Genomic DNA, 144,179 nt, shown 5'->3' with positions numbered 1-144,179 from the left:
TTTCTCTCCTACTTCTCAAAGAAACATTTTGAGTTTTGGGGTTAACGGTGGTGCACACAGAAAACATGAATTGAGAATAACAAGGCTGAAATTAGTTATTTTTAAAGGGCATCTTTCCAAATTGGACTTGATATGAGCTTTATTAACTGGTATGATGGCTGGCTGAGGGTGGCAAATCAAGAAAAATGACAAAAGGCTAGGTAGCTGGTCTTGTTTTACATCTTCATTAATGATCGAAAAGGAGCAAACAGCACATTAAATTTAGATGATATTAATTCAATAGCTTTTGAAAGCCCTAGTGAGGTCAGAGAAAGAATTTTATAAGAGGCCTGTAAAACTTAAAATTGATGGAAAAAAGATTGAAATGAGAGAAAAGAGACTTCCCAGACCTTGAGAACAGGTAATGCTCAGAACCAATACTTAATGAAAAGGGTGTATAGTTAATGAGAACTACTGAATAATACCTCAGATTTATAATGAGAAAAAAAATTAATGGAATTTGCAGTATGACCCAAGGGTGAGAAGATAAAGATAAATTAGCATCGTATGTCTAATACATAAATTTAAGAATGTGAGCATTTGTAAAAACTCAAGATATCACCCAAAAATATGCTTCCACATTTCAATCACAACAAACAAAAGCTAGAAGAATCATTGTATGTGTCAATCATCCCTAACACCTATGCTTAAATTTTCTGTTTACTTCCAACAGCAATTAGAATTATGTCCAGGTCCTCCTATCACTTTTCTTTTTTACTTTTTTTGGTAAGTTTTATTTATTTATTTTGAGAGAGACAGAGACAGTGCAATCAGGGGACGGCAGAGAGAAAGGATAGATAGAGAGAATCTCCCAAGCACAGAGAATCTCTGCTAGCACAGAGTCAGTCACAGGTCTCAAACACAAAACCGCAGGAATATGACCTGAGCTGATACCAACAGTCGGATGCTAACCCTCTGAGCCACCCAGGCACCGCCCCCCATCTTATGACTTATGAGCCGAGAACTCGAGTTGTTATTCTATCTACTGGGAATGTAGCCCTGAATAAAATAGACCAAATCCTTCCCTTACTGACCCTATATTCATCTGGAGGGAGACATAAGCAATTTGGGGGAAAAAAAAAACTAAAGAATTTTAAGAATTTAAGAATAAAATTAATCAATGAAAAAAATAAACATATATTTTGGAAAGTGTGGAAAATGCTGTTAATTGCATTTGTGTTACACCTTATGAATAGAAGAGGTAAAATAATAAATTTCGCATCCCTTTTAGTTGTCTGAATAACAAATCGCCTCAAATTTAGTGGTTTAAAACAAAATCAGCCATCTATTGTTATTATACTGCACATTCTGGGGGATTGATGAGGCTCTGTGAGGTCGTGCTTTCTTGGGTTCTCTTCACTGTTTTAGTGAAATGGTGGTTGGCTCTGGAACCGTCTCTAAAGCTTCTGCTCTCTGCTGTCTGGTATCAGGCCTGGGAAGACCCAAACAGCTGGGAGCTATAACAGCCATAGCTCTTCAGGCATCTGTCTCTGTCCTGTGTGGTCTATACATGTGATATGTTGGCACGGTGGCTTCAGAATACTTCGAAGCTCCAAAGACAAGTGGCCGGGAAGTAAGACAGAAAACCAGGTGGGAACTGTATTGCCCTTATAACCTAATCTAGGATCGCTCGGTGTCACTTTTGCCACAATTTGGTGACTGGGCAATTTATGAAGGTCCTCCGGGTTCAAGGAGAGAAAGCATGGACACTATCTTTGCTTGGGAGGAATACCGACATGTCATGAAGAGCACACATGGGCAAATTATACACTGCAGTGGTAGTCCTTGGAAAATACAATCTTCTATGTCAAAAAATAATTGCTGCTCTATTGTGTACAATGGAAGTTTCTGAGTTTTCTGGTAAATAAATTCTAAGAGACTGCAGCTCAGTAAGAAGAAATAATATCAAGTTACAGTGAAAGTTTGAACAAATGTTACATACCAATATAATACTACGAAAGAGCTGACACAAGATGTTGTATGATTTTGTGTGATGCTATTTCATAGAATAGATTCTATAAGTTTTGGGGGAAGAGCTCACCATGGGACATTCTAAGAAATTTCATATTGAAGAAGGACGTTCCTCCTCTAGACTGGCTTGTAGGCTGAGAAGGGCATAAGGTACTCCCAGGCAAGAAGGAGAGTGAATAAAAGCTAGAAGATGAGAACGTTCTTAGAAAGTCTGATCTGAGGACAGTGGAAAGACAGGGAAATTCCCTCAAGGGAGTGATTAAAACAATAACAACAACAAAAACCTAAACAAACTAGAAAGACCACAAGGACGTAAACAATTCTACTACATTCTGAATTGTATTAGAGAACCAAGGGTTAAGAAAATAGGAAAGTAAGATGTTGGCCCTCCTTGGGTTGTGAACTAAAATTTGTTAAGGGAATCAGCAACAACGTGGTAGTAGAATATTTGCACTTTAAAACTTGACTCTTTATGACTAGGTAAACGGAAGAAATGATGACAATTTGCTACACAAGTAGAATGAAGTATGGAACATAAGCATGTCCTGAGCAAAAGCTAAGTGGTAGCTCTGTTGACTTTAGTGACCTTGTTTCAGAAGTTACTCAAATTCATTCAGAAGTCACTCAGTAGTCACTTCTGTCACATCTTTTTGATTAAGGCAGCTACAAAGATCAGTCTAGGTTCCAGGAGATGAGCCTTCTCATAATGCTTCTTACGCTTATATGATAAAAGAGCCAGAATGAACTCAGTTGTTGCTGGATCTAGACGACCTTTCTACCAGCCAGGGAGATCCTTGAAGGTAGAGCTCATGTTCTAATAATCTTTGTAACCTCAGGGCTTGGCACAGTGCTGGGCATAAAGTACGTATATAATGAGTGAAAGAAAGCAGTAGCCCCCACTTGGATAATGATGATTTATTGATCCTTTTTTAAAAAGTATCTATCTATCTATCTATCTATCTATCTATCTATCTATCTATTTGTTTTGTTTTCTGTTTCAAGTTTTTATTTAATTCTAGTTAGTTAACATATACTGTAATATTGTTTTCAGGTATACAGTAGTGATCTAACACTTGCATACAATACCAGGTGATCATCAGAAGTACACTACTTAATCCTCATCACCTATTTAACCTATCCACCTATCCACCCACATACCTCCCCTACGGTAACCATCAGTTTGTTCCTTATGATTAAGAGCGTGTTTCTTGGTTTGCCTCTCCTTCTCTCTTTTTTCCCCTTTACTCATTTGCTTTGTTTCTTAAATTCTGCATATGAGTGAAATCGTATGCTATTTGTCTTTCCCTGACTGACTAATTTCACTTAGTATAATACCCTTTAGCTCCATCCATGCTGTAAATGACAAGATGGCATTCCTTTTTATGGCTAACTAATATTCTACTGTGTGTGTGTGTGTGTGTGTCTGTGTGTGTGTGTGTCTGTGTGTGTGTCTGTGTGTGTATTCTCTTCATCCATCCATCAGTCAATGGACATTTGGCTACTGTTGATAATGCTGCAATAAACATCAGGGTACATGTATCTCTTCAAATCTGTGTTTTTGTAGTGCAATTGTTGAATAGTAGGGCAGTTCTATTTTTTTACATATCTTTTTTAATGTTTATTTATTTTTGAAAGAGAGAGAGGGAGAGAGAGAGACAGAGCATGAGTGGGATAAGGACAGAGAGAGAAGGAGACACAGAATCCAAAGCAGGCTCCAGGCTCTGAGCTGGAGCACAGAGCCCAATGTGGGGCTTGAACTCATGAACCATGAGATCATGACCCGAGCCAAGTCAGATGTTTAATCAACTGAGCCATCCAGGCACCCCAGAATAGCCCCAGGGTAGGTATTTTTAAATTTGTGAGGAATCTCTATAGTGTTTTCCACAGTGGCTGCACCAGTGGGATCCCCACCAACAGTACAACAGATTTCTGGTTTCTCCACATCCTCGCCAATATCTGTTGTTTCTTGTGTTGTTGACTTTAGCCATTCTTACAGGTGTGAGGTGATAACTCATTGTAGTTTTGATTTGTATTTCACTGATAATGAGTGATGTTGAGCAACTTTTCATGTGTCTGTTAGCCACGTAGATGTTTTCTTTGGAAAAATGTCTACTCATGGCTTCCATCCATTTCTTAACTGGATTATTTGTTTTTTGGGTGTCAAGTTTGATAAGTTATTTATAAATTTTGGATACTAACCCTTTATCAGATATGTCATTTGCAAATATCTACTCCCATTCCAAAGGTTGTTTTTTAGTTTTGTTGATTGTTTCTTTCACTTTGCAGAAGCTTTTTATCTTGATGAAGTCCCAATAGTTCACCTTTGACCTTATTTCCTTTGCCTCCTGAGACATGTATAACAAGAAGTTGCTATGGCTGATGTCAAAGAGGTTGCTGCCTGTGTTCTCTAGGATTTTGATGATTTTCTCTCTCAGATTTAGGTCTTCCATCTATTTTGAATTTATTTTTGTGTGTGGTGTAAGAAAGTGGTCCAGTTTCATTATTTCACATATAAATGTCCAGTTTTCCCAACACCATTTGTTGAAGAGACTGTTTTTTCCCCCATTGGATATTCCTTCCCTCTGTGTCAAAGATAATTGACCATACAGTTGTGGGTCCATCTCTTGGTTTTCTATTGTGTTACATTGATCTATGTGTCTGTTTTTGTGCCAGTACAGTACTTTCCTGCTGACTACAGCTTTGAAATATAGCCTGAAATCTGGAATTGTGATGCCTCCAGCTTTGTTTTGCTTTTTCAGGATTGCTTTAGTTATTTGGGAACCTTTGTGGTTCCATACAAATTTTAAAATTGTTCGTTCTAGCTCTTTGAAAAATGCTGGTGGTATTTTGATGGGGATTGTATAAAATGTGTGGACTGATTTGGGAAGCACAGATATCTTAATGATATTTACTCCTCCAGTTCATGAGCATGGAAAGTCTTTCCATTTCCTTGTGCTATCTTTAATTTCCTTCATCAGTGTTTTATAGTTTTCAGAGTACAGGTCTTTCACTTCTTTGTTTAGGGTTATTACTAGGTAGCTTTTGTTTCTGGTACAACTATAAGTGGGATTGATTCCTTGATTTCTTTTTCTGTTGCTTCACTATTGGTATATAGAAATGCAACAGATTTCTGTATATTAATTTTGTATCCTATGGCTTTACTGAATTTATCAGTTCTGGAAGTTTTTTGATGGAGCTTTTGGATTTTTTAATGTTTATTTATTTATTTTGAGAGAGGAGATAGAGATAGAGTAGAGGAGAGAGAGAGAGAGAGAGAGAGAGAGAGAGAGAGAAAGCAGGGCAGGGGTAGAGAGAGAGAGAGAGGGAGAGAGAATCCAAAGCATGTTCCACACTCTGAGCAGAGCCTGATGTGAGGCTTGATCTTATGAATTGCAAGATCATGACCTGAGCCAAAATCAAGAGTTGGATGCTCAAAAGACTAAGCTACCCAGGCGCCTTACTTTCTTTTCTTTTCTTTTTTTTTTTTTTATGCAGCATATCATGTCATCTGAAATTAGTGGAAGTTTTACTTCTTTCTTGACAATTTGATTGCCTTTTGTTTCTTTTATGTTTTGTTTTCTCTTTTTTTTCTCATTGCTGTGGGTAGGACTTCCAATACTATGTTAAATAGCAGTGGTGAGAGTGGACATCTCTGTGTTGTTCGTGTTTATAGTGGAAAATTTCTCAGTTTCTTTCCCATTGAGGATGATATTAGCTGTGAGTTTTTCATACATGGCCTTTATTATGTTGAGATATGCCCCTCTAACCCTACTTTGTTGAGGTTTTTTATCATGGATGGTTGTTGTACTTTGTCAAATGTTTTTTTTTTTTTGCATCTATTGAAATGATCATATGGTTTTTAACAGACATATTCAGAATATTCCATCCTAAAACAGCAAAACTACATTATTTTCAAGTGCATATGGAACATTCTCCAGAATAGACCACATATTATGTCACAAAACATGCCTCAACAAATACAAAAAATTGAAGTCATACCATGCACCTTTCCTGACCACAGCACTATGAAACTAGACATCAACCGCAAGAAGAAATGTGGAAAGACCACAAACACATGGAGGTTAAACATCATGCTACTAAACAATGAAGGGGTCAACCAGGAAATAAAAGAAGAAATAAAAATAATACACAGAAACAAACAAAAATGAAAACACAAAGGTCCAAAGCCTTTAGGATGCAGCAAAAGTGGTCATAAGAGGTAAGTAAATTGTAATACATGCCTACTTCAAGAAGCAAAAAAAGTCTCAAATACACAATATAACCATACACCTAAAGAAGCTAGAAAAAGAATAACAAATGAAGACTAAAGTCACCAGAGGGAAGGAAATAGTAAAGCTTATAGCAGAAATAAATGATATAAAAGCTAAAGGAACAAATAGAAGAGATCAATGAAATCAGGAGATGGGTCTTTAAAAAAATTAACAAAATTGGTAAAATTCTAGTCAGACTTATCAAAAAGAAAAAAAAGAAAGGTCCCAAATAAATAAAATCACAAACGAGAGAGGAGAAATGACAACTAACACCACAGAAATACACACATTTATATGAGAATATTATAAAAAACTCTATGCCAACAAACTGGACAACTTGGAAGAAACATATAAACTACCAAAACTAAAACAGGAAGATATAGAAAACTTGAACAGATAGATAACAGCAAAGTAATTGAATCAGTAATCAAAAAACTCCAGGGGCGCCTGGTTGGCTCAGTGGGCTGGACGTCCGACTTTGGCTCAGGTCATGATCTCACTGTCCGTGAGTTCGAGACCTGCAATGGGCTCTGTGCTGACAGCTCGGGGCCTGGAGCCTGTTTTGGATTCTTTGTCTCCCTCTCTCTCTGCCTGTCCCCCGCTCATGCTCTGTCTGTCTCTCTCTCTGTCAAAGATAAATAAACATAAAAACAAAACAAAACAAAAAAACTTCCCAATAAACAAAAGTCCAGGATCAGATGGCTTCACAGGCAAGTTCTACCAAACATGTAAAGAAGAGTTAATACCTATTTTTCTCAAACTACTCCAAAAAACTGAAAAGGAAGGAAAACTTCTAAATCCATTCTAAGAAACCAGGATTACCCTGATACCAAAACCATATAAAGACTCCACTATAAAAGAGAACTAAAGGTCGATATTCCTGATGAACATGGATGCAAAAATTCTCAATAAAATACTAGCAAACCAAATCCAACAATACACTTAAAAAAAAAATCAGTCACTACAATCAAGTGGGATTTATTCCTGGGTTTCAAGAGTGATTTGATATTTACAAATCAATCAATGTGATATACAACATTAATCAAAGAAAGGATAAGAACCATATGATTTATGGTTTCTTAAATCAGGCCTAAGATCCCTATAATTGGTCTCATTTCAACTGGTAGGTTTAGTCACATGTATGTCCAAATATGGACAACTCCATTGATCAGATTCTCCACCCAAGCTACAAACTATGCGCATCATTCTGTAGTACATGTTGGTTAGTTAGTTTCATTACATACGCATTTTTTTTCACCAAGGAGTTAGAACTTTTTGTGACATTTTGCAAAAACAAACTTATTAGATTGGGATCAATGTGAAAAAGTGTCTCCTAACTTAAACTCGTGGCATCTGTGATTCTGTCTTCACAAAGCAGTGGAAGCTTCAATTCCTTATATTTTTTTGTCATAGGCTGTTCTTTAATTGGGTATTGTTTCATATGCATATCCCACTCTCAGATGTTTTGCTTAAAATGACCTGTGTCCAGTAGTTTCCAACAGTATCTCAGTAAAATTTTCAGACTTGGAGCATACAGAATGTAAACACAATACTGCAGATCAATTCTTATAGACCCACCTCATTCTTCCCACACCCACACTGCAGAACCACCACTGATGGAGCATTACTCCCTCATTCCAGTTTTGAATTTCGAATCAATAGCAGCGATTCAATTCATAACAAACACAATTCAGCTGGGGTGGTATTTCTGTTCTTCCCTACAATTTCTGCCAGGCAATACTGTATTATATTCAAACACAGACTCGAGTGTTTACTCTGCCAAGGATGAAGACTGGCTACAAAAAAACCCACAATTCTCTGAAAAACCATTATTGTTCTTCCTCCTCACTCTCCATACACAATGATTCCAGTGGAATAAATTTCTATCACATATGCTAGCTTTCTGAAGCCTAAAGCAATCAGTAAAGCTCCCTTAAGTGCCACTGCTTCCAGAAGTCTTTCCTAAAGGGATCCCACAAGCCCTCCAATGTTCATAGTGATTTATTTTTATTTTTTTGATTTTTAGGTATTCATTGAGCATTTATTAAGCACCTAACATATGGACACATAGTGCTAATTAATGGGTATATAAAAATTGGTAAAGAAAACAAACACAGACTCCGTTTGACAAATTAGATTGGTGAGGGGCAACTGGGTGGCTCAGTCAGTTGACCATGTGACTTTGAGCATCTGACTTCGGCCCAGGGCATGATCTCATGGTTCACGAGTTTGTGCCCTACATCGGGCTCAGCGCTGATGGTGAGGAGCCTGCTTGCGATTCTCTCTCCCTCTCGCTCTGCCTCTCCTCAACTCATGCTTTCTCTCTTTCACTTTCTCAGACTAAAGAAATAAACTTAAAAAAAATGGATTGGTGATTTAAGGGAAAGAAGTAAGAATCACATGACAATAAAAATGTGTGTTTCTCTTTATCTGTATGTGTGCATTGAGTGATGGGGGAGTTACAAAAAGTACTCCAAAAAAGGCTCATAAAGGTGACATTTAAGCTGAGACCTGAAGAAGTTAATGATATTAAGGATATGACCAAGGCCAGGGGTGGGAGAATGGAGCTGGATGAGGCTGAAGGAAGAGCATCCACTCAGGCTCTAGATAATAAAAAGCCTGGCATGTTCAAGAGACCGAAGTCCAGAATGTTTGGAGAAGCAGCAGGTGAGTCTTAGTTAGGACCCAGGTGAGACACAGAGTTTAATTTTAACTCAAAAGTGCTATGGAAAGCCATTGAAAAATCGTTAAGTAAGGAATTTCATGCAATTTCATAATGAATATCTTTTATCTTTTGAAGTTTGCATGCTTTTCACCAGAGTATTTACCTTAATTTCTTTTTCTAAGTGAGATAACCCACTTTTGTTCTCAGGCTTGGTGCTTACCTATCAGTGTCTTTTCTATGGTACCCAACAGAGAGTAGATGTTCATTAAATAGCTGTTGAATTGAATTGAGAAAACAAACAAACAAAACCCCTAATTTAACTACTTATTTTTCTCTGCCTTATCAACTGTTTGATTAAATATTAGTTAGCCAGAACTAGACATCAAATTCCCCCAGAACTTAGTGACTAAGAAAACAATAATCATTTATCTTTCACATCTCTCATTGTTGCTGTAGGTCAGGATTTGGGGAGCAGTCCTAAAAGACCTGGTATAAGGTCTTTCATGAGCATGTGGTTCACTAGGCTGCAGTCATCTGAAGGCTCGATTGGGCTGGGAGCATCTCACTCCCACGACGGCATGGTTAGAATACCAGTGCTGGTTGTCTACCAAAGTCTTCGCTCCTTTCCACTTGGGCCTCAGGGCTGCTTAAATGTTCTCATGTCATGGTGGCTGGCTTCCCTGAAGGAGTGGTTCTAGCGACCAAGGTGGAAGCTGCAACACTTGTTTTGATGCAGCCCTAATTCAGTGAGGGTGTACAATCACAAGAGCACAGATGCTAAGAAGCAAGGGTCACTGGGAGCCATCTTTGGGGTTGGTGGCCACAGGCTGTAATTACTTAATACTAAATGTGTTTGCCACAGATTGATTAGGAGCCTTCATACCTTGTTTTCTCTTTTCTAGGTCTGGTATTCTCCAGCAGGGCCACAGATGAAATTGACTTCTCTAATGCAAAGATAATCTGGAGATTCTAATCGAACGCTCTCGTCTGTGCAGAAGTCCACCTCTGGCTGCTGAAAACAATTCAGTGTGTCTTCCGCTCTCAGCTCCATTTCTTTTTTGCCACCATGGGAACCAGACGGTAAAACTCTCGGGATTGCTGGTGGCTTTTAAAGCATATTTACAAGATTACATGAGACAGCATGTCTTTAATTTGCTATTTAGCTGAAGAGTAATATGCTTCTCTATTTGGAAAATGGTTTTGTCAAGGTACCGGAACAAGAGATAGGAAATTAGGATTTCTAGGATCAATTTCCTAACTGACTTGTAAGTTGCTGTGTAGCCTTCAGCAAAGCACCTGATGTGCTTATGTGTAAAACAGGGATATGAAGAATAAATCCCTACTTCAAGGAAATGCATCATAGTCGAATTCATATTAATGTAATAGGCTTTGAAAAATCTCACAAGAAAAGTACTATGGAATGCAAATTATTATGGTGTAAAGCTTTTTGGGATAGAAGGTGCTATGTGCCTGAAAAATATCAATCTCTCTCTTTTATCTGCTTTCGGATATTGTCTTTTAATTTCAAAAAGCATCTCATTTTCTTGAATTGTGACAGGACAAAGGGCAAGCTCAAATTGCATTTTGTAAATAATACATTGTTTTGGTAGCTATCTTTCTGATAACCTTAAAATGGCTCTATCATTCTCATATGGAATTCACCCCTATAATCAAATAACACTGCTCAAAGATGACAATTGCCTTTTACTCTCATGCTAGCAATAAAAGGTGTATCATATTATACCCACAGTTCTTTACTGCTTAAAGCATGATTCTAATAATTATGGAAGTCTGAGGGAGGATAGGGGAAGAAGGGAAATTTAACTAGAAGCTTATGGCATGATTAGTACATATAATAGTGCATATAATATAGTCATGTACATGCATATAGATACATATAACATATATACATATAACATATAATTTAGTGTGCATCTAATATGTATTGCTTGTTTTTCATTTAGTAACTGGTATATTTATGTTCTTGAAAATTATTTTGGGGTTGTCTTGTCTTAGGAAAGGAAAGAGAGAGAAAGGTGTTACGGAAGTTTTACAAAGGATTCAGTTACAGGAATTGAAAGTATGTGATATGCACACATGATCAAAGTCCACTGCTGGCAAAATTTAGAGTAGTTGGATTTTTATTTTCAAATTCTCTCCCTTCCTCAATATGCTTTCCTTTTTCTAATCAGTTATGCTGCCACTTTTTATCTCTAGGAATCCATTAGTCTCATGCTGTTTCTCTATCAAAATCTCCTCTTGAGAATGAAGCTGAAATTTCTTCTCATGAAAAGCAAAAGTGACAGAAAGCAGTTTAAAATATGACCTCAGCCTAGGGAATTTGCAACTTGAACAAGAATGAAGGTCCTGTGGTAGAAGTTGACAAATGACCCTAACATGTCTCTTAGTGACAAAGAGACTTCTTCACCCACAACAAGTATGATTGGCTCTGCCCACAACAAATCCAAGACCAATTTGGAATCCTGGAGGAAGAGTGAGAAATGATAAAGAGGAGGTAAATCACAGTAGTAAAGGGCAGGAGTCAGTGCTATGGTATCTCAGGTAAATCTCTTTAGTACCATGTATTTTTGTCACTCCAAATACATAGACATTATTTCTTCTTATCCAGGAGGAAAAAAAAAAAAACTCTGTTAATCGCAAAAACAACAACAAAAAAGTGAATAACAAATCATTCCAAGAACTAGTACTTAAAATCATAAACATTTATTGTTTTTCATGGTTTTGTGGATTGACTAGGTGTTTCTTATGGCCTGGGTCAAGTTATTTGGGGTAGAATAATTTAGGATTGCTTCACAAACATATCTGGTGGCTGGAAGTAGTTTGTCTAGGGCACCTGTCTACCTGTCTGATGGCTGGCTTGATGTCACATGGAGCAAGGCCTTGTAGATCTTGTCATCCAGCAGATTATCCCAAATTCATTTCTATGGAACTGGAAGGGGTCCCAGCAATAACAACAAGCAAGCCCCCAATGCACAAGCCTTTGCTTATATCACATTTTCTCATACCCCACTAAACAAAGTAAGCCAAAGGCTAGGCCTGGAATCAAAAGACTAAGAAATTGGGGCACCTGGGTGGCTCAGTCGGTTGAGCACCTGACTTCAGCTCAGGTCACGATCTCACAGTTCATGAGTTCAAGCCCTGTGTCGGGGTCTGTGCTAACAGCTCAGAGCCTGGAGCCTGCTTCAGATTCTGTCTTTCTCTCTCTCTGTCCTTCCCTCACTTGTGCTCTCTCTCTCTCTCAAAATAATAAATATTAAAATAAATGTTAAAAGACTAAGAAATTAACATGAATTTTTAGTCTAAAGAGTTTCAGATAATTTGTGACCAGTGTTTTTTGTTTGTTTGCTTGTTTGTTTGTTTGTTTGTTTGCCACAGACCATAAATTCTACCATTACATTTGAGTCTTTCTTTTACTATTGGTCCCCGAACATTAAAAATATGTTTCTTTGTTCCCCATTGGATACCCAGTATCAAAGTACTCTCCTTTTCTCTTCCCTAATAAAATAGTTTTTGAGAAACGGTATAAAATTTTTGTTTACATTGAAATAGATAATCATCCTCTTCCCTAAGAGTCTATCAGTTTAAAATGGAAAGAGTGTATTGAGCCTAATGTCATCACAACATAGAGTCACACATTTCTATGACCAATTTGGAAAGAAACATTTTAGGGTAAAGCCAGAAATTCCTTTTGATTCTGAAATATTACCATATATTCCAGGTGGTAACAGGTAGTCTTTAAAGAGTCACTGTTTATCTAGAGAAACCAGGCTAAATCTGTCCTTTAAAAGCAGTGCTAACACAGAAAGCCATCATCTATTGGAAATCTAACTACCGTAGTATCTATTTGTCATTCTCTCATGTATTTTCTTTGTATGTACTTTTCGTGATATATAGCTACATGTCTGCAATTTCAAGTACGTCCACCCTTCCATAAAATCATGTGTCCATCCATTCAGCAAATATTTATGAAGCATGTACTATGTGACGGTTACTAAGAGTTGGGTATGCTACAAGAAAGATAATAGACAATGTCCCTGCCACCATGGACCTCACCTTCTAGTGGGGGTACTGGCTCTTTTCCCTTTGCTTTCCTAGATTCACTCTCCATCCTTCTCCATCCTGCTCTGTGCTCTAGACTGTATCAGTGTGCTTCCTTTCCCCTTTGGCTTTCAGAGGAGTTTGGACAGTGAGGCATCAGTAGCAGAACAGTGCAGGCAAAGAAGAATTCATAGTATTACTCCCAGGGCTCAAGTGTTGTTAGATTGCCATAGTTTGGCTGCACTTTTCTTTTTTTAATGTTTGTTTATTTATTTATTTATTTATTTATTTATTTATTTAGAGAGAAATGGGGGTAGGGGGAACATGCACGAGTGGAAGAGGGGCAAAGATAGAGGCAGAGATAGAATGCCAAGCAGACTCATGCTGTCAGTGCAGAATTCAATGTGGGGCTCGAACTCATGAACCTGAGATCATGAGCTGAGCTGAAATCAAGAGCCAGATGCCCAACGAAGCAACCCAAGCACCCCTTGGCTGTACATTTCTACTGAAGTTTCAGAGATAAAATTTATCATTAGAGACAAGGTGGGAACAATTATCATAATAAGCCACAGTTCCCCACAAGAGTGGTAATCAGAGTATTTGGACCCATAAGGAACTGTTGTGATAACTAATTAATCATAGAATACTGAAGAATTAAATAGATAAATAACATTCTAAGATGTTGCTTGACACTTATATAAACAGATATTTTCTAAGTATGATACAAAGAAACCAAACTTGAGAGGCACCTGGTTGGTTCAGTTGGTTAAATGTCAGACTTTGGCTCAGGTCATGATCTCACTGTTCGTGGGTTCAAGCCCTGTGCTGGGTTCTGTGCTGACAGTTCAGAGCCTGGAGCCTGCTTCAGATTCTGTGTCTCCCTCTCTCTCTGCCCCTCCCATGCTTGTGCTTTGTCTCTTTCTGTCTCTCAAAAATAATTTTTTTTTTTAATTAAAGAAACCAAACTTAAGCCACTGACATGGAGGTCATGGTCTTTACCAAAGGGTATAAACTAGTTAACTGATCCAGATTGATTGAGGGTAAGACTTTATCCCTTTGAGGAAGACATAGTCATGTGGCTACAGATATACACCATGCATGTTTTCCTAAGCCTTTCCCAAAGTAGTCAGGGGCCATTTCTAGAGTCACAGGGACCTCAAAAAGATAAATGCTCACACTTTCTTATTAATATTCCATAGTAGCTTTGAAATTGCAACAATCACCAGACCTAAAGTACCACCCCAGCCCACTGGCTGCAGAGGCTTTTGGAGACCAGATGATAATTGGAAATTTAGATAAATATATCTCATAATCTCTCCAGTGGGACTGAGGGTCCATCCCTTGTTTTGTTTTGTTTTGTTTTGTTTTCCAGGTCCAGGCACTATTATAGGAATAGATACACTAAAAAATCGAAAGAATCCCCACAATGGTTCCCTGAACTTTTATAGTAAGAAAGGGCATGTGGAAGTCCCTAGAAATGCCTCCCCAAGACAATAAACCAAAAGCTATATGGGCTCCCTCAAAATATGACAAATTAGTACTTTTATCAAAGCCCTAATAGATGCAAACGTCTTGATTACCATATCATCCTTATTTAATTTGCACATTTTGGTCAGTAAAAAAGCTAAATGGTTCATGCAAAATGACAGATTATTGTAGACATAATCAGGTCATGCTGTAATTCACAATTATAAATCCAAATGTGTTATCTTTGCTGAAACAAATAAACAGAAATTTTTGGCACCTGGCATACAATTATTGGCCTAGAAACATTTTTTTTCTACATCCCTACTATCAGAGACATTCAAAAATTGTTTTGTCTTCAACTGGCAAGGACTTCGTGTCCCCATAGTCTCTTGTCTCTGGATTGTGACGGTTCTCCTCCTCTCTCATTATATATTCTAGAAGAAATTGGTGATCTTTACTCTTCCCCCCTCCCCCCAGCTTTAGTGAGGAATGATGGATAAATAAAAATCATATCTATTTCAGATGTATAATATGGTGTATATATATATATATATGGAGAAATGATTACCACAATTAAGCTAATTAGCATATATATCACCTTTTCATTTACCATGTATGTGTATGGTAAGAATACTTAAGATCTACTTTGTTAGCATATTTCAAGTATATAATAAATCATTAACTCTAGTCACCATACTGTGTATTAGGTGTCCAGAACTTATTGATCTCACAACTAGAAGTACCCATTGACCAACATCACCCCATATTCTGCCCCCCCCCCGACTTAGTCCCATGGAACCACTCTTCTTCCTCTGTTTTTATGAGTTCAACTTTTTTTAGATTCTACATGTAAATACTGTCTCTCTGTGTTTGGCTTATTGCACATAACATGATGGCCTCCAGGTTAATCCATGTTGTCATTCATGACAGGATTTCCTTATTTTAAAAAAACTGAATAGTATTTCATTGTATATACACACCACATTTTCTTTATCCATTCATCCATCAACAGAAACTGAGGTTGTTTCCACATCTTGGTTATTGTGAATAGTGCTTCAATGAGCTTGAGAGCTCAGATATCTATTTGAGATAGCCGTTTTATTTCCTTTAAATATAAACCCAGAAGTCAGATTGCTGGCAGTCCTATTTTTCATTTTTTTGAGGAACCTCCAAACCGTCTTTCATAATGGCGGTACCAATTTATATTCCTACCAACAGTGTACAAGGAGAACTTGGTAATCTTGATAGCACAGAAACACGGTCATTATCTTAATGATAGGAAGTTAATTGAACTGGGTAGGCAGGAAGTAGTAAGCATTCTAGGTAATTTAGTAAGCTGTATGCACGTCAAAGAGTGACAATAATACTTGAGAGATTTCGGAGGCTTGTTCCATTGATGAAGTTTCTAGGGATCGATTAATGTGATGTATGCAAGTTGTATATCACCTTTTTTAAAAAGTTTGCTTGTTGTTTGTTTGTTTGTTTATTTAAAGAGAGCACAAGCAAGGTAGGGGCAGGGAGATAAGGAGAGAGAGAATCTCAAGCAGGCAACGTGCAGTCAGTACAGAGCCCGATGCGGGGCTCAGACTCACAAACCATGAAATCATGACCTGAGCCAAAACCAACAGTCGGATGCTTAACCCACTAAGCCACCCGACTGCCCTGCAAGTATATCATCTTTAAAGTGCGAAACGAGTGTTGCATGTTCACTGTTGACCACAAAGTAAGAAACACATTTGTGTTGGTCTGACCCACATACTGTATAATCTTCAGGGCTACCAATTCCAAGTGGAGTTCAGAACAAAACAAAAAATGACTTTGAAGAGGATGTAGACTGTGATCCAAGTTTTCCTGCCACTTGGTTCTCATATCTCAACAGAATCCATCGTACGGGAAGTGTCTGTGGCATGTATACTGTATAGAGCCACTGGGAAACCCTCAGAAGAGAATCAGAGTAGATGTTACACTTTCGGAGAAGGACAATGCTTTCCACCGCCAACAGCTATTCCCCGTTGTTAAAGCAAAGGTTGACTTGCTCTGAGGCCAAGTAGAAATGAATGTCTCAACGTAGGATAGTTGGAGGCCCAGTGGTCATAACTGGTTGTGGTACTCACTGCCAAAACTTGAAAAAAAAGTGGAAATATTATGGAAGACCAAACCTAGGAAGATTTTAAAGGCTGATGCAAACACCATGAGCAGATGGTTCAGGTTCTCATGGTATCTGCTCTCACTGGTTTACTGCTTTACTCTTATTCCTTTATGGCACACTTACGGCTTCATCAGGAGTTCCCAATTATAAGTTAATGGAGGAGGAAAATATCAGACGAGCCATAAAATGGATCTTCATAATATGCTGGCATGAGCTAGAAGTAAACGCAACTCTACTTGAGGATGACCCTGTAACACAGCAGTGGAGGAAAATTCTCCCAGCGGGCAGGACTTTGGACCGATACCTGGTGTTCCACTTCATGAAGACTTGGCCTAAGGTATGCATCTATGGCACTTCAGAGGAATTGAGTATGAGTTTTTCACAAGGTTCGCAAGTTAGAATGAGACTGAAAGATTAATGGCAAGGCAATCTGGGAAGGAGGAAGAGGACACGTCTCTCAGGATGCGCAGAGACTGTGCAGGTATTCAGGTCCTGGGTAAATGTCAGCCCGTTTTTAAGCACTGCAGAAGAGGCCCAAAATAATTAGGTGACGTAGATGTTATTAGTAAATAACGAAGACTGAGCCCTGGGGTGTTCTCATATTTGGAAGTCCAGGGAATAGGAGCCACAAAACATTAACTATCTCTCTGATCACCCTGATCATTATTGTGAAAGTAATGATTTTAAGACATATCTGATCAAATTACTTTCCTACTTAAATCTGTCTTTAGGTTCTCCCTTTCAATCAGATCAAGTCCAAACTCCCTATTATGTCATATGAAGCATATATTGCACTTATTTCATGTCTATAGCTGTACATCTGTGAATGAGATTCAATTCACAGTGTCTGAGATATGGGAGGACCTCAGTAAGTTCCTGACCACAGTTATCTAGAAGACTTGGATGGTGCTACTCAGCTGGTGAATGAATGTTGTGTTGGTTATGCAAACTTTTAAAGGGATACTTCTTGTGTCTATAATCAGACTGGAAAGTCTAAAGCACGATGTTTAATTTTGTGTGTCAACTTGATTGGGCCACCGAGTACCCAGATATTTTGTCAAACATTATTCTGGGTGAGGATGTGAGGGTTTTTGTGGATGAGATTAACATATGAATTAAGAAACTGAGTAAAACACTGCTGTCCCTCATGAGGGTGGGCCTGATCTAATCAGTCAAAGACATGACTAGGAAAAAAAAAAAAAAAGGCTGATGGACGGTCCCCTGAGTGAGAGAGAATTCTTTCGGCCTGATTACCTTCAGACTGGGACATTAAATTTTTTCCTGCCTTTGGACTCAAGCCAAAACTTTGGCTCTTCCTGAGTCCTACGCCTGCTGGCCTTTGGACAGGAAGTACATGATTGATTCTCCTGGATCTTCAACTTGTTGACTCACCCTGCAGACTTGGGATTTATGCACCTACATAATTTCATGAGCAATTTCTTATAAGAAATCTCTTTATATTTCTCCTAATGGTGCTATATTTATTCACTGAAGAAATAAACTATAACAACAACAACAAAAAGGAGTCACCAGTTCAGATTTTTCTTTTCTGTATACAAATGCCTAGTTTGAGTAATTTGTTCAAATCACTGCTTTCTCATTGCTCCAATCCTTATTTTTAAACTCTCATTATTTAATTAATATCACTGAGATCTTAGGATATTGGTAAATAATAATAAAAATAGCTTATAAAAATTGTAAAAGAGTGCCAGTATGTGCCACAGTTCATTCTAAAAGTTATATCCACTGATTTACTTAGTCCTGACAATTACATGTGGTAAATGTTAATGTTATCCTAGAAAAAAGCAAATGCAATTTGTGAGACACCTCCTTTATGCCAGACCCCATGTTATATGTTTTATATAAATTATTACATTAAAACTTTCCTATAAACCCAGCAGCTACAGAGGTAGCACTGCCATTCAGTAATTTTAATAATTTGTTGAATTGCAACAATGTAGGAAATATCAATCTGAACCCCGTGTGTCTATGTAAATCCAAGACTCTTTCCCAGTATTCTAACTGGGTTTAGGCTAAGATGTGACTCAAGGTGGAAAGATGCATCTTCTTTTCACCTCAAAAAGCACTGTGGAGTTTAGTCTTTAGGGACCAAGGCAATGTATTTTAGGTGTATCTCCAGGTCTGTCCAGACAGAACACTGTGAGCTTGTATAACGTTCTCTACACTAAAAGCACCGAGTGAGTGCTTATCAGAAGGGATCGATAAAACAATGACTGGGAACATGTGGATCTTAACAAGCAACAGACTTAAAAAATTTCAAAAGAAAATGGACTTCGAGCTACAACTGACATGAATCTAGAGCATGTGTGAAAAAGAAACACATGTTCAGACCTGAAAATCTGCCATTTCATGAGATCCTCCCTTAAATTTTCTCTCTCTTGAGTGTACTCTGAGTTTATTTATTGCTTCTGAACCATTACAGAGAGTCTCCTGGTTCTAAGCGGAGTCACCATCTTTAATAACGTAGTGACATGTCTATTGGATTATATTTCATCAACGGACAATTCCAGCCATTGTGTACTTTGTCCAATCCTCCAATGCATCCGATGATGTGTTTCTCTATCTAATTATGTTTCCAAATATTAGCAGAGATAATCTTTCCTACGTCCCTAGGAAAAGACGAGACTTTATACTATTCTGAGTCCTTTTTTAAAGGAGCAGTCCTCTCTGTGTTTTGCCCTGAGGCATTTTCATTATGTGTTTCCTGCTCAAAGGCCAGACGACCTTTGCAGATAGAAAATACACACCGTCCGTTAAGGGCCGCACATTCAGTTGTTGCCACCTGGATTCTAGTTTAAAGAACATATTCGTGTTCCTGCTCATTCTGTGTCAGAGGGTTTAGTAGATGTGTCAGCTGTATGAGCCATTGTGAGTTTCTTCTCCTATATATAGGCTTTCAAGCTAGATGTAAGGACCCAACCACTTACAATGTTTTATTAGAAAATAATTTCTAAATAGAGCTCTAATTCATTATTCTTTTAAAGTTCTTTGAAAGACTAGAGATTTGCCTTGAATTATTTCACAGCAATTTAAGTTGTTCAGTAAGTAAAATCAAGCTGACATACACTATAAAATACTGAAGCCACTGTTTCTTAGAGGTATTAAAATGTTGTGTATGAGGATAATAACAATGGTTGGTATGAACTGACGTGAAGATCTCAAAACATTTTTACATTTCTTTTACTAATACTATCCCAATTTTGCTGTGTTATTGTCCTTTGCTAGTTGTTTTTGATTCCACTTGAAGAACATTTAAGGGATTACATATCCATTATTAAAACGTAAAATACTCATCAAATTTGGCATAGTTTCTGGAAATCTGAAAGAGGTACACATATTCCTATAAAGAGGTAAACCTGAAAATGCTTCCTTCGCTTTTCTATAGACAAACGTAGAGAAATCTGGAGAGAGCTTCGAAGATGATAGCCATTTCCCTCCGATGATCACATTATTTGATGAAGATGAAGCATCATTCTGGGTTTTCCTTTATTTTCTTCACACCTACACAAACTTTGCATATTTATATGATGCATGATCATGGTTACAAATGTTTTCAAAACCATTCTTGGAGACAGAAATACCAATATAACTCTAGTATCATGATATATGATGTAAGCTTTAAGACTGTGAATTAATTATTTCCAAATAATATGCAACCTACTTGTATTTGGTCATTTTTTTAAAAAAAAAACAAAATCCATTACTTACAATGTCAGGGGTGGATTCTTGTTCTTTCCTTCAAAAAACTGTTAATATGAGTATTTAGAATCTGAATTGCAGAACAGAGTTTGTGGAGTAGAGAGCACCTTGGGGGGGAAAGCTTTAATCTTGGTGCAAACTACTTCTTTTTATCTATAGCTTTTTGTAGTGACCCTAACTAAAATAGCAAATGATGTGAGACTATTATTTATAAACACAGATAGCAATAAGAAAATCAAAAGGCAGGATTGAATTAGTCAAAACACAAGCATATATATGCTATATGTTCACTAATAGCTACACTAATATAGCTACACTAATATATAATATAAAATAGCTACACTAATACAAAAGTATCTGCCAAGACAGAGGGCCAGGAGTACAGAAAAAATAGGTGGAACCATCCTGCAAGCAGGGACATCAGGACCCCAACTGCACATGGGTCTGAGAGTTAAATTTGTTCCATTCATCGTATTATAAATTGATGACATGGCAACCTCTACCAAGATACCAAAATGGAGACACTTCCCAACAGTTTTTACTCTGGGTTAAAATCCTATGGGCGACACCACAATTTACCCACTCTCTTATCTACGATTATTGGAGATCTGTTGGCACTTGCTATATTAGCCATGACCTGTGGGTGGAGGCAATATATGGAAAGCAACATTTCATTTTCCTAAGACAAGGTCCAGGAACACAAAGTTTCCATGCCCTTTTCCTTCCTGTCCTTTTCATCTCTCTTTAAAATATTGATTTCCTGGTAAATGGATAGGAAACATATTAATTGGTGTCCTGGCAGGAAGCAGATGGCATATTTAAACCAGTGATTTGAAGAAATTAAAGTAAAGAGAACCTCTAAAAAGAGCTTTGGAAGAATTCAGGAAAGTCAGTATGGGAAAGTATGAGCTAGTGACAGCCCAGTAGGGGCAAAAGATTGAAGAAATTCAAGGAATTTGGAAAAAGGTCACTGTTAGGACAAAAGCCTGGTTGAGGAATGTGGCCAGACATCAGTCACCTGGCAGGGAGGAAGTTGGCCTCATGTCCTCACTCACTTACCTCCTGTTGGCTAAAACCCACAAAATGACAGAGGCTAAGGGGTCCTTTGATATAATCCAAAGGGCTCATCTGTCAGGGGCCCATGCAGAGTGGAAGAGGAAGCACCAAAGATCGTCGGGGACAAAAATATTCTATAACACATAAGAGTATAATAAACAAACTTTTAAGGAACCTCCACATCTGCTTTGGAGGAGCCCAATCTGACGCAAACAATACAGTAAACAATTTTTCTTCAGGTTTTTGAAATTCTATTACAGCCATTCATAACATTCAAGGCAAGGTCAATATAGAGAAAGGTTTTTGGGGACTGATCCAAAATATAAAAGGAGTTCAGAGAAGTTGGGGTAAAACAGGGGAAGATGTAGATTTAGAAGCAAACTGCACAGGTCTGCCGCATCTGAGTAGGTACTTGTCTGCTCAGAGTAGAATTCTCTGGAACCTGACCTAGGTTTGAAGGTGGACCTCTGTCTGACTTCACCAAGCTTCTCCTCTCTCATGACCCAGTGTAAGGATTTATTGAATGTCTTCTGAAATTATAGCACCTGGCCAATTCATTTGAATTTTTTTCTCCCCAGTTAGTTTTGTTGGTGGAGAACCTGGTAATGTCTGTGAATCTCTAGATGATGTTCATTCTGTCTTTCCTCCCCTCTCTGACTGTTACTTAGGGAAAACTTGGTCTGAGCTGCATGGAGGAATGGCTCATTGGAGGCAGAGTGAGCCTTGCTTCCAGCACTTGCTTTCTCTACTTAGAGAGAATTTTTGAGCCAGTCATATCATGTACATTGCTCTAAGAGTGGCAGGGCAGGGACAGTCAGAGGGGGCCCATACGCAAACATAGCACTATAAGAAAGATATGTACAGTGAACGCCCAGCATACATAGAAAGGGTAATTTGTGAAAAGGTGATTTTGGTGAGTCTTCATAAGCTATATGATAACCTTTAAGCAAATAAATTCAATTCAACAATATGTTTATACGTGGTAGTATGAATTTGCACTCAGCGAATTGTTAGGTGTTACAGAGGGGAAAATGTGTATAATACATGGTCTGTGCATCAAGGGCCTTTCCACCTGGTTAAGATGACATGAAAATCCATTAAGCGATGAATTACAGGCTGTGTTGCATTGCTGTTTAAGTGTCCAGTGAGTGGGACTGGTATTAAGTATTGAAAGAGAACTGTATGTAACAAGAAAGTCTAGACAAGATGAAGGTCAGACCATAAGCTTAGAAACAGGGACTGTAAAGATTGTAAGAGGAGATGGTTTTCCAAAGGAAGTATAAGCATCTACCCCTTTCAAACTAGAGCGATAAAGAATTAGGGCAGCAGCAGAGTTGGCAAGAATAATGATTCCTGACCTTCAAAATCTTCCCCATCTATAACTCTCATGGATTTCCATCTGTCTCAGCAAAGATAAGACTATGAATTCTTTTGCAGTGTGGTCTTATTGATTTGATACGTGTCATAATTTATGGTGTCTAAGAAATACAAAACTATGGCCATTTGGGGTTCATTTTGGAGTAAATCTAGAACGCTTGTACTAAATATATCTCTGTATTTGTGTATGTATAAAATATCATATTTCTAAATATGAGTATCCACATACACAATTATGAATATATTTACAGTATTATCAAGTGTTATGAATCTTTGCTATTACGAATAATGTGCTATTAGACATATAAATACCACCCAGGATTTAGAAAACTCGTAAATGTTATATAATCATTCTAAACATTTTAGTAGAAATGTTCAGTTTCCTTTGCTTTGCTAACTCTTCATCCATGTTCAGTTCTCATAAAAAATAGCGTGTTTTTCCTGGTTGGACTTAAAATTTCTCTCCTAGTGCTTGATTATTTCATTCAATATCAGATCTTGGCAAGATCTTTCAGCATCCAGGAAGTTAAAATCATGCACAGAAAATTACATTTTACTTTGTTATGAGAGCAGCTCTTATCTTTATGTGTTGTCTCTATTGTAACATATAGTGTAAGACAATCTTCCATTTAGAAACCACATGCAGGTACAGTTATTTTTATTTTGGAGGCATCCTTAGAAAATACGCAACTACCAGAGTTAGCAGTCAGATTCTGGATGTTCTTTGTTAATAAACATTACCTCCGTTCTGATGCGTGGCATTATCATTTCCTAAATTATTGGAAAGTCTTCCCATCCTCCTCACCTCTAAAGTGTTTGTAAAGTATAAAACCCCATTGTTTTATATTGACACTGAAGCAAATTTCCCCACCCAATCTGTCAAAAATGCTTACATGGCTCTTGAATGCCTGTTGTTTTAATTTCTTAACATGGTGTTAGAAACTTTTCATACTAATATCCAACATCTCTTTTACATTTTTGTTTCTTAGTCCACCGGTTTCTCCACTGACCACATAGACGTGCCAGTAAGACTCTGCACCTGTTACTGAATAAGTTTAGTAATTTGTTTCTCCATGTATTTAGTTCTATTGTACTTGTTCCCTGCAATTACCTCTCCCCTCTCTTACTCTTATAAAGTCTGTCCTTGTAGGCCAAAATTAAATCTTCTGGTCCTAACTTTTTTCCTTTTCTATGTATTTATGTACCATTTATTCTCCAATAAAACGTGTCATTCTTGGTTCTATTATAAAAATGTATGTACATATCTCTCTCTCCCTGGCTAACATTTTACTCAAGAAACATTTAGTATGTCTCTACCGTGGGCCATGTTATTTTATAAGGAGTTTGGAAACCAAGACGAATGCAAAAGAATCCTTGTGCTAATAGAGTTATTTTGAATTTAGTAGATCAATAGCTAAACAAATGGTTACAAAATAGTCTGACAAATATATATATATACATTTATATATTTATATCTAATTATTATTATAAAAGAACATATAAAATGTTATATAAAAAGAGAAGAAAAACTACCAAAGTCAGCCTATGAGAGTCAGGGTAGTCATCATTAATAACAGGTTAATCAAACTCAGTCTTTACAGAAGAAGAGAAAATTTACTAGTCAGACAAAAATGAGGCAAGACACCTAGTAGATGAACAGATAAATTGGGAAATTAGATTGCCAGATGCACATAAAGGATTCAGTGAAGTTAGATTCAGAGTGCTTATAGCAGAAATACAGTAGTAGTCAGGTCATAAAAAGCCTTTTGTGTCCTACTAAGGTTGTGGAGGATAGGAAAGACCTGAAAACATTCTAAGCTGAGCAGAGATTTGTGTATCTGAAACACTGCCCAGACTGTGGTGCAGACAGAGAATGACTTTGAGTACATTAAACTCGAGAAAGAGAGAGTAAAATTATATGATTGCTTGTGTGGTTCAAGTGAGCCACGATTAGATAATAGGCCATGGCAGTGGCCTTGATCATGGAGAAGGGAGATAGATTTGACAACAAAAAGAGGTAACCAGTAGTAATGCCAGGGTTTAGTGGTTAATTGACTACAAGAATGAGACAGACAGAGAGTTGAAACCATTCTCTGGTTCGGGACAGGGCAACTAGAGAAGCGGGCAATCCATTCCTCAACACAGGGAATAAGAGGAAAGGCTAGTAGAAGGAATAAGAGAATGAGGTAGCTTCTGGACAGGCTGAGTTTGAGTGAGGTGCATTTAGAATTTTCATGGTAAGTTCTCAATTTGGAGGCTGGAAGAAAAGTTGAAGAGTTCAAGAGAGAGAGATGGTAAGAGCTCCCAGGAGAGTGTGAAGGTGTTGATTTAGGACCGGGAAGCAACACAGGTAATTAAAACGGTGGCATGCAATGAAATGTCCACAATAAGATTATGGAGTGAAAAGGGTCAGAGAGCACTAAAAACTGTCACCATAAGAGGAGCCAAAGGTAGCTTATGATCGGTAACAATAAAACAAAATGAACAAAGAAACAAATGAAAAATAAAGAAGGAGGTTTCAGGGGAGTGTGGAGTGATGGAACTCGAAAAAAAAGAGAAAGTTTTCAATGGTGTCACATGCTAGTCAGCTAAAAGTGAAATATTAGTCATTGAATTTGGGAGTTAGGGATCCTTTATGTCTTCATCAAGCCATTTCCAGTGGGGACAGAGGCAATTTTCAACAACTCAGAAGAGGAGAAGAGGAGATGGAATGTATTGGGTTCTGTTTTGATAAAGTGAGAAATGAGGAAATAGTGCATGATAGGACAACAGCCAAAAAGAAACATTTTACTTTTATTTTTGTTTTGTAGGTGAGACGTCTCAAGTATTTCTTAGGAGAATGATCTAATGGAAAGCAGTAAAGTTACCCGCTTGAGAAAGAGGATATTTGATAGCAGTTGAGTCAAGATGAATTATATGTATTAGAAAGAAAAAAGTGATGGGATGGTCTTTGAACAGTGTATGGACAAAGGCAAGATTTTAGATGAAAAAGTGAGACACTCAGGGCTTTCCCCCACCCCCCTTGTAGGAGACTAGGTTATCTACTGTGATGTGGAGAGGAGAAGGGGCCTTTGAAGACATGGCTATGTATTTGAAGTAACTACTGTGTGGATACGGACAAGGACTTGACCAAGTGCACGTGACAGGATGTCTGCATAGTTTTCTGTCTGAAGGCAGACACCATAAGGTTTTAATGGTACCTTTATTAAGGATTGGGTGATTTTTCTTCCAGGTGCAGAAATACAAAAAAGGATCATGGGACCGTTCAAAGCAGATTTAAAGAATTTTAGGTGGAACACAATTGAAGCATATGAGCAAGGAATGTTGAGGTGAATCTATAAAAGATTACAAGTAATGAACCATGAGACATTAAAGCCTTAGATGTGGGTGGTAAGTTTGGGAAAAAATGAGAATTTCCTTTTGGCTGACGCAGAAGCCTGTTGTTCTCAAACCTATGTGTATATAAGAATCATCAGGGATATCATGTTAAAAGTGCAAGTTTTCAGGCTGCCTCCACAGACTTTAGGGTGAGTTTTGGGGAACTACATTTTAAACCATACCAGATGATGATGCGGGAGGTCCTCAATCAATTTATTTTTTGTTGTTATTATTAAAAAAGAAAGAAAGAAAATACTGGGAAAGGATGTCAGTTGAGAACATAGATTGGGAATGAGGCTGAAAAGGTAAATAAGGATTGTGTTGTCATGGGACTTAAGTGTTTGTGTGAGGAATGTAAAAATTTTCCTTCAGATAACACATTAGCCTAAGGAATTTACAAAACAAAACAAAAACTCTAAGAGCTAATAGGTGATTCAACAAGGTTGCAGGACATACAACCCACAAATATCAATCACATTTCTATATATGCTAACAATGAACATGTGGAAACCTACACTTAGAATACTATATATAATCATTCCAAAGAAATGACATATCTAAGTATAAACAACAAAACATGTATGAAATCTGTATGCTCAAAATTATAACATATTGATGAAGGAAATCAAAGAAGAGCTAAATAAGTGGAAAGACGTGTTATTTTCGTGGATGGAAAGACTCCATATAGTAAAGATGTCAATTTTTTTTCAAACTGATCTATAGGTTTCATGTGATTCCTATCAAAATCCCAGCAAGATTTTTGGAGACATATTCAAACATTCTCAAATGTATGGGGAAAGGCACAGGCCCTAGAGCAGCTAAAACAATCTTGCAAAAGAATAATGCAGAAGGAATTGCTGCGTACAATATTAAGCTCTGCTGTATTCCTATACTGACCAAGACAGTGTGGTCGTGGTGGAGAGACAGACACTTAGACCAACCAGACTAGAGAACTTATAAATAGAACCATGTACACATGACCAACTAATTATTGACAAAGGTGCAAAATCAATTCTTTTTTATTATTTTCAGTTTTTGTAATATTTATTTATTTCTGAGAGAGAGAGAGAGAGAGAGAGCGAGCAGGGGAGGTGCAGAGAGAAAGGGAGACACAGAATCCAAAGCCAGCTCCAGGCTCTGAGCTGTCGGCACAGAGCCCGACATGGGGCTCACACATATGAACTGCGAGATCATAACCTGAGCTGAAGTCAGCCTGCTTAACCGACTGAACCACCCAGGTGCCCCAGGAGGGAAATCGATGCAATGGAGTAGACAACCTTTCAATAAATTGTGACAGAGGAATTTGACATCCCCAGGGGGAACAAAAAGGAATCCTAATCGAACCTCACACTACACACAAATGATACATCAGGTGGAAGTTTTTGTAAGAAAAAGGGGAACCGGTTGCCCTTGTCTGGAACAGAGCTGGCACATCTGGAGTCTTTCCCTCCCTGCCCAGAGCCCCCTGACAGGACTCCTTCACCAGCCAATGTCACTTCTGAGTTACTTCTATGGTCCTCAAAGTGCACATGCATCAGTATCACCTGCAAAGTTTGTTAGAAGACAGATTGCTGGGCCTCACGGCCAGAGTTTCAGATTCTTGGTAGGTCTATGGTGAGAACCAGAAACTTACATTTTTAGGTTGTCTCTGGGCAATACGGATGCTACAAGTTGGGAGGCCATACTTTGAGAACTGCTGTTTTAGGTGTTCACAGGATAGGTGAAAAATTGGTGTTCACACAATAAGGAATCAAAAGACAAGTTTCAGGAAGTAACCAATATAATGAAAATGATAATACTTTGTCAATATTTGGAAGATGATTCTGGGTGGGAAGATATTGGAGGAACAATGAAAAAAATGCTACAGCATTTAAGGAGCCAGATATCTAATTGGAAGTGATTGGTAACAGACTGGAAGTCAGGAAAGAGAAGGTGGCATGCCGGTGATGTATAGAACATTTTAGCTTGAGGAGTTAAGTTTCCCTTCAATGATGTTACGGGGGGTGACTGGAACTTTAAATCACCAATCAATGGAAATAAGTTATTAGAGGAAAATGTCTATTTCAAGAAGCTTCATCTTTTTTTCAGGTAATTCTGACTATCTTGCTTATTCTCTATGCTTCTTGAAGGATGCCATTTTGCTATTTGAGAAAGAATGGGGAGTTTTGTGTCCTAGGGATCTCTGATTATCGTGGCATTGCCAGAGGATGAGTGGTTGAACCTACTGAGGTGTGACTGGTGTCATTCAGCTTTGCAGTCTTAGATGTCCCTCCCTCTGGTCACTGTCTGCCATCATCTGTGGTTCCTAATGTTAGTATTCAAGATGGTCTCCTTTTTCTGATGCAGGCTTTGTTGGTCCACCTGCCTGCTCATCATTTCTTGGTTCCATTAACAAGACAGGTGGTAACTTCTGTTCTCCTTCATGTCATGTGTTGACCATGGAGCACCGGTGGTGAAGCCCAGTCTTCCTTCTAGTCTTCTTCTCCCAAACAATCTCCTACTCTGCACTGCATCTAGATCCCAGCCAAATACTGAGCTCCCATCTGAGGCTATTTGGGAAATCATGCTATAATGTCTTCAAATTCTTCATAGTTTAATTTTATTAGCATGAGTGTGGGGGAAGCAGAGGCCTTACTGGGCTCTGCTCTTAGCATTCCTCTTCTTTTTCTCATACTCCAAGGAAACAAAGGCAGCTAAGTACTTCTGATCAGTATTGGGCAGGGAACTCCCTTGTATCATATCCTGTTCATTCCTGAGGTGGTGTTCATCCTGTCCTGTTTCCAGAAGCTACGATCATGGGTGAACACAAAAAGAAATGGTTTTATTAATAACGTAAGATACACTGGAAGGCATGACATATGCAAAATATCCCAGTCCCAGAAAGGTAAAGAATATGAAAAAGGATCTACTTTGTTAGGGAAGGCAGCTTACTCTGCTTAAGCAAGGTTGAATTTACGTCTTGCCATCAGTCATCCAGATGGACATAATCCAAGAGAATTTGGGGATATAGATGCAGAGTTCTGAAATAAGATTGTGCTGAAAATACAGATACGATAATTCTCCAAGTAATTCTTTGGGTTGCCTGGCCATTTAATTAAAAGCAAAACAATCAGTTAATTAAAAGCTGTCTCTTTGGCTGGAATATATTCAAGCTAATTGGAGTGGTTTTACGGTCATTTTTAAATTTTTTTCGGAATGTCAGACTAGTTAACTCTTTTGACTATAACCCTGGGATACACTACATTTTTAATACTTAATTTTGACATTTGGAATTTGGAGAATTAATTTCATGTGGTTAAATTACAGATAGTGACACAGTATTGTAGAAATGACCTTATTTATTTCAAAACTGATGTGGTTTCAACTTAGTTCTGGGTTGAATTAAAGAAAAGTACATATTTGTAATTACTCCTACTCACAGTTACCTCTCAAAATTTCTCTTTGATGGAAGATTTGTGAAAGCAGTCTGATTGCCATGTTAGCCTTTCTGGACTCTTCTGGTAAATTCCCGTGTTCTCTCTGTCCTTGCTCCTCACTTTCCACATTCCTACCCCAGGTAAGATTTCTGCTGTGCAATCCTGTTTTCCTTTTCCCTCACCAGCCACTTCTCAGAAATTGTTTTTCCCCTGGATTTTCCTTTTTTTTTCCTTCCAATATCTGAATGTTGGAGTCCCAAGTGTCCATGGTGGGTTCTTCTTTCATTCACCCCCAGAGATCTCATCCTGTTCTCCAGATTAAATACCGTATTAATCATCACAAATACCATCTATCAGCAGAGAATTTACCTGTAATATCTCTGACTCTGACCTCTGTGAGCTGCAGATATTTTAACACCTGCCATCATGGCTCAGAACAGAATATCTTGAATTTAAAATATCTATGACAGAATTCTTGATATATCTCCTGTATCAGTCTACTTGCACTGACATAACAAAATAGCACAGACTACATTGCTTAAACAGCAGAAATGTATTTTCTGATAGGTCTGGAGCTGAAAGTGCAAATACAAGGTTTTGGCAGGGTTGTGTCTTGAGAGGATACCTCACATGGGGTGTAGATGTACCTGGAATTTCCTCAGTGGAATTGTGTGGGGAGAGAGGGAGCTCTCCCTTTGTTTTCTCAAGACCATCCATGCTATCAGATTAGGATCCCACCCTCATGACCTCATGTAACCTTATTTACCTCCCCAAAGCCCTATCCCCAATTATTGTTACAATGGGGGTTAGGGCTTCAACATGCAAATATTGGAGGGACAAAATGTAGCCCATCCCCACCCTCCTCAGGATGCTGAAACTTTTGGTATAGAATCAGTTGAAAGCAGAAGTTATTATAAGGATAATTCCATTCTCTGGTGTCCCCTTTTTTTGGTAAGGACACTAGTCCCATGCCCTACCCTTATGACCTCATTTAACCTTAATTTCTTACTTTTAAGTTTATCTACAAATTCAGCCACATTAGGGGTTTGGGCTTCAACTTCCACATTTTGTAACATACAAACATTCAGTCCATGTTATCTCCCCACCTTGAATCTTCCTCTCCCACAGTCACCCATACCTCAGTCAATGAAGACATTGGCGGTGAACTCCGATTCACCAGTAATGCCATGGGCTCCATCCTCAAAATCCACACAGGTTTTGATCACGTTTCACCTTCTGCACACCTGCCTCTCTATCAAGGCCTATTGCAGTAGACTCCTAACAGATTCCCCTGCTTCCCCTTATGCTTGTCCACAACTTGTTTTCCACAAACATAAATCAGATCCTTTCACTTGCCTGCCCCCAGCGTTCCGTGCCTTTCATGTCACTTAGAAGGAAAGCCAACCTTCTGGGCTGTGGCTGTCAGACCTCAGGTGATGTGTGAGGCTACTGACTGAAGTCTATCTCCTACCCCTGTTTATTGTGTTACTACACTCCACGTACATCAACCTCCTTACGAGTGTTCATGCTTCTCCTTGCCCTACCTTTGCATCTGTTCTTTTCTCCCTCTGGGATGTTCTTTCCCTGCCTCTGTGCATGGTTTACCGCTTTCATTCCAGGACTGTGTAAACAACGTCCTGCTGCTGCTTCCGGGTTGCCATCCTCCAGTCACCTCCCAACCCCCCACAGCCAGTACCACGTCAGAGAATCTGCTCTCATTAGCCAACCTGCTAAATCTAACAGAAATGATGCAACTTGTGTACAACCAATGCTTGTTGCAGTATCTGCCACCATTGGACCCCTTCTCTTTCTCCCTTGAACTATTCCTCTTTGCTTTTCATTGCACATTCCTGATATGTCACTCCTGAAACTTGCATTCTTCTGAGGGCAAAAATAATAAACACACAATGGAATGTAGAGCATGAAGTCGCCTCTGTAGGAGAGGCCTTTTCTGTGTACCTTGTCTAAGCCACAGTCCTCCTTTTACTTTCCACCCCATTGGTTCTATACTTATCGCCACCTTGTATTCTACTACATGCTAGAATGTAAACTCTCTGAGGGCAGGGGGGCAAGAACGTTTTTATTAGTCCTTGCTATGATTCTGGTTTTCAAAACCACCTACCATGTGGCCGTAGTGGCTCAATAAATATTGTCTGAGTTACTGAATGAGTCACTGCATTATGAAGCCGAGAAGAATCCCATTATTTTATGCCTTACATCTTGGTGTAGTTTCGAGTAATTTTTTTTTCTTATTTTTGATGTGGACGATACAAGCACTTGAAAGTATTTAGAAAGTCTATACAGCGTCCGCATAGTCCTGAGGAGGTTGGGTGCATTTACACCATTACAATAAAGTTGGAAAGAGGAGAGAGATGTCTGAGCTCACGTCACTGCCTGTCCCCAGGGAGAGGTTTACAGGGCAAAAGGTTGAGACGAAAATTATAGACCGTTTTGTCTTGATTTGAACGAAGTTTCAGTGTGCCTGAAAAACTTTTGCGTACATCTGTGGTTCTGTGAGGAAGAAGTCACGGTGAGCTCACATTCAGTCTATAACCTCTTCTACAATTTCCAGAAATAACTGCAATATCCATGGTGGTGCTATCCTTTTTGCTGTTTTCCAAGTATGTTTTGATCAGTTGCAGGAGATGAAATTAATTCCTCAGGCTTCAAGATTAACTGGCAAACTCCCCGTGAAGCTGACCAGATTATAAAGTGCTAGAAAAATACCGTGGTGTAGATCGAATGTGATAAGAGAATCCAAGTGAGAAAATGAATACATTTTTTGTTGTTTTTATTGTCAGAAACATATCAAATTGAATTAATTGTAATGTGTCAATATTCCCCCTTTGAATCCATAATGAAATCCCGATTTCAGTCTAGGAGGGATTCACAGACCGTCATATGCAGACACACACACACACACACACACACACACACACACGCACACACACTCAAAATGAAGCATCTCGAGGATCAAAACATTGAAAAGTGTTATTTATGGAAGGATTTTTGTCAATTATAACTAGAACTGCTACATGACAGCGCACCTCCCCATTAGCTTTTCTCACTTGGAAGGAAGAAATAAAACCCATTTTCTTTGCATTAATGGAAGCAGCAAGCTCACTAATTGTACCTGGATCAAGTCTCCAGCAGGGTGATGTGGATGGTTGGTATCTCACTTAGCCCAACTCCCGTATCCGGCATTAAATACTCCCCAGTGAGTAGCAGTCCGTCTGTACTAAGTTTCAGAAGTTCTGCACCTCATACCTCATACTGTAACGTCACTGCCAACCAAACGACCCTCCTAAGTGCGAGGCCCTTCAGCTGCAAGAACTTCAAAGATAAGACCTATTTTTAAACAATTTTAAGTGTTGCTTCCTTGCTACTGTATGTAGGGGACTGGCTGGCTGTGGTTAGGAGAGTGGCAGTTCCTGACTTGAGAAGATATGATAGGCACTATTTTGAGATGACCTCCAAGACTGTTACTTCTCTGGTCTATATGAACTTGTATACAATTCCTTCCCCTTGAGGATGGGAGGAATCTGAAATTTGCCTCTAACCAGTAAGATATAGCAAACGTGAAGAGGATGTTTTCAGATATGATTAAGGTCCTTAATCACTTACTTTTGAATTAGTCAATGGGTGGTTTTTCTGGGTGGGCCTGACCTAATCAGTCAAGTCCACCTCTGAACTTAGAGACTCTCTTTGTTTCTGACTTTGAAGAAGCGGCTTCGAAAGCCATTAAGAAATGAATTCTGCCAACAGACTGAGGGAGCTTGGCAACAGATCTTTTCTCAATCAAGTCTCCAGATGACGACACAGCTCAGTCAACATCTTGATTTTAGCGTTGTGAAACCATGAGTAGAGAACCAAGTAAGGTGTGCTCAGACTCCTGACCTACAGGACCTGTGTGGTAATAAATGTGTGGGGTTTTCAGCTCATAAGCTTGTAGTAACTTATTACGAAGCATCAAAAACTGATCCACAAGGGTTCAGGAATTTAAAAGTGGTTGCTGAGTGGGGCGCCTGAATGGTTCAGTTGACTGAGCATCCAACTTCAGCTCAGGTCATGATCTCATGGTTTGTGAGTTCAAGCCTCACGTCGGGCCCTGTGCTGACAGCTCAGAGCCCTCAGCCTGCTTCAGATTCTGTGTCTCCCTCTCTCTCTGCCCCTCCCCTGCTCATGCTCTGTCTCTCTCTCTCTAAAAATAAATAAACATTAAAAAAAATTTTTAAGTGGTTGCTGAACAAAGGCAAGATTTTAGGGTATCAGATGTGTTCTCTGCTATCTGGGCCAAAGAAAATTTGATGAAGAATACTGAAAAAAATTCTGAATTTAGTGTTTCTGAGAATCTGAAGATCTAAATGGTGTTTTAGATGTGTCTACTTATTTGACTCACAATATCATTTATGTAAATTTTACATTATCATTCTCATCCTCTAAACCTGTCTTATTATTTATCTTTTGTATAGTCACTAAACTGTGTAATTCATTTGTTTCTCGATTGTAAAATGCACCACCATCTGGATGAAAACAGAAAAGAAAATCACCGATTTGGAGAGCTTCAAATATATAGATGTTTAGTGTTGAATAAACTAACGTTCTGGATGGTTGACTGGTTTGAATTTGCTTTTATTTGGATGTTTTGAGACCATGCAGATATACCACTCGAATCTGTAGTTAATGATAAGAAGCCAGATTTGTCTGTTAGTGATGACAATATGTAATATGATAACATGAATTACAAACTTTCTAAGCCTGTGTCTATGTGTCTTTGATAAAATGTTTCTACCTTTTCCTCTACATCAGAGTTTAATATATTCTTTTTCTTTATGATTTTTTTAAATGTTTATTTTTGAGAGAGAGAGAGAGAGAGAGAGAGAGAGAGAGAATGAAAGAATGAGTGGGGGAGGGGCAGAAAGAGAAGGAGACACAGAACTGAAGCAGGCTCCAGGCTCTGAGCTATCAGCCCAGAGACTGATGCGGGGCTCAAACTCACCAGCAGTGAGATCACGACTGAACTGAAGTCGGACACTTAACCGACGAAACCATCCAGGTGCCCCAAGGGTTTAATATATTCTTGAGGTGAATGATAACAAAACTTACAGACTTTCAGATACTTCAAATTACATTTCTACTTGGCTTCCCTTAAATAGAACTTCTTTCTTTCTATCTTTTCCACTGGACCTCAGTTTCACTCATTTGTAAATGCCCAGTTTTGTTGGCTGTGGTATATTATCATAGAATAAAAAATAAAGAAAGAACTTTAGGTTCAATTTGGCAGAATAAGGAAAGCCTCCTCAATGCCCATCACATTGAGGAGGGCACCTGTTGGGAGGAGCATTGGGTGTTGTATGGAAACCAATTTGACAATAAATTTCATATTAAAAAAAAAAAAAGAAAAGAAAGCCTTACTGTGTTTGTGGCAGGAGATAAGCTTAGGATCTTTCTACACCACCTTCTTGAAGCGCTGTCCCTGAATAGACAAAGTCTTGTTGGCTCTAGAGTGGAAAATTCTGATCTGGTAGGATAGATCCAGTCTTTGATAATCAGAAATATAACTAAGTGCTTAGATGTGTATTGATTTATTGAGGAAGTGACTCTGAGGATTTACTGGCCACTGAAAATAATTCACAGATAGTAACAGAAAATCTGTGCCTTCACATTTTTTCAGTGAAGTGGGTGAGACAGTGTTTTTTCATAAATAATTATAATTTAAGTGAAATTCAAAATTAAGTTTTGAATTGACTGTGGCAATTCAAAAAAAAAAAAGAAAGAAAGATGGGCAAGAGGGTTGCTACTTGGAAGGGTAGTTCTCAACCAATTTTAAAATTAGTTTATTTTGAATACTTGATGTCTGAATTTCTGTGGCGTATAGGAAAATATTTTAATTGTATTGAGCACTGGAAGTTGTATATATATTTTGACACCGAAAATTCTTAACCACTTAGATGAATTTTTAGGTTGCACCTTTATACTTTTATCTGATGAATGGAGTAAATGATCAGTTGCATTGCTGGAAAATTGCGTTTTGGGAGGACTGCCTTCCAGACAACCAACACTGGTATGTCCTAGGAATATAAGACAATTGCTTCTAGGAATTTGATGGTGGCAAAAGAAGGGGTGAAACTTCCTGGATTTGGTATTTCTATATTAGTCTCTAAATGTATTACCCTTTGAGGTATTTCTCATTACAAATAAATACCACTGTCTCACTATCACGAGTAACACTTTTTCATGCAATGGTAACACTTGAGTTTTCAAGTGCTTCCATATTTGTTATTCCAAGAAGACATGATCTCCTTTAGGAGGAGAGAAACATTTTTGTTTTTGTTTCTGCTGAAGGTCACCTTGGGTGATTGAAAAGGAAAGCATTCCTATGCATCCAGATTCATTTACTTTTTGGCTTGAATTTGTAGCAGAGAAAAAGCACCAATTCCCCACTGTTTCCTGTTCGTAGCAGGTCCAGGTGCCAGTGGGTGGTCTGTACACTTAGGAGAGTAGAGCCTCGTCATGGATAGAGGGAGAGGTTGCCCATGGTCTTCCAACTGCGGGCTCCTCCGCTGGAATTGCTAATATTTGGCGCAAACTTTAAGGAGAGACCCCAGTTTGAAACAACTCTTCACTTCAATTAATGATTATGTCTCAATCTTACTATAATTTTCCCTTTTTTAAAGCTACACTTACATTTACATATTGATTTTTAACAGTGGTTTTATTGTGACATTGCCTTGAGATAACACTTCTATAAAGAAACGGAAATTATATTTATTTGTTGTTTCAGGTAAAGCTGAATGACTTTTGTTTGAGTCAATGGATAGTTTGGTATCTTATAGTTTATAGAACATGGAAATGAAAGGACAGTCATTTACATATTGATTTTTAACAGTGGTTTTATTGTGACATTGCCTTGAGATAACACTTCTATAAAGAAACGGAAATTATATTTATTTGTTGTTTCAGGTAAAGCTGAATGACTTTTGTTTGAGTCAATGGATAGTTTGGTATCTTATAGTTTATAGAACATGGAAATGAAAGGACAGTCATTGCAACTTAAAAAATAGATGAAAAATTTCAAGTCCAATCTATATAACTTAGAGGCCATAATGTTGAATTTATGTTAAATTAGCAATGTGAAAAATGTAAATGTTATACCTTTCTGCTTAGGTTACATATTTCAAATACCAACTTTCTTTCAGGAGATAAATGGATATATTCTTGTCTTTGTGCTATTTTGTTTTTAACGAAACTTCTATCTCCAGTACTATTTTATTTACCAATTTTTTTCAGATATTTTGTGTTCCAGAAATTGTGCTATGTCTTGGGTATTCAGAGATAAATATCATGCACCTAGTAGTCACAAACCAATGGAGGAAAATAGTGCCATCTAATAGCAACGAAATGAAGGAAGTAGAATGATCTGCTTTAATTTATGTTTTATGCTGACGTCGAAATGCGAAAGGATGGCTCACTTACTGGCAGTTAATCATGTTCAGTCAACTTGTATTGGTTGGTAGCCCTTTGGTGTCTGGCCGACCATACATGAGTTATTATTATCGATGAGAGGTTGTGGACTCCACAGTCACATGGGCTGAGTGTGAATGCCAGCTTTGCCCTTCTTAACTCTGTGACCTCAGGCAAAAGAGGAAGCCCTTAGTGCTGCATGGCTCCATTGCAACAGGAGGAGAATAATCATACCCGCCTACTGGATTGTGAGGAGTAACGAAATGATATGTAGAAATCACCTAGGAAACTGTGTTAAGTATTACTACTGAACATGCATCATGGGTTTAGAACTGCAAATTCCACGTAATATCACAAGTGACAAACTTTTTAAACAAGTTCGTGGGTCATAGGCAAGTAGAATATTTTGATAAATACAAGATAACCCATCTGAAATAAAAAATCAGATGCAAGTACCCAGCGTTCGGTGAAATTGCAGTAACCAATAGGAAAACTACCACGTTATCAATGATGAGAAAAATGAATCGAGTGTGACATAAACTTATAGGAATGTTTTTTCTACACTTGAAATCATGGCCTTTGGTAGGTTCCTTCAGCAACCTTGTTTAATATGCACAGGGTCTTGTAAAATTTAAATGATCTCCCCATTTTGTAGGTAAGTATACTAAGGTCTGTGCCATTTAAGTGAATTGCTCACAGTTATAAATCTAACAATATGCAGTTTCTGGATTTGAAATCATGACTTTTGACTCTGAAGCCTGGCAATTAACCATTTCTTATCTCCTTCAGGGCGGTTGAGCCTAGGGCTCTCTGGCCTAAACTAGTTCACATAGCCTAAATGATAATGGGACTGGTCTACTTTCAGTATACTAGTGACCTTTGGGGATGCATTAGGTTGCAGTAACAGACTACTCCCTCAAAATCTTGATGGCTTTAAGGACAAGGGAAAGAAGAACACTGTTCCCTAGAGCAATGTACTATGACAAAATGGCAAAGGGACAAGGGAACGGTTTTCTTTCATCAGTTTCTAGAGTTTGAAATGTCTCATCAATCTTTATGTGAATCTACAAAGAAAAATGTTTCCTACATGGATCTTGAATAGAAGGGCAACATTAACATTTCTTTTGGGAAAATTTCTGCTACTGCTCGCTGCTTTCAGTACTGATGACCGCTGCCTACTGTCCCCTTCCTGTGCCTTCAGGCTTAGCCTGTATGTGGACTGAAAGTTTGTTTCCCCCCAAACTCATATGTTGAAACCCAATCTGACCACCACATTCTTTTTTTTTAAGGAGATATCTGTTTTATTATTATGTTTATATATATATATGATATATATTATAATATATATTATATTATATATGTAATATAATATAATATAATATAATATAATATAATATATATACACATATATTTTAGAGAGAGAGAGAGCAAGCTGGGGAGGGACAGAGAGAGGGAGAGAGAAATCTCAAGCAGGCTCTGCACCATCAGCTCAGAGCCCAACATGGGGCTCGAACTCACGAACTGTGAGATGATGACCTGAACCGAAACCAAGAGTCAGAATTCCCTGACCCAATTCCTGTGAATCTACCTCTAGTCCTGCAGTGTTCTTCCCTAATTGGCCTCCTAAAGGACCTGAGAAATGACCATTGTCAGAACCTGGGAGGGGCAGATGCATGAGCACAGACGAAGCTTAGAATCTAGCAGATGGACATCCATACACAGGCACAGGTGACCCTTTATGCTGAGTATCAGAACCTGGGCTGGGAAGGGAAAAGCCAAGGTCCAGGATCTCCGGTCGTCCTCTTGCCTTGGGCCTGACAATTTTTAAAGGTGGGCCTCATAGGAGAGGGAGAGAAAAAGGGGGTAGGTGAGAGGAGGGAGATGCACGAAGTACACTTGTAATTTCAGGTCCTTGAAATCGCCTTTCTCTTTTTTAGGGAAAAGAGAACTGAATCCTCTGTGAAGAACTTGATAGGGTCATATCAGGGAGTTTCTGTGGCTTAATTGTGCTCTGATAGGAAGAAAGCACACGCAGTCACAGTGAACAAAGAGAGAGAAGCCGAACGTTAAGATGATTATAATTGCTACTGGGAAACCAAAACTGCTGTTGTATCTTAAAAAACAGAGCAAAACAAAACTGTCCAGTTCCATGAGCCTTTAGATGTGACTACTGAGGCAGCTGTATATTTCCATCCTCCCCAGTGTATCCTTACAATTAACGCTAATTCCCTGGGGCTCCATTCTGTTCCTTGCAAACTACAAGGGCTGAACTAGGGGAATAATTATCCCCAGCACCACTGCCACCTTCCTCATGCCTACAGAGACCCACAGCTAAGATGTTATGAGAGATCCCTCTGTGGGGGTTTGAGGTTTGCAAAATCAAAGCACTTTAGCAAACTACAAATCTGCCCCCTGTTCTCTTCGGCTGATAGGAGGCAAATGCTTTGAAAGCCTTTGACAGCTCTGCAGATGGAGAAACTGACCCCGGGGGGGGGGGGGGAATTTCACTGGCTTCAAGCAATGGTGGAGTCCAAGGCACCTGTTTGCTCCTACTTCCTCCACACCTGGACGTTCACGCTTCCTGACGGTACACGTTCAGTGAACCACCAACCTCTCCTTGGTCTATGTCAGATGTTTGGTAGAAAACACAGTTTCTGGTTGAAATCTTTCTTTTTCTGCCTTCTTCCCTGTCTTCTTTTTCTTTTACTTTTTTTTTCCTTCTTTTTCCTTTATTTTATTTTATTTTTTCAGATGCTTTCTCAAAATGCTGAGAGAGTCAACTCATTGACCTTGCTGCACAGGCCCATCCTTCTCCTCCAGTCCTAATTTCTGACTCCTGTTGAGAGCTATTGTGTGAGGGCATTGCTCGGCTTCCATGCCTGCTGGATCTCCAGCCTTTCTTCTTAAACTGCCAACAGCCCCAATTAGTACCACATGTGGTGTGAGTTTGCACAGTGGCCGTCGTAGCCAAGTCCTTAAAGTGTGGCCAAAATGCTAATTGGCCTATAGACAAGTTCTTGGGTGTGAGTTTAGGGGAAAAAGTTTGAGGACGGCAGCATAAATACAAGTCCTTTTATTCTCTGTAGCTCCTGGCATGCTTGACGCCTTTAAAGTGAAGTGTGCAACAGGACCTGGAGAGCTCTCCAAGAGGAAATATGAAGAAATACCGAAATGGAATAAAATTAGAAGAGTAAATCTCTTAAAACTTAGCTGGTGAGCTTTAAAGAAAGACAAGATGCGGGGCACCTGGGCAGCTCAGTCGGTTGAGCGACCGACTTCGGCTCAGGTCACGATCTCGCGGTTTGTGGATTCGAGCCCCACATCGGGCTCTGGGCTGACAGCTCGGAGCCTGGAGCCTGCTTAGCATTCTGTGTCTCCCTCTCTCTCTGCCCCTCCCATGATCACGCTCTGTCTCTCTCTGTCTCTCAATGATAAATAAGCAGAAAGAAAGAAAGACATATGCCTGCAGTTTTGAGCCTGTAACTGCTTATCATCACAACAGAAATCACGTAACTCTGTCCATCCAACAGCAAAGCAAGGACCGCTTGCCCTCCCAACCCCTTGAATCTTTTGCCAGTTGCAATAAATTTATGTCAAGAACATTTGTGTGACCCTGTGCATCTAGTTCCGATTTCCCGGAGTGCCGCTTCTCTAGGAATGTGCTCTATCATCCCAAATTGTCACAAAGCGTCTTGAGTTTATGGCCACATATTCTTTTGCTGTAGTTCTATCTTCATGCAGAGCTCAGGTCTGGGTCTGAAGTCCCTGGAGAGTGAACAAGGACCCTTGACAGGTCTCCTTCTTCATCTCTGCCCTAATCTGAGAAAATTAAATAAATTTGGGGGAGAGTAATGACATAATAAGTGGCCACTATTACATGCTACAGACTCTCTCAGGCACTTCATTATATAATTGATTTAATGATCAAATGATCCCTACAATGGAATTATTGTTTCTCCCAATATAAAGATAAAGAAAGTTCAATGAGGGAAGGAAATTTGTTCTAATTCATACAGCTACGAAGAGGTAAATCTCGTATGCAAACCTGGTTCTGTCTCCTTCACTAAATGATACTGTCACATAAAACATGAGTGATCATAGAGATTACCATTTATAAAACACTAATAAGTACAAGGAATAATGTTAAGTGCTTTACACACATTTTCACTAAGCCTTACTGTAAAACCAAGGGTATTACCTGCAAGGTAGGCACAGGCAAGTTAAATGAACTGCCCAAGGCCACACAGCTGAAATTTGCAAAAAGGAAGTAAAACATCTTTGCTCCTTTCATTGCACTAAACCTTCTACACCATTAAGAAGTCCCAGGTGCCTGGGTGTCTCAGTCGGTTGAGTGTCCAACACTCAATTTCGGCTCAGGTCATGATCCCAGGGTTGTGGGATCGAGCCCCACATTGGGATCGAATTCGCCTGTGTGGAATTCTCTTTCTCTCCCTTTGCCCTTCTTCCCCAGTCTGTTTCTGCCCCTCTCCCCCGCCTCACCATATAAAAAAAAATTATATTTAAGAGGCCCCAGTTGTCTGTGTGATACAATGGTCATTGGGTCTTCTTCACCTCTCAAGAGGAACGAGCAATATGGTTTTCCCTGGCACTGGGGAGTCAAGTCCAAAGTCATCCTATCAATAGGCTATCTGAAAGTCACCAGTTCTGTGTGCTCACTCATAAACTCAGTTCTAACTTTCTCCTTGTGGGAGATCTGCCAATACCCCCTTCACGAACCCTGATAGGATGTCTCTTAAGCAGAATGCACTCAGCCCTTGAACATCGGTTTCCACAGTGCTCTGATATCCTGTTTCCCCAGGTTTCTCATTTGTATGAAATTGCTGTGCTAAATGGTGCCTCCAGGAGAGACTATCCCCATGCCCCTTTTCTACTTAGTGGAAGATTATGCCTATTAAATAACCATATATGGGCTCAACTTGTTACATCCCCTGCATCACTCAATGAGACATATTTGTAGTTGTGCTGGCCAACTGGCATTTTGGCCAAAACAGATTTATTTCTCTGTATTTCTTCTACTCACTACACAAACCAGTTGCCCAGATCATAGTTTGGGCTTGAACGAGGAAAGAAAAATCTTGCTGACCAGATCAACTAATTTTCCTAAGGTATCAAGTTTTCATCCCAAGATTAAAAATAATCATTCCTGATTCAGCCGGGTTTAGTCAGTGACCTGGGCTCTGTCTATATCCTATTACCAACGCCAAGCGGCACAAACCACAGCCTGTCTCAGTATTTGCATAGAAAACAACCCCAACCAAAGATTACGCAGTTCGGTTCGGGAAGAGCAATCCATTCCATTTACAAACATCTGTTGAAAAGGTCAGACACAGGCTGGCCAGTCCTTGGACTCTGATCTGGAGTTTACTTTGATTGTAAGTACTGTGTCCAAGGGAAATCAAAATTCAAAGCGAACCCAACTTCAGGCAGAAATCTCTGACAGTTAAGTCAAATTCTGTCCAAACTAAGATTTCACAGTCTTTTTCCAAAGGTGTTGGGCCAGAGAGACCAGTGAGATAATTTATTACTTTTATTCAATACATAGAAGAACAGTAGAAAGTGTTTGGGGGGGGGCACATGTGTTCATGTGTGTATTTCAGAGACAGACAGACAGAAACATTACTGTTAGTTCTTCTTAAATTCAGGATTTTGTTTCCTTTTCAGTAAGTCCATAAAGAAACTATTTTCAGGTAACCAATGCTCTGCTAGCAAAATATGGATCATTTGATTTAACTTTTTTTCATGGAAAGCTACGTTACTATCCAAGGTAATTTAAAATAAAGTCCCCCATAATAATGTTCAGTTTAAGCAATGAAGACAACAGAAACTATCAGTTTCCATTTCAGAGTATTGGACTGAAACATTCTTCCAACTTGGGGTCAGTGAACACATACTGTTATAATTCCTACAAGCCTGTGCCCCAAAGAGCTCATTTCCCTGATCTGATCTGACCAGCGATGTATCTGTCAGGGAAATTCATTACCAGTCCCCCAGCAATGCCAAATGAAGTGAACCTCTCTGCAGGGCACAGAGCACATGTACAAGAATCAGAACCTACTACTATTTATTGGCTTCTACGAGAAGTTTCCTTTTAGGATCTGCAAATATGGCTTTAATTTAGTGGGGTTTGAGGTGGTGGGGAGGGATGAGGGGAAAGGAGGAGGGGAAGGTTCAGAATATTCTTTCTTATGTAAACGGAACAGCATGTTTCCATCCCAATTCTACTAACAGCAGAAAAACACCACTGTAGCAATCTTTCTTACTCGTATCATATTCCGGTCTGTGCATTTGGGCTTCAATGTGATGAGGGCTGCATCCAGAATGGGCCTTGGGAAAGGCGCCTCAGGTTGGCTGGGAAAGAGCATCTACCATCTACCTCTTTATTTTTACCATCGTCATTGTTGTGCTAATTACAATCTGTGGCAACTGCCTGGTCAGTCAAAGTGAAGAGATAGGATCTGTTTCAGGCTATGCTTGGGTTTGCATGGGTGCTTGTCAGGATGGTGTGAAGTCTTCTGCCTTAATCAGAATTTTAGCACATGGAGCATTTGTTGGGTTTGTATCCAAACGGTGATTTGAAGTTCAATGTGCTACAAGAGTGTGGTAGATTAAAACTAGTTGCAAAGTCTTTGAGGGATGGCGTGTAATTCTACTCCCCTTGGATTGGCCTACATGACTTATTCCACTAATAGGGTGTAAAGGAAGTGGCAGTTGGATATTCCGTTTAGGGTGTATGAAGTGTGGGCCATTTGGTCTCTTGAAATGTTCCCAGGTCTCTTGAAATGCTCCCCCTGTTAGCCCTCAGCTGCCATACAAGAAGTTTACAAATCCCCACCCCAAACCAAGACACCATCAACTTGTTGGCTTACAGGTCAACATTCTAACTGAGACTAGCATCTGGGTCATTCAGAGATGGGTCTATTAAGGTGGGGGCTCTGAAGATGCCAGAGATGGTGTGTACCCCCTGGACCAGTCTATCTACCTCCTGAAAATCATGCAGGTGACACTTGGAGCAAGAACAGTTTTCCAAGTACCTGTCAACTGGAGAACTATAAGAACTAGTAATAAATTATTGTTTTCAGCTTTTAATTTGGGGTAATGCTTGTTAAGTAGAAAGGAACAACTGAACTAAGCTTGATTCAAAAAATAGAAGCACACTACTTTATATGCTAGAATGGTGGTCTAGTTTTTATCTTTTTTTGTGTGCATGTTTTTATCCTTTACATCTCAGATCAATTGTCATTCCCTCTTAAAGTCTGTCTCTAGCCTTGCTCAGGACAGGTTAGATTCTCCTTCTCCTTACTGAGTCCTCCTTTCTCAAATTCAGTTCTCTGAGGAGAGGTAATTTTTAAATTGATTGACCATTTATTCTTCACGTAGGAAACACTTGCTGCACACCTAGCAAGTATGAGTCATTTTGTTCCCTACTGGAAAAATTGGGGAGTCTCTCGTTGTTCTCTTTTGCACTCCTTGAACCTAGCACACCTGTGGGTGCAGCTTGGTACCCATCAGTTTTTCCTAAATTCAAACTGTCGACATCCTCTTTTCATTTATCCTCTTTTGTCTTTGATAGATCTGAATAGCTGCTTACTATTGTGTGGTAGAGATCATGAACATGGATAGCAGCAAATAAAACCAAGTTCAAATCCTGACTTGACCAAAGACAAGGCATGTAACTGAAGGGAAACTTGGCTTGTGCTTCTTTCATGATAAAAGTTACTTGATGAAGCCAGAGGCCTTGGGGTTAAACCACATTCTCACCACATGTCCGCCCATCTTCAGTTTCACCAGTAGTAAAGTGGGAGCCATATTATGTGACTTCTGCATAGTTATGAACACTAACTACATTAATATGTACAAAGTGGCTTAAAAGAGTGCCCTTTACATAGTAAGCACTGGAGAAATATTTGTTAAACAAAATTATTTAAAAATGTATTGCTTAGGATAGCATCTAGTATAGGATGATGATGATTAGAATCATTTTTTCTCATATCATAGTCTCTTATTTTTTTTTTCCATCTTGAGCCTGTTGTCTCAACCTAAGTAAGTTATTAATGTATGTATGATTTTGAAAATAATTTGGTTTCCATACTATAGGGAAAATGTATGTAAACCCATTCTTTGTTAATCAAAGCACATACCTATTAACCCAGGATTGGCTCATGTGAGAAGGCTCTCAAATAGGTAAGAGTCCAATGATTTCGATTCTCTCTCTCTCTTATTTTTTAAATCACTTCATTTATTGTTGGCTTGCAAATCTAATACTTTCGAATGGCAATGAAGTGATACTTGGTTAAATTTTAACCAGTGCATTCACTCTGTAATTTCTTCCTTGAGTATTATTTCAATTACTTGCATATATTTTTAAATTTTTTTTACAAATGTTTTATTTATTTATTTTTGGGAGACAGAGAGAGAGAGAGAGAATGTATTCATGGGCAAGTGGGAGAGGGACAGAGAGAGAGAGGGAGAGAAAGAATCCGAAGCAGGCTCCAGGCTCTGAGCCATTGGCACAAGCCCAACATAGGGCTCAAGCTCACAAACCATGAGATTAGGACCTGAGCCAAAGTTGGATGCTTAACCGACTGAGCCACCCAGGTGCCCCAATCACTTTTTATTTGAATCACTGTATAGAGGAGAGAGTCGGGGGAAGGGAAAAAACAAGGAACATAGGAAAACAGAAAAGGCAGACATGTTATAGGTTATACGATTCAACATCATTGGCTCCAAATAATTTCTATTTCACATGAATCTTTGTACTAAAGTCACAGAAGTTTAGTGATATTAACCTGATAATATATTCTTTAACCTGAATAAATATAGGAGTAGGAAGGTCTGATTTTTACAATTACTTATGGGTAGTAGATACCCTTAGAACTTTCCATTACACTGGCAAATTATAGTCATTGTGTATAGCTATATAAGTATGGATATATACATAAATGTATACATTTATTTATTTGCATATAACACTGACATTAAGTGTTTTATTTAAGTCAATCATGTCCCAGTAAAATCCAGCAGTCCATAGATGGGGAAACATAAGGGTTTTCAAAAAACTGTGTATCTAATTTCTAGTGGGACATCAACTAGTGATTGCCTTAAAAAAAAAACAGGAAACAGAGACTAAATAATTACAAAGGCATGAAATTAAATAAACTAGTGAACATTATGTAAAACAAATCTTAGAAGGGATGGGGATGCATATAATGAGTGAGGAGTTAGGAACTCTTCCTCTGCTTCTACTCTGTAAATTCCTTCCCAACTGTTGCTTCTCTCCTACAGAACCTCCCACCCTGTTCTCTAACTGTCCATAATCCTGACTTTTCTGATGAGACTCTGGCTTCCTGAAGATATGAATCTCTACGTGACTGTCATTGGTTTCAACTACATTGTGCTGACATGATTTGTTTGCCTGACTGCCTTCTCCACTTGTCTATGATCTTCTGGAGGGCTTCAAGTGCATCTGTCTTCTCCCGGCTTATTATCTCAGGTCTAGCATGTGTCACAGAATGTCAAGTGGAACTTGCCTTCATATCTCAATTTACCTAATAACCCAAGCTTCAGAAAACAGGTGACCAGAAATCCTGTGCTATAATGATAGCTGCTACCTACATCTCTGTAAGATTTAGTAACAGTTGGGGCGCCTGGGTGGCGCAGTCGGTTAAGCGTCCGACTTCAGCCAGGTCACGATCTCGCGGTCCGTGAGTTCGAGCCCCGCGTCGGGCTCTGGGCTGATGGCTCACAGCCTGGAGCCTGTTTCCGATTCTGTGTCTCCCTCTCTCTCTGCCCCTCCCCCGTTCATGCTCTGTCTCTCTCTGTCCCAGAAATAAATAAACGTTGAAAAAAAATTAAAAAAAAAAAAAAAAAAAGATTTAGTAACAGTTGGGCAAACTGGTCCTCTGACTACCGATACACTTACCCACCTCCATTATGTATAAGAAAAGGCTAGACATTTTAAAAAAGTATTTTTTTTCTTTTTTTAATGAAAACACATAGGAGAAGAAAGGGCTGTGGTACTTCTGTCATCTACAGTTGAAGGAAACAACCAGATATCCCCCCCCACTTCTCCTGCCCCCACCACGCAAAATAAGGAGAACACCAGAAGCACCACCCATGAGCACTTGAGATTTTTTTTTCAAAATGGTGCATAACCTCTCATACCCATGTAGACTCTGGCTGAAATATAGGCTGGTCCCATACTGTTACAGCAGCAGGCAAAACATGGGAGCGTTCTCAGAATCTGACATTTACCTATGAAAAGGCTTGTGCTTCCTTTTTGCCTGAAAAAGCTAGAAGGAAGGAGGGTATCTGAACCTGGAAAGCTGGATGTGAGGATAGATCTGCAACAGGGACAACAATTTGTACTGTTTATAAAAGCAAGAAGAGCTCTTCACTGGTGACCAAGGATACTTTGGGAAGGGATGTGGGCTTTGATTCCCCAGTGGGCTAAAAAGATTTTAGCAGGAAGATGCTCTGGGTGCATTGTCTGGGTCAGGATATGAGGGAGTTACACAACATCAACCATAGTCCATTACTTTGTCAGGAAAAAGTGGAATCCAGTCATTGGAAGGGAAGTGGAGTAGGCAGTGCCTGGGAAAAATGTGCCACATGAAATCCATGATCAAGGGTTAGTATTTTTACAGCTGTCATGGCAGAGGGTACCAATCACCCAAGGCTTTGTGCTCAAGACTTTACTCTTTTGCTTGTAATTCTACTCCTAGTCTAGAAGAGCCGTGGCACTGGAAGACGAAGTCACAAGGGTGGGGGAAAGGCAATGGAAAAATTTGGTAGTACTAGACATTTTATTCAAAAACATCTAGTTTTAAGTGCATATTTTGATGATTTTTAAAAAATGCATACATCTGTGTACCCATCAAAAAATCAAAATATAGACCATGGTAATCATCTTGAGAAGTTCCCTGGTGCCCTTGACAGGCTTTTGCTTGCTAGTCTCCACTCCTGGCCCTAGGCAACCACTGGTTTACTTTCTGTTGCTATAGATTAGTTTTTTTTTTTATTCAAATTTCAAATAAATAGGATGACAGAGTGTGTGCTTTTGTGTTTTGTTTCATTCATGTTCTTTTTTGAGATTTATGAACACTGTTGATGTATCAGTAGTTTCTTCCCTTTTTAATTCTAGAATTCAGTGGAATTCTAATGTTGGGATAGGCCACAATTTGTTCATCCACCCGTTGATGCACGTCTGGGTCATTTCCAGTTTGGGGCTATATTGAATGAAACTGTTATGTACAGTGGAAACTTTGTGTAAACTTTAAGTTTTTATTTTCCTGGGTAAATACCTAAGATTTTCTGAGTTGTATGGTTATGTATATGCATTTAAATTATAGGAAAATGTAAGACTATTTTCCAAGTTGTATCAGTTTACAATCTCACCAGCAAACGTATGAGAGTTCTATTTGTGCCACATCCTTATCAAATCTTGATATTGTATGTGTTTTTAACAATACCTAAAAAGGGTTAGTATCCAAAATATACAAAGAATTTATACAACTCAATACCCCCAAAACAAGTAATCCAATTAAAAATGAGCAGAAAGCATGAACAAACATTTCTCCAAAGAAGACATACAGATGGCCAACATATACATGAAAAGATGCTCAACATAATTCATTAGAGACATGAAAATCAGAAATACAGTGAGATAGCACGTCATACCTGTCAGAATGGCTAAAATCAAAAAGCACAAGAAAAGAAACAACAACCGTAGGCTAGGATGTGGACAAAAAGAACTCTCATGCACTGTTGGTAGAAATGCAAAATGATGCAGCCACTGTGGAAAATGGTATGAAGTTCCCTCAAAATGTTAAAAATAGAACTCACTACCCTATGATCCAATAATCACACTACTTGGTATTTACCAAAAAAAAAAAAAAAAAAAAAAAAATACAAAGACACTAAATCAAACGGATACATGCACTTCATGTTTATAACAGCATTTTTAAAATTTTTTTTTTCAACGTTTATTTATTTTTGGGACAGAGAGAGACAGAGCATGAATGGGGGAGGGGCAGAGAGAGAGGGAGACACAGAATGGGAAACAGGCTCCAGGCTCTGAGCCATCAGCCCAGAGCCTGACGCGGGGCTCGAACTCACGGACCGTGAGATCGTGACCTGGCTGAAGTCGGACGCTTAACCGACCGCGCCACCCAGGCGCCCCTATAACAGCATTTTTTACAACAGCCAAATTACAGAAGCAGCCAGAGTGCCCATTGATAGATGAATGGATAAAGAACAAGTGATGTGTGTGTGTGTGTGTGTGTGTGTGTGTGTGTGTATTTATTTATATGATGGGATATTATTCAACCATACAAAAGAATGAAATCTTGCCATTTGTAATGACATGGATGGAGCTAGGGAGTATAATGCTAAGTGAAATAAGTCAGTCAGAGAAAGACAAACATCATGTGATTTCAGTGATATGTGGAATTTAAGAAACAACACAAATGAGCAAAAGAAAAAAAGGAGAGAGAGGGAGGACCAGAAAGTTAGACAGACAAACCAAGAAACAGACTCTTAACTATAGAAAACAAGCTGATTGGTTACCAGAGGGAAGGTGGGAGGGGGACGGGTGAAATAGGTGATGGAGATTAAGGAGTGCTCTTGTCGGATGAATACTGCGTGATATATGGGAGTGTTGGATCACAATATTGTACACCTGAAACTTATATGATGCTGTATGTTAACCACATTGAAAGTAAAAAAAAAAAAAATACAACATTACCTAAGTTATGACTAGTGGTATTTCATTGTTGGTTTACTGTTGACTATGAATTTTGAATTTCTTTATGTGTTTATTGCCATGAATGCATTTTCTTTTGGCAAATGTTCAAAGCTTGTGCCTTGTATTGCCTTAATATTGAGTTATGTGAAGTTCGTATATATACTCAATACAAATCCTTTGTAAGACAAATGTTAACAAATATTTTTTTTTCCCAATCCTATTGAAAGACTATCTTTTCCTCATCTGGGCACCTCTGACAAATATGAATTAACTATATACAAATGGGTGTATTTCTGAACTATCTATGTATACATTTATCCTTATACAGATACCATAAGGTCCTGGATCCTGTAAGATTATATGAGTTTTATAATCAGGTACTCTCAGTTCTACAGTTTTGCTCTACTTTATCAAAATTATTTGACTATGCCTTGTCTTCTGCACTCTCGTATACATTTTAAACCACGTTCCTAATTTCTACAAAAAAAAAATCTGCTGGCATTCTATTCAGATTATGTTGAGTGTGTTAAAACAATTCGTGGAGAATCGACACCTACTGACTCTTCCAACCCATTGGCAGAGAATGGTTCTTTGTGTAACTGTATTCTTTTAAAAATCTCAGTTGTAGGGCACCTGGGTGGCTGAGTCAGTTGAACGTCCGAACTCTTAATTTCAGCTCAGGTCATGATCCCAGTGTCATGGGATCGAGCCCTGCAGCAGGCTCTATGTGAAATGTGGAGACTGCTTGAGATGCTCTCTCTCCCTCTGCCCCTCTGCTCTGCTCATGCCCTTGGTCTCTCTAAAATAAAATAGAAGATTAAAAAAGAAGTTTCTCTCTCTGATGTTTTATAGTTTTATTCTCTATCACTTACACATATCTTATTAAATTTTACCCTAATGATTTCATATTTTTGAAGCTATTGTAAATGGTAATGATTTGTAAGGATGGATTTCTAATATTTATTTGCTGGTAAATAGGAATACAATTGAAATTTGTATATTGACCACATGTCCTGACTAGTTCTAGTTATTTTCGTAGATTCTTTAGAATTTTCTGCATAGACCATCAAGTCTTCAGTCTATAGAAACAGTATTACTCCATATTTTGTAATCTCTAGTTTCCTTTTTTTTTTCTTAACTCATTTCACTAGCGGGACCTCTACCTGAATAAAAGTGGTAAGAATACTTGTTTCCCATTTACAATATTACTTGTAAGTCTTATATAGATTTCCTTTAAAGGTTGAGGAACTCTCTCTTTATTCCTAATTGTTGAGAGTTATTATCATAAATTGGCATTGAGTTTTGTCAAGTGTTTCTTTTCTCTCCATTGATTAATCACAGTGGATTTTATTTTGCATCAGCTAATGTGTATTAAATTGATTTTTTAATATAAAATAATCCTTGCATTCCTGGGATAAATCCCATTTGTGCATGGTATAAGATTCTTTTTATATAAAATTGGATTTAATCAGCTAATATTTTGTTAAGAATTTTGTTTATGAAGGATATTAATTTCTAGTTTTCTTTTCTTGAAATATCTTTATGGTTCCATATCAGTGTAATACTGCCATTATAAAATGAGTTAGGAAATGATAACTCTTTATATCATGAAAGAGGTGGTGTAGGAATGACAATTTTTTCTGCCTTATATGTTTGAGATAAATGACAAGAGATGTTATCCAGGACTACAGCTTACTGATATAGCTGCCAAGTTCCAGAAAAATCTCAGGGAAGTGTCCAGGCATGGTTAGTGTGGCTACGGGATGGGGTGGTGGAGAGGTTGGCATTTCTCTGACCAGGTGGGAGGCAGGGAAACAGCAACTTCACCATAAGCCTTGCCCTCAGGCAGTGCCTGCATGGAGTCCAGGGGTTCAAAGTGCTCACTCCCTTATAGACTGGATGATTCAAGCCTGAAAGAAAACTTGTCTTGATCTCCCTGGGCACATGAGACCCTGGAAATCTATAGAAGAAGTACAAAAAATTCTAGGGAGTTAAGAATAAGACAGACTCTATGCCCCTTGAAGACCCTCATCAAGCCATATTCATTGCAGGGGTGAAAGACAAGATAGTCCAGTCCACCTTAGTACCTGATATGGGACACTACATTCATGCTGAGCCTAGTCAGGGGACACAACATTTATGATGTGTTGGGCAATCCATTGGAGATATGGAAGAAACTGACAAATCCTGGAATGGGTACAGGCTGTGCGACAGACCTGAGACAGAGAGGGAACTCAGAAGCCAAAAGGCTATCCCAATTGGCCATCCAGGGCCCAGGAAAAGCAGCCCACAGGTGAATGTGGTTTGACCTTGTGCTACTGAGGCCCCACCTGAGAAGACAGACTTATAATTTGACATTGGGTTGTGCAGCCTGTGGAAAGCCTTAATACGTCAACAACAGCTCAGACCTGCCCCTCCCGCCCCCACCATCCCTGATGCCCCACCTGCTCCAGCAGAGGTCTCAAGATACCATCCTATTCAGGATGAGTGCCTCTCATGCCCCAGGTATAGGATGCAGGCCAAGATACCTCCAGGTGGAGGCTGTTGAAGGTGATTGGAGGCCCATGTTGTGCTCACTATTCACTGGTCCCCCAGAAATAAATGAAGGTGATGGCTCTGGTGGATACTGAAGCTGCATGTACTCTAATACACGATAGCTGTCAGAAGTTTTGGGGGCCCCTCAACATATTTGATAAGTACGAAAGGCAAATGTTATGGTCGGGAAGATCCTTTTGATATTGCAAATTAGGCATTCTCCTCTGCCTATGAGAATACTAAGTTACCTCTCCAATACCAGAGAATATATTGGGCACGGAAATCCTACAAGGTCAAACTCTGCAAACTTCTATCAATGAATTCCACCTCTGGGTTAGAGTAATCGAACCAGTCCTGAAAGGGGACACCAAGTGGGCACAGGTAAGTTTCCCACCCCTGAAAACAGTGGTGCCTGGGAGACGTAAGAAAGTAGGAGACACCATCCAAGAACTGCACCAAATGGGTATTGTATACCCTTCCCAGAGTGCTTTCAATAGACTGATATGGCCAGTAAAAAATAACAACATTTGTGTTTTAAACAACGCAATGAGGCAACTTCCAAATGAGTCTGGGACCATCCACTGCAATTCTTAACAAATGAAGGATTAGCAAACTGATTATATCGGCCTTCTCCCTCTGAGTGAGGGTTCTAAACATGCCTCGGATTGTGTGGACACTATATCTGGTCTAACTCAAGCTTTCCCCTGTCATCATGCAATCAGGCTGCCCCCAGCAGGGAATTAGAGAATCCCAGTACCATGTACAGATACCCTCACTGAATAGACACTTATCAGAGGGCACATATCAAAGGTCATGAGAGGCAAAACTGTGCAACAGAACATGGTATTGAATAGAGGTTCCATCAGCCCTATCATCCTAAAGCAGCAGATTAAATTATGAACAGGTAAACCCACTTTGGCCAGGTAGACTAAGGTACTATCCCAGGTTTTAATACCTTTGAAGGATCAACAGTAGACTCTGTTTCTCCTTATATCAGACTGGACGCCTCCGTCCAAACACCCAACCCCTTAAAGATATGGAGTCACAGGAGACAGTCATCATTCTGCCTTTCAGCATAGGTCGCATGCGGTGGTGCTGAGCACACAAGTCCCATCATACCCGGGAAAGGAGCCCTCTATTGGAATTTGTAATGGGATGCTCCACAAAAGTAGGTAAGTAACTTTGCACCTCTGAGTAAAGGAAAACTACTCAATCTCCATGAGGATCCCTCTGTCCTGCTGTAAGCAGGACCTGTTCAAAGGCATTAAATGTGGAATGGAGCATGTACCATTGGAAGAGGGGAGACGATGAGGGACCTGGTCTGGCACATCCAGCCCCCAGGCCGTCTCCTCACATCCGACAGTGCTGCCATCCCCAGCGAACATGTGTGGTACGCATGACGAGGTCAAACTCCTAAAGTTACGGCCACATTAACATCTAAAGATCAGACCACGAGTTCAATTCTTATAAAAGGAGGAGACCTTACCGTACGAGTTCCTACTAAATACCTGTCTTTTCAATCTTGAAGTTCTGCTGCTCCTGTGGTGTCCAATCATGCGATGGGTTCCTGATAGAAATACGTTTCTGCAGTGGGTCCCCTTTTATGCCTGACAGACCAATCCAGATGTTGCCAGATGCCCCTCTCTCGCTTGTCAGGGTTGCCATGGTGGGCGTCAAGCATTTGCTTTAGGGCGTCAAGGCCCTAAAGCAGTCTAGTAAGGAAGAAGAAGCTAGGATTAGAACTCGTAATTTATCTGATATTACCTATAGTGATCCAGAAACCTGGCCCCTGGCACACACTGGCCATGGGTATCTTTTACTGTCAATCAAACTACACAGGCTGTCCATCAAACTGCTGATAAGAAGTGCCCTAAAAATACCACCAGTAGAGCCATGGTGGCTATGCTCAGATTTGGAATGTGGTTCACCGTGGGTTATGGACATTGGCGCATCTGGGCACCCCTATGTTTGGAACAGAAAAATCACTTTCAACAGAATCAACCCACTTGTACCAAGGATACAGAATGGATATCACCGAAGCATGAAGTCATTCTGTCACAGTAAAGGATAGCAGCTGGTTTGGCACTGACTGGGTGGCCCCCAAATGTGACCCAATGTATGGCATAAATCTTTGCCCACGGGTGGTTGGGCCCTGGGTTTTCGCTGATGTAGAGAATTTGCCCTATAGTAACAACAATTTCTAGCCTCTCTCTCCCCAAGGCCAGATGGGCACGTTCTGTTTCCACTGGTAGGATCATTTGGCTGTCCTCTCTGTCCCCTCTGTTGGCCTGGAGGACATTAGAGCATGAAGAGAAGCCCTTACTAAACTCACCCAACTGGCCTTAAATGATAGCCAGCAGAACCTGTCTGTACTGAGCAGCTTTTCTCCTTAGAGAACAGAATGGCCTTGAACATTATTACTGCATTGGAAGGAGGCACCCGTGTCTTTGGTTAAATTTTTATTTTGATGTGTATTTATTTTTGAGGTGGGTGGCTGGGGAGCAGAGAAGGGCAGAGAGAGAGAGAGGGAGACACAGAATCTGAAGCAGGGTCCAGGCTCCAAGCTGTCAGCCCAGAGCCTGATGTGGGAATGGAACCCTCGAACCACGAGATAATGGCCTGAGCTGAAGCGGGACACTTAACTGACCGAGCCACCCGGGCACCCCAGCACCCATGTCTTTTTATCCCCAGTGCTGTACGTTCATACCTGATGAGTCTGCTAATATATCCACTTTATTAAATCACATGAATAGCATGGGAATACCCTGAGTTACCCCACCTCCGCATAGGGGACTTAAATCAGCGGTTTGGATCATGGAGCTCTTGGTAGAAAAAAAAAAAAAAAGTTACTTCTTTTAAAAATCGTTACCTTGATCTGTGGTTTCTCTTGCACGTGCCTCTATGGCTGCTGTGGTACCGGCCTCCAGGGCAGCCACATAGTGGCCCCCGGAGCTGGCGAGGCTCCCTGCGGACTGCTCAGGGCACAGCGCAGAAGAGGGGCCGTGTGAGGTCCTGAGAGCCGGTCACGAGGGCGGAAATGTTACAGGAGGTCAGCCGGAGGACGTGACCGCCAGTTGGCCCCGAGTGCGGGGGGGGGGGGGGTGTTCCACCCAGAGAATCAGAAGCTCCTTCCCTCCCTCCCACCCCTCTCCCCACACCCGCCCGGAAGGAACGCTCTGCCCATAGTTCCCATGGTGGGAGCCTGGGAGCCGTTTCCAAGGATGCAGCCTGGAGAAAGCAGCGTTTGCTGAGACCGTGGGGACCATCTACGTGGTGGCAAAACCCAGGTTAGGCTTTTGTAGGAACTTCTAAGATTCCGATGGGCGGGTGTGGAAATCTGCTCGGCCTGTAGGCACGAAGACAAGCCTCCTAAGTTCCCTTGCTGAAGGAACCTGCCAGCCAGCAATCTGGAGCGGCCCGCCTCCTTCTTCCTTGTCTCCTTGCCCTTCCAGAATTGGGGCTAACTTCAGATTTCATGGGGGAAGCTCTGAGTTGGCAAACCAACAGCGAAGCCTTTTGCATATGATTTTCATTTATTTGGTAGACATAAAGGAAGTTCTGTATTCCATTCTTTCACTCGTTTTGGCAATTGGGATCTTTTAAGGGGTTTGTCTGTGTAAACTACCAAGTTGAAGTTAACGGCCTACTACTGTTGGTAATATTCTTTCTCATCCTTTCAGTGTTTGATGTCTGGTAAATTTGCCCCTTTCCTTCTGGATGGCTGTGGGTTGTTTCTTGATCTGTCTAGCTGAAGCTTTCTCATTTTTGATTTTCGGTTTTTGATTTCATGACTTTTGTCTATTGCTTTTTTCAGGTTTCTGTTTCATCAGTTTATGCTCTTATCCTCATCACTTCTTTTTTTTTTAATACTTTGGATTTAATAATTGTATTTTTTTAAAGGCGGAAGCTTTGGTCATTGTTTTTATGTGTTGCTTCTTTTCTGGTGTAAATGTTTAAAGGTAATGAATGCGTCATTCTTTCATCACGGATTTAGTTACAGTCCATAGTTTTGATGTGCTGTGCTTTTCATTTTACAGGTTTTAAAATATTCTCTGATTTTGCATATGATTTCTTTAAATGTTTATTTATTTTTGAGAGAGACGGCAATTGGGGGAGGGACGGAGAGAGGGGGACAGGATCCCAAACAGGCTCTGTGCTCACAGCTGCGAATCTGACGTGGCGACTGAATTCAGGAAAAGTGAGATGGTGACCTGAGCTGAAGTCGGTGGCTCAACCGACTGAGCCACCCAGGTGCCCCTAGCTTGTGATATTGTTAAACTCATGTTTATGCATTGGACATATACCGCTTGAATTTCCAAATATTTGGGGAATTTCCAAATGCCTTTCTGTTATGGACTTCTCCTATAATTTTTTTTTTTTTTTTTTTGCGGTTATGGGACATTCTACAGTTCAACTATGTTTCTATCTTGCTGGAAATTCCAAGTGCATCTATGAATGTGTAGTCTGCTGATGGTATGGAAATGTCAGCTGGGTCATGTTGATTGATACTATTTAATATTTCATCTCCTTGCTCATTTTCTATCTACTGTGCTTTCAGCACAGTCTGCTTGGGATTCTCTCTCTTTCTCTCTCTGTTCCCCTCCCCTGCTCTCTCTCTCTCTGTCTCAAAATAAACAAACTTAAAAAAATTCTGTAAAACAACTTTCTTATAGGCAGCATTTTGCATTTTTGTTTTTACTGGCAATCTTTCTATTTTAATTGAATGTGTAAACATTTGCATTTGATATAACTATCAAGAAGATTGTACTTAAATCTGTCACATTGCTTGTTGTTTTCCATTGATACCATCCATTTTTTTATTCCTTCTTCCATTTACCTGATTTTTTTTTTTGATTCGTTAAGTGCATTTTACCATTCAGTGTTATTTCCACCATTTACTTCTTAGCTATACCCTTGTGTTTTCCCATGGTTGTCCTCAGGTTTATAATACTGCATTTAACTTAGCGCACTGATTTTGATATTAAATGTTGCCATTTCATGTAACTTAATAGATCTTACCCAAATGCTTCCATTTCCCCTCTTCCTTTCTCCTGTCTTTTACACAATTATACTGCTATGCATGTGTGGTAATCTCTCAAATGCATAGCTATTATTTTTGATTTATTTATTTATTTATTAACGTTTATTTATTTTTGAGACAGAGAGAGACAGAGCATGAACGGGGGAATGTCAGAGAGAGGGAGACACAGAATCTGAAACAGGCTCCAGGCCCTGAGCTGTCAGCACAGAGCCCGACATGGGGCTTGAACTCACGGACTGTGAGATCATGACCTGAGCGGAAGTCGGCTGCTCAACCGACTGAGTCAGCCAGGCGCCCCTATTATTTTTGTTTTACACAATAAAAGATCTTTGAGAAAAATTTAACATGAGCGGACACTTTTAAATTTAGCCACATATTGGGGTGGCTGGGTAGTTCAGTCAGCTAAGCATCTGACTTTGGCTCAGGTCAAGATCATGCAGTTCATGAGATCGAGCTCCGCGTGGGGCTCTGTGCTGACAGCTCGGAGCCTGGAGCCTACTTCAGATTCTGTCTCTCTCTCTCTCTGCCCCTTCCCTGCTCATGCTGTCTCTCTCTTTCTCTCTCAAAAATAAGTAAACATTAAAATTGTATATATATTTTGTAATTTGGCAACATATTTAGCAAGTTAGAATTCTTCATCCCATTGTGTGTATAAATTCCCATTTTAACCTTCCCCTGAAGAACTTCTCTAACATTTTTTGTACCGTCAAACAGTTGATGATAAATTATCTCAACGTTTGTTGTTTTGAAAAATTCTTTTATTTGTCCAAGCTAGTGATTGATATTTTCGCTTGGTAAAAAATTCTAGTTTCATAGTCTTCATCTTTAATCATTTTAGAGGTGTCATAATATTTATTTTGGTTTGCATAGTATCTGATGAGAAGTTTGTGATTATGCTTATCTTTCTTTTTCCATATGTTCCTTATTTTTCCTGGTTGCCTTTATAATTTTTTTTCTTTGTCACTGCTTTTTAGTAATTTGCTTTTGATGTACTTTTGAATGTGTGGATCTGTGTCTGTATTTATTCTGCTCTGGGTTCTTTGAGCTTTGACTTAAGTGTGTGGGTATTTTAAATCAAATTTTAAAAATGTTTATTATTTCTTCACATATGTTGGGATAGTTTGCTGTTGTTTCCTATTGCCATTATTGGAGTTGTTTTTGTCATTCGTTGATCTCTCTCTCTCTCTCTCTCTCTCTCGGAACCCTAAGTACACATATCTTAAGCTACTTGATATATTTCTAATAATCTTTTAAATTCTGTTTATTTTCTCTCAGTTTTTCTTTTCTTACTATGCTTATTACTAACCATTTCTATTGCTATGTTTTTAATATCAGTGGAATCTCCTTTTGCAGATTTAATCTGCAGTGAATCTCATTCAGTGACATTTTCACTTCAGATATTTTACTTTTCATACCTAGAAATTCCAGCTGATATATTTTTTATATTTTCCACTTACATCTTCATTATGTTCATATTTTCCTTTAAATACTTGAATAGAGTTCTAATAGTTGTTTTAATGTTCTTGTTGGCTAATTCCATCATTTCTCATTTCTGTTACTGTAGTCAGTTACCAACAGCAACAATCATAGTGTTTAGAAGTGAAATAGGCAAGTAAAATGAATCCTCCTGCCATGGATGTTTTAGGGGAAGAAATTCTAAAACTTTGGAACTAAAAGCAAACTACAGTGTTGAATATGAGTACTGGCTTTATTCTACCCTTTTATTTTTAACATTAATCAGTCAACTTCCACATTAATGAAAGTTGGCCATAGTTATCCCCCCAAAAAATATGAAACTAACTCTTAAAAAAATAACCCAAACTGATTCATATTTCTTTTGGTCATGGATAAGATTTTCCTTTTTCTTTGCATGTCTATTAATTTTTGGATACTTGTTAGACATTTTGACATTATGTTGAGTGTTTGGATGTTGTTTTTTTTTTTTTCTTTAAGGATCACTGGGGTTTGATTTCATAGCCAGTCATGTTACTGGCAGATCAATTTAATCCCTTTAATCCTATTTTGAAACTTTGTTAGTGCGTGGCAAGAGTAGCCTTTTATCCAGAGATAGACTCTGGTTTCTCTACTCTGGCTTGTGGAAACTCAAATATTTCCCTTTCTGATGTGAATATAGAGCGTCGCTCAGCTTATGACTTTCTGCTCCTTCTTTGCTTATCTCTTGAAGTTTTACTTTTCACATCTGTGATTGCTTTGTGATGTGCCAAGTTTTCTAGACTAAACAAGACTAAACTACAATTCCCTCTGTAGTGTGTTTCCAGTTAGAATGGGCAACAAATGGAGGAAGCAGTCATCTTGCAGCATGAAAACATCTTCTCCCAGTAAAACAGTAAACTGGGTGTTGCTGTAAAGATATTTTCCAGATGGGATTAAAATCATAATCAACTAACTTCCAGTCAATCAAAAGATGGTCATCTTAGACCTGATTTAATCAGATAGAGGTCTTTATTATTTATTTATGTATTTTTTTAAAGATTTTAATTTTAGTTTTTATTTGAGAGAGAAAGAGAGAGAGAGAGAGAGAGAGAGAGAGAGAGAGAGAGAGAATCCCAAGCAGGTTACACAGTGCAGAACCTGATGCAGGGCTTGATCCCACGATCCTGGGATCATGACTGAGCCAAAATCAAGAACTCCACCGACTGAGCCACGCAGGCACCCCTCAGACAGAAGCCTTTAGAAGAAGGTGTAGGCTTTTCCTGAGGAGAGGGACTCCAAACAGCAGCTGGACCTGTTAGTGCTTTCCCATTCCCCTGGATTTTCTCTTCCTAACTGTCCACCTGTGGATTCAAGCTTCATCAAGCTCACAGAGTTCTAGCCTGCTCATGATCCCAATTCCTTGTAATAATTATATACAATTATTTAATCATGCATACTTATTATTATATTAATTAAACATAGGTATATATTGCATATATATATACATATATATATATCCATATATATGTCTTGCAACAGCCTCATTTTACCAGCCCCAAAATTGCATAAGTCTATTTATTTGTTTATTTATTTATTTCTTATGTTTATTTTTGAGAGAGAGAGAGAGAGAGAGAGAGAGAGAGAACGAGTCAGGGAGGAACAGAAAGAGAGGGAGACAGAGGATCTGAAGTTGGTTCTGCACTGACAGTGGAAAGTCCAATGTGGGGCTTGAACTTATGAACCATGAGATCATGACCTGAGCTGAGGTCAGACACTTAACAGACTGAGCCACCCAAGTGTCCCAGCCAATTTATTTTAATAATTATATATACATATATATATGTATATATATATATACACACACACACATATACACTTAAATACATATATACCTATACATTAATATAATGTAATATAATATAATAAACATAATAAACATAATAAACATAATACATATAATAAATATAATATAATATAATATAATATAATATAATATAATATAATATAATAGTTTGTATATCTCCATCCTATTCATTCTGCTTCTCTAGTTTAACCCGGGCTGATTGGAAATACTTATCAAATCCTGAAAGGGATGTCTTTGTAAATTTTTTGAGCCCATTTCCTGTGTGGCTCCCTTTTTTTTATGAATTCTGATGCACAGATTTCACCTGCTTTAGCATCCTCAAATTCTGACCTTGCTCTCCTGAACTCAGCAGGACTTTAGGTTTCTGTTTGGATTTTTCCTTCCTGCTAATAATTGCTTCCAGGCACACTAGGACTGTTGTAGGTTTGCCTCATTTTTTTTTTCCCTTTCATGAAGTATTATGTCCCGCATGGGTTTTATTCAATATGTGTAAACCACCTTTTAAAAATATTTTCTTAGTTTTCTATTTGTTTTAGGTTGGAAGGTGAAGTTCTAGATAATGACTATAACATTCCTGAAAACAAATCTTTGGCCTAGATTTTTTTGTTTGTTTCTACATGTTTTAAGGACTTAATTTTTTAGAACAATTTTAGGTTTGCAGCAAAATCGACAGAAATGTACAGAAATTTCCCATATACTCCCTGCCCCTACACATGCCTAGTCTCCTCCATTATCAACATTTTCCACCAGAGTGTTATATTTGTTACACTTGATGAATGTATATTGGCACACCATAATCCTTCCTAAATTCATAGTTTACCTTAGAATTTATTCTTGAAGTTTTACATGCTGGGAGTTTGGATGGTCTAGATTTTTTAATATGTGAAAGTTGACTGTCCTTAGAGCTGAAATTTACCATAATCTGCCCACTCTAACCCAGTGACAGAAAATGGAAATATTTCAGACTGTATTTGAAGGTATTGGTGAGGAAGGAAAAAAAAAATCCTGATTGTGCCTTTCTAAGTTCATCGGATTCAATTATTCATTTGTATATATTACCTGGTATGTAATATACTCTCAGAACTTTTGTTGACCCATACTGAGTTGGGCTTCCAGCACCTACTAACACAGCACCTGTTACATAATTCATTTAAAACAGTAGACTCTAGTGGTTAAGAACTTAAAAACTAGATAAAATCATATTTGGATTTGAGTTGCTAATTGACTAATTATGTGCCTTAAACGCAAATTTATTAATTTCTAGTAGCCTAATCTTCTTCATCTGAAATAGATAACAGTTACAATTTCAACCTCATTGGTTTGGCTGGTTTGCAAATTTCTTAGCACTAATGTTATTGTCACATTCCGAGCGCTCGACTTATTTTTAAAATACTGAGTGTATTTTTTTTTATTTAAAAATAATAAATATTTAAATAAAATTAGCCTGTTAGCAAAAACTTTTCTTCATGTTTGAAGAAAAAGGGAACCCAATTTGTTTGGAGCTTTGGATGTGATTGTGTAAGTAATCCAGATGATCCCCTCTTCAGATGCTTGAAACTTAATTCAGCAGGGAATTAAATTCAAACTGACTTATGCAATACAGACCACATATCAATTCACATAACTGAGATGTCCAGAGGTAGAGCAGGTCTCAAGTGTTTGACGAGCTGTGCTAATCAAGAATCTTCTAAAATCCACCCTATTCCTTATGCTGGTTTCACCCTCATGCTGACTTCGCTCAGGGTAACCAAATGGCTGTAGTAAATCCTGGGTTTACAACTATATATTTCACCTTCTAAAGTGTGAGAATTTCTACACATGTATAAAACAAATGCCCCTTCTTTTCTTGGATAGCACCACTTGAGGTCACACGCCCATCCCTTCTGGTCAAAGTAATGGCTTATCCTGAGAGATAATCTGGGATTAAATGTCCATATGGTTGAATCAACGAATGGTACAATAGGTAGCATATGGTACTTACTTGTGTGCCTCTGACCTATCTCTGTGTTGGGGCTGGAGTTAATCTTACTCAGTCAGCACTATTGCTGTTCAATGGGAAAAATTACAATGACTTCTACGAAGACCATGTGTAACACCCATATTTTTTTGTGTGTGTAGAAACAGAGTGTGTTCGAGTATTTTCTGTCGTGGGAAACTTACTGCATGCCCAAGTCACATGCTTTGATTGTTGGCAAGATTTTGATCTGTATGTATGTCTCAGGTTTTGTGTTTGAGAATGAGCTTGGACAAAAAAGATGTCTGCTCGTCTGTACTGACCAAGGCAGTCTGAGACATATTTATTTAATGGTCCTTTGGTATAAGGAAGAATTTTAAGCGCTTTACATATATCTGATTATTTAATACTTTTTTCAAGTTTATGAAGCTAGATCCAGAACCATTTGCATTTTACAAATGAGGTAACCTGCAGAACGTAAGGGTCACAAAGAAATTAGCAGAGCTAGGGATTGAAATTCAGCTAGTCTGGCTCCCAAATCCATGTTCTTAACCAAATACAATAATACAATATTTATTAGTTGAAAACTTTAGTCTAGAGAGAGATGAAAGACTATAAAACCTGTTTAGTTAGTAGTGAAAACTTGCTCTAGCTCACTCTACCAATTTTCTATCTATCTATCTATCTATCTATCTATCTATCTATCTATCTATCCTCATCTATCTAATCTATTGATCTATCCTCTATCATCTATCTATTTTCCTATCTATCATCTACCTATCTTCCCATGTATCAAAATAACCTATTTTGCTAGCAATAGTAGGGGTACATTATTGAATAACTTGTAATAACTACTTCCAAATGTTCCACTCTTTATTTTTAATATGATGCATACATACTTTATTCATTCAGTTATTCACTAAAAATGCACTACACATGTATTCAACCCTAGACACTGAACTAGTTCCTTGGAATAGAAGGATTTAAGATAAGTCTGCTGTTCTTAAGGATGCCACAGTCTTGTCCCCTGGACGAATGTTTTTGAAATTGTAGACCATAAGTCATCATTTCAATTAAAAAAAAAATAGAATGGAAAATGTCAGAATTCTTTATATGGAACAAGTGTAAGTGTTACCTTACACTTACACAAGTTTTGTTGGTGAGTGTTCTATGTACTAGTTTATGGTATAAACTGTGTTTCTTAATGTAGGGAATGGCCCAAAATATGTTAGAATGACTACATTAGAACCTAGTCAACCAAATCTTTAGAACTTTCTTAGCCATTTTACTTTATATCATTATATTACAGGGACATGAGGAAAAGGGCTGTATCTTATATTCCACTTCATCCCTCCTGGCACACATTCTAATAATTTGTTCAGGATAACTGCTTAATGCAACCGGTTGTCTTCCTGATTAATGAAGAAGAAATGTTTTATTTGGAATTATTGTTGTCCAGTTTTGATTGATAACTACTTTCTTTGGATTTATTTTAGGAGTCATTTAGACAATATGTTTGAGTTTGTGGTGAGGAAAACAAGTGGTTGGTTGACCAAAATTTTGAGTTTTTCAACCAATTTATGTTCTTTTTAGAGAAGAACCCAAGCCTAGTTTATGAGCAGCTATCACAAGGCAATAATTCTTGTTCTCTAACCTTATTAAAGTAGATTTGTTTTGTCAATGTTGAGGTAAAATGGCTTTAAATAGTATTATTAAACCCTAAGCTAAGCAATAGCTTTACCATCAGACTTTATGCTTTGTGGTTGCAGCACCTTATGGATTTATTCTCCTTGCTGTCAGCATAAAAAAAGACCAGCTGGAAAAGCCTACATTAACTGAAGACCACAGGATTCTGGACATGCAGATGACCCAACATTAGGGAATCTGGGATGGAAATTTCATGTGTGTGGAACAATTTCATTAGCCCAGAAATGCTGCTGACTATCTCTTTCTCTTCACCTCTCAAACTTGCGCAAACACATAAAAATATGGAATAGTTTCTACCATTTTCTCTGAACTAACAGTATCCTTTGGCATCTCACCTCTATGGAAAGTATGGAAAGAAATAACCAAAGCAAACAATTTGTTCTCTTTGAGTCTAAGAAAATGCATTAGAACAACCTTTGTAGGAGGTTCATGGCTTTTCCACAAAGAATGTCTGTGTAGTTAATGTTCACATGTTCATTTTTAATGTAGTTTCTTTTCTTTCTAAACTTATTGATAGTCATCTGGAAAAGTAATTCTTTACAAGATTTATTCATGTTACAGAACACTTCCTTAACTAATTTTCACTGTAGTTTGATATGAGTCTTTAAAATCTATCATCTATCTATCCAGCTATCTCTCCATCTATCAATCATTCACCTATGCCCTTCCTTCCTTCCTTCCTTCCTTCCTTCCTTCCTTCCTTCCTTCCTTCTTCATTCATTCACTGGTTTAAACACAGTCAAAGGAAAAAACCTCAAGAAGCTTAAAAGATAATAATAGTACTCCTCAATCTTACTCAAATCTTTCACAGAATTCTCTAGGTAGCTACTTTTACAAGGCATTTATTCTGGTAATATTGCATAAGTATAAATTGATGCAAAAGTCACAAATATCTTTCAAAAAGTGACTGTGAGAAAGTGCCTGGGAACCTTAAAAGGTAGCTCATAGCAGTGTGATGTTTCATTGTTATATTTTGAAATTGCTTATTAATAAAGTAAATTAAGTTCATATGGGAAGAAGAGATGGAAATTAATTTACTATACCTTAAGAACTCTTTCTAGGAGCTTGGGAAATCAATTTTTGGTCACTCTTGTCTGTTTGTGCACTTACAGTGCAGCATCTAAAGCTATCCATAAACATGGCTTTAGGCTAGAAGGAATATTCCCACTGGTCTTAATAGAATTAGTCGTTTGGAGGAATGAGTCCCATTTAATGTTGGCAGTTAATTTAAGGTGAGGAGGGCCTTTTGGGTTCTCCCTTAGACAAACAATGGACAATTAAGTACATTTTACCTTTGAAAACCTGAAATGTGTTTTCATCTACGTCTACATGTAACCCAGACTCTGAGTCAACGAAACATACTTATGAATATTTCTGTCACATACAGGTTGGAGTGGTGTAGTGGTATTAATTTGGGGGTGTTTGACTAAGCAAATATATTAGTATTTTAACGTTCAGAGATCCAGTTCTCTTTAAAATGACCCTTTAGGGGCGCCTGGGTGGCTCAGTCGGTTAAGCGTCCGACTTCGGCTCAGATCGTGATCTCACGGTCCGTGAGTTCGAGCCCCGCATTGGGCTCTGTGCTGATGGCCCAGAGCCTGGAGCCTGCTTCAGATTCTATGTCTCCCTCTCTCTCTCTGCCCCTCCGCCGCTCACACTCTGACTCTCTCTCTCAAAAATAAATAAACGTTAAAAAAATAAAAAAATAAATATAAAATGACCCTTTAGACAGTAGTCTAAGCCCCATCTTGCTTGACTAGTAGGTTTTCAGTCTTTTGTAAGCTTCCACACCCCAAGGATTTCTGGGTGATTCTGAACAACGTTTATGTGTTTACAAATTCTTCCTGTTTGTCACTTGTCCCAGATCTTATGTCTATAGGTGATGACATTCCCAAAATAACTCCAACTAACCATCTGTTATGTCCTGGACTTCCAGCCCACACGTTGCAGGGGCCATCTTCCATCAGCGGGGGTGCCTTTGATCTTGCCTTTACTACCCCGAATCTATTTGTGCCTTCACAATTCTCTTTGAAATGGAGCAAGAGGAAGGAAAAAGAACAAAACTGTTTACCTCATGCTCTCAATTATCAATCCATTTCCTAGTCAACATAATTATAATTTGCAGAGATAGAGCATAACTCTTCATGAAGATATTTTACATTTTTATGCTTACAAAATTAATTCACTATAATTAGGGCTGTCAGACTTAGTAACAAAAGTGCTATATATACTTTATACTTGCATAGAAGTTATTTGTTCTGTGCCTGAAATTTCAATTTAACCAGGCATCCGTATTTTCTCTGGCGGCCTTAACTAACTCAGAATCTTCCTCCTAGTACTGGTTACTTTTAAAAAAGACATTTTGAATCGGCAAAAATAATCCAATTAAGAATAAATCTAGCCTAAGGCATCTAAACCTTCCCCTAAAGACATAGAGAAATTTTTTGATCCTTAAAAATAGCAATTTCCATCATCATTTATCTATCAATGGTTCAAGGATATTCGAGTTAAGTTTCAGACCATCCTTCAAATGGCTATTTCCCTTCCTAAATGGCTATTTCGGTGCTTAGTGTGAAATTTCTCTTCAAGGTAGTGCCCTGACCTTGGGGATACTTCTTTTGTTTCAAGGTTGGTTGATAGGATGATTTCCTCAGATTCTCCTTTCTAGAAGTCTGAAGGATAATCCCTTTCCTATGTTCCAGTTTTTGCCACTCTAGTCCAATCATAAGGAATATAGAAAGCATTTGTAAATTATGTCAGCGGTATTTTCAGGACTGTCCAAATGAGAGAAGAATGAGATGGGAAAAGTCATGTTGCCCCCATATAGAAATGTCTTCACCTGTAATTTAAATGAAGGGGCTTCTCGAATACTGAAGCTCTTAGTTGTGTTAGAATTCTTACAATTCTTTGCATTTAGTGATATGACAGGGGCACTGGCTGAAGTTTAGCTGTAAAACGTTTGGCCAGATTAGTATTTGGTGCGTTTGGGTTAATTCTGCATTGAGAAAACAGACACTCTGCTCTGATGTGGATCACAAAAATCTGCAAACTCAGTTTTTATCACCTATTTACTGTCAGATTTGTATCAGTGCTGAAATGCTCTAGCAATCAAATTAATTCAAATCTGTTTTAGCATCTCCTTACCCTAAGATTAAAAGTATTCACAGTATTGTGTTACGGAATATGTTTGCATGGTTTCCTTGCACTCAGCTTACCTAGTTTAGACCTTGCTAATGCAGCCTTTCGATCCGTTAACTACTGACGCATTAGCTCTATTATCTGTTGCCTCAAAAATTTGTAACAGAGTCTGACCCTTTGACCCCATCCTGGCAAAGTAGTAATTAATGTCAGATACATTTTGATAACACTATTAAAATTGTTTTAAATGCTGGAGCAGCTAATTAGAGAGAGTAGTTTCCTGTATTACTTTACCAACCACCGTCCCAGGGTGAATATTATCTTTGTGATTAAACACAACAAAATACCTAACACTTCAAGAAAATAATCAAATAAAGCATATTTCTGTAGAGGGTGTGTTTATCTAGGGAGCTTATTTAACAAAGCAGCAATTCCTTCTCCTGTACGATTCAGAGAGTGAAATGGCACTCTGACCCAAGACATTCTTTACATTATGATGGCACTGTTTGTGTTTTGAGAAGTTATGAAACTTGGCGAAGGTCATCGTTGGGTCCTGCAATCTGGTACAAGATTAATTTTTCCAATATATTTTGTGGGTGTGGAAAGGATCAGGGGAGGCATGTAGGCCATGCTAGTGTCTGATGAAATTTTCCTTTGACACCTGCTGCCTGTCCACATTTTTTTATGAGGAAATGTTGCTTATGCTTGATGAGCCAGGAATATTTTGACCGTGACGCTATTCACTTATGAATAAATCCCAGAAACCTCTTTATTTTCAGATTTTGTAAATACTAGACTAAAGCTGGGAAATCAAGACATAATTTGATCCCAAATATTTTTTTTCAACATTTCACATTAATTAAAGCCTAAGATGCATTTGGCTAAGCTGTTAAAGTAATTTTAAATCCAAACCAACACTTGGTCAAAGTAATCTCATCTTTAAAAAATCTCATGATTACTTCACACAGTATCATTGGATTTCTTTTTTTCTCTTTAATAAAGTGGATGGATGTGGTATGCAGGACGCAGGATTTTTTTTTTCCTCTTCCTTTTTTCTTCTAACTGAAAACAATCAATAAATGGATAAGAAAACAGGTTTACTTTTTGAAACTTTCAAACTACTATTTTGAATACTTTGAAAAGTATCATCAAAACATGAAATGAATAAGTGGACTGAGTTGTAAATTTTCAATATCACTAAGGAAAAATTTTGTGATTTTATGTTAGAAAAAGAATTGGTGATATCTGATATTAACCGCCATATTGGTTTATCCACACCTCCCTGGTATACTCAGCTCCATCAGTATGGGTAGATGCTGGAACACACTCTGGTCATTTCCATTTTGTCTTTGAGTATATGACTTACTTCACCTCACAATCCCTCACATTTCTCATCTAACCCTCCAAACTCTATACCACTTTCAAGGAAAGGTGTCCACCATGAGGACATTTCTGACCATTCAAGCACACATCAGACTGTCTTATGTCACCATTCTCCTCCGGGTCAGTAATACCAGGACCTTACTACGCATAATTAATGCAAATTGATCTCTTACCCTATGCCTGGAATGTATTGATTTATGTAGTCTTATGAACAATCAAGGAAGGTAAGTATTGCCATTTCTCTATTCCGCAGAAGATGAATGTTTGCTTTAGAGATGTTGAAAAATTTACCTAAGGATACCTAGCCGATCTACACTGATTCTAAGTTCCTTATACTATGTCTTGTGGCTTCACAACAGGGATCTAGTCAATACTGCAAGGCAGCTATGGGTGGGGCTTGGAGGGAGAGGAGAAATGGTTCCAGAAGGCTTCTGATTTACCTAAGGGAAATGGGCTTCAGAAGATAGTGTGCCCCAGTCTTTTGAAACCCACTCACATAAGCTTGTCCAGGTGAAAACTCATGGGACAAACACAAACACACGGGCACACACACACACACACACACACACACACAGGCACCCACACACATGCACAAGCAAACACTGAGGGCCTGTATATAGGGTGGAGCAGGCAAAGAAGCACATTTAATCAATCCCTCATCTGTATTTTGGGTCTCAAGTCAAGAAAGAATCAGTATTTCTGATGGCTTCCTGTTTTAGGCTGCTTTACCTCCTGTCTCTCCCTTTAGAAGCTGAGCATGCTATTAACCATTTTGTTTCTCCCACATTTGCTGTTGGATTTACTTATCATTAGCTTATTTATCCTAAAATATGCTAAATGTGGCAATTTGGGCTGCTAAAAGAAGTTTTTGTTTTTGTTTTTGTTTTTGTTTTTGTTTTTGTTTTTTTATTTGTTTTGTTTTGTTTTTTAATACAAGATCTTATCTTGGGGGGAAACACAAGAGTTATATTTGTGGCTTTTACTATCTTAGTCCTTATAGTTTAAAATGAGTCAGACTTGCTGTTTTCCCACATATTCTAAGGAGAGACTGCCACAACGACATCTTCAAAACACTCATATTTATAGGCTTGTGAAGACTGCCCAGTGATAAGGTGTGCTTATTACTTGAATCTTGTATTCTGTTCTGGAACTTTATAGGGCCAAAGAGACGATGATGATAGGAAGCCCAAGAAACCGGGGTGGCCACAAAACTGTGAGGACCCAAGAAATATTTTGGAAACAGCTCTTAGGTTTTGCTAAATTCTGAGTTCCTCACTAAGACCTCAGTGGCAGCAAGGATCACTGAATACTAAATTAGCTCAGGTATGGATCTCTGAATTTTGAAAACTGATGTATGTGGATAGCTACCTTTCTAAAATAGCTATGATTTCTTTCCCACATCATATCAGTGAAGGAATTTACAAGGGTCCAACAGTACTCTGGCCTTCTAGTGTCATGCATTTGTGACTCAGCATTCTGTGGATTGCATATGGCTGCCTTCTGTGGGCATTGCTTCCAGGAGGCTAGCTGTTGTCTGTGGTGCCCACAGCCCTGAGGTGGCCTTTTAAGAAGTCGTGTGTTTAATATTACCGATCAACTCAATCCTCACATTCTGTGTTTATCAGGACTCTCCAGAGAAACATAAACAACAGGATATATGTATGCTGAGAGAGATTCCTTTTACGGAATTGGCTTTCACAGTCGTGGGGGGCTGGCAAACCTGAAATCTAGAGAGAAACCTGGCAGGATGGAAATTCATGTAAGAGCTGAAGCTGAGTCTTGAGTTCGAAGTGAACTGACTGAGAGCTCAGGCAGGGTTTCTACGTTGCTGTCTTAAGGCCACATTGGGCATTGTTTCTCACTTAGGAAACATCAGTCTTTGCTCATAAGACCTTCAGTTGATTGGATGAGGCCCCAACATTGTGAAGGGGAGTCTTCTTTACCCAAAGTTGACTGATTTAATTAATCATATATAAAAAACATCTTCATGACAACATTCAGACTGGCGGCATAGCCTAGCCAAGGAAACAACTGGGCACCATAGCCTAGCCAAGCTGACATAAAATTAACCATCAGACATGCTCTGCCTCCAGATTAGAATGATACGGAAAGATAAATATAAAGAGAGGAAATGTAAATTGTTTAGAAAGTGAGGTCTGGATTTTTTTTCTTGAACTTTAATGTTTTCTTTAATCAAGAACATGTGAGCAATAACACCGTCCCCACCTCACATGCAGTTACAGTTACGCTAAAATCAATCAATTGGTGTCTAGTGTACTATTGCATGTGAGTCACTTGAGCTGGAAATAAAATATAAACTAGAGAAGCTGGTTCTCAGCATTCCTTTGTTATGGAATCATTTTAATCAAATCAACATATTTAAAATTTTTTTTTCAACGTTTATTTATTTTTGGGACAGAGAGAGACAGAGCATGAACGGGGGAGGGGCAGAGAGAGAGGGAGACACAGAATTGGAAACAGGCTCCAGGCTCCGAGCCATCAGCCCAGAGCCTGACGCGGGGCTCGAACTCCCGGACCGCGAGATCGTGACCTGGCTGAAGTCGGACGCTTAACCGACTGCGCCACCCAGGCGCCCCTCAAATCAACATATTTTAGTCTTGCAAACTTATTTATTCAAAAATATTCATTGAACGTCCTGCACGATTTTCAACTCTGGATACATGGCAAAGAGCAAAACAAAAAAAATCTGTTTTCATGGACTTCATATTTCAGTGGGTGTTGGCTGATGATGAGAAGTAAAGGCGACACTGATGGGAGAGGGAAAATTTTAAGGTGGCTTATTATGTGAGGTGTCTCTAAGGAGGTCATGTTTGAATGGAGATCTGAACAAAGAACATGAGTTCTATAGATATCTGGGGAAGGAAGAAATGGCAATGTCCAGAATATTCAAGAACCAGCTGGAGATAAGTGTGGCTATAGTGAGGAAGAATAAGATAGGAGATGATGTTAGAGGAGAGGGGCAAGGACATCCAAGCCTTAGTTGGTGAGGGATTTGGAACTTAAGTCTTCATGAGAATTTTGAGTGCAAGAGAGATTCCTATAGATTTTGAAAGGATTCTTCCGAAGCTCTGTAGAGAAGAATTTCTACTTGAGGCCAGGTTGTGGTATTTAAAGAGTCGCTTGAACCAAGGACATAGCAGTGGAGAGAGTGAGAAGTGTCAGATTCCATATACATCAAACACATCTATCCAGCTTGAATGGTACAATGCTACTATTTGTATTAAGGTGCCTCCCAAAGGGCAGATGCAAACACAGAAGCTCTCACCGGCATAGCGGGTCCCCTTCAGTTAAAAGTGTGAGACATCTGTTGGAGTTAGGAGGAGACACAGGAAAGACATGAGGCCTAGAGATGAGGTGGAGTTGCGGTGTTGTGTCTCTTCCCAAGCAGATGCAATGAGTGAGTCATCTTCTGCTTTGCTCTTCCTCTGAAGAGAGACAGAGAGAAAGAGAGGCAAAGAGAGGACAGTGAGCAGACCTGGAATCAGCTTGTCTGTTCACTGAGTAATAAGCTTTCCCCTTTTCCAGATGCTTTGGTTTTCTTATGTAGAGTTCACATCCTTCCTCCGACTCCTTTGCCTGCTCCTTCAAAGTATCTCCCTTCCAAAAATTTTTTTAAATTAATTAATTTATTTATTGGGGGTGGGGCAGAGAGAGAGAGAGGGAGAGAGAGAAACCCAAGCAGGCTCTGTGCTGTCAGAGCTCAATCCCATGAACTGTGAGACCATGACCTGAGCCCAAAGAGTGTCAAGAGTCAGACAGTTAACTGATTGAGCCATCCAGGTGCTCTGCCTTCCATCATTTTCCAGGGAAGCACAGGAACCACAAAAGCTACACATACAGACTGACTTGCAAAAGATATCAAAGCTCAAAGAGTAACTGATTCCACTAAGGGGGCGTGCTGGGGTGGAGAAGATAGGACTTGTGAGGCTAAGACAGGACTGGGGCATCACATCCCACAGATCATTGCAAGGTGAGTTGAGAGTGGATTGGTAATCCAACACTTGGGGATAGAATTCTTTGTATGAGTGAGTGTATTGGGGAGAACATGTTGGATCAACCCCAGAGCCGGTTTGTTACCCAAAGAAGAGGGTAAGGGGGTCACCTGGCTGGTTCAGGTGGTACAGCATGTGACTCTCGATCTCAGGGTCATGAGTCCCAACTCTATGTAGAGTGTAGAAATTACTTTGAAACAAAACAAAACAGAACAAAAACATTCAAGGCAAACTAAAAGGTAAGGAATTTAATAAGATTCGAAATATCAACCCTGCTACACATCTTGATGTAAATGTGTGAGGAAGAGGAGAATGTTGTTTAAATATCTTGTCTGGACCATAACTTCTTTAAATGATACATAATTGATTCCTGTTATTCACAGTACTTAGGTTCTATAAAGTTGCTGTGGATATGAAACTAACAAATATGGACCCATTGCAAATAGATATCTGTAAGCCTTTGGTCAGGATATTTTCATAAATTAGTTAATGCATAATCTTGTCTTACATGTGTTTATCTTTATAGACACCTTCTTTAATATATATTGTTAATGCATTAACACTGAAATCATGGCCAACAGCACTATAGCTCCTGTCTGAAGGAAGCTTCTCTAAAACATATATTTTCTCTGTAAGGCACATCACAGCTGTCTTGCTCTGAGGAACAGTAGACAGCAATCAGCACCATACTTGGAGGCCATTTTAAATAGCAAAATCTCCAACAAAAGCCCAAAACTTTTAAAAAATAGGGAAACGTAGCTCTAAATAGACCATGAAAAGGACACGTGTTTACAGTATGAAAGCTGAAACAAGAAATCAGGGCATCGCCTTACTTGACCTCGTATGGGCACATGCACATCAGGCAAATGTGAGTCAGTTTTTCACCGCTCTGCATATGTCCATGAATAATCATGAAAGCACTGTAAATATAGATTTGAGGTTACAAATACATTTTTGTGAGTGGGATTTGCAAATATGAATTTGCAAATACTTTAGATCACCTTTACTTCTCTGGAAATGGACTACAGTGAGTCAAAAATATTTATTAAAAAAGTTATGAACAACACAAGGACTACTTATTTCTTCCTATCTGTGATTTGCACTTGTACAAAAGAATCCAGGGTCTATGTAATTCTCCTGGAGTTTTTTTAGAACTCAACTGGAAATATGAAGAAGTGAATTTAGGCAGTTTGGAGTGTGCACCTTTGTTGGTTAGTCTCTGTGTTGCTATGACCACCCATTGTCTATTTCTGGAATGGGTACAGTAACACATATTTCAAAAAGTTGCTATGAAAATTGACTGAAGTATCTAGCAGTTTTGAGCAGCTAGTACATTTTTATCGATGCCATGCATGTTTCCAAACTCAGCTTTTATTGTAGCTTCATAGTCTCTCTTGATTCCTCTTACCCTCTACTTCTAGGAAACACCAAACAAAATAAAGGAGTATTTTTCAGTAATCACTACCCTAAGATTGTGATACGATAATCTTGTTCCCATTTTACGCATGATTATTCGTCTATCTAGCAAGTTCTTTTGTAACATAGTAGAGAATAAATAATAAATGTTAAAAATAAGCAAATAAATGTACGAACAATGAAGTCATATTTACTTTTTTAGGCTTTGGTAGAACTGGCTTCACTGTGAGATGTATAAAGTCTAGCATTTCTCTTCTAAATATTTATAAGTAAGAAATATAAACATGAGTTTGTGGCTAAGCACCGCGCTTAGGATGGTATATGTTTTGATGCAAACAACATAATAATAAAAGAAATGGAACTCTAAAACAGAAGATTTGCCTATTTTTATGAAAGTTCTATGAAGATGCATTTAGAGTTTATGAAGAACAGGTCTAACATGGCCAAACCCAAGTATTTTTCTACATTTCAAGCCTCAATGAAATGAAAGGACTAGCACTGAATGACAATTTTAATAGTCCATTAATAGTAACAATAATTGAATCATTTATTTTAAGCACTCATTATTTATTAAACATTCTAGTGAAACTGTGCATTATGTTACATATATTTCATATCAATCTGCAGTGGAAGCAATTTCTATCTCTATTTTAGAGAACAAAGTAAAGTTAAAGAAGTTATGGGGGCGCCTGGGTGGCTCAGTCAGTTAAGAATCTGCCTTCAGCTCGGGTCATGATCTCGGGGTTTGTGGGTTTGAGCCCCACATAGGCCTCTGTCCTCACTCCTCGGAGCCTCGAACCTGCTTCAGATTCTGTGTCTTCCTCTCTCTCTTCCCCTCCCCCACTCACACTCTGTCTCTCTGTCAAAAATAAATAAACATTAAAAAAAAGAAAAGTTATGGAAATAGTCTAAGGTCACGTAGCTCTTAAATAGCACGGCTGTGATTGGAACTCAGGTTCTGTCTCTAAACTTTCATTTGTCTTTTCTAAACTTTCATTTATCTTCAATGACTGGATTAGAAATGAATTCTATGAAATATTTTAATCAAACTGCTAGGTTTGTATACAGCCTGCAAAAAAGCGGGATCCTAAAACTTCTAAAGAGGATCTTCAAAGCCTTATATTTTTAAAAATGTTTTATTATTTATTTTTGAGAAAGAGCAGGGGAAGGGGAAAAGAGAGAGGGAGAAAGGATCCCAAGCAGGCTTGGTGCTGTTGGCAGAGAGTCTGATGTGGGGCTCGAACTGGAAGATCATGACCTGGGCTGAAATCAAGAGTCAGATGCCTAACCTACTGAGCCACCCAGATTCTTATTTAAAAATCTTTGCTAGAGGGGCGCCTGGGTGGCGCAGTCGGTTAAGCGTCCGACTTCAGCCAGGTCACGATCTCGCGGTCCGTGGGTTCGAGCCCCGCATCAGGCTCTGGGCTGATGGCTCGGAGCCTGGAGCCTGTTTCCAATTCTGTGTCTGCCTCTCTCTCTGCCCCTCCCCCGTTCATGCTCTGTCTCTCTCTGTCCCAAAAATAAATAAACGTTGAAAAAAAAATAAAAATAAAAATAAAAATCTTTGCTAGACAAACAAGTCTACTTCAAATATGGGGCTGTCTCATCTGGGAACGGCAAATTAAAAGGGACGGCCCCAACCATGTAGAGGCTAATTGTCATTGCTAGAATGATTATCGACATAGAGGTTTTGTTAGGAATAACAACATAAAATTGAGAAGATGCAACTACATTCAGATAGGAAAAATGAAAGTTATTAAAACCAGAAAACATGCTCTATATAAATAAAGCACTTTTTCTTTCTTCCAGATTTTCCATCCTGACCTACAAAGTATGGTTTATGTTGGAAAATGTTTTTATCTTAGTCATTTTGGTTTTGGGGATAGCTATAACACATTAAAACTCATCTCTATCCTGTATCGTTTCCTTTTCAATCAACCTCAGCTTTCCGTGAGTAAAAAATAACAGAGTGCCTGTGTGAGAACACAAAAGATAAAGCTCTAAGATTTTTTTTCCCCCTCTCTAAAGAGGCTTATGCAATGATTGGAGCAGACACCAGGAAATTAGACCAAATGGTAGTGTTAAATCCATTAGCCAACCTACATTCTCCAGTGAAAAATGACATAACTTTTAACAGTTTGGGTGAAAAAATTAAATATGTGGCTAGGATCTTTAATTCCTTTGTGGGTTACTCTCCCAGTAAGTATTTGCTAAAGTTTCACCATATGTACTTACTTGGCTCACGGTTGAGATCACGTGCAAAATTTATTTAACAGGCATATTCTCAAAACCGTTTAAGCCATGAGAGGGTCTTTTCCATTTCCTTGGTAGGTTTTTATTCCTTGTATTTTATTTAGGATTTGGGGAATATGTGAGTGTGTGTGTGTGTGTGTGCGCGCGCACGTGCACGCATGTGCACATGTAAATGAGTTTTGTAGGAGATTTTAGGATTAGTTAGACAATGTAAATATTCAGTTATCTAGTCTTTCATTCCTTGGACTGAAATACTTTCTTAGAGTTAAAAGAAACACCATTTATCAAAATGAAAGGGAAACCTGCAGAAGAGAAATATTCCCTGTTGTTAACCAAATGAAGTGAGACTTTAAAGTCTACCTGTAGTTAAGGAACGCAAATCAATACCATCTATAAAAACCCAAGCAAGGCCAAAAATCAGATGTCTTTTTTTTTCTTTTTCAAAAAGTAAAACACATCAACGGATTTTTGAGCCTGATGGTTAGAGCAAAACATTAGCCTTAGGTGCTAAGAAGTTGCTTACAATACAAAATGGGAAAAACCCATTTTTCCTGAGGTCAGAATAGCAGGCTCACCACAGGATGCAATTTAAAGGATACTCAGTGGTCTCCACCTGTCCAGATTCTTGCTTTCCCTGCTTGCCATGGTACCTGACTATCATTATGAAAGAGAGATTCTTCAACATCTAGAGTGATTTGGATTGACAGTCAACTGAGAACAAGTCCCTTCAAGAATATGCCTTATTGGGGGGGGGGCAAAGAGAAGTCACCCAAAGGGCACCCTGAGGTAAAGATTGAGGCTGCATGAAAGATATTTTGTACTTCTTGGTAATGTGACTCAGGGAAAGCATTGAGTCAGATGTTTAGTTATACTGTTGTGGCTTCTCAGTGGAATCCATAACTAACACAGAGGAAAAGGTTGCTCTTTTACGTCCTAGGCAGAAAGCGCACACTTAACCAGAGAAAAAAATATGGCAGGACCAATTCTTTGGAGCCATTCTGTTGAAAGTCTTTCTAATTTCATCATCATGCCAATATTGCATGTGCATCAACATCCAAAAGAGGGCTAGTTGACCAGAAGACAGCAATAAGCCATGTCTAGCTCATGAGCATATGATCACCTTGGTTTATTTGAGGAGAAAATGAGAATTGTATGTGATGGAAAGTCAGTTCACATAAATTTAAACAATAGAAGTGAATTTATTGGCTCATAAAGTTGAGAAGTCCACGGAGGTACAGGTGATTTTAGGCTTGTCTCAATCTAAATGTTCAAATAAGGTCATCGAGTTTGATCTACTGGTCTCTTTCTTTTCTCCCTGCACCCCCCACCCCTTGTTTTTCTTCTTCTTCTTTAATCTGATTTCTTTTATGTTTGGTTACAGAAATGACCATGTGAAGCTCAAGTTTGTAGCATCCTTATATCTCTGATTCCAGAGAACCAGGGCAAGTTTTCTCTTTCTGGGTCTTTATCATTCTGCCCCAAAAGGATTTACACGGGCACTTCTTGTTTAGCCCTAAATCAGCTTTAAGCTTTTGTTCCTGCAGTTATACTGTACAAGTATGGAAAATGTTTTGGTTTATTTTGATATTCAGAAAAACATGTGCTGAGGAGACATTGCAGAAAATTATTTTTGGCAAATGCTCAGGTCTTTCCTTCAATCATAATGACAAAAATGGCTACATGCTGATAACTGCCATATTATCAGTGTTTCACCTGATCCGACAAGTTCATACTGATAGACATGTGCACCGGGGAATTTCATATCTGCGTACTATGCATAACTTCCTTCTTTGTCAATCTCCATGGGTTTCTGCTACTAAAACAATAATTTTTATTCAAAATTAAAAAGGCTGTAAAGCAAAACAATGGTAAGGAACACAAATGTTCCTCTTCTCCTTTCTGTTAGTTATAATAAGGGATCTAAACCTTATAAATATTTGAGGAGTTCCAGCAAGTTTATTGTTCTCTTTGACTCTCCAAACTCTTTAGACAAACAAGAAGGCATGATTGAGAGAAGGAAAGAGGCAATGAAAACAGTGTTCAGGAACAAAACAAAAACAAAAACAAACAACAAAAAAAAACTTGACCAAAGTGTTTGTCAGTACATGGGAACTTGAGGAAAATGTAGATCAAGTGACAAAGCATATAAATCAGTAAAATAACTATTGTGAAATATTTACTACCAGACTTTTAAAATATATAGGCTTTGGAATGCATTCAGTCATTTGATCATGGAATAAGCTTTAAAAAATGTTGAAGGCCAGGCAGAAAAATTTACAATTTGGAAGTAATGTTTCTTGAGGAAAAAAAAAAGAATTAAAAATCTGAAATGTAAATCTACTTTCATTCAATGCGGGAAAGAGTTTAATTTTCAAGAACATGTACCAAACACACATACACACACAACTCTTTAGGAGCAAACCTATCATATAATGGAAGTATCCAGTCTGTGAGGGACTTGCTCTGAAATACAGAGGTATAGCAGTAGTTACCCAGACATCCAATAAAATGCAACCCTTGGGAATGGTAATAGTTTATCATTCATTCCTCAGCTCCAGAGAACATCAGTGAATGTGCATCAACGATGCTTCAGAAAAGCTTGTGTCACCAGAATTACGTTTTATTTACAATAATTGACTCTATTTGGCTTGTGTTCCAGTTTTTAAGAGACCACAGTAGAAGGATCTTGATACATGTGATCACTGTAGTCCATAATACATCTAATTATGCTGTAGTTTGCAACGGGGAGTCACTTTTAATCTGAAACTGTGACTTTTTTTGATGTGTAATGACAGTTAATAGCATAGCAAGGCTTTGAAACAACAATGCAAATGCCAGGTGACTTATTCACAGTCACACAAGGGTGGAATACATAGTGACTTCTTAAAATTTACTCATCTTTACAGAAATGCTAGAGGGAAATTATATTTGGAAGCATCAATCAACCAATCGATCAATATTTATAAAGGACTTCTACTGGGCCCACAGTACTATGATACCTACTTTCCACAAAACAAGAGAAACATAAGATATGATACTTTCAGGTATGCTAAATTGTATCATACTGCCTGTAAATGCAATTTCTTATCACCAAAGTCGCTGTTCATGATGGGCTGGAAAACAGAGAATTGAAGCTGAACCTTGAAGGATTTGTTGAATTTAGAGAAGCGAAACACATAGATTTCATGGAGAGGAAGGGAAAATATGCAAAGGTGAAGTGTTAGATGTGGGCATATCCGTACGAGGAAGAGGCATGAGATGGTAAGGAAGAAGTGGGAATGTTTTTTTTTTTGGATATAGCAAGCTTGCCTAGGTAAGAAAGGATGAGTGTAAGACAGGCTTTCAAATCCCCTCAAGGAATTTGGAATTTAGATTTGATATAAGAGAAATAAAACATTTATCTTTCTGGGTAGGAGAATGATATTTGGACAATCATAATTGGCAATGATATTTGTTCCACTGATACAGCAAAGTATAAAATCTGTTTTACAAGGAAAACAGAAGGTCTATATGTAGAAAGGAGTTTAAAGATTACTGTATGCCCTGTTGGGGGGCTGGGTCAGATGACAGTCAAATTTAAACTGAACATTAAATTGAACGCCCCACTCTTAAGAATTTAACTTAGTAGTATCACCTATCACAAAGATATTTTTAAGTAAGCCTGATATGAAGAAAATTCCTATAAAAATTCTATTTTTGATTACCTTCAATGCAAATATCAGAGGTGTCATTTAAAAGAAAAGCAATCTGGGGCGCCTGGGTGGCGCAGTCGGTTAAGCGTCCGACTTCAGCCAGGTCACGATCTCGCCGTCTGCGAGTTCGAGCCCCGCGTCGGGCTCTGGGCTGATGGCTCAGAGCCTGGAGCCTGTTTCCGATTCTGTGTCTCCCTCTCTCTCTGCCCCTCCCCTGTTCATGCTCTGTCTCTCTCTGTCCCGAAAATAAATAAACGTTGAAAAAAAAAAAAAATTAAAAAAAAAAAATAAATAAATAAATAAATAAATAAAAGAAAAGCAATTTCCCATGAATGTATCTGAAATATCAGAGAAAAATATCTATCTCTTCATGTTCATCAATCAGAAGTTCTTTGTATTGATCCTACTCACACCAAGGGTTTAGTCACATGCTAAATCAAGACACAAACTGAAATCTAGATCATGCATTTGCATTGTAGTTCATTGCCCGATTTACAAACCAGAAATTTGTTTTTAGGTGCAAATCACTAGTTTGTGGGATCTGTTTTATTCTACCCTTGGGCCATTAACTATTGCACTTTCTGGGGGCTTTCAATTTCCCTCTCTAGACAACTACAGCTTTTAATGAAACCTTTTCAACCTTATTTACTTCCAACTAGCTTGTTGTATCCTAGAATCTGCCAGCTTTAACACTGGAGACAACTTGATATTTCAATACCTTGAGTTTCTTGGTGGTTAAATTTAAGTGGTATGCCACGTGGGAACAGGCAACCAGGAATTGTAAAGGACTTTATTTTAAAAAAAATTTTTTACATTTATTTATTTTTTGAGAGGCATAGACAGAGCACAAGTTGGAGAGGGGCAGAGAAAGAGAAGGAGACACAGAATCCGAAGCAGGCTCCAGGCTCCGAGCTGTCAGCACAGACCCTGACGCGGGGCCCGAACTCACAAACGGTGAGATCATGACCTGAGCCGAAATTGGACGCTTAACTGACTGAGCCACCCAGGCGCCCCTGTAAGGACTTTAAACATGTAACACTTGTGGAAATAAAGATGATAATTTAGTGGTGAATCCAAGGCCAAACTCCATTTCTGTCTTTTCATTTCCCTATTCCAAGCACACTGATTAAAGCAACAACAACAACAAAGCATGAATGAAATTTGCAAGATTTTAAGACTTTAGTAGGTTTGGCCCCCTTGGCATACTGCATGCAGATAATTTAGTGTTATGTGCTTGCATATGCACAGCCTAAGAGAAACAGAAAATAAACTCTTTTGGGTTGTTTTGGTGAGACATTTGCAGTAAGTATCCCAACGAGTCATTGCGTTGATTTTTTCTCGATAGGTTGTGGGAGTATCATCAGATAATTATGCAATAATGAGTGTTTAAAAAAGAAATAGTCTCAGGCACTGGATATTGATTTGTAAAGAATGCTAAAACAAAGTTTTAATATTGATGTTCCTTTAGGGTTTTTAAGTCTTGAGTAATGCTGGGAGTCACTAAAGGTGTCCAAGTTAAATTAATCAGTAGAATATTTTGGTGGAGATTTCTAGTTCTAGCGATCATTGGCAAGGAGGTTTATGATACTCCTACACAATACTATTATAAACAACCAACTTGGCAAAACACAAAAAGCCAAAGCAAAACAAGATCCAAGCAAATGTAATTTTCTCTACAACATGGATCCAATCTTACTATTTCCCTCTGTATATATTGTATTCTATCACTCTTCCACACGATTCAACTCTATCAACTAGTCCCAGTGATATACCAGATGACCTTTGAATTGGGCCCAAGATTTTATGCCTCAGACCTTTGCCGTTAGCGTTTCTCCTACTGAGAAAATTTTGTTCCCATCAGCCTCAAAATCTATCCATTTTTCAGTTCTCAGTTAAAAGATCATCTCTCTTGGGAATATTTTTAATGCTCCCATTAGAATATGATGTTCATCTGGCTTGCCCTGAAATTATTTTGGTGCCTGTCTTACATTTACTACTAAATTAATAGTGACGCTAGGAAGCAGCTATTGTCCTACCTTCAAAAAAAATCTCTTGTGTTTCTGATAAACAAAAAGAGTTCTTTGGAAATACAGGTGTTAAATAAGTATTTGACAACTGGAAGTCAACTGAACTATAAATTGTTAATAACACCAAGAGCAGTTTTGAACTGTTACTTAACCCATCATATATCCGTCTTCTTTTCTGTTTGCACTGTAGTTTTGAGCTAGAAATGGATCATCTGTCAAACACAGTGTTTGTTTTTACTTTGAAAAGACTAGCTCTAGGGTTCCCGTGGTTTCTCAGTCATAGCATGCTAGTAAGGGGATGAACTTGTGGGTCAAACTGACCTGTACCAGTGTGACGACTTCACTGGCTGTTAACTCAAATTCATTAACCAGCCTAAGACCATTGTTTTCATACGTAAAATGGAGGTTGAAAGAGTTCCTGTTTCCCAGACTGTTCTGAAGATTAAATGCTCACGTGCTGGCAAGTGGCTTCACACACTGCCTGTCTATACCCAGTGCCCCAGAAGAATTCAGTTGCCTCGAAGGCTTTTGAGTGTTAGCCAAATATTCAGATTCTTCCATGCCTAACGTATGTTTTTCAACCCTGCACATTTCTAAATTTTAGATGCGTTTTGCCTGAGGATTGTCAGCAAAGATTTTCGAGCTATCAACTCTTTTCTACCATGCGCAACTAAGAAGAGGGATATCTTGTTAAATGTCATTAATTTCTCCTTTGTCTCCATAGACTTCTCCAGCCCAGATCTGAAGTCTTTAGGGAGGCGATGGCCGTGTGTGAGGGAATGGTAGGTTAGGAAAACAAGATGGGGGTGGGTGATACATTGGAAACTTACCTCGATTCAAGATTAGTTAACCTTAGTTTAAATCTAATATTTTTTCTTCCCAAATGATTACATATTTTCCTACTTAATAATGACCAGTGCAGAAAGGCTGAGAGAGCTTTGAAGTTCAATTGATAAATTATCTCCAGACCTTGTAAAACTACCATCATCCAGCTGGCTTACTGTATATTCAAATTCAATTTGGGACAATAAGAAAATTGTAGCCATGTGTCGACTTTCGGGCTGTGTGTGTGTGTGTGTGTGTGTGTGTACATGGGGTACATATGCATGTATGATTGTTAGTAGTGTGCGTGTGTATCTGATTAGAAATTTGGCCAGTTGATAAAAAAACAAAACAAAACAAAACAATGGAGCTTAAATGATGAATGCTCAACAGGAGGTTTCTATGATCCAGGAACCTATCTGACTTGAAGCTGTTAATTTTCTCTGGTATGTTCCAACACACTGCCAGGGACATATAAGGTTTCTCCCCAGTCACTGCTATTATGCCTTTTCTTATTCTGCTGCAAGGAGTGGGGGCAAAGGCCACAGGATCTTTGAGAAAAATTATTTCATAGTCATTTCAGAAAAGACACTGCATTTTTCTGTATACAGATGAGGTTTTCTTTCATCCCAGTGGCCTTCTGTCAAGGCTCTGAGAATTTTAGCAAGTGGTGTATCCATTCCTCCAGCTAGCGCACACAGGCATGATGCTGGCTTTTTCAAATTTACTTGTTATGATCATTTATGATCTTTCTAGTCCTCTCTCTCTCTCTCTCTCTGTATTTGTGTATGTGTGTACACAATGAACTTACTGTCTGCTTTTCATAGTAGAATCTACAGTTTGTGTTTCACTTTTCAGTTAAAAAGTTTCTTTTTCTCCTCCTTCCCAACTTCACTCTTCTAGAAATTGAAAATTTACTTCTCTGCTAAACGGCAAGGTGTGCCAAACCCCAAATAGCTCAGGGATCATAATTCAGAAGCCGCTGGTTTAGTCTCTTGTATGCGAAGTCTGTAGAAGTAACTATGGGCCCTGGGATAAGTTTCTCAGGACAGCCAGGAAACCCAGCAGGAAGATACTGAAGTTGCCTGAAAGAACTTTCCAGAAGAATTGTCAGGATAAGTGCTTCATATTTTAAACCATATGGTAACACAGACTGTGTCTTTTTCAGGTAGGCAAAGGCTCCTTTTGCAAGAAGGTAAGTGATTCCTTGGGAAATAGCACTTCTTTCCCACCTTTTCTTAGGATTTAAGAGGCTGGACTGGGATTTAAGAGACTCAAATTCTAGTCCCTGCTGAAAAGTTAACTAGCTGTGACCTTGGGAAAATGGCACACTCCTTTGTCTGTTTCCTCATCTGTAATTTGAGGTCTTTGCAAGGTATGATCTCTACGGCCTCATTTAGCTCTAAGCTTTTGCGATTCCCTATGACTCCTTTCCTGCACCAGGTCCCTCCAAACGAAAAAGGTCAGAAGACACTTTTGTGTTTTTTGTTTTGTTTTGTTTTGTTTTGTTTTGTTTTGTTTTGTTTTGTTTTGTTTGTGGGTAGGTGTGTGCTTCATTTCACTGTTTCCCCACTTACAAAAATAAAAGGGGATTCCCCTGTGGTCTATAAGAAGATCTCCTGTTGAGTGCTATGCATTACAGCCAGTTTTCTCCTTTAATCCTCTAAAAATACCTGCTAATACAAAACAAGTGCAGATTGTTACAGAGCCTCTCTTTGACTTCCAGCATGCTGAGCGGTCTTCCCTCCATCCAGACAATTTTCCAGTGCTGAAAGAGTTGTAGTTTCAATATAGCCTGACACCCAGGGTCCAACGTTATAATGTCATTTGGTGACCGCTAGATTTCTCATCCCATATGGTGCCCAACACTGGAGTTAGAAGAAGCTGTGATGAATAACTGTATCTTCCATTTTGTGTTGATAACTCTTCCTCTCAAGAGTGTCTCCTTGTGGGATAAAATTTACTCGTGAATTTGGAATATAGAAATGTGGACACTCCTACAAGTAAATCTGTAATGGATTAAAGATGACCGACAAGACATGAAACAATGCCAAGGCAAGTGTGTTGGTGGGAAGAGAAGAAAGGAAAGGAAAACAAAAGGGAAAAAGTAGTGATCAAGGGCTAAAAGGAAAGAAGAAATGTCAGGACTTGGCAAATGATGGGGCATAAGACAGGAAGGACATAGAAGTCTGGTTGTTCACGTTTCTGTGTTTTTTTTCTGGTTTATTTATTTATTTATTTATTTATTTTGAGAGAGAGACAGACACAACACAAGTGGGGGAGGGGCAGAGAGAGAGGGAGGGAGAGAGAACTAGCCAGGCTTTGCGCTGCCAGCACAGGGCTCGAACTCATGAAACCACAAAATCATGATCTGAGCAGAGATCATGACCTGAGCCAAAATCAAGAGTTGGATGCTTAACCAACTAAGACACCTAGATGTCCCAGGGTTTTTGAACCTGGATAATTGGGAAGATGGTATGTCACTGGCAGAGATGCTCTGTGTTGGAGAATGAGTGCAAATCAGGACATGAGGAGTCTGAGAGCCAGGGAAGATGTCCAAAGGGAGATGTTTAGCAAGCAATGAACTTTGAGGGATTTGAGACCTGTCAGGTGATACACTTTCATCCATCGGGGGAAAATAATTAGAAAAGGAAGTTTAAAAAAGGGAATTTAACTTGGGATTAAGATAAAATAAAACAAAAATTATAAGTAATTCTTATCTTAAAGGCATATAGGTCTTAGACTGTTTTCGGTTGCACTAGCCAACTCTTAGAACTCAAACTGAAGGCCTTTTAAACTCAAGAGCATATATTAGGAACTGGTCTCCCTTATTTTATGTATTATTTTAGCATTTCAGTTGACTAACAACCTAAGAAGAGATTCTCCTGCTCAATAATTCATTTCCATTTTCCAAAATTCAGCTTTGTTTCCCCAGCTATTTATTATACATATTTTACATAACTAACACTGTGCTGACGGTACAGTGGGGTAAGAGGGAAATATATCATGTTGCCTTTGGTATTGAATGAGTTAAATGTCGTTGAAGAAATCAGACACACTGGCTGGGGAAAAAATAGCCGCGCAAAGAAAAACAGGGTCAATCAATCTTTATATACTAAAAACTTAAATGTATGTATTCTCAGTAATCATCACCTAGTGATGTTCAACACATTGCATGAGTGTATCTGGAGGTTGGACACATATTTCAAATGCAGAACAAAACCAAACTTATCCATATGCTCTCATCAGTCTTTTTTTTTTCCCCTTTTTTTCTTTTTGTAGTTTTTCTCTCAGCAAATAGCCTCACAATTCTCCATATCACCAAGTCAGAAGTCCAGAAGTCTAGAATGTCTAAAAATCTAGACTGACTTCTTCATATCCACCTATCCTTCTCCTGGTGGCCCCCACCCCCAGCAAATTTGATTGTGGCCCTTTGCTTCATATGGGCTACCATTGTTTTTAAAACAAAAGGCTATTATTGTTTTTATAATAAAATCCAAATGAAAAGCTCTTTATGGTTTGGCCTTCTCTCTGACCACTTCCTTGATCTGTATGTTGGGTTCCTTCCCATAGGAGGTCTTTGGAACTTTCAATAATACCCTTCTGCAAGTCTACTTGGTTTAACACTTGCTGGGACCAGCCTTCCAATCCCACTTCAACAAACAAAATCCTAGTTTTTCTTCATGACTCCAGTCAAGAGCTACCAGCAAAACCTCCTCTGAATCTCTCTGGCCCTGCTCTCCATTTCTTGAGCTCCACTGGTCAAGCTCCACATGCTTGCCCCTTGGGAAGGTGCTTGCTGCTTACCGATGTAGTGGCTGCTTTTCCTACCTGCCTCTGCACTGGACTGGGATCTCCTGCAGGGAAGTAGCATCTCATCTCCTGATTGTGATAATTACAATGTTTATTCAAATCCAGAGTTGCATTTAGTATCTACTCCACCATAGACATTTGAAGATAGAATTGAATTGAAAAGACTCAGAATGGAGGGCTTGCTTCCTTATGAACATGTTCCTCCTTGCTGCCTTTCCTGAATCACTATCTTTCACCTAGGGTGCAGTATAGGTTTCTCTCTCTGCATTTTATCCTCTTTTTAAATCTACACTTTCCCTTTCTCTTTTCACCCTCATCCTCCCATCTTTTGTGATGTATCTTTGTTGAACCAAACTAAGAACTTTCCTTCTTTTCTCTCTTTTCTGTCCCTCTGAAAGTTTCTGAGCTTCTATTATGCACCAGTCACAGAATTGGAGGTTTTCATTAATTATAGCTGAAACTTCATAATAACTTTGCACAGTAAGTTCTATCCTTTGTTACATTTTACAGATAAGGAAAGTAAGGCCTAGAGAAGTTATCTGTGCAAGGTCACACAGCAAGTCAGCGATAAAAGCCGAGGCAAAGTGGCTTCAGGACCAGTCTTAACAACTGTGCTTTGTTATGTGGAAGAGAATTAGGCTACTTAATTTTGTTTAAAATGATTTATTCTCTCTACGAAATCATAAGGGAATAATGTTGTGGGTAGGTCCCAGAAGGAAATGGAAAAATAATACAGAAAGGAAAAGTGGATGAAATTTGAGGAGACTCTGAGAAAGCAATTTGAATCTATCTTAGCTCTGATCTAGCAAAACCAAGGAAATCTAAACCAAGTGCTTCTGACTTAGGCATTGTTTCACCATGGTAACCTGCGTGCAACTGTGCTCCGTGGCTCAAAATTCTGCAATAAACATTCCTCATCCCAGGGCTTCTCCCACGCCTGGTGTGCACCTCTCCTGTGGTTAGGCTTACACACAAACACCACAAGCAGCAGACAATCATAAAATACCACACACACAAAGACCATGTGCTTACACAAAACATACACCCCTCTCGTATTACCAGAGCCAGTTGAGCAACCAACTCAACATTGCAGGGTGCTGGATTTCTCCAGCATCTGACTGAGCTGCCCCCGAGCACAATACAGCATCTTGTTCAAGACCGTATTAAGCACTCCACCACCGGATCTTTACTGTGTCGGCCACAAGGGACTCAAATTAAATATATTCAGAGATCTCCTATTGGATTTGGGCTAGCAAGCTGATATCCCAGATATGTGAGTGCTGCACTAAAAATGAAATTCACCTACTGTTGTATGGACTTTGCAGGATGTACTTCTGACTAGAAGGAACCTCATGTTGACATCACAAACCAAAGTCAAGCTGAAGCCACCAGTGTATGTTCTCTGAGTGAGTTTCTTGGAGTTAGGAAGAAAACAAGTGGAGTTCCTGTGCTTTTGAGACTTCTCACAACATGACTGATGAAGGTATTAAGCATTAGGATACTCCTCTTCACATCCAAATCCTTGTGTTATGTCACTGCAAATAGAAAGTGAAACAGCTGAGGTATTAAGCTACAGAAATGTTTCTTTTGTGTGTTTCAAATACCAAGCAAATGGTTCTCAATGTCAATGGGGAAAAATTGAAATGTAGTTAACCCTCCCCCCAAATCATACACTGGATAGAAAAAATGTTAATTCTGGTTTAATTTGGCTGCAGTTTGAGAAATAGGGTGGCTTTGATGAGTGTCTATGTCTCCAATAATCTAAATGTCACAACATAGAAGATTTGGGCCTGAACTCACTTTTCAGTATTCTGGTTTCAACTTAGAAATACTTAATTAGTATGATCAGATTTAACAGATGAATGAAACTTTATTGATTTAAAAAAATACAACAAAGTTGCTATTGTGGTCTTAAATATTGGACTGGGATTGCTACCATATATTGCCATAAATATTTTAGTATAGCAAATTTCAAACCTACAAAAGGAGAGAGGGGAGTATGAAGAATGCTAATATTCTCACTAACACCAGCTTTAATGATTGATTATTAACTTGGGGACATACTCATTTTGTCTATATTTTGTCTATATGCCTATCCACCTCCCTCAGCCCCATAGCTTTCTGTTGAAATGTGTTTCCCAGATTCATTTAATTTCATCTGTAAATATTGCAGTATGTGTCTCTAAAAGATACAATATTATAAAATTAGAAACAATAACTATTCTACAATTTTAAATATGCAATTTCCCAGTGCCCCTAAGTAGCACATAAGATTTTTCCAATGAGTTTTCTCAAATCAGGAAGAAAGACACTTAGTTTATATGCCTTTTAAGACAGTTTTTAATGTATATATTGTTTCTCTGTACTTTGTTGAAGAAACCAGGTCACTTGTAAGGTAGAATTCCCACAATCTGGATTTTGCCAAGAATGACTTGAGCACTGCTTTTGACTTCCTTAGTCATATTATTAAAACAAAACAAAACAAAACAAAACAAAACAAAACAAAACAAAACACTACTGGGTAAAATTGCTTTCTTTTATATGACTCTTTGTTTTAAGTAGCAAAAATAAGGAGATTATTTACCTCAAACTAGGTATATGTCTTATTTTTCTCTATTAAACAAACTTTTCCTTTATGTCGATATCTTAGAACAAAAGAACATTATGTAAAAGGAGTAATGCTCTAGCAGTTGTATGAGGCCAAGGGAATCTTGCTCACACTGATTATTGCAGATGTGAAGGAACTTAGGGAGCTGTCCATCCAATTGCTTTTGACTGTTGTAAAAACCGAGGCTCATGGAACTCAGACGAGAATGCTTATTGTCAGACTTTGCCTTTCTGGAGGCCTAGAGATCCTCATAGATGGTCAAAGTCCTCAGATGCTCTGCTTGGTAGGATCAGAGGTGGAGATGTGAGTGTGCGTGGCATACAGAACACACGCGGAATCTGCCTTTTGGGTCTTCACTGGCCAGGCTCACCTCCATTTGGGGATGTCCGGGTGCTGTTGCTAACTTCTTAAGTAGTGTTCTTGCATATAGTAGCATGAACTTCAGAACTCGTACCATGACTTTGAGCTGAATTCCACATTCTGCCCAGGTACTACCTACCGTCTCTGAATTCCAGTTTCCTCATCTGAATAATCTTGGTTGTGCAGTCGATTGTGTCATACCTTAAACGTAACCCCTAAGGGACAATTGCAATTTCCAGTGTCACTGACACTAGGCTTGGCCTTGGAACTTTGCTGTGCTCCTTCTTGTAGAAAGTTAAAACAGCTCTCTCACAGCTCAGGTTGCACAATAAACTATGGGCAGGACTGAGCTGTGCCACATAGGGGATGTGGTGGTTCAACGTATCTCCGCTCTCTCTTCCTGGAAACTGCAGTATCCCAAATACAGACAACATAGCCACAGCTGCTTTGCAACGTCACGTAGAGTGAGGAAGAAATCAGTGTTGGTGTGCACACTCACTAGGATTCGAGGGTTGTTTGTTACTACAGCATAACTGTCTATTCTGCTTGACAAAGATGCTGGGCACACTCTGTTACCCTTAGAGGGTGTACTGATCTTAAGTCAATGTGAAACATCAACTTTTTCTGTACCTCATTTCTTGCACATGCAACTTACATTCTCAACCACAGCGTAAGAACCTCAAGACAACTTCAAATTACACTGCATTTTGATAGTTCAGGATTTATGGCCTGAACAGCATTTTGTTTGCCTGGAGTTTAAAGTTAGAAGTGTGTTTAGGGTGTCACTCTGACAAGTATAAGCTCTGTGACATTAGGTAAATCACTTAATTTCTCTGAGTCTCGGTAAAATTTCTGCCTTGCCCTGCCTTTGGCAGCAAGGGCTGTAACTATGTAAAAGTATTTGTTAACTCCTTAGAACCATATCACTCTTGTGTTTGTTTTAAAGTAGAGGCTCAATTGCATGTTTTAATGCAATTAATAGGGATAGGTTCTCCATCCTATCATTTTTTTCTTTTCTTTTCTTTTCCTTTCCTTTCCTTTCCTTTCCTTTCCTTTCCTTTCCTTTCCTTTCCTTTCTTCTTTTCTTTTCTATCCCTTTTCCCTTTCCCTTTTCCCTTTTCCCTTTTCTCTTTTCTCCTTTCCCCTTTCCCCTTTCCTTTCCTTTCCTTCCTTTCTTTTCCTCTCCTCTCCTCCCTCTCCCATCCTCTCCTCTCCTTTTCCTTTATTTTTACATTTAAGGACTCTAATTTTATTGTACTCTTATTTTTTCATGTTTCAAGCTTTTATTTAAATTCTACTTAGTTAACATATAGTGTAATATTAGTTTCAGGAGTAGAATCTGGTGACTTTCAGTTTATATCAGTGTTATTTTTGATGTTAAAACATTCTTAAGAGCGAGGTGGTCAGAAAGGCTAAACATTTAAAAATTGAAGATGGAGAGCAGGTAAATTTTAAACAGAGAAAGAAAAAGAGTGAAGATCCATGTTTATAAAGAAATAAATAGAGAAATGTCAATTTTGGGTGAGATAAAAATTAAAATACATGGAATATTAAGTATACTACTTTCCTAATGTTAAAATATAAACTTTATAGACATAGAAACCCCCATTCTTACCAATGAAATCATGTTTAGTTTGCATCCTCTACAGGTACTGTGATATTTGGACAAATAACTTCCAAGTAAAATATTGTTAAAAGGTGTCAACACACCAGAAGTCAGACCTGTTTCATACTTAAGGGGAAAAAAAGAAAGAAAAAAAAGAAGAATATGTTGTTTGGCAATTTTATTTCATGTGTCAGGATCAATATCATGTGAGTTTTGAGCGGAATGTGTCAAACTGAGTTTATCTCCGGAGTCAGTTTTCAGTGCTGGCCATTATTATAGACACTGGGGAAGCCACATCAAACCATTACTGCCATGGAGCTTACTCTATTGGGGGGCTGAGGATGGGAGTGTGGGAGCTGAAAATAAACACAAATATATACAAACTTCTGGTCACAAAATAAATAAGTCACAGGGATGTAATCTATAGAATGATAACTACTGTCAATAATATTGTATTGCATATTCAAAAACTCCTAAGACAGTGAATCTTAAAAGGGCTCATCACCCACAAAAATATTATAAATTGTATGGTGACAGAGAGTAACTAGACTTATTGTGGTGATTATTTCACAATGTATGCAAATAATGAATCAGTATGTTATACACCTGAAAGTAATACAATATTATTTCTCTCTCTCTCTCTCTCTCTCCCCCTATACTTATACCTATACCTATACCTACATCTGTATCCATCTATCTATATATGATGTACATATATGATGTATGGGAAGTTTAGGATACAGAAAGTAGAGAGCTAGGGGACTCATGGGAGGTAAGGCTGGTGGGGAGAGTCTTCTCTAGGAAGGTAACATTTGATCAGAGACATGGAGCAGTGAAGGATGTAGGGAATGAGCCCTGTAATACATGAGGTAGAACATTCCATGCAGAGGTAACAGCAAGTAAAATGTGGGACAATACTTGTGCCTGAAGAGTGTCAAGGAGACCAGATGGCTGGAGCTGAGTAAGCAAGGGTGGAGAGTGGTGGGACCAGAGTTCAAAAAGGTAGAAAGAGATGAGCTACATGAATGTTCCAGTTGATTGTATGGATTTGAGATTTTAATCTGAGTGAACTGGGAAGTTATTACAGGATTTTGAGCAGAAAATTGATATGACCTAACAACTTTTTTTCTGAGGTAAAATTGACATATACCATTACATTAGTTTCAGGTGTACAACATAATGATTTGATAGTTGTATATATTGCAAAATGATTAGTAAGTCTAGACAATGAGTCTAATAACTAGATAGCAAGTCTAGTTTCCCCCTTAGCATATAAAGATACATAATATGTAATGCAATATTATTGACAAAAGTCACCATACTGAATACATTACACCCCCATGACTTATTTAATGACTGGAAATTTATACCTTTTGCCCCACTTCTCCGATTTTGTCCAACTTCCAACACCCCTGCCCTCTGGCAACCACTAATTTATTCTCTATGCCTGTGAGTCTTGCTTTGTTTTGTTTATTTTTGAGATTCCACAGATAATTGAAATCATATATATTTGTCTTTCTCTGTCTGACTTATTTTACTTAACATAATATCCTCAAGGTATATTCACATCATCACAAATGGAAAGATTTCATTCTTCTTTATGGCTGAGTAGTATTTATACACACACACACACATATATATATATATATATATATATATATATATATATATATATAATGCTGTTCATCCATCAATGGGCACTTTGGTTGTTTCCATATCTTGGCTATTGTAAACACTGCAATGACCATGAAGGTGCATATATCTTTTTGAATTAGTGTTTTAATTTTCTGCAGATAAATACCCGTAAGTGAAATTTCTGGATTATGGTAGGTCTATTTTTAGTTTTTGAGGAACGTCCATACTGTTTTTCACAGTGGCTGCTCCAATTTATATTCCCACCAGCAGTACACCCTGGCTCTCTTTTTTCCACATCCTTGCCAACATTGGCTATTCCTTGTCTTTCTGATTCTACCCATTCTGACAGGTGTGAAATGATATCCCATTGTGGTTTTCATTTGCATTTCCCTGATGATCAGTGATGTTGAACATCTTTTTATGTGCCTGTTGGCCATCTGTATGTTCTTTGGGAAATTATCTGTTTTGATCCTCTGCCCATTTTTTAAAAATGCTGTTTTTTTTTTTTTTAATTTGGTGTTGAGTTGATGAGTTCTTTATATATTTTGGATACTAACCCTGTATTAGATATACTATTTGCAAATATCTTCTCATATCTTTAGTAGTTGCCTTTATATTTTGTTGGTTTCCCTTGCTGTGCAGAAGCTTTTTAAACTTTATTTTTTAATTTATTTTTAAGAGAGAGAGAGAACACAAGAGAGGGAGGGGCAGAGAGGGAGAGAGAGAGAAAGAGAATCCCAAGCAGGCTCTGCACTGTAAGTAGAGTCTGATGCGGGGCTCGAATTCTTGAACGTGAGATCATGACCTGAGCTGAAGTCGAGTCTGACACTTAACTCACTGAGCTACCCAGGAGCCCCAGAAACTGTTTAATTTGATGGAGCCCTATGTAGTTGTTTATTTTGGTTTTGTTGTCATTGCATTGCATTAACTTAACTTTTGAAGGTACCTCTCTGGCTGCTGTGTGGAGAATAGAGAAGGCATGTGTGGAAGCAGAGAAGTGAGTGATTTGGCTTGTGTAATAATTCAGGTGAGAAATCTTGACACTTGAACAGGAATGGCTATGGTGGAGGTTTGGGGAAATAGTCTCATTCTGGATATATTTTGAAAGCCTAGCAAATAGAGTAAACTGAGGAGCTAGATGTGAGGCTTAAGAAGAACACGATGATGATTCCAAAATTTCAGGCTTTAGCAGCTAGATGAGTGGAGTTGCCACTTTTTGAGCTGGGGAAGGCTGCAGGAGAGGGGTTGGGGAAATGTCTATTGTGTATGTCCAAGGGTTGAAATATAAGGGGATGTCCCCCAGGCACTGCACAAAGCATGGGGTGAAGATTTGATGGCACTCTCTCCCAGTGTAAAGTCTTTTACTTCTAATAACTCTGAGCTGTCATTTCTGAGGGACTTTTTTTTTTATATACGACCTTTGGAACAAGATTTAACTGGTATATCCTTTCATCCAACAAACGGTTGTTGTTCACAATGCTATGTCAAATTGTAAATTTCTACTTAATACAGCGCACACATTTTGTGTCCTAAGCCAGATTGTAAATATCTCAAAATGTGAACGGAAGACTCAAAACTCTGTCTCTAATTATATGTGGCATATTTCTGACCACCTAGTCTTGGCAAATGCATGCTAATGCGGGTTGATTTAAGCTTATTTACAGCTGAAAAGGGTCACGTATCTTTAAGGTATAGAAGCACAATATGACAGAGCATCCTTCTGATATAAACTGAAGGCAAATTGAGGGGATGTGGTTCAGGATAATGTTGGTTGATGAGTATTTTAATCTATGAAGCTTCCTTCCCTTTATGCTTCCCTTTTGTCTACTTTCCTACAGGATCCAATTTGGGGTTAGTGTTGGTCTATAGTTAATAAGAACAATGAAAATGATCATGATCTGATCATTACTATAATACATCGTAGTGGGACTAAAGAGAGTGTTATAGCACTGTAATGTATCTGTATCCCAGAGGTGCCTGCAAATTCTGAATTTTTCAGAGAAGGTCCTTTTATTTAGGGAAAAACTTATCTGAAGAACATTCTGAGTATGAGAAGATAAGCACCCCAATCCTGCTCTAGGTCCAGGCCTTTAACAATTGTTTTTCTATTTGCTTAGAGCACCAATCCCCCAGATATAGGTATTTCTTGCTGGTCACTGTTCAAGTGACACCTCCTTGGAGAGGCCTTTCTTGATTGTCTTATACAAAATGGTGTCCAACCTTGCCCCCTCCATCCCATGTCCCTTACATTATCATTCTCAATATTTGTTACTTGATTTTATACATTTGTTACTTGATTTTACCTGTCTCCCCTCCCGCAATATCAACTCCCTGAGGGCAGGGATTTTGTCTGGTTTATGTATTGTGATGTGCTCAGTCATCAGAAAAGTGTTAATTTAACTAAATATTTGTTGAATGAAGAGCTAAATGAAAGGCAGAGTTCAGGATGGCAAAAGTTGAACAAAGAATCTGTAAACTGCTTTGGGAAAAAAAATCAGGTCCACTGTTTGTTTTATTAGGGGTGAACAAGGTCTCTGGAAGGGATTTGAATGTAACTGATCAATCACCTTCCTGGGAGCAGCCTGGAGACTTGGGTTCAACTGTCTTTGGGGATGGAGGCTGCAAGAAAGGTTTCTTTTCTAGTAGTGCTGACTTCTAAGACAGGTAATGAACTAGGCATCCTGGAAATATTTGGTTCATCATTTGCATTGACTGCCTCTAAGGTCAACTGATTGCAGTGGCTCTCTGGTAGCCAAGACTCTCTTAAACCTAAAAATCTCCTTACTGGTGCAAATGTATTTCCTTTGTAACATCATTGTTTCCTATGTTAAACCTTGTCAAAATTCCCTACAGGCTTTCCCCTAAGGTGGAGCTGGATGGTCACGTGTATCTGTAGTTTACGCCCTAGTATTAGCTGTAGTACAAGGCAATGGAGCGCCACACATACTCAGTTCCGTTTGGATGTGGCCTGAGCTGTGCTCTTAGGTCATCTCAGCTATCTTGGCAAGGTTGTAATTTGCTTTTATTCTTTCTTACATTCTGTGAATTCTGGATGATCATCCATATTCTCCTGTATCATGGTTTTACACGTTCTATTTCCATGAATCCTTATACATTTCTCTTGTCCAATTAGGTTGGTTTTGGCTAATACCCCTTAGCAAGAGTGGGTATAAGTAAGAGGGAGCTACGCTAGGGAATTGGGAACCCAATGCATGGATACATTATAAATAGCTGTTGTTTTCCATGTGATTCTCTATAGTAAGCTGTTGTTCACTGTAATCTTTGTTGACTTCTGTTGGTCTGTTTACCAGTAAATGAAAGGAGAGATTGTGGCCTCGGGTTTTGGACCACAGTAGATGAGCGAGAGCAGTAGCTGTATGAAGAGTATTGGCAGGTCAGAGAGGAGTGAGAGGCATAGAAAATTAAATGGCAAAGAAGGGTGTCAAGTGAGAATGTGGCAAGTTATGCGCTAAGTGTCCTCAGGTATGTTTAGGGGAGGGCACTGAACTGGTGGTCCACGGGAGACTGAGTTAGGGAAGATAGGAAAACTAAGATACACTCAATCTGTAATAATCAAAATCTAGTTATTACTTTATTACTCTATACCAGGTACTGTGCTTAGCACATTTCATGAATTCTTGTATTTACCCTTCATAGTAACACCATGGAATCAAATCCTACTCAGTGCTCCTATCTCCACATTGAGTAGAACCAGCTTAGTAGAAACCTGGCATTTTTATCTACTCAGGTGTTGCATTGGCATTTTCTTGAGCTCTCCAAAGATGTACATGGTCTTAAGTGAGGAGACATGTTTATCAGATTGTCCAGTAGCCACGCAAAAGTTACATCCCGATGAGAAAACATATGTCGGCCTAGGCCAACTACACATTCCTGTAGCACAAGCTACTGCATCCCTGTTTGGTCATGAGAAATCTCATCCATGGATCCTATTATTTCATATATGCAAATAATCCCATTGAGGTAAAAGTTGGAAGTAGAGTGATATGAAGTTTTGGGTGCATATTTAAACAATTAAGGACATATAAAGAATCTGACAAAAAATTATTTTACTACTTAGATACACTCAGATTTTCACAATGGATGTTGTACACAATCCAAAAAAGCATTTAAAACAATGAATATTCAAGTACATTAGCTTGATTGGACAGAAAGCCAATACAAATTGAAGAAAACTGAGGCATTTGGGCCTGGAATTTGATCTCTGCTCCCATTTATTTACATGATTTGGCCCATTTCCTTTGCCTTCTCCTCAGCAATTCCTCAACTTATATTTTTCCATTTTTAGGATGTTTTTGTACACTTAGTATCAGTTATTCTCCATTGATCCTACACTCTTTATTTATTTTTCCCTCAATTAAACATAGTACGCTGAATCACTCAAGGCCATGTGGGTGATTGAGTTGCCTAGAAATAAAATTATTTTTCATTCATTAGTCTGAGCCCTATTCAATCAGGAGAAAATTAGTCCTTCTTTTCCCTCTCTTTATTCCATATTTCTTTCTCTAGTTCAGAGCCAAGTATAAATTTTGAGGGCCTATGAAATCAGCCGTATAAGTGGAGAAAAGATAAATGAATTTACCGGAGTTGGTATGTCAGCTTTGGAAGGTACATTTCTTAGTTACATTCTCTCCTTCCTCAAACCCACATGTATCCCCTGAGGCATTAATATCTTGGATTATTCTTGGGTGGGGATTTATTAAATGATTTCTAATGTTTCTTTTAATATTAAATTTATAGAATTTATGGTTGTATGATGTTCAGTGATTATTAGAGGTAATGCTCCATGCTGTACAGATAAATGATATTAATCTTTCACTTATACAAAAATTCAGTGTGATTTTCAGCAATCAGCCTTTCCTGTGGTGATGGAAGTTACCAGGTTCCTTCAGTGTTTTGACTCACTTACCCTTAGGGCATTCTACTACTCTGAATTTAGGTAGAAGGTAGGGGAGCAGAATAGAGATAGTATACGCTACTTCCGCTTAAAATCTATTTTCAGTAACTAGTCACAAGGCATATGGAGATGCCACTACTACTGGGAAACACAGTCCCTGGCAAGGTAACTGCTTCCTGTCAATGACTCTACACCGTAAAAAGGGAATACAAATCTTTGGACGGTTTCTTTCTGTGCCACATATGAATTAAGATTCGGGGGGCGCCTGGGTGGCGCAGTCGGTTAAGCGTCCGACTTCAGCCAGGTCACGATCTCGCGGTCCGTGAGTTCGAGCCCCGCGTCAGGCTCTGGGCTGATGGCTCGGAGCCTGGAGCCTGTTTCCGATTCTGTGTCTGCCTCTCTCTCTGCCCCTCCCCCGTTCATGCTCTGTCTCTCTCTGTCCCAAAAATAAATAAACGTTGAAAAAAAAAAAAAAAAAAAAAAAAAAGATTCGGGAGTATAAAATACCAAAATTGATTTTTCATTGGCCTAGAAACATAATTAAGGATCAAGGAAAAATTATATTTAACTCGGGGCTCCTGGGTGGCTCAGTCGGTTGAGCGTCCGACTTCGGCTCAGGTCATGATCTCACGATCCGTGAGTTCCAGCCCTGCGTCGGGCTCTGTGCTGATGGCTCAGAGCCTGGAGCCTGTTTCCGATTCTGTGTCTCCCTCTCTCTCTGCCCCTCCCCCGTTCATGCTCTGTCTCTCTCTGTCTCAAAAATAAATAAACGTTAAAATTTTTTTTAAAAAATAAAAAAAAATATATTTAACTCTATTTTTAATGACATGAATTCATATTAAAATATTTCCTTGGGAAAAAAAGGGGAAAAGATGAAAGATTAATATACACAATTTTCTATTGCAGAATAGAGACATAAATCAGGGGATTATCCTCAAACTTTGTCACAGATTTTTAAGGTAACTTAGGTTTGACTGTTTATGTACTTTGACACCTCTTTTCAAAATTAAACGTGTAAATCCTATGATTTTTAATTCAAATGTTGGAAGAGTTAAGACATAATTTAGAGAAATATTTCACTAAAGAATAAACATATTTAAGATTTTATGTATCAGCACCTACTAGAATAACCAGTGTGGACATATCTCTTAGGCTGATACAAACAGACATTAATGGAGCCCGTAAGATGGGCCCCAGCAAAACAAAGAGGATGAAAAGATCCACCAGTGTTTGTACTATCAATGGATAAGACTTTCAGCAACTAATAAATAGAATCTGCTGTTCTTAGTGCTGGTCATCAGTTATAACATTGGAAAACCACTTCTGTTTGTTTTCTTAACTGTGGTTGTTTTCAGGGATACTATGGAGGCATATCTAAAAGTATAAAAAGAGGACAATAAGATTGCTCTTTGAAAGTTAAACTCTTAAAACATGAACAATGTTGATATATCGGATAAAGGGTTAGTATCCAAAATCTATAAAGAACTTACCAAAGTCAACACCTGAGAAACAAATAATCCAGTGAAGAAATGGGCAGAAGACATGAATGCACACTTTTCCAAGAAGACATCCAGATGGCCAACAGATCTATGAAAAGATGCTCAACATCACTCATCATCAGGGAAATACAAATAAAAACCACATTGAGACACCAGCTCACACTGGTCAGAGTGGCTAAAATTAACAACTCAGGAAACAACAAATATTGGTGAGGATGTGGAGAAATGAGAACCCTCTTGCACTGTTGGTGGGAATGCAAACTGGTACAGTTGCTCTGAAAAACATAGGTGTGGAAGTTCATCAAAAAATTAAAAATAGAACTACCCTATGACCAAGCAATAACACTACCAGGAATGCATCCAAAGGATACAGGATAGCTCATTCATAGAGGCACATGTACCCCAATGTTTATAGCAGCACTTTCAACAATAGTCAAATTAGGGAAAGAACCCAAATATCCATCAACTGATGGATGAATGGATAAAGAAAATGTGGTTTATATATACAGTGGAATACTACTTGGCAATGAGAAAGGATGAAATCTTGCCATTTGCAACAGTGTGGATGGAACTAGAGGGTATTATGCAAAGCGAAATAAATCAGCCAGAGAAATACATATATGTTTTCACTCATATGTGGAATTTGAGAAACTTAACAGAAGACCATGGGAGAAAGGAAGGGGAAAAATAGTTTCAAACAGAGAGGGAGGCAAACCATAAGACTCTTAAATACAAAGATAAAACTAAGGGTTGATTGCAGGGGGTAGAAAATGGGTGATGGACATTGAGGAGGGTGCTTGTTGGGATGAGCACTGGGTGTTATATGTAATCGATGAATCATGGGAATCTACTCCCAAAGCCAAGAGCACACTGTATATAAATATATACATATACATATATATACATACATATATGTATGTATATATACATTATATTTTTTAAAGGACAGTGGCACTCTTTTTGACAATTTTTTTTTGAGAGAGAGAGACAGAGAGAGAGAGAGAGAGAGAGAGAATGTAAGTGGGGGAGGGGCAGAGAGAGAGGGAGACACAGAATCCGAAGCAGGGTACAGACCCTGAACTGTCAGCACAGAGCCCGATGCAGGGCTCGAACACATGAGCCACAAGATCATGACCTGAGCTGAAGTCAGATGCTTAACTGACTAGCCACCCAGGTGCTCCAGCAATAAATTATATATATATATATATATATATATATATATATATATATATATATATATAAAATTGCTATTTTTTATATCAGCATTTTATATATATTGATATAAAAATAGCAATTTAAAGAGATGTATCATTTCTGGACCTTTAAGGCTAACCTGTAGCTCAAACAAATATATTAAGATTTCTAAAGAGAAATACGCTCATCATAAATGGAATTGAACAGCCACAAAGCCTAGAAAAGGAAATTATAATGATCTCGCAGTCTGTGAGTTTGAGTCCTGCATTGGGCTCTGTGCTGACAGCTCAGAGCCTGCAGCCTGCTTTGGATTCTGTGTCCCCCTCTCTCTCTGTTCCTCCCCTGCTCGTGCTCGGTCTCTCTCTGTCTCAAAAATAAATAAACATTAAAAAATTTAAAAGAAAACGAAAAGGAAATTATACAGGCAATGTATACAGGTTCCAACAAAACTCTACAAGAGGGAAGATGCTGTTTTCAGTGGTTCTAAAGGACAGCATCCTGCCTCCAGCTGACACACTTTAAAAAATTTTTTTAATGTTTATTTTTGAGACAGAGAGAGACAGAGTGTGAACGGGGGAGGGTCAGAGAGAAAGGGAGACACAGAATCTGAAACAGGCTCCAGGCTCTGAGCTGTCAGCACAGAACCGACGTGGGGCTTGAACTCAGGGACCGTGAGATCATGACCTGAGCCGAAGTTGGACGCTTAACCGACTGAGCCACCCAGGAGCCCCCAGCTGACATACTTTAATCAAGCCCTTCTAGCCAGGCCACCTGGCAACTCTAGATCTGACTTCATGCTCAACAAGAAGTATCTAAGTAAGATTTTGCTTTCTGAGTAATTTATGAGGATGAGATACACTGATCCGCTGATGTGCATATTCCAGATTTAGAGATAGTCGTATTTCTCATTATAAAATAATAGATTTTTTTTTCAGAGTTATAGATCAGTCTTGGTTGACGAATGCATTCTTGATGTGCTGAGCAAATAAAATTCATAGCCTACAAGTTTCAAGGCCAGATACTGGTCTGAGATAAATTGACCAAGTTAATGAATGGCAGAACCCCATGTAAGCTTTCTAGGAGATGGTTTCCTTACTTTTTTTCAAGTTCATGAAACTCTCCTCTGTATCACTGCAATGGCTTAAAATTTGTATTTTTAAATTTTAGAAAAATCTTAATTATCACATGATACCAGGGGCCCTTTACTCAAATGAAACAGTTGAAAAAGAAAATTTAATAATTTCAGTTGGATAGATCAACAAGGCCAGTACCATGTGTGCAAACTTTACTCTCTATTCCACTTTAGTCCTTAGAGAAATGTTAATTATCTCTAGTTATTATTTCATGAATATATTTCATAGATTATGTAAAAGTAGATAGCAGTAATAGCTGTAACATTTTGTCCCCATTAGTTCATAAAGAAATGTTTCTTTTCTTGCCAATTACCTTGCTTAGTTTAAATAGACCAAATGTATTAGGCAGAGCTGCTAATTTTTAGCAAAAGCATTATGGTATCAGTGAAAGTAAACATTCTTGTAGTGGTCCTTGCTGTGTTGAAATAGAAGTGTCCCTTCTGAGTTATAATAGGATTTGATTACAGACACCTCTAGCTGTCAGTGACCTCATGTGGTTTAGGGACTATATGCTGGATTCTGAAGCCTGAGTTCATGTCACAGAGGAGGGAGAAGGTCTGAGCAAACACTGTGTATGTTATACAATGCCTGCACTGAGCTGAGAGCTCTCATGGCAGTGGTGAGTTTGTGCCCCAGACAGAGCATGGACCTGTACCCCCAATCCAATTATCCTTATCATTAATGGGAATCCAATTCCCGCTAACTTTTCATCACTCCTAGTCACCGGGGAGACCCACACAGGTTCATTTGCCAAGAATGTCAGAGTTTTTATTTTCACGCTGATGGAAATCAAACACAGTCGCTATCCATTCCATCAAAAACACTAGTGAGGCCAACATCAGAACTCAGGGGGTCAAGATACCTCATGGCTCTAATTTCCATGACCTACATTTTAAAGTTCCACTTAATGTATGGAATTCACACGTGGTCTTACCATACGCCAAACATAGTGATACAGCCTTCAGTTGGGTATAAAGAGTCCTGAGTTTTAGTCCTGACTGTGCCTGTCTTATATTACCTATAAATTTAGCTGTGAGTTGATTTTGGTTCTTAGAATTTTCACTATCAAGAATCCCTGCTATTCTCTGGCTTCACATTTGAATGAGCTTATTTATCAGGATTAACTAATAGGAAGCTGCATGGGAAGTGAGGATTGGGGAGATCATATTTGTTATCTGCAATACCAGAGACAGTACATGCCTACTAGCTGTTTTTATTCTCAGAGCAACCTAATGATGTAAGCAAGCTGATCTCCATACACGGAAAAGAAAACTAACTTTTGAACCTAAAACGTTAGCAAGTTGTCCCAGGGCTTTGTAACTCTGCACTCATACTCTTTCCACACTACAAATTTGAAAATAAACTTTTAAAGAGTTATCATCATAATTTTATATTTCATGATCAAATGCAGGGATTAGTATGATTTAGATGCTCTGAACAGCATGCGATAATAAATGCCATGATGAGAAGAAGACCCGAATGATTGTGCATGCTACAAAACAGCCTTGGTAGGTCTAGAGTTATCAGAGAAGGTAGAGATAACTGACCTAAGGGAAGGAATATGTTGTCATGGATGAGGCTGGTCAAGGGTATGCCTTATTTCAAACGGAGGCATTCTACGTTTTGAGTGTAAAGGAAATCAATAGCATGATCTGATTTGTGGTTTAGAAGAGGTTCTGGAAACCAGAAGGCCAAAAATTAGCCTCCCAAAAGTCAGGCAAGAGGTAATGAGAGTCTCAATAATTTCTCATCCTATACAAACTCAGCCGGAGGAAAACATACCATTTAGTTGGGTATCTGCAACACTCATGTAGCTCACAGCTGTGGCAATTGGCTAGTACTCCCCTTTAAAAGAACTTCTATTTTGAGACACAGATTCATAGGATGTTGTAAAAAAAAGTGTACAGAAAGTACTGTAAACCTTCACCCAACCTCTCTATAGGTTTTAAGACTATTGGGAATACCCTTTTGAAAGGACATAATGTATTTATGAAGGCTTAGCACCATATACCAAATGGATCATAATTCTAAAGTGATAATAATTTTAAAATAGGCAACAATATCATAAAACTACCAGGAGAAAAAAATATATATACATATAGCTGTAGTTTCTTGTATGACATTGTGAATGTTACACACACACACACACACACACACACACAATGAAGGAAAAAATAGGCTATAATACATATATTTTGAAAAGTTCTGTGTTAAAACACAAACAACTAAGTAGCCCAGAACTACAGGTAATATTTCCATCCTAAACATCAGCAATTCCAAAGGCTTTACTTGGCAAGAATCATGGGGGCGAGTGGCACTTCCCTCATCAGGCTTGTTGCACAGGGAGGGCATCCAGTCTCTGAAAGGAATTGCAGCCAAAGACTTAGCCACTCCCCCCCCCCCCGCCCTTGACCCTAGCTGGTCCTGTTTCCCCAAGACATTACAAGTCACTCATTGTCCAAAACACAATCTGCACATCTGTACTATGGAGGGGAGTTTCTTCAAGTTTTGAATGGGCGTTTACTAGATAAGGAGGTGAGGGAACACTTCTCTGAAGGAATTCTAAAGACCTGCCAGGGGAAAGACCATGCCAGGCAATAGGGAGAACATGTGCAGAGGCCTGAAGATGAGAGGGACCACGGAGGGGACCAGTGGAGGACCAGTGAATATTCTGGAGCAAGGAAAGGGATGGGGAGTGACCTTCAGCAAGTTCAAGTTGGCCCTCAGGATGCAGGCAGTGACCAGATCATGCAACTGAAGGGAAACCTATGTAAGATAGTACAGAAGGGATAGGTAATAAAAGCCCCAACATTTTCCAGCACGTAAAAAATTAGGATCTGTTTTGAGTGACCGTTAACCTATATTCCAAAGGCTACTAAAGAGTAAAGCAGGCAGATCCACATGCATCATCCATAATGTGTTTAAATTTTTTAAATGTTTATTTAATTTGAGGGAGAAAGAGAGAGAGAGCAAGTGAGCAGGGGAGGGACAGAGGGGAGGATGCTAAGAATCCAAAGCAGGCTCCAGGTTCTGAGCCGTCAGCACACAGCCCGACACAGGGCTTGAACTCACGAGCCATGAGATCATGACCTGAGCCAAAGTCAGATGCTTGACTGACTGAGCCACCCAGGTGCCCCCATAATATGTTTTAGGCTCCTTTTGCTCTGGATCCCGAATATGAATGACTAGATTTGGTTAATTTACCTTGTAATCAAGTTTGAGATATAGCTTGTTATACAAAGGCAGATCAGTCTGTGTCACTTCCCCTAAGATGATCAATTATTAATTCTCCAGCAAATCCCATCTCTCTCTCTCTCTCTCTCTCTCTCTCTGTCTTTGGTTAATAATGTGATTCCTGCATATTGCTCTTCTGTTTTTTAATTTTTTTTAATGTTTGTTTATTTTTGAGATAGAGACAGTGTGAGTGGGGGAGGGACAGAGAGAGAGGGAGACACAGAATCCGAAGCAGGGTCCAGGCTCCGAGCTGTGAGCACAGAGCCCGACGCGGGGCTCGAACCCACAAACAGCGAGATCACCACCTGAGCTGAAGTCGGACACTTAACCAACTGAGCCATCCTGGCGCCCCACCTGCATACTGGTCTTAAATCATCAGCTACCCACTCTCCTCCACTCATACCAAGACCTGGATGTTTTCTCAGTGTGTTTCCTTTCTTTTTAGGTAGGGCACTGAGCTTTTGTGCATATGTCTTTTCATCTCCCTCTGCCTTGTCCTCCTAAGAAATACTCAGCCACCCTTCAGCTTAAGTAAACCTTTCGATAATCCCTTTTCACCTTGACAGCAAAGGTATACTCCTATTTTTATTCTTTATGCATTGCGTGTTAATCATTCAAAAAAACTCTCTCTCTCCAAATCTGTGATGGCATGAGAAGTATATGTTTTTATATTTATTTCAGTATCCTTGCTTAGAGTGATGGCTGCCACATATATTGAATGAATGAATCATCTATGCATATATTTAAAAAATTGTCCTCTACTGAGAACAAACTGAGGGTTGATGGGGGGTGGGAGGGAGGGGAGGGTGGGCGATGGGTATTGAGGAGGGCACCTGTTGTGATAAGCACTGGGTGTTGTATTGAAACCAATTTGACTATAAATTTCATATTTAAAAAACTTGTTCTTTATTATTAACAATTCAACAGATTGCTATTTTAGTACTGTAGGAAGTAGAGAAGTTCTGATTGATGTACTATGGATCATTTTTGAATGACTACCTGTAAGCCTATTTTAATCATTTTATTTTTAAACTATTCGTATGGACACCGTGCTTGATGCACATGGTCAGATTTAAGCTTCTGGAAGAAAAGACCATGTTCGCCTCATCTCCATACTCCTAGGTAGCACCAACCAAAGATTATCACATATAGTTTTTGCTCTTCAATTACTTTCTTGTTTTGAGAAAAGCCAAGGACAGAGATTTAAGTGTGGGCTTTTTACATTTGGTATTTAATCAGATTCTCATATCTCAACGCTCATGGGGTTGAGTCTCCACACCAGAGCATTTCCTTCTATTCCCACAGCCAAGCTGAAATAGAAATTTAACTCAGATTTTGCTCTGGACATACCTACTTAGACTGTTCTTAATAAATGCAGTTGTTATTGCTAAGCCAGTTGTTGTAATTATATTTTTGTTGGCTTTCTTCATTATATTTCTTCTCCAGATGGTCCAAAATTTAGGTTTTTGGCTCCCATCCTAATATCAAACTATAGGAATATTACGCCATCTTCTTTTAAAAACAAATCTCAATTGGTTTCTTATTTGCCAATGGCTAGAACTTTGAAAGTCCTCCTCTGGGGACCTTTCATATCTCAATGATTTCATTATGGAAGAGAGCCCCGTGGGAGATCCTGTTTTTCATTTCAGTCTGAACAACGTTCTGGCAAAACTCTGATACCATGGATTAGATTTTGACATCCTCACTTTTATATAAAACATTATAAAAGCATTCTACTCTGAAAATTCTGCTGAACTCAAAACTCATGAACTACCTGACTCATGACAACATTAACTGGAAAACAAGGCCACTTTTTTATAAAACAAAAAAGTATGGTGATATGTGAGTTTGCAGCTCACATACGAGGGCATTTTGAATATGCAGGTAAATTATAAAGGGCTGTTTGTCCACACTCATTTGTTTAATTCAAGAAAGGACATCACAGGTATAATTCTCTGATCTTCAGTTTCCTTTAAAAAAATAGAAATCATAATAGTACACATCATTTCATTTTTCCCTTGAGGATGAAATAAGTGAATTTATGTAAAGTACTTAGAAAAATGTCTGACTAAAAATAATAATAAGCTCTATAAATGTTAACTATCGTTATTAGTCGAAGCAGTTTGTATTGATATACTCTACTCTCACTAAGTGTTACCATAGACACAAAACTACTAAGAGTTCACATATAATTACATTTGCATGTAGTTTTCCTGCCCCTCTTTTGAAGTAAAGGAATAGTAAGAACTTAAATCACATGCAGTTTTTTACAGGGTCAGCTAATTTAACTTAGTGCATGGACAGAAATGCTTCAGGTTTAAGTGTTACTTTGGGTAAGCATTTCAAACCCTAACAATTTAACAGTGAGGGCATATTGGGTCATAAATAAAAATTCCTGGCAAGAGAAAGAAAGAAGGAATCAAGAAAGTGAAATAAAGAAAGCTTGTATGGCTTTTTAGGGGGAAGGCACATGGAAAAAAATATGGGAGAGAGACTCCTTGTCGTTGTTAACAGCATCCTGGCACCCCACGATTTCAGTTTAGAAGTAGCTGTCTTCATGGCGAAAGGTGACTTCCAGTCACTCAAAGAGATGATTCTGAGTTGTCACACAGGGAGATGACAGTGTCATTTTGTGTAACAGAATCTACTGTAGGTGACTATGATGGTGAATATGGCAGGCCCACACCAGTCCTATTTACCAGCATATGTCCAGCCACTTGCATGGTGCCTAACCCCTGTGTGGAGCTGCTATTCAATACCTATAGAATGAAAAGGTAAAAGAATGAATACAAAAAAAAAACAAAAAAAAAAAAACAAAAAAAAACCCAAAAGGAGTAAATATCATATAGTTCTAAACATGTATACATTTCACAAATTAAAATGGTAAATATGTAGATAATAGTTCTGAACCTTAACTAAATCACCTGGGAACTTAAAACAAAAACAAAAACAAAAAAAAACCTGATGCTCAAAGTATGCCCTGGACCAATTAAATAAGACTCTCTGTCAGTGGGATCTGGGCATTAATGCTAATTTTAATAATCTTTCCAGCTACTTCTACCAGGCCTTTTATATTAACAAGCACTGGCTTAGACCCAAACCAATGGAACAAATGTGATCCCAAAGAATGACTGATAAAAAGGAACAAAAAATTGCCTCATGGGTCAATACTTTTTTTTTTTAACCTTTAGCCATTCATTTATTCAACAAATGAATATTGCTAGCTATAGTAGTAAATGAGCATGATACAGAGATTTATAAGATAGATATGCTGTACTCAAGTAGCTTACAATCTTAAAAAATAGTTACCCATGCTCTGTGATAGAAAGTCTTATGAAGGCTCAGAGATAAAGTGTGTCGGAAGTTATTCGGACAAGGACATTACCTTCAATGAGAGATCCCAGGAGGTGTTTCCCAAAGAACGGGCCAACTGAAATAAACCTTAATATATGAGTATATATAGGGCATACAGAAAATATTTTGTTTATTAATAATGGATGTAATGTAGTGCGCTATGGATATCATTTTAGATACATCATTCATCCAATGAGATTTTCACGTAAAGAAATGAAGATAATAGTGTGAGAAGTAAGTCCATTTAGAAATAGTTGAAAATGAATTTGGGTTCAAGTTATTTTACCAAATATGTTTATATCTGAATGTGCAAATTCTCAACCTCCATTTTTCAAGAAGGATAATGATTACTTAAAAACCCATATGTTCAAACTTCACTTGCCCCACTGGTTCAACTTACAGTATTAAAGTTAGCTTGCCATTTGTACGGATACATTAGGCCCTGCTTTGTGCTACCTGTGTATTCAGAAGCAGCCTACCTTATGGACCCAGTGCCTAATGGAATAATGGGTCATGCTTTGCCTTCTCTGGAATTTCCTATTCTAACAAATTTTTTGATAGGATTAAGGCAATAAGTGTATAACTTCTGAGCTGAAGTCAGTCTATTTTCACCCACTTCCCCTTTCCATGCAAGTACATTCACATACCTCTCATCCTTAATGCTCCTGTTTTGTCCATACCTTCTAATTTCTACTCTAAGAAAATAAATGCAGGATACTTCTTGGTTGGAATAAGGCTTCAGGACTTAGGTCATATCACTGCTTCTTTCATTCATTCAAGAAACATTTACTGAGCCACATTATGCTACACAGCCTCTCAGGTATTGGAAATAGAAGAGTATATAAAACAGAAAAAAAAAATCTCTGTCCAGTGGATTTTATATTTTAGAGGGAAAGACAACAAACAAGGTAAGTTATTACCATATGTAATATTTAAGTTGTTAGAAGTGCTAAAGAGAAAAATAAAGCAGGACAAGGAGATTAAAAAAAAAAAAAGTAGTGGGGTATGTTACCAAGATGGTGGCATAAGAGAACCCAGCCTCTGTTTCTTCACAAAGAGCAATAATTAGGCAGCTATCCATTAATAAAAAAAACAAACAAACAAACAAACAACTCTTGGAGAGCTCTGGAGTCTACTTAAGAAACTTCAACACAGTGAAACAAACAAACAAAAAACAAAACAAACAAACAAAAAAAAACCCTGAGAGGGGCGCCTGGGTGGCGCAGTCGGTTAAGCGTCCGACTTCAGCCAGGTCACGATCTCGCGGTCCGTGAGTTCGAGCCCCGTGTCGGGCTCTGGGCTGATGGCTCGGAGCCTGGAGCCTGTTTCCGATTCTGTGTCTCCCTCTCTCTCTCTGCCCCTCCCCCGTTCATGCTCTGTCTCTCTCTGTCCCAAAAATAAATAAACATTGAAAAAAAAAATTAAAAAAAAAAAAAACCCTGAGAATAACTGTACACAAAAAGAAGTGAGAGAGCTTCATTTGCCTGCATTACCTCATGCTCCAAGCTGCCATTCTCAGTGCCAAAAGGGATCTCCAAAGCTAGAAAGAGTGCCCCTTGCTGGGAAAGAAAGTATAGGGTGAACAGCCAGCTTACCCAGCTTTTGGAGGGGATTGCACAAAGGTCCCACTTTGATTTCATTCCACTCAGACCATCAAATGTGAGACAGAGAGAGACAGACAGGAAAAAGGAAGAAAAACAAGGGCTACCAATAGCAGTCACACAGCACGAGTGATCACAATTCACAGAGGCCTGATTGGCAGATAAACCCAACTGCTTTTTTTCCAACTGAAGAAGGAACCAATGGCCAGTACAGCTGCTACCGACCTCTTGCAGATTTCACTCGCTTTCTGTCTGATGGCAGGTGCCTGAGCTCCTGAGCCTCAATACTCCCATCCGAGCCCAGGGACCCTGTACCAATCGCCAGCCCTGGCTCCTGTGGCTGCATGAGAGCAAAATGTCAGTCGAGACTCCTGGGGCTGAACTCCACTGCTGTGCACCTGGTTGTGGCTAGCTCTTCCAGGTGTGCATTTGCATGCTGCTGGCCTGATACTTGTCACCAGCCTCCACCGTACAAGCACACCTGGGGGCAGACTGCACAGCCAGAGGGGAACATACCTGACAGCCAGCGCCCCACAGCTATTTGTGGGCATGAATCAGGCCCTGTCTGCTATCACTTGCCTGCATCACTGTGCTCACCTACAGTTAGTCCCTCCGGTTGAACACCTGCATGCCTATAGCTCAAACGCTCTCACTGGCTTCCACTGCCATGTGCCAATGATGAGACTTAACTGCCATGGTCGTATATGCTGATAGCCAGGACCCCTGCAGCTACCGGTGTGCCTGTAGTTGGCCGTGGCCTTTGTGTCCTGCCCTGACCCTTAGAGTATACAACTGACCCCTGCCATTACACAAGCACCTGCAGCTGGTCCCTAGTTGAGTGTATGGATACGAGACTCCGGTCACCACTGCTGCATGCTCTGGTTTCTAGATACTGGACCTGAGGTGCTGTTGAAGACACCAACAGCCTTTGCAGACCCCCTGGGAAGTCCCCTACAAACACCCACCACGGACTACACCATTGTTGATACAGTGTACACTAATGGCGAAAACCAAAGAGGCATCACGCACCTCAAGGGCCACCATATACCTTCACACTTGGTGTCCTGCACTGTTAGATCTGAGGTCACAGTACACTTCAATGTGCCCCCTTCTGTAGGTGAAAGCCTTCCCTTACCAAAATCAGTTCATAAACTATGGAAGAAGTGAATATTTCTTCAAATGTGTGGATATGTATGAAAGCCAATGGGGATCACAAAGACAAAGGAAAATGTGACTCCACCAAAAGAATCAGTAAACCTTAGGCAACGGGCCCCAACGAAATGTAGAACTAGGAATTACCTAACAAATAATTCAAAATTATTTTTATTTTTTTAATTAATTAATTTATTTTCAGAGAGAGAGAGAGCAGGGAAGGGGCAGAAAGAGAGGGAGAGAGAGTATCCCAAGCAGGCTCCACACTTTCAGTGCAGAGCCTGATGCGGGCTTGAACTCATGAACTGTGAGATCATGACCTGAGTTGAAATCAAGAGTCAGACACCTAACCAACTGAGCCACCTAGACTCCCTGAAAATAATTTTTCTAGAGATGCTCAGAGAGCATACTAAGAGAAAAGAGATAAATTACTTAATGATTTCAGGAAAATAGTGCAAAAAACAAAGGAGAACTTCAATAAACATAGAACCATAAAACATAGAAAAGAACTGAAAAATTTTTGGAGCTAAGGAAAACAGTGGCTGAACTGAAGAATTCAATAGAGATTTAACAGTAGAGTTAACCAAGTGGAAGAATGAATAAGTGAATTAAAAGCCAGATCAATTGGACTAAGCCACCTGGGTGGCTTAGTTGGTTGAGCCTCTGACTCTTGACCTCAGCTCTGATCATCATTTCATGCTTCGTGGGTTCAAGCCCCAGGTTGGGCTCTGCACTGACAGCACATGGCCTGCAGGTTCATAGAAACATACAACCTACAAAACTGAGTCATGAAGAAATAGAAAATCTGCACAAACGAATTACGAGTAAGGAGATTACATCAGTAATCAAAAGACTCCCCACAAAGAAAAGACAAGGACCAGATAGTTTCACTGGTGAATTCTACCAATTATTTAAAGTGTTAACACTAATCTTTCTCAAAGGTTTCCAAAAACTGAACGAGGAAGGAACACTCACAAGTTAATTTTATGATGTCAGCATTATCCTAATACGAAAGTGAGATAAGGACACTAATAGAAAAATGAAGCTGAGAAAAAAATGATATTTTAGTAAAGATAGGAATAAAATTAGGGAACAAGGAATATAGATATTTGAGGAATTAGCATTCCTGACAGAGGTAATAGCAAGTACAAAGGCCCTGTGGCAGGGGTGTGCCAGGGTTTTTAAATATAGTCAAAGACAAAAAAAAAAAAAATCAGTGCTGCTAGAGGACTCTGTAAGGAAAAGACTAGTAGGGGAGTAGGAGATGTGTCAGAGAAATAGAAGTGAGAGAGCAGCTCATGTAAACTTTATGTAAAAATATGTGGTTTCCACTCTGAGGAAAGTCAGTATCCTCTGGAGGTTTGGGTATGGGTTCATTTACCTCCTTGGAAAATCATTATTGTAATATTGACACCATAGGTAAGTTTTATTTATGTTTACACTCCATATAATTGGAATTATGTAGAATGTACTCTTTTGTTCCTGGCTTTTTTTGCTCATTATTACATTTGCTACACTCATCTATAGTGTTGTGTGCAATAGTTCATGCATTCACATTACCTTATAGTATTACAGTGAATGGGTACAATTTTTGTATCCATTGTATGGGTATCTGAGTAGGACGAAGTTTGGGGATATTGTGATTATGAGCTCTTATAAACTTTTCTTTTGGAGAACATGTTTCTGTGCACTACATATATAGTAGGAGCTGACTTGTTGCTTCAAGTGTTCCGTGCTGGGAGTCCAAAAGTTGAGAGATGAGCTGGGGCAGGTTGGCAGAGCCTGGTAGGAACAAGATGCTTTAATTTTCTATGTAATGGGTGGCTGAAGAAGGGTTTTATGAAGTGAGTGACATAAGCAGGATTACATTTAAATGCATACTTCTGGCAGTTATGTGAAGGAAATTTGGAAGGAAGAAACAGGGCACGGCTTTAGTTGTCTAGAGAAGAAATGTAGGAGAGACAGGAAAGAGAGAACAGTTTTGAGAAAATACTCGTGGGCCTTGGCAACAGATGGGTAGCGTGCAGAGGTGAGTAATGGAGAGAGAGGGGTGCCAAAGTCTCCCCGCACAGCAGCTGGGGCGATTGTGTAGGTTCAGGTCTCTAAAACATGAGACTAGAGAAGAAGTATAAGTTCAGTGAGCCTTAGACATGTTGAGCCCAAGATGTTAGATGAACTCCACAGAAATCTGGGAGGTATTTTGATATAAAGTTTGAAGTTGACTTCCTGGTCCCGCTCCAGATAGACGTTTTGGAATCCTTAGTATAGGTTTGTCTCAGAAACCATGGGGGTTTGGAGGTGATTTGAAAGTGCCTACAGAACCAGAAGAGCACCACACTGAGGGTAGAAACCTAAGGAACCACAGCATTTACTGGGGTGGGTGGGGGGTGGACGGCAGGCATCCATAAAGAGAGAGAGAGAAACAGCGGTAGGGTGCAGTCAGAAGAGGGGAAGCTGAGTGTTTTAAGGAATGAACCTGTTGACAGATGAAGCAGAGAATGAATCTATGAAAGACAGGGACTTGGAAATAGCCATCGGGTTTGACAGCTAGGCGGATGTTGCCGACTTAAGTGACCTCGATATTGCTTGAGTTGTGGGGGTTTCCGGAAGCCAGCTTAAAGGTTGAAAGTGAGAAAGTGGTTAAGTAGAATAGTGGAACTGGATAAAATCTGTTCTTTCAAGGAGTTTGCGTAAGATACATGGCCTGGTTGGGGGATGCAACTAGAAGAGATAGGATCAAGAAACGGCTGTTTGTTATTCTTTACCTTTTTATATTAGTCTTAAGATGGGGGACGTGAGGGTGCTTTAAAATATGAAGGGAGAGGTGCCTGGGTGGTTCGGTTGGTTGAGCCTCTGAATTCAGCTCAGGTTATGATCTCACGGATCATGAGTTTGAGCCCGAATCAGGCTGGCTGCTGTCAGTGCAGATCCCTTTCAGATTCTCTGCCCTCTTCTCTCTCTGCCCCTCCCCCACCCACACACTCTCAAAAATAAATAAAACAAAAAAATAAAATAAAATAAAGTGTGAATGGAAGGAATGAACCGTCAGTCTATAAGACTCTAAAAATATAGGAAAAATCATTTGGAAGGGCTAGAGAAACAGTCATCGAAAACAATCTGTGACAGGGGGTGCCTGGGTGACTGAGAAGGTTAAGCAGCATCCAACTCTTGGTTTTGGCTCAGGTCATGATCTCATGGTCTATAGGTTCAAGCCCCATATCGAGCTCTGCACTGACAGTGCAGAACCTGCTTGGGATTCTCTCTCTGCCCCTTCTCTACCCAACCCCCCCCCAACATAAATAAGTAAACTTTAAAAATAAAGAATCTGTGACAGCGTTGTTACCATGGTGTAGCTTTTCCCTTTTCTGATGGTCTCCACCAATCTCATTTTCATATGAGGCCAGCTTCACTTATGTACATTACCTGTCCTGTCCCACATTATGCTATGTAATCAACACAATATTGACCATAAATAAAATTGAGTATGCTCTATGGTCTAGGCACCGTTACATGTTTTATACAGTATCCGGAGTGAGAAACAACCATTCGAGTCAAAAGTATTTACCCAACTTGTAGATGGGAACCTCGGTCTCACAGTGCTATAACTAAATGGCCTAAGGCAATACTGAATGAATAGATACCAGGATTTAAACCCACCTCTGTGTAGATCCAAAGTTTATGCACTTTCTGCTATATCAAGCTGGCTTGACTTCCATAATATTTGTTTATAAATATATGTCATCTTGATAAGGATATGGCAGTGGCCAGCCCCTTTCTGAGCTGTTGAAGGAGGTGACTTGTTGTATCCGATGCATCTGCTTTTACATCCTGAGAGTCAAGAGTGAGCTATCTGTAATGCTAATTACCTTTGATGCACTAAAGCAGATACAACTTCAATAAATCAAAGACCAGTCCCTCTGTCCCTTCCAACCATCCATAGTAAAGTATTTGATGCATGACTTTTCTGAGCCTTCCTTATTACTAGTTATTAAAGAGAAAGGCAGGAAGATTGGCTATTTGGGGTGGCTTTCTAACACAGGACGCTACCAGCCTTAAGATATAATAAAGCATTGTATTACTTTTATGGCCTTAGTTTATTTGAGTTTGGCTTGGCTGAATTTTAGCTAATATACTTTGCAAACAATCTGTATTTTAAGTAAGTACCTTTTAAATTTCACTGCTGCTTCTTTATAGAGGCATTTGGAAGAGCAAAGGGAGGACTGTGTATATATGAATCATGTCATTAGAGAGATTGTTCCCTGACACAGGCAAATCATATATACTGCAATGAATGGCCCTCCCTTGAGTGCTACAGCCATGTTTTACCACAGATGCTCCTGGGAAAATGCATGGGCCAAATGCACTCTCTCTGGGAAAGGAAATAATGTTAAGGAGATCCAAGCTGAATATAAATATTGACTGTTCTCCTTGAGTAGCAGATATAGCAGCCCTCATAACGTGAGGCATGACAGGGTGTATGTGGGAGGACATGCATGGCCCTTAGGACTCTAATAACAGCTTGATGGCATCCATTTCAACTGCAACCTTTCTAATTCACTTTTGAAACATACTTATTGATTTTAAGAGAATGAAGCTTGCCAAGTGAGAGATGGTTCAGCTGTGGTTATGATGTTTCTTAAAAAACAAAAGCATAGCCCTACATCACATCTTGATATTTTGGGTGGGAGAATGCACTAAGAATCCTTGCTTGCCCATATCCTTAACTGACGCTTGAATTGCCAGATTGAATTGTCAGGTTGAGTTGTGTTAATATTTTGTGTAATTTTCAGTTGAATTGTACTAATACAATTGGAATGCATTGTATTATTATTATTATTTTAGTTTCCCTTTAACTGACTCATTTAACAGATACTTGGTGCCTGTTCTGTGCTAGACCTTAATATGCGGTGCTGAATTGAATAGATCGAGATCCTTTCCTTGTGAATTTGGCATTCTTGTTGGGAATAAACTTTAAGCAGAGAGTTATAAAAACATTTATGACATTAAAATTGTAAACAGTGTAGGGAAGCACAGAGGAACAGGGGAAAGTGTAATGGGGGAGATGTAATTTTTATTAGTAAAGATGTCCTTGAGGAAGCTGGCATTTAGAAGGAAATTGGTAGGAGTTAAGCAGACCAAGAGTAACCATGAGAATTTTCTGTGCCATGCCATACAACATAAAAGTCAGGAAAGTTGCATTTTATTGAAACGAGGCTCTGTGTTTTGAGGTATTTTAGTCTATGCTTCTAGGATTTTGATACAAGAAGGGCATCAACATTCATTGAAAATATTATTGTATGCCAGAGACTTTTCACATACTCTCTCATTTCTCCTCACTGTAAGCCGCTTATATTGATGTTATTATTCCTGTTTTAAATGCAAAACAAACAAACAACAACAGAGGTTCAGATTAAATAAATAGATTCTCTAAGGTAATGTCTTTAGGAAGTGACTGTTTGGGAATGCCAACAATTTCTTTTCATCCCCAGGATGGTCCACAATGTATTCTGGTAAGACTCAATTCCATGAGAGTTATTATTATGCATAGACACACACATGCACACACATGCGCGCACACACACACACACACACACACACACACACACAGAAAACAAGGTCACACACACACATGTATACACACAAACAACTGAGATTTCTTTTATTAAATACATTTGGCAATTTGAAGGTAGGCAATGCTAACCCAGCTTGTAGTATAAATCAATGTGCACTGTGAACCTCCAAGAAGGATACTCAGATGTTAGAGAGCCAATAAATAGCACCCACTCCCACTCCCAGTACAAAATGAATTAGATAACCATGAGGGTCAGACAGATGGCAAAGAAAATACCAGCTTTGTAACCTAAAGAGCTAAATTGGAGGACCTGGCTTTACATATATCACCCTGTTGCACTTGCTAATTCTTCACGTCAGAATTAAATTTATCCAGCCAGTCCCTGGCAAGTCTGGCCAACAAGTAGACCATACCTACAGCACCTGGCCTATATAGAGACTAAGACCAGAATGGATCCTACTCCCAAAGATGCACATGTGAAAATAGGAGAGAAGTGGTTGATTTGAGCATCATCAGCTCCTTTTCCTAAATACATCAATCAGAAAAGTAATTCTTTCCCAGGAGAGTAAGCTGGCAGAGAGAGGGTGGTAGTATTTTTCCAATGGAAATTTCTCCATGTGGAAAGGGGAAGTTCAAGGGAAAGGAATTTATCTCCTTACAAGACATGGAAAGTGTGCCCTGAATTTTTAAAATAGATTTTATTTTTTAAAGCATTTTTAGTTTCACAGTAAAATTAAGCAGAAACTATAGAGAGTTCCCATACACACGTAGGGGACAGATACTTTCCTTCATATTTCATAGTAAAGCATTTAAGTATTTCACTCTGTGCCATGAACTTTCATGCATTAATTTCAGTGTTCACAAAAGCATTATTACGGAGATACCATTATTGTTCCTACTTTACAAATGAGGAAACTGAGGCATAGTAAAGGTAACATTTGGGGTCAGACAGCTGGTAAATGGCAGAATCACGATTTTATTCCCAATGAATCCAATCTCCAGAGCCCATACTCTTAGCCAATGCCCTATTTGTCTTTTATCTGTAAATTTAAAACTTTAAAATCTTTAGTTTTGATGAATTTTTAACATGAATGTTTTATAGTTTAAAGAGTCCGTTGACTGTAGGTCCTGACACCCAGGTAACAATAGTCTGAACCCAGATAGACACTCCTAAGGAAGAGTTTCAATGGATGTTACCCCAGATTTTTTATAATGTTACCTTCTTTTGCATACTACTTTTATCATCCCTGCTAAAGTATTTTAGGACACATTCCAGAGGTCTAAGCACACACACAAATTGCCTTTACTTCTCCATTGCATGTCTCCTGTGCTACTTTTCCAGTGGTTTCCCATATTTTTACTCTTATCCTTTTGAAATTGGTGATGACACCTTGACCAAAATAAGAAAAAAAAAAAAAAGATCATTTTGTAGCACAGGTTGCTAAGTTATTGCCCATCCATTTTCTCTAGGAAACTTAATTAATTATTGAGTAAACATGGCTTCCTATTGATTCTGTGTTGATTACTTTCTGATATGAAAAATGGAACCACGCCATAATGTCATTTGAGCACAGCAGATTGAAGGCTGTATTGTGGAACAAATAAAATAAAGGATATTGGAATTTCTGTAGAAGGAGGGGAGGGTGTCAGATATCCATATGAAGGAGGCTCTATCTTTCTACAACCTCAGAAATAAACAGAGTGTGATAGGAAGGACAAGTCATATTAGCAACAAGGTTTGGATTACATAGAAGTCTTCATTAGTCACTGATCTTCCCAGTGAGAGCTTAGTGCCCCTTAAACATTATTAAAATCTATTTACAATATATGACTACTTGGAATCAGCTCTAAATGCCCCATGTAACCTCTGGTTTTCAAACCAAAGGAAGGGAAGAGTAATGACAAATGTTTACCATCATGCGGATAAAACAGACTGCTTCAGAAATCCATTCAGTACAGCATCTCCCCATCTACAATCGGAGCTTCTGTGTGGGTGCATGTCAAGAAGCTTTATACCACAATCACTATGATGAGTGCAAGGCAGAACACTTGCTTTACCAAATTTAATAATAATCTAAAATTTGTGAATTCATTTCAGTAAGCTTCTTGGGCATTTCTTGAGTTTTCCAGAGAACACTGCATTTACCTCTAAAAAGACAGTGTCCCCCGAACTTATTCTTGAGGCCAAACCTGCAAATGGAAGAAAAAGAGCTCCAAGTGTCTCTTTGGAAATATATGTTGAGTATTTAGTTATAAATCCTGCAAAAATGCATGGATTCATTTTCCCATGAGTGAATGGATTGGCAGCTTTATTTTATCCTTTACTGAAATTAAAACGTCAGGAAAAGTCTGAAGTGTTCATGCTGAAACTTTTTTTTTTCTTCTAAGAACTGGGCAACAGCCTTGTTTCCAAAGGATTATTGCTGAAACTTCATGGTTCATATAAAGTGAAGGGGATTTAAGAATTAAAGAAATTCTTCTCCAACTAAAATGTGCTTTATACCAAAGTCCAGACACATATATATGTATTTTTCCATACATTTTCCAGAATCATAAGATTTTCAGGCTGAATACTGAAGAATTGTTATTAAATTCAAAGCTTGAGTTAGAATAAATGACCAGTGAACTCTAAATTGTACAACCTTAAAAGTGGCGTTATTATTTGGAATGGAAACTAAGCCAAGTTTTCTTCTCTAAAAATATTGTTTTGTAGCAGCAGTAAAACATTGGTATGTATGTAAAATAATATAATTGAAACTACACAGATACAAGATCCAATAAACTGTATATCAAGCATAAAAATGACATTGAAATAGAGATTAGTAATCATAAAAAATTAACATGTGTGAACTCAGATTTATATGATGATCCTCTTTTTTAATGTTTATTCATTTTTGAAAGAGAAAGCATGTGAGTGGGAGAGGGGCAGAGAGAAGGGGAAACAGAGGATCCCATGTGGGCTCTGAGCGCTGACAGCAGCGAGCCCCATGTGGGGCTCGAACTCAGGAACCGAACCATGAGACAATGACCTGAGCCCAAGGGACCATGAGCTGAAGTCAGAGGCTCAACCTACTGAGCCACCCAAGCACCCCCCATGGTCCTCCTTTAATGGGCTTTTCCAACCTTCTTTTTTCCAACCCTTTTCCAACTTTCTATTTATTGTTAATTTTGCTCTTTTTAAATTTTGAGCATTGAATGGAACATGGTTCTCTTGCCTTAGTATTTTTTTTTTGATTTTTTTTAATTTTATATATGAAATTTATTGTCAAATTGGTTTCCATACAACACCCAGTGCTCATCCCAAAAGGTGCCCTCTTCAATACCCATCACCCACCCTCCCCTCCCTCCCACCCCCCATCAACCCTCAGTTTGTTCTCAGTTTTTAACAGTCTCTTATGCTTTTGATTGCCTTAGTATTTTTAATATGACCAGAGTTCCCAGCTTTACTTTTTCTTCAAAACTCATCATTCTGTACCATGTAATTTTGTAATGCATCTGGTTAGTGTGAACTTTTGACAACTCAAAAGCCAAAGTGCCCTTTCCTTTTTATTTAGACCCTGCCTCTCTTTTCCTTTTCTTTGAGAAAATAAAGTGGATCTGAATTCTCCACTTATCTCTAAAGTCATAATCCCCTTTCCCTTTTTGAGCCTTATTCTGTTAGATCTGCGAGAAGTGGCTTTTGCTGCAAACCTCTTAAAAGATGATCAGTGGTAAGTTGCTGGTGGACAGTTATTCACATGGCCTAACCCCTTTGACTTTATCAGGGACCCGAGCATGGTTCCAATGAGCATGGTAACAGATACATTTGCTCATTGACCTATTAGATCACTATTATTTAACACAAAACATACACTCTGGAAATATTTGAAGTCAGTGAAGATGATTTTTTAAAATGTAGATTTGCTACGTATCTGGCAAAAGATCATTGAAACAATTTTTCAGATGAATAGAATAATTAGAGTCCATAAATAAAAATGATTGCTATTTTAAGAGTAAAATATATCATTTAAGAATTGGGGAGGGGTGCCTGGGTGGCGCAGTCGGTTAAGCGTCCGACTTCAGCCAGGTCACGATCTCGCGGCCCGTGGGTTCGAGCCCCGCGTCAGGCTCTGGGCTGATGGCTCAGAGCCTGGAGCCTGTTTCCGATTCTGTGTCTCCTTCTCTCTCTGCCCCTCCCCCGTTCATGCTTTGTCTCTCTCTGTCCCAAAATAAATAAACGTTGAAAAAAAAAATGAATTGGGGAAATTTAACCTTGACCAAGTTCACTCACAGAATGAATGAATGAATGAATGAATGAATGAATTGCCCCAGATGTACCCACGTGTCATGAAATGTGAATAGGTACCATTTGAACATTGACGATACTAGCAATATATGGTGAAGTCTACAGGTCTGTTCTTTCATGGTGACCAGTAAATGATGGATCAAGGTAAATTAAGCCTGCCTGCCTCACCTAACAGCCCTCAAGTGTTTCAAGATTAAAGAAGAACTAAAGCAGTGACTCCTTGTTCTTAAAGCTATTCAAGACACTAAAATTCTGGTTTAACAAAAGCCAGTGTCTTTATTACTAGTTAATAAAGTGGCAGATGCAATCACAAAGAATGACTATTCTTTACTCATTTAATACACTTGTTTTTTTTTTTTTTTTTGTATAATCCCAGACAACTGACTTTGTGGTAGCAACAGCTCCTCTTGGCCAGGGGGACACAAGCACCAGCCTCAATGTCCCAGCCCCTGGTAGTCCTAGTGCAGCTTGCTTCCCTGGCTCATGGAAGTGGGCTTCTGGATTGTTATACAGTATGTTAAAGATGCTATTCAATTTCATAGTAACAAGGAATTAAGCCAGATTACAAGAGAAACACTATTTAAATCTTTGGGTTTATGATTCTTCATTTGTGATTTTGAAATAATAAATATTAGCTTCACCTACTTAATGGGATTTTTAATGAATATAAAATAAAATATCAGAATTGTACATGTTCTGTGAGATTTAAAAGTGCTGTAAAAGGCTTGCTATTAATTACGTTTGTAGTATTAGCACATTCCAAATAAACTTGCAAGATATCTCTGGTAGATGATGCCTTTAAATTCCAGGAAGAAAGGACACTGCTCTTGTTCTTTTGACATGTCTATGATAATCACTTCTTATCCTTGACTTTGTTTTTATTGATTCAATGGAACACATGGTAGAAAAACACATACCCTCTTATTCATGAGCACATTACACGTAAACATTGGAAATCTCTAAAACAATGACTTTTGAACAAACACGGTGGCATTGGTAGAGTGATATAAGTAAAGAATGTTTGTCTTCTTGTTTTTGCAAAGGAGGGGTAACTTCCAGGCTTCATTGTCTCCATAAATCATTATGTCCTTGAAAATGCAAAAAAAAAAAAAAAAAAAAAAGCAACCCAGACTATTGAGAACTGAAAGCTGGTTAGTGAAGGTGACCATTTCAAAGGTATATTTTGTTCTTCTCATCCTTTACTTCTGGGTGGGTCAGGGAGGCATTTCAGCTGCAGTGCTGGCATTCAGCTGTAGTTACAATGAATTGCAGCCATGATTGCAATTGTTTTGTGATGCCTGTGGTGTCATTACCAAGATGCGATTACCAATTGCTATATGAAATTAGTTATGCATGAAATGAATAGGAAGCATAAATACTAGGAGGGAGAGTCTGAGCACAGACTTCATTCTCATTGTCTTCCAGATCCACTGATGCTTATGCATAATGTGGTCATAAAACTTTAATTTATTTCAGAGTCATAGGACTAGAAGGGATCTTTAAAGGTCAACTAGGACATCCCCCTGGTTCCAGGGCCTTCAGCAAACCTAAAAAGATAATGAATGAACCCCTTCCCCTCCCACCCCAGGAACAGATTAAAAACCTTCTAATAATTGTCAGTTGAAATAAGGCAAGTTTGTGGTGGGAAGAGGAGTTTCTCATTGGCCAATGAGCGTAATGTATTCTATATATATTATGGACCAAATTAATATAAAGATATATACATTGACTTTTAAATATTTTAATGTCAGAATATAACTTCAGCATGAAGCTTTAGGAAATTAATTGTCATTTTGTGTCATGTTTCTTTTTAAGGAATGGCGTGTTCATGAGTTTTTGTATTAATTAAAATTTCTCAATGGAATACTTAAAGGTTTAGCGGAAATTGAATTGAGACCTTTGTCAAAGGTCTTTGAAATCATACGATGATGTTTCTTTTCTCTGGTAGGAAGACCGCCTTTGTGTGATGGAGCAGACGTTGGGCTACCATGACTCAGTGGCCTGCTCTGTGTCTCAGCGATGCTAGAAGACTCACGGTAGGCCAGTTATTCTCTTCTGGACTCAATTTCTTCCCTGTAAAATGGAGGTCATAATTCTCTCTTTTATTTTTGTGAGGATTAAATAAAATAACACACTTCATTTTCTTAGCAAATTGCTGAACACACAACAGATGGACTGTTACACAACTAACAGATGAAATGTTAGTTCACTGTCCCTTTTCTCCTCGAAAATGAAGGCCCGGAGAGGCACCTGGGTGGCTCAGTCAGTTAAGCGTCTGACTCTTGGTTTGGGCTCAGGTCATGATTTTGCTGTTTCGTGAGTTTGAGTCCCGTGTTGGGCTCTACACTGGCAGTGTGGAGTCTACTCAGGATTCTCTCTCTCCTTCTCTCTCTCTGCCCTGCCCCTGCTCGTGCTCTGTCTCATAATAAATAAACTTAAAAAATTTTTTTAATAAATAAAAAAAATGAAGGGCTGCAGAAGATTCTGACATACAGAAACTTTATGATTATCTGACCTCTCTACATTAGGCTAAACATATGATCAAATAAAAAGGTGTAGAGACATACATGTGACCCAATGCCTCAGCTTAGGAAACTATGGTACAGACATAAATGTTTGAAAAAAATATTATACAAGAAAGAATTTGTTCATGCTTCTATGCAGATTATGTTCAGTATTAGTAACCCAGAATATTAATATAATTGTGTATTGAACACTGATTCATAAAGTGTGGCCAATATTTACTCACTCTCTGTGATACATTGTTCTTTTCCTCCACCTCCTTTTCTATAGAGAGGCGAAACTAGCACCCAAGATGTGTAGCTTCCAAGTTGTGGAACTTTTAACCTTAATATTCAAACTTATCTTATTTTCCTTGCTAGTAATTCTGAGATTCTCAGCTCCTCCAGCCACAGAATTATGTAGCATTTTTCCATTATTAACATGGGAAATTATATTATTAAGTGATATTATATTATATATATTATATTATTATATAATATTATTTTGCATATATTATGTTATGATATTAATAGGGGAAGTTACATTATAGCATTTTTACCTTTACTTTGAGGAATTTAACCATGTGAATTGTCAAATGATTTACATCGCTTCTTAGTGCACGCTCCTCCCTGCTTTGCAATCCTGGGAATATATAGATCCTGATGATAAAACAAATAATCTGCAAGATCTGTGGAAGCAATCTTCATGTAAACCAAAGGAAGCCTTGGATGCAGAGTAAATGAAACAATAGGAGAAGAATGAGCAGCTCCTAGAGTAAGGGATAGACGTTAATGGAATAGAAATTAAACGTGATGCATCCACATATTGGGACCAGGATGCAGCTGTAACAAGCATATTCCTTACATCAAACTTTCCTCTAGGATGATAAGCCAGGATAAGTATAATGGGGAACAACTGGATGGTTGAAAGCAGGGCAGTGGCATTGATTTGATCTGTTTTTTAAAAGTGTCAATCCACTGCAGGATTGAGAGTAGACCAAAAAGGGCAGAGGTAGACGCAGGGAGACCAATTAGGAGGCTGTCGCAGCACACGTGAGAGACCATCACAGCTGGGACCAGGGTGATGCAGAACAGGTGGTAATAAGTGCTAGACTATAGCGTATTTTCCCGCTTGTCTGAGGTTCCACTTCCCATGGTTTCAGCTGCCAGTGGTCAACTGTGATCCAAAAATATTAAGGGGAAAACTCCAGAAACCAACAGTGTTTTAAACTGAGTAGTAGTAAATTTATTTTGAGTAGCATGATGAAATCTTGAGCTGCCCCACTCTGTCCCACCTGGGACGTGAATCACCCCTTCGTCCAGCATATCTAGCTGGCCAGTCTGCTAGTAACTTAGCAGTCTGTTTTGATTATCAGACCAACTGTCACAGTATCGCAGTGCTTGTGTTCAAGCAACCCTTATTTTACTTAATAATGGCCCCAAGGTGCAGGAGTAATGATGCTGGCAATTCAGATATGCCACAGAGAAGCCATAAGGTGCTTCCTTAAAGTGAAAAAGGGAAAGTTCTCAAGTTATTAAGAACAGGAAAAAAAAATTATAGGCTGAGGTTGCTAAGATCAATTATGGCTTTTATTACAGTATATCATTATAACTATTCCATTTTATTATTAGCTATTGTTAATCTCTGTGTGTAATTTACAAAACAAACTTTATCATCAGTATGTACATAGAGGAGAAAACATAGTGTATGTTGGGTTCCTTACTATCTGCAGTTTCAGGCATCTGCTAGAGGTCTTGGAATGTATCCCCTACAGGTATAGACAGCTGTAATATATATTATGAAGTTTTGACTAACAAAATTTGCTATGTATTAAATGTGGGTGTGAAAGAAAGAAAGAAAGAAGTGAGTCATGAAGGGATCCCACGTTTTGGGGCCTGAGTGGATGAGTAAATGGAAGTGCCGTTGGTTTAGAGAGGCAACACAGCCAGGAGTGCACAGCTGGAAAGGGAATCAAGAGTTGTGTGCAGGACTTGTTGAGTTTGATATTCCAGTGAATATTGGATATTCCAATGAAGACATCATGGAGGCAACAGAATGTGAGCCAATAGTCAAAGGAGAGACTGAGAAGTAAGATAGGTATTCAGAAGTCATCAAGATACTAATGGCATTTAAAGCCATGAGACTACATGAGATCACCCTGGAAGTCAGTATGAAAGAGCCATGTTCTGAGTCATGTAAACATCTACACGTCAAGAAATTATGGGATCTGGCAAAGGAGATCGAAGACAAGAGTTCAGAGGAAAACTAGGATTGGAATGGTGTTCCAGAAGTTGAGGAAAGTATTTTAAGGAGTCAATGACAGACTGTGTTATACTGCTGATGGATAGATAGGCTGGGGTGAGAGCTGGAAACTGACTACAGAAATGAACACTTTCTTTTTTTTTTTTTAAATTTTTTTTTTTTCAACGTTTATTTATTTTTGGGACAGAGAGAGACAGAGCATGAACGGGGGAGGGGCAGAGAGAGAGGGAGACACAGAATCGGAAACAGGCTCCAGGCTCCGAGCCATCAGCCCAGAGCCCGACGCGGGGCTCGAACTCACAGACCGCGAGATCGTGACCTGGCTGAAGTCGGACGCTTAACCGACTGCGCCACCCAGGCGCCCCTAGAAATGAACACTTTCAATGGCAATAGTGACCGGCTCAAGTGAATTTAGGCGAAAGAAAAAAATTGGAGATGGAAACCTAATTGAATATTATTGGAAGTACAGGAGGTGATGAATTGAAGATAATGACAAAATACAATAAAACCTAGGATTGTGAGTAACTTATTCTGTGAGTGTTCCACAAGATGAGCAAACATTTCTAATGAATTTTAACTTGATAAATGAGCGGTGTCTTGCAATATGAGTAGTATGTGATGCCAATGTCACATGATCACAAATGAGCCAATGGCTCTTCTCTCTCTCTCTCTCTGTCACTGAGGAATTGTGGGTGATCATCAATGCAGTATCACATTTCTGCAAAATCCTCAAAAGGAGGCAAAAGCAAGTGTCATTGGATAGGTTCCTTGTTAAAGTTGCGTGAAGAGAAGAAAATTCCATTGAGCCAATAGATAGCAGTGATTCCATTAGTGATAGTGAAAGTCGTCCTACACAATAACCCTCCTTTCTCTGGTCTCCCTCACAGCAGCCATGAAGGTTTTCAAAAGTAAGTGCAGGATAATTTCCTTATTTTTCTTTATATTTTGTATTTTATTATTTTGTATTATATTACAGTATTGTAATAACTTGTATGAATATTTTTGGGCTGTGGAATGAATCATCTGAGTTGCCATTATTTCTTATGGAGAAATTCGCTGTGATATACAAGTGCTTTTACAAGCATGCTTCTAGAACGAACTATTTTTGCAAACCAAGGTTGTACTGTATTTTGAAAAGTGTTGCCCTGAAGAGGAGAGGGAGGGGAACCAGAAGGGATCTATTGTAACAAGTAAAACAAAAGTCATCTCCTCCTGGAGATGGAGACTTGGTGGGAAACATGGTTCTAACCTACTCTACGTGTCTGTTCAGATTTGACTGTTAACCCCATTAAGTCTTTTTCACTGAACGCAATTTGTATTTATTTTCAGTCATAAGAAGTTGTACACATTTTTGTATTTCAATTTGAGACACAATAATTGAGGGTTTGGAGTTGCTTGAGATGTATGTAATCTTTAAAAATGCAAAAATAAGGCAAGATGATTTTTAATCTGTTTCTCACAGTCCTCCCAGAATCCCAGAATCTCAGTCCTTCCAGAATCTCAGAATGCACTAGAACTAAGACCTATCAACGCTTTTTCTAGTCAAGCAATCAGGTGTTGTTTTTAGTGTCACAATTTTCAATTCAGGGCTAGAGGAATCAATGTTTAAGTGCTTTCCTTCATCAAAGTGAAAACTAATCTGAAGCTACCTGAGTAGGAGTTTTGTCTGTTTTTTTTTTTTTAATTTTTGATTTAAATCTTAATTAAGTTGTTTTTATTTGGGGGCACTTAGGTGGCTCAGTCAATTAAGCATCTGACTCTTGGTTTTGGCTCAGGTCATGATTTCATGGTTCATCAGGCTCTGTGCTGACAGTGCTGAGCCCACTTGGGATTCTCTCTGTCTCCCTTCCTCTCTGTCCTCTGTCTGTCTCTGTCTCTGTCTCTGTCTCTGTCTCTCTCAAATAAATAAATTAGTTAATTTAAAAACATTAAAGCAAGTTGTTTTATTTGTATGTCTATTGAGTCAGTTTATTGTCTATGTATCTATGTATCTCTCTATCTATCTATCTATCTATCTATCTATTATCTGTCTATTTACCAACCTGTTATCTATGAAACTCCCTGTACCATTTAAAGCAAGTTTTTTAAAGGATTTCTGTTTTTTTTTCCTCCTGCCATTCTTGGAATAGCTCTTATTTAAGAAAGTTTTTGAATAAATATTTCTAAATGCCACCTTCAAAACTATCTTAAAATGCATGATTGCTTTCACTGAATTGTTTTTAAGGCATGGAATTAACTCTGATCTGAAAGCATTTATCCCTTGAAATGTCTCCACTTTAGGTTATGCTTTCTCTGGATAGTAAATTACTCTTTGTCCTTAACACTTGCCTAATTTATTAAAAGGTTGCCTAAAGTTTTTGAGCTAATAAAAGATACTCGCAGGAGATTTGTGAAGGTATTGCAGTGTTCCTCAGAAAGGTGAATGCTAAGTTTCATGTGGTTTGCTGTTTTTCGATTACAAATAACTTTAGTGTTGTTTTGTCTAATGTATAAACTGTAAGTCATTTTCATTTAACCCATTATTGATGAAATATATTTCTTCCAAGACAGTAAAGCTTGTAACCAAAACAGTACCACTTGAATTGGCACAACTCAAAACACCTTATAAGGAAAACCTGAGAAACACTAGTTGCAATCTCAAATTTTTGAACACACTGACCTGTCATTTAGAGAGCACATTTAATGGGGTTCACTTACCAAACTGATATAATGTGATTAGGCTATAACTATAAGAGAACACAATGTTCAGGCAGTTAGCTTTTTTTAAGGAAAGAATTCAGCAATTTTATTGAAGTGGTCTTTTGAACTGCTAAGTGCTTTCCCTGAGGTCAGGCTCTATATGTATTTAGTAAGATTATTACATAGAATTTATCATGTGCCAGGAGCTCTTCTAAGCACTTTACAAAGTTTAATTTATTTACTTCTCAAAACAACTCTATGAAATTTTTATATTATAATTGCCATTTCAGAGATGAGGAACCTGAGGCAGAGAGCAAATGAATAATTTATTTGTCCCATGTCACACCGTCAGTGGTGCAATTGACATGAAAACCCATGGAGATATGCTCAGACATGCCTGTGAATATCCACCTTGCTAGGTTACCTCTCTAAGACTATGGTGGGTAGTATGTTTTATAAAATTTTATAGTGTGGGCTTTCTTTTTTTTTTTTTTTAAGTCAATTTTGAGAGAGACAGAGACAGCACAAGTGGGGGAGGGGCAGAGAGAGAGGGAAGGAGAATCCTAAGCAGGCTCTGTGCTGCCAGTACAGAACCCAACGCAGGGCTTGAACTCTCAAAAATATGAAATCATGACTTGAACCGAACACAAGAGTCGGATGCTTAACCAACTGAGCCACCCAGGTGCCCCTTATGGTGTGGGACTTTGAGCCAAATGGCCTGGGCTCAAATCTTCTCTGTGCTGTTATTAGCTTTGTGATCATGTGAAATTTACCTCATCTCTGTTTGCTTCAGTTCCTTCATCTGTAAAATAAAGATATTACTATATGTAAGCCAGGATGTTGATTAGCACATACTATATTTAAGCAAGGATATTGATTTATAAATCCAGAATTATGGAGTGATTTTTTTCATATTTAATATTGTCTCTGGGTTGAGAAAATTCTATGTGACTGATTAAATGGTTGAATTGTCAGGCATGTATTGTGAATTCATATATATGTGGCTAAGAGAAAATTGTGTCAGGGGCTTAAAGTCGATCTGTGGAGAATGATACACATTTCTTTGTTTTTAAAAGTGGCGTGCACAGATAAGCAGCCTTTCTCAATATTGTAAGTGCCCACTTTTAAGGTGTCTTCATTTTTCTTCGGGGCAGGTGATGAATTTAGAATATCTAGAGAGCCCCCTCACAGATGATGTCAGTGTCCGTATAAGGCCAGACCTGGAGTGTTCATAGAGTCTAACCATACTCTAACTGGAGTTCAATTTTCTTGTATTATGGGGTTGATGGTTCCATCCCGAAGGTCAGTGGGTCTCACCCTTCAAGGTTGTTGGCTAGCATTCTTATGATTCATGATTTTCATCAGCCTCCTATACCCATTTGAATATATATGGAAATATATACACAACAATTTGCATATATATGTATATACACATGTATATATTCATGTATATATACATGTGTATATACATATACACTGGTATATAAAAATATGTGTATATAGAGATAGCTATAGATGTAAACACATCAATATTTATATCTATTTATATATAAATTTTCTAAGTGAAAATAGCATTGGCTACGATGCGGGCAACACAAGTTTTCTGGTCGTTCAAGTACATCCAGTATAGACATTCATGAGCTGTCCACTGTTTTTTGGGGTCATATCCATCTCGTTCTCCAGAAACTAACTGCCAGAACCCTACTCAGAATTAATTTTAAAGCTTATACAAGTTAGCTTATAGCTAACTTACATATATATATATATATATATATATATATATATATATATACATATGATATAAGGAAGTATCTTTCTTTTGTAATTAACACCATACAATATGTCTCTCTGTGGGTTTGTTATTTCCTCACCAAACACACCTTTAAAACATTGCTCAACTTTGTAATTTACCTACCTTTACCTTTACATTTCAAAATAACTTCATAGGCAATTGTTCTTTAAATCACTTTGTCTTATGGAATATTTTTCTTTTATTCATACCCTACTTCAATTTTGCTTTCAGTAACTATCCATGTCTCTGCACCAAGGAAATAATATATATAATCATACCATATAATATATATTACATATATATAATATATACCTGCAATACATATATGTATATATGTATTCCTTGTTGGAATACATGGATACTCACTGAAGACAAAATTGAAGTTATATAAAACTATGTAAAATAATAAGTCACACATTGTCTAAAGAAATAACTGGGCCATCCCAGTACTGTAGTTATTTTACTTTAGCTAGATAAAGTTACAGATTTATTTAAAAACAACACTTTTTTTTGCTGAAGTTAATTTTCCTCTCTCAACAGATACAGGAGATATGACTTTTGAATCTTTTCGTTTTCTAAAATCTACTTTAACAAGCCTATATAAAACACAACTCTGTAAAACACCCTGAATGACATATGAAGACACCAATTGGAATAAAACAAAAACTCAGTCTTCCAGGAACTTAAACTCTCCTCAGGAAGTTTGCTGGAGTGCAGTGCAATGAGGGAAGATGTTCTCTGAACAAAATACAAACACCGGGTTGCATAATGATGAAACAGACTTCTGACTTGGGGAATGACATATGAAAAAGCCCTTCTGGTTTCTATGAGCATACAAGATACGAAATTTCAGACCAATTCTGCTTGACACGCAGGCCTTTTCCATTATAGACCTGCAATCAATGCATTTGAAAGAAAGAGGCAGGCAGGGAAGAAAGGAAGAAGGCATTACCGGGGGAAAAAGGTAGAGGGGAGTCAGGAAACAAAAGAGGAGCTGATCTTGCAGTGGTTCCTGTTTTTATTGTTATTTATTTTTGGGGTCTACCATTTGAGACAGGACTATTTTGTTTTTTGTTTTGTTTTTTGTTTTTCAAGTTTTTATTTATTTTGAGAGAGACAGCAAGAGCTGGGGAGGGGAAGAAAGAGAGAGAGAGAGAGAGAGAGAGAGAGAGAGAGAGAGAGAGAATATCAGACTCCACACTGCCAGCTGCAGAGCCCAATATGGGGCTTGAACTTGAGATCTTGACCTGAGCCAAAACAAAGTTAGATGCTTAACCAACCGAGCCACCCAGGTGCCCTCTGACTTTTAGAAGTTCCTCCTGGAATCAGCAGGTCCCTGGACACGAATCCCCTGGAGCTAGAATTCCATACCCAGCTCTTATCTGAGAGAGACTCCAGTCACCATTCCCTAGGTAGGAAGCACATTCTCCCCACCTTATCGGGGTTTTACCTTTATGTGGTCAATGGATTGTTCTCGGACGCACCCCACATGTATGGGCAATTTCTTTTCTTCTTTTCAATATTGTTTTGGTAAGAAACCCTTAGAACTCCCATTGGCCTCCTACAGCTTTCTTGAAACATGGATATGATTGGTCCAGCTTTGATTCCAAGTTTCACCAATTTCAGGGCTGAGTCCTGACTTCCAATAATTCAGATGGTATAAAATACAGTTTTTGAGTTTTGAGGCATAATGACCAAAAAAAAAAAAAAAACCAGCTTTTCCAAGAGGATAAATGTATATAGCGACTCTAGCCCTGAGCTGGGGTCCAGCAATCCCAAGGCCCACAGATGAGAAAGCCCAGGAACGGACTCCGTTCTCCACAGGCAACTTGCTTACCTTCAGTGCAGATGTAGGAAGTATCTTTACTCCTTAGAAGCCATTTGGCCTACTTCTAATTAATACTTCACCTAATCTTCTAGTAATACCACTAATTGTTCACAAACCAGCAATTTAATCACACTCTGCTAACAGGCAAAGTTTTTTTTCCTCTTCACTTTTCTTGTGCTCTGACACAGTGCGAACTTAGGCAAGTATGTCCCAATTGCTTTGTTTCCATGTAATTTAACAGCAAGACATTATTTTCTCATAAGAGGTGCTTTGAATTTTTACTGCTAATGAATAAATTAACTAAAAAAGGTTAATCTGCCTACATGTTTATGAAACATTATGCAAATCGTTCTCCAAAAGGTTTAATGGTAATTGAAAGCAATTGAAAACCATGGTACATTTCCCCCAATTTTCATCTATTTTTTTAAAGCATATAGATTACACAGATTTTTATATTTTACAGATGTGCACGTAGAGGGGAATCTGTGGGGCTCTGACATCATCTGTATGGTTTAAGTACATTAATAAACACATGCAGGGCCTCCATTTTTTATCAGGAATGGCACTAAATTTGGTAATTAATTTCAAAGCAAAGCTATAAAAATGAAAGAATCTGTGTGATTAATATTATTACAGTGAACAGCAAAAGAAGTAATTATGTGTAGACACTCATTGTAAAACTTTGACAAAATGGTTCTTGCATCGAGTTCAAATTGCATAGAGTTTATGACCTGCTATTCAGTTTGGAGGTATTTTACATGAATGACACAGGTGTTAAAGGCTGAAAAGACATGAATCACTAAGTATTTATATGAGTGTCACTTTGTAAGGATACTTTTGCCTAATAAAGGGCCTATTTTCCTTATCTCAACCTCCTCTCTCCTGCAGTGAAGGTGTGCTGTCTTACCTGCTGATAAGCTCATTTTTAGAAGGGAAAATGTCCATGCATGCATGCGTGTGTGTGTGTGTGTGTGTGTGTGTGTGTGCATGTGTGTATTATGAAGTAGCAGAGGACATATGTTTGGAATTACATACTGAAATCAAAAGAAGGTAACAATTTTCCTACATTTCCCTGAAATGCTACATGGCTGAGAATCTGAAGAAATAAATGACTGATAAATCTGATTTGATTAAAAAACTGTGGTATATAGGGGAGCTTGGGTGGCACAGTTGGTTAAGCCTCTGAATTCAGCTCAGGTCATGATCTCACGGTTCGTGGGTTCGAGCCCCACGTCAGGCTCTGTGCTGACTGCTCAGAGTCTGAAGCCTGCTTCGGATTCTATGTCCCCCTCTCTGTCCCTCCCCTACTCATGCTCTATCTCTATCTCAAAAATAAATATTAAAAATTAGTTTTACAATGTGATATGTAAAACTATGACCTCATAGTTTTTGTTCTCAAGGACACTTTTACATCCCCCCCCAAATTTTATTTAAACTCTAGTTAGTTAATATATAGTATAATATTTTCAGGAGTGGAATTTAGTGATTTATCGCTCACATACAATACCCAGCGCTCATCACAACAAGTGCCCTCCTTAGTATCCATCATCCATTTAGCCCAGCCCCCCACCCACCACCCCTCCATCAACCCTCACTTTGTTCTCTATCATAAGGAGTCTTTATGGTTTGTTTCCCTTTCCCTCCTTTCTCCCCCTTTCCATATGTTCATCCGTTTTATATCTTAAATCCCACATATGAGTGAAATTTTATGGTATTTGTCTTTTTCTGCCCAACTTAATGCACTTAGCATAATACATTCTAGCTCCATCCAGATTGTTGCAAATGGCAAGATTTCCTTTTTGATGGCTAAGTAATATTCCATTGTTTATATTCCACATCTTCTTTATCCATTCATCAGTTGATGGACATTGGCTATTGTTGATAATTCTGCTGTAGACATCAGGGTACATGTACACCTTCAAATCTGCATTTTTGTACCCTTTGGGTAAATAACTAATAGTGCAATTGCTGGGTTGTAGGGTAGTTCTATTTTTGTTTTTTTTTTTTTGAGGAACCTCCATACTGTTCTTCAGAGTGGCTGCACCAGTTTGCATTCCCATCAACAGTACAAGAGGGTTCCCCTTTCTCTGCATCCTCGCCAACACCTGTTGTTTCCTGTGTTGTTAATTTTAGCCATTCTGACAGGCATGAGGTGGTATTTCATCATGGTTTTGGTTTGCATTTGCCTAATGAGTGACGTTGAACAGCTTTTCATGTGTCTGTTAGCTATCTGAATGGGTCCCTTCAACTTTCCCTCTTCCTGTACATCATCATTTCAGTGTAACTCTCTGGATAATATAGGGAAGTAACACAAATATGAAAATTTATGATGGAGTTCTTTGGTTTAACGTTAACCTTTCCTAACGTTTCCTAAAATGCCGTTGCCTTTTGCCTGCATTAATAAATTCAGGTTCAAAGAGAAAGCATATCTTCTCAGATGCCAGCCGTTGGCTGATAATCCTCTTACACCTCAGTCTTTGATGTAATATGCTTACTTCGCGCTTGCTTTGAATCTTGCTGAACTCCCACGCATTGTGGGCCCCCTAGAATTCTGTGCTTATGTGCCATTGGGAGTGCTCTATACTAATGGGCTGGCAAGGAAAGGTGGCCATGATTGTTACGTGTCTCTTCTGCTCAAGCACGTGCTGCCTTGTCCCATTGCACGTCAAATATAAAAGTAAGAATTTTAGGTGGTGACAGCAGAGCATTAAACTAAGCATGGAACCCTTCTTTTTTTTTTCAATTTGTTTATTTTGGAAGAGAGAGAGAGCGCATGTGCAAAAGTAAGAGTGGGAGAGGTGCAGCGAGAGAGGGGGAGAGAGAATCCCAAGCAGGCCCAGCTGATAGGGTGGAACCCAATGAGGAGCCTGATGTTGGGCTCGAAGTCACGAACTGTGAGACCATGACCAGAGCCAAAACCTAAGAGTACGATGGTTAACCGACTGAGCCATCCATGCGCCCCCTGCATGGAACCCTTCTGAGTGCAGGACTCTGTGCCGCTACTCAGGCCACACACCCGTGAAGCCAGCCCTGAAAGTGGCAATAACAAACCCATTCATGTAAATATTGTCAAGAAAGATAACTATATTTTCAAAAATGTGAGAAAAGGGACTTGCTTTTCCTTTTGCAAATGATGTTAAAGATTAAAATCTTTAATATCTAGTTTAACAGAAGACAGCTGGATTCTCACATCTGCTTTTGTATTGATTGTGTTGCAATATATTGTTTGGTTGAGGTACTTGGCCTCACGCAAATCTATCTGGCCTCTCACAAATATGTAGTTGGAGAAAACAGTAGTACCTTCACGACCCTTCAATGAATTGTGGATGTTCTTGTTTGAAATTATACTAAAATTCAATAGCGGGTTGTTTCTTGTAAGTTAATTACAATATGTAATCTGATGTCATATTAATATTTTTACTCTTTTAGATTTTAATCCATTGGCTATATTGCACTTTGAATAGATTTTTACTTATGCATGATTTTCTTTTAACCATGATGCATTCTTAGTTGAAAAACAATGGACCCTGGATTTTATTCAGATATTACAAATTTTGATGCATTTCATTGTACAATAACACTCAGATAATATTTATTATCGCCATTGGTCTTATTATAAGCTGTCAAGCTCACAGTGACTGATACAATTTGTAATACAACTTGTAATAATTTCACTTAAAACTCAACTTTTACCATTGACAACAAATATACTCCCAATTGTTTTCCTTGCAGTGACAGAATGACGCTTCATTTGTTTTTGAGAAAATATCTTCCTAAGACCTTAGTCTGAATGAGCATACTCTGTCAATCATTTTTAAATGAAAATTACATACCATGGAAAAAGGGGCTAGTTCAGCTGGAAATTCAAATTACACAAATATGCTGTCTTCAAACAGCCATCATGCCTGCGTATGCCATAGAAATGTCTAATTACACTTCCCATTTTGTCACACAGAATCTAAAAAAGGCATGGGTGGAAGGTTCAAAAGATAATGATAGTAACACGTTTTACTGTATTTTAGAGAGAAAGTTGCTTTAATTTTTACGCTGTGTAGTGGAGAAGAATGCAATGGTTACTACTATAGGCCGTGTCACAGCCTTAATTTGTGGGAAGGTGCCAGCACTGGAATCCATTGTTTCCATGGTGCCAGCACAAATGTCAACACAGTGAAAAGACAGATAACATCTTCATACTTTTACAAAATTGTTTTTGGCGTTGTGAATCCCATCAGTGGGTTTTGGGAACCCAGAGACACAGATTGGGAACAGCTTTTAAGGAAATTAATGCAGTAGATTTTTACTCTGCTACCTGGTTAGAAACATCTCTCTGGGTTGTCACCTCCTCCCTTGTGTACATCAGTTTTCTTCTCTGTGAAGTGGGGGTAACAGCCTTTGTTCTGATGGCAGCAGGTTTACTCTAAGGATCAGACAAAATCATCCCTCTAAAGGAATTTTGAAAGAATAATGGCTTCCATGTTTGCCTTTGTTTTATTAAAATCATTATTGGTTTCTTTTCATTACTACTAATAAAATCTATATTTGAGTATCTCTTATGGTCTATGCACAGTAGAAATCACTTTTTTATGTTTTATTTTTGAGAGAGAGAGAGAGAGAGAGAGAGAGCGCAGGAGAGGGGCACAGAGAGAGAAACAGAATCTGAAGTAGGCTCCAGACTCTGAGCTGTCAGCACACAGCCAGACATGGGGCTCGAACTCACAAACCGTGAGATCATGACTTGAGCCTATGTCGGATGCTTAACCAACTGAGCCACTCAGGCACCCCATTAGTAATCACTTTTATACCTATTGTGCCTTTACTGTTTACCAAAATCTCTAGCTTGTGGTCGTCACTACTGGGATTTGTACTGTGGGGTCAGTACAAATGCTGAGGCCAATGCAGAAAAGAATTTGGGTAAGAAGTGGCTTGACTAGAGAACTTAATTTACAGAATTTCCATTCCCAAAGTGACAGAAAAAAATCCTTGAAAATGCATAAATAATAGTTACTAAATCACTCTTATGGTTAGACCACTGGGTAGTGTATATACTATATGTATATTCTGCCTGATAAGCATATGCAAATGCAGTTCTTCAAGAAGTTATTGCAAATAAAATATGTAGACATCTCATCTAGCACTTTATATGGAAGAGAACAAGGCAAAGTGGTACTACACCAGGAAGCGTTGGTAAAAGAATTGTTTTGACTCAGCATTTCTCTAAGTTTTTGTTCATGTAATTTCTACGAGGAGACAAATCTGGAATTCATTTATTATCTAGTAGTTCGTCATATGCAACACAGTTCCCCCACCACCACTTAGGTAAAGATGCTCTCATTGCCTTGTGAGCAAATACTGGGTTTTAATACTTGCAACCCCACTGAGAAGTGTCAGATATGAGGAGATGAGTCATAGCAATCAGAGTATCAAACACAACACAAATATCATCTCTGGAAGGTTGTAGCTCACCTGATTTAGGTTCAGGTTCCATCAGTGGCGTTTGAGGGAGGCTTCTCCAAATGTAATAGAGACTCTTGCTGTGGTCCGTTCCAGCAGAAATGACTTCTCTCCCTGACACACAGCCTCACCTTCCACTCTCTACCTCACTTGGTATTTTATCATCACCAACTGAATCACTTATCACCAACTGAAATCGTTTGAAATATTTCATTGGATCTATAACTTCTTCAGCTGTGAGACATTTCACTATTTTGCATACACAAAACATTACCCATTATGTTGCTGTCTTTAGGTGTTGAAGTAGTTACTTTCAAAACTCCAATTTGGTATTTTATCATGTAAGTAAAATAAACATGTCTATCCTTTTCTAAACAACAGCATTCTCTTTGTGCTATTATATCACATCATTTATCTCTCAAAAGAACGAAAATTTCCCCCCTTGTCTCTGGGATTTTTTTTCTGGAGGCCTTAACACTGTTTTGATAATGGTGCTTTTTATTTTATTTTATTTTAAATATTTTTTGGGGAGAGAGAGAGAGAGAGGGAGAGAGAGAGAGAGAGCATGAGCAGGCTAGGGGCAGAGGAAGAGAGAGAGAATCTTAAGTAGGCTCTGCACTTAGTGCAGATCCTGATTTAAGGCTCAATCTCACGACTGTGAGATCATGACCTGAGCCAAAATCAAGAGTCAGATGCTTAACTGAGTGAGCCACCCAGGCGCCCTGATAATGGTGCTTTTAAATCTTCTCAAAAGATGTCAATGAAAGGTTTTAAGACACCAACTAGGATTCATATTCCTTCTTTAAGTGGTCTTTGGTGATCCATGGATTGAAATGTCAAGGGGATGAGGTCCTTCAGTGCCATCAGGAGTACCAGCCAGCTTCACCCAGGCATAGGCAATGACAGTACATTACTATTGCCACTTGGCCTGCTGTAATTGAAAGAAGCCATCCTAATTTCATTTGAAAGCATGGGGAGAGAATGAGATATAGTCTTATTTATTTTTTAATGTGTGTAGCTTCTTTCTTCTCCCATTGAAATGTAAGTTCATTGAGGACAGGGCTCTATCTGTATTGTCTCTCCAAGCATCTAGGTAGAGCATTGCTCAATCCATGCATCAAATACACGTGAGGTAAGTGAATGATTAATAAAATCTCAACAAAAATATGAAAACCTTACAGGAATAGAGAAGTAGGGTATACTTGAGTAAACAAAGCTTTGTAATCAGAAGGTAAATTGTAGTTCCAGGGTCTGTAGGTAATTTCTTTCTTCGTTCCTTTGTGAGGACATGTCCTTCCTCGTCCCTTTGCATCTGGTACTAATTGCAACACTTAGCTCAGAATTCTTTTTGTGATGGCCTTTTTCCTGACTCTCAGAGTTTACACAATTGTGGCAAACCATCTGAAAAAAATAGATCTCTTTACATTTCCACATCTGGAGATTGCCTTCCTCCTCTTGTCCAGACCAATAGGCAAAACCGGGAAAAAAACACGTGCTGACAGACAAGGCACAGCGAGAGGGGGAATAAAGATCATTTATCCATCCTCTGCAACCCCAAACAAAAAATGTGTTGTTCTTATTTCTATTGAAAGATTGTGATGTTTCAGAATTCAAAATTCTCCAAATTCTCAGCTAGCAGGTGTTAGTGCCATGCTGCCATTTGTTGTCGGCAGAAATGAGTCAGATGGAGCTGAAGTTTGGAAAGAAGACTTGATATTTACATTTGAGCTATCATCCGTGTGTCCTGTAGCACGTACAGTTCAAAGAGAGGCTGTATTTTCTCCTTCTAAACAGCCAGTAATGAAGAAGTGGGCTGGTTTCAAAGTAAACTGGGTTGTAGGTAGGAAATTGAGGCAAAGAATGTTCAGCAATGGAACCGGGATGTGAAACAATTTGTGGATTTTATTATCTTGCACTTGATATTTAGCCAGCGTCCCCAAATTATTATTTATATGCACATGTTTAGCCTGTCAATATATTCCTACATGATTTGAGGAATTTGGCCATCATGATTAAAAGTAATACTACCTTTATTTAATAGTTTATAGCACTTTAATTTTTCCAGTAATGTGTTAGAAACAAAAAGAGAGGAGATGAAGTCAAACTACTATAAGAGGGAAACATGCAGAGAAATCTGAATAACCAAGCCAAAGACGTTAGATGAATTCAAAATTATACAATGATTCTAACCTAATATGCAAAAGAGATTATCAACCAGTAGAGTGTTCTGAAACCTTGAAAGTAAAGTAAAAGAAAATGTTTCTTTTAAACGTTGAAACCCTAAAGCATGGTAAACAATGTCAGTAACCTCCAGAGAATAGATGTCACTGTTGTTCCTTTCAATGAATTGGATAGATGGCAATTTTGTCAACTACTTCTGCTGCGTTCACTCCTGACAGCTAGGATTGTGATTTTAGTTCCAAACTGAGAGAGAGTCTTCAAATCATTCACTAGTTCATGTTCAATTCTGTATTTGGTTCAAAATAATCTATAAATCACATACCATCAGGTGTGTGTTTGTGAAACATGTCTTTTATTTTATTGCTTTTTCCAAACTTAATTCTGCCACACAAATATTTTGAAAAGCTTTTGTTGATTTTCCAACGTGCCTTTGCAGTTCTTAAGTCACGGTGGTCTCAAAACCCAAACCATTCAAGTCTCTGGTTTTATTTTGACCCAACACATCGAACTTTACACAGTCTCACGATGTCAGACAATAGATTGGATTCATGTCTTGGGTCAAAATAAACTCCTTGAAATAATAGGAGTTTGATTTTAACAAGAAAAATTACAATTTTCCATATCTTTTTTCTTTTAATTTATTTCACTAACTCATAAAGCCATGAACCAATTTGAATGTTTAGCTTCCCTTCTTGTTTGATTTCTTTCATGCCGAGTGATGCCCAAGGGAGCATTTCACCTGGTGCTATAATGGGAAACTTGGCAGATCTTAGTATATCACTGCAATGTTTTTCTCAATTATATACTTTTTTCATTGTAGGTTTTGGACATATTTCAGATGGTCTTGACCATTAACTTTCTGTAAATGAATATTTTTCACAAAGTTACTTTAAAAATATCCTTGTAGAACAATTTAATAGCCTCATGACACACCCCATTATAAAGTAGACAAGATTTTCAGTTACTTAGTGTATAAAGATGTTATGGAGAGATGAAGCTGGTTGAAATACTTGATGTGGATATTCGAGTTAAAACAAATAAACTCTCCATTCTCTGTCTACTTCTGAGTCCCCTGTTGAATAAGTTTGAACAATAGAGTGATATATTTTTGAAAGACAGAAGGATGAGACAATCTATATAAGGGAATGGTCAATGATTACTTGAATTCTCATGCCAAGTAGTGAATAATGATTAATATGCATTTTATTCCTGGTTATTTTACATATTGCAAGCCTTATCGTATCATTCTGATGTCCTAGTTCTGTATCTTTATTAGTTTACTCATTCATGCAACCACTATTTTGAGTATCAATTATGTACCAGGCAACATCTAATTTTAAAAAGAGACGACAGACAATAAGTAAACAGGGTAATTAAAATAAGTTGTGACATGGGGCGCCTGGGTGGCGCAGTCGGTTAAGCGTCCGACTTCAGCCAGGTCACGATCTCGCGGTCCGTGAGTTCGAGCCCCGCGTCAGGCTCTGGGCTGATGGCTCAGAGCCTGGAGCCTGTTTCCGATTCTGTGTCTCCCTCTCTCTCTGCCCCTCCCCAATTCATGCTCTGTCTCTCTCTGTCCCAAAAATAAATAAAAACGTTGAAAAAAAATTAAAAAAAAATAAAATAAAATAAGTTGTGACAACAGTGAAAAGAGAAATATGCACAGAATATAGAAGTCTCCAGGGAGAACAGTCTATCCAGACTTGGGAATAAAGAATGGTCCCCTGCAAGAAGAGACAGCTACACTAAATTTTAATGTCTGAGGGATTTTAGAACTAGTTGGCGTGAGCATGGGGGATTTATAATCACAAGTAGGACCCTTTGTGGCAAAATGAGCAGTGGATAAGTAGGATGGAAGACTATGATTCAACATATTTCCTTATGCTCTGAATGCTATCAGCTGTCTTCATCGACAGCAACTAATCCTACAAATTCTAAATGTTCTCCAGTTGTCATTGAATATGTGTGTAACAGAATACAATTTGTTTTCACTTAAAACTCCCTGTGATATTTTCTGCCTTTTGAAAATAAAGTTTATTTATTTATTCTGACAGCAAGAGAGAGAAAGAGTGCATGCATGCATGAGCAGGTTAGGGGCAGACAGAGAGGGAGGGAGAGGAAAGGAATCCCAGGCAGGCTCTGCATTATCAGTGTCAGGGTCCGGAACTCATGAACTAGGAGATCATGACCTGAGCCAAAATCTAGAGTAGGATGCTTCACCAACTGAGCCGCCCGGGAGCCTCTGACATTTTCTGCCTTTTGACACGGGAGGATGTGGGAAATTTCTTTCACTGGGAAATAATTTTATATTATTTTGTACAAAGAGACTGGTGAATAGTCGAAAGAAAAGGCTCATTCTTCAGCACTGTTATTAGAATTTAAAAAATGAGTTTTATTCAAATAATAGTGGAAAGGTAAAGGTGGAGTAGCCTAAGCAATAGTAAGCTAAGTAGCTGAGCAAAATGAGGGAAGGAAGAGTGGGGGGTACAGGAGTTTTAAAGAGAAGAAGCCACACACAATTTAGAGACGTGGCCAAAGCCATTTCAGATTCAAGATAGCTATTATTTAATTTTAATTTGGGTGTTGTGATCACATACCTTGATATTACTGCAAACCTTGAGCAGGGCTGCTCAACACACAAATATTTTACTTTTGAGGAACATCAAAGAGTAGGGCTGAGTTGCCCAAATGGCTTGGTGTAGAGTAGAGCAGAGAGAAAGTCAAGAAAACAGCGGATCACATGGTATTTTGTGAAGGACACGGGGTGTGACAAAGGATGTGGGTTAAAATACCCGAGTCAGTTGACAAAAGTCAGGGGTAGGATGAGCTCAGCTGACGTCTGGCTGAAAATGTCTTTTGAAGAAATATAATGCAACGTTTCTACGCATCTAAAACAACATAATAGAGTCAGATTTTAATTGCGCTAATGAAGGGGAGAAACAACAGTGGTGTCAATCTGTTAATATCATCTATTACAGAATTAAAAAAAATATTTAGCTTTAAATGTATTTCTCAACTGATTGAACTTTTTGGTAGCATTTTGCTAGGGCTTATATTAAAATGTTTTCATTTCCTGAGCACAGTATGTCTGGGCAACAGGAAAAGAAGGTGAAAGTCTTTTATGGACAGTATATTATCTTAATGCGCATATCTGAAAATTCACTGCAGTTTGAATACTCTTATTTTATTCTTATAGATTCAAACGGTTAACTTTGCTCACATGAAAAAAAAAATCTTTGATCAGTGATCTCATGCATGTGCTGAAAGCAGCTGAATATATATTTTGATTCCCCAGCTATTGGATAAGAGTTAATGTTCCCTATATAGTTCTTGTGATTGTATTCTACAGTTATAAAAATAAACAACTATAACTATAAACTTTAACTTACTAATGTCTTCAAGAATACTCAATTTCTAAACACAGTTTGTTATTTTGTTGCACATTCCTTCCCATTTGCAATTCTTATAGAGTTCTAGAAATAGGAACCAATAGTGGTGGTCGATGACCTTAGAAGATGGATGGTCAGCTAAGGACCTTGTAGGAACTTTGTCTTGTCTTCTCACTGATGCCACCAGCTGTTTGGGCTCCTCAAAACTGAACAGAATCAAATAATCCATTTACTTTGTATCCTTCATTTTGCCAACTCTGTGCATTTCATTTTGTTTGGTCAGTAAGAACACTCAGGTTTTTTTCAGTGTAGTTAGTCTTTTACTCTATTATTTTTTAACTTTAATTTTTCTCATGTTTAGCATGAACATAAAACCAGTGGGTTTCTGGGATGGTGTTGAAAGGTTTAAACAAAACCAAAATTGGTTTTCACTTAATGCCAAAAATAAACTTGTGAAGCGATTTTATTATGAGGTTTCATAGCTCTTCAATATTCACTCTTATGAAACTGAAATTATGGATCAAAGCTAAATGGCCAGTGTCTTTTTAATTTTAAAAGCATGCTATAAAAGCAACTGACCTCTCTAGTCCATACAGTTTGCGTGTGATCATGTCATTGCGAAGATACTACTTGTTGTACCAATTGCCCATAGATGGATTTTCGTAGGAGGAATGTCTCCAGACTCATAACCCCAATGTCATCCACATGCAAATGGAAATCTTGAAGAACTACTCTTGCATGGCAGTTCATTCAGCTTGCTTCTCTTAGAACTCTTTCCTTGGTTTCGATTTGGTTGCTCTAGAGGAAAACTGTTTATTATGGCAGATAAAAAGTTGAAAGGAGAAAGTAGAAGATGGCTCTAAATATACTAGTATGCTGTCAAATTATTCTGGGTTCATGTCTTTCCTAAGGGTTTCTGAAAAACTTCGAAGTCCTGAATAACTGCCGCTAGTTCAGCTTTCAATTATATTTAATTGAAAAATGGAGTGGAGGAATAAAAAGCAAAACTGATGAGATTTCTATGGTCAAAGAATGTTAACTCATTTGATTTTCCTGAAATTCT

The sequence above is a fragment of the Lynx rufus genome, unplaced genomic scaffold (assembly GCF_022079265.1).
Source record: "Lynx rufus isolate CCGP_SWC_20201006 ecotype Redwood Valley unplaced genomic scaffold, mLynRuf1.p SCAF_17, whole genome shotgun sequence".
Taxonomy (NCBI): domain Eukaryota; kingdom Metazoa; phylum Chordata; class Mammalia; order Carnivora; family Felidae; genus Lynx; species Lynx rufus.
The sequence above is the reverse complement of the archived record's forward strand: the minus strand, read 5'-3'. Positions refer to the sequence as shown.